The 144,179-nt window shown below is 46.5% G+C and overlaps 1 protein-coding gene across 2 annotated transcripts; it reads right to left on the bottom strand.

Annotated features, from left to right (window-relative positions):
* Positions 1 to 30,437: 30,437 nt before the first annotated feature.
* On the bottom strand, positions 30,438 to 140,739 carry LOC141158951 (macrophage scavenger receptor types I and II-like). 2 transcript variants are annotated; one of them, XM_073645419.1, is made up of 10 exons: positions 140,588 to 140,739; positions 140,358 to 140,472; positions 125,368 to 125,475; positions 118,419 to 118,768; positions 99,915 to 100,101; positions 93,915 to 93,986; positions 62,162 to 62,197; positions 60,740 to 60,859; positions 33,994 to 34,170; positions 30,438 to 31,220 (listed from the first exon to the last, which is right to left on the bottom strand). In XM_073645419.1, the coding sequence occupies exons 1-10, from the start codon at positions 140,651 to 140,653 to the stop codon at positions 31,087 to 31,089; spliced, it is 1,365 nt and encodes a 454-aa protein (XP_073501520.1). In that variant the 5' UTR covers positions 140,654 to 140,739; the 3' UTR covers positions 30,438 to 31,086. The 2 variants fall into 2 exon arrangements, with proteins under 2 accessions (XP_073501520.1, XP_073501521.1); XM_073645420.1 differs by having other exon boundaries at positions 140,568 to 140,699.
* Between the last annotated feature and the right edge of the window lie 3,440 nt (positions 140,740 to 144,179).

The following is a 144,179-nucleotide window of genomic DNA, read 5'->3' as shown; positions in this document are numbered from 1 at the left end:
GCCATGCCTGCCACCTTGGCGCTGCCGACCGTCTGGACCTTGGAGATGTTATCCCTTCCGCATACGACTCCTCCTCTACTTCCTCCACCTCCTCTTGTGCCACCACCTGACTCCGAATTCTGTTTAACATGTGCTCCAGCATGTAAATCACTGGAATAGTCATGCTGATAATGACATCGTCGTCCGCACTAAACATCTTCGTCGCCATTTCAAAACTTTGCAGAAGGGTGCGTGGCGCCCCTGAGGGTTCAGTCGCCACAGAGGTACTGCATCTCACCCAGAGGTGTGGTATCTCACCCTCAGGTAAGGAAGGAGTATGGCTCGGGACCCTAACACCTGCATCCAACACATATCTGCAGTGGGGGTAGGGCGAGATTGCTCCTAAGGGAGAGCACAGTCCCAGGTCCCCAGCTGGCGGGAGGGTCCTATGTAGTGGGTGTGGGTGGAGAAAGCAGCTTAGGGGAGCACATGACAGGGAGAGTATAAATAGGAAGCCATCTTAGAAAGAGCAAGCAAGTCAGAGGAGGAGAAGTGACAGGAGCAGAGGCTCTGCATGAGCTCTGCTCCGGATGCGGGACTAGCCTGGGAGGCCCAGGACTGAAGGAGAGAAGAGAGGAGTGGGAGCAGGAAGGCTCCCAGAACCCAAGGGACCCTAGGGGTACGGGCCGTGCAGAAGGCCACCCGTACGCCCGCTGCTACCAGGAGGTAGAGGGGTCAGGCCAGATAAGGGGAACCGGTCCCTCAACTAGCGGAGAAACAGCAAGGCTCAACTAGAAATCGGAGGCTGCAGCATTTAATGTACTGCAGGCCAAAGTCCACACCAGTCTCACTAAGAAGGTAGCCACATAGGACCCAGGGGACAGAACACACGTCGCCCGCCAAGGCCCGCGGATACCAGATAGAAGTGTCACTGGGTGTGAGATGTAGGGAGAAGGCCAGAGAAAGGACACACAGAATGGGGTCCTGCTAAGCACTCCTGAGCTATCTGGGGGTGGACTGAGCCCCTCACTTAGTACGCACAGCACCACGGGGGAGATTGCTCTGGTACCTGTAATCTGGACTGCAACAACTGTGAGTAAAGATCTTGGGACTGCATCACACGGACTCTGTGTTCATTACTGACTCCCTGCACTACAACCACCATCATCCACCCACACTGCCCTGAAGCTACACTCTTCCTGTGGGGAGTAATAATACCATTGCTGCAAAACCACCAGCTTCAGAGGACTGTTCCACAGCGGCAGCCCCTTTGGCCGCACTCCACAGGTGGCGTAGTCGGACATTATAAAACCCATATATACAAATTACCCTTGGATTGACCGCCCTGGGTCACGGACCGGGTCACCGCCACAGTGACTACAACCCCCAGCGTCTGATGGCCCAGCTCTGGGTACCCCACGGCCCAGGGGGCGCGTCGACTTCATAGGTCCTTGATCTGAGACCACTCCTGCAGCGTGATTTGCCCCACCTCTAGATCTCGTTGGCCCAGGCTATACGTCAGAACGTATTGCACCAGGGCTTGTCGGTGCTGCCACAGTCGCTGCATCATGTGCAGAGTTAAATTCCACCGTGTCGGCACATCGCATTTCAGCCGGTGAACTGGCAGGCCCAATGACTTCTGTAGAGATGTAAGTCGTTGAGCTGTGGGATGCGAATGGCGGAAGTGAGCACACAGCGACCATGCCCTCTGCAGAAGGCCATCTAGTCCGGGATAGTGGGCTAAAAATTGCTGGACAACCAGGTTCAACACGTGAGCAATACAAGTCACATGTATGACATTGCCCCGGCGAAGGGCCGCACCCAGGTTTGCAGCATTGTCGCACACGTCCTTCCCTGGTTGCAGGTCCAGTGGAGACAACCATTCATGAAACTGGGTCTCCAGAGCTGACCACAACTCCTCAGCTGTGTGACTCACATTTCCCAGACATTTCAAAGTAAACACCGCCTGATGCTGTTGAGCTCTGCTGACAGCATAGTAAGGAGGTGTGCAGGATTCCTTCTGCACAGTTAGAAAGCAGGTGGCATTACCAGACAGGCTTTGGGTGCAGGTGGAGGACCGAGAGGAGGTTGAGGAGGCAGAAGCAGTGGAGGAACTTCTAGATAAAGAGGATTGACGCTCAACTCGTGAGGACGGCAAGACTTGGACAGCAGCCCCTTGTCCTGCTGTCACCATAGTTACCCAGTGCCCAGTCAGCAACATGTAACGCCCCTGTCCGTGCCTACTCGTCCAAGTGTCTGTGGTGAAATGCACCCTGTCACACACAGAGTTTCTCAAAGAAGCAGTGATGTTGTGTGCGACATGCTGGTGGAGTGCAGGCACACCTTTCTTTGAGAAGTAGTGCTGACTGGGCATCTGGTACTGGGGCACTGCGACGGACATAAGGTCTCGAAAATCCTCTGTGTCCACCAGGCAGAACGGCAGCATTTCTGTAGCCAACAGCTTGCAGATGGTGAAAATCAACCTCTTAGCTTTGTCATGGCTAGGAGGAAATGATCTTTTACTTGTCCACATCTGAGGGACTGAGGGCTGGCTGTTGTGCTTAGACGGGGTTGAGTAGGGTGTCCCCGGCAAACTGCCGGTCTGTGAGGAAGATGCAGGTGGAAAAGTTAGGTTGCCTTGATCCAAAGGTGGTGCTCTCGATGTCGGACAGCGCTCAACACCTGCTGGTGTTTCCACTTCCAAATGAAATGATGACCTGCCAATCACACTGGCTGTTGCGGGTAAAGAGGTGGCAGGTCTGTGTCCAAAAACATGTTTGACTGCTGTCCCCCCAGTCACAGAGGATGAAGAGGCCACGGATGCACAAGATGGGGCAAACAGTGGTTGGCCCGGCCCGCTAGGCCACATTGTAGCACAGTGAGCTTCGCACTGCAACTTATGCTTCATATCCATGTGACGGTTCATGCATGAAGTACTCAAACTTTGGATTTTTTGGCCTCTACTTAGCTTTTGGTGACAAATATTACAGATAACACGAGTTGGGTCATCCTTATCGATCTGAAAAAATGTCCAGGCTATGCAAGGCTTAGAGACCATGCGACCTGAAGAGCCACCACGACTTGTGGTCAGAGGCAGAGTTGTGGTTGAGGATGCAGTTGTTGACATGCTTCCAGTACTCCGTCTCTGTCCAGGAAGGCGCAACCTAACCTCGTCGTCAATAGCATCTGTGACGCCCAGCCGCGCTTGGTATCACAGATCCTAGAAGAGTGCATTAATGGAATCCTCCACAAGAGACCCCCATAAACATTCGCACTTCTCCACCTTCCACCTCAGATCAGCAGAGTGAGCCCGTTAGGGATAAAAATAGGGAAGGTGGAGCTAGGCAGTTCAGTTCCTCTGAAGAGTTCCTGCAGTAGAGAAGCCTAAGAGAGGTCAGTCTGCAGTGGAGCTCAGTCTAGTCTAGAGAACTCAGTTAATATTTCAGCAGTGGAGCACGAGGCTCCTGCTAGCTAGATTCAGGGAGCCCAGTTAGAGCTTAAGGTGCGCCATAAGATCGGTGAAGCGCGGCAAGCTGCCGTTAGTGTGTATAGCCTAGTGAGGGCCCGAGTAGGCCGAAGGCGAGTGGAGAGTTAGTACATAGGGGGCAGAGGAGCTTAACCAGCTCGCCCCGAAGCATTTACCGGACACCGGATCCGAGCTTGCCGGGATCTCTTTGACCCAGTAAGGCATAACTGGAATCCCTGGAGAACTACAAGTCCCCGGATCGCTAAGGTGCTGATACTTAACAGAGCCAGGAGATGCTTAGGCCCCACATACTGGGAGCGTGAACTCCAAGACAAGGCCCTACCACAAGGTCAGCCAGCGCAGGACAGAGACAAAGTTAGGCCTAGCTCCAGGCAGGTCAGAAACTTACTACGCAGAGGCAAGAAACAGGAGGCCCGACACCCGCTCATTGGGGAGGATCCTGATATGCACCCTTCACCCTACAGTGCTCCGGGATGTGCCTGAATTTCCACCAGTAAAAGGTACTGAAGTGACTACCGTGTCCGTTCCCGTTCTTGCTCTGGCCCAGCTGGGTCTCGCCTGTCCTGCATTCCCCCTGCACTCGCTTTTCTGAGGCCTAGCTCCACCTGTGGGGAGCTATACCATCGAGCTGCCTTATCACCGGCCTCAGTGGACTGCTGCAGCGCTGGTGCTTCTCACCAGATACCACAGGTGGTGTCACAAACTCTTCTAAAATGAACAATTATCCACCCTTTTAAAGAGTGACCCCAGGGTACGGGCCCGGGAGCCGACCACCGCAACATCCCAAAGGCCAGGCAAAGGCCCGGGTACCGAGTCATCCCCATCCCCTGGGCTAGTCACATCCTCCTCCACCTCCTCTGCTGACCTCATCGACTGGCTGACTGTGGGTTGACAGTAAGTGGGATCTGCAACCTCGTCATCATCACCCTGTGTGTTCTCACACCCGTCGTCCTCAGAGCCAACCTCTTCCTGCCCTGACCGAAAAGTCAAGTTGTCGCTCCAATCAGGTATTTGCGTCTCATCATCGTCTTCATCATAGTCTCCACCAACAGGAGTTACAGTTTGGGAACGAGGGTCTACATTACGCTCAGAACCTTCTTCATCTGGTCCTGGATCCGAGTCATAAAGATTCTGGGCATCAGTGCAGATCATTTCCTCGTCTGGATTAACAGAAGTTCTGGAGCAGACCTCCGTTTCCCAGGCTATAGTATGAGTAAACAGCTGTGCAGACTCAACCATCTGTGTTACTCCATACTCAGACGGGCAGCTGGAGACTTGGGAGCTGTGAGGAAGCAAGTGTGATTTGGGTGACACCTCTGAGGACTGGAGTATTTGTGATGTTTAATTTGAGGTGGAGGAGAGGCCAGTTGAAGGAGCACTTGATATCCGTTGAAGCACCTGCTGTTTTTGTGCCTCATCTGGAATTTGTAGCGATGGGCATGTCCGTAAGAAAGGGATCATATCACATTGTCCACGAAAAGAAGTAGACATCTTAGTTTGACTGGAAAATGGTCTTTCTTCTGCAGATGTTACCCCCCCCCCACCGCGGGGGGGCTTGACCCACCAGCGGACAGGCACCAGTATTGGGAGAGGGGGGCTGGCCGTCAGGGTCCACCGTGGCTCTGGCACAAACCCGGCGACACGGAGGTCGCTAGTCCCTCTGCCCGCTCGCGCCCGTAACCTCAAAGGGATGCGCAAGCGGCTTTTCTTCCCAGGGCTGTTCCCCGCCCAGCAGGAACATGGGGGAGCTCAGGTCGGCCTTCCACTGTACTCCCTTACCTCCCTCGCCCTCTTTCCTTCTTCCGTTCTCCATCTAACCCCTCGGCTCTGTGGTGTCCGCTCTCCCTCCAGCTCTCTCCTTCTCACAGATGGACTACCGTGTGTATTCACACTGTGGCGAATCTTTTGGGCCCAGGCATAAGAAGTTGTCGAGGTAATGGATAATATGTGCCCCCTTAGAAACGTCCATTACAACCCATTCGAGGAAGCAACTAAATGCCTCAAATAGTGAGCAGGATCTGGAGCAATCCAGCCCTTGTTCATGTTTATAAGACTCAGTCTGTCAGCATTTTCAGTTGACAGGTGGATGCGCCTATCGGTTATAATTCCACCAGCAGCACTAAAAACCCGCTCTGACAAAACGCTAGTAGCAGGGCAGGCCAGGCCAGGAGCTCCAAGGCGTAGAGAGCCAGTTCATGCCACGTGTTCAGCTTGGATACCTAATAAATATAAGGCACAGAGGAATCACGGATGACGTTGGTACGGTCGGCAAGGTACTCCCTCACCATCTTCCAAAACTTTGCACTCTTTGGGAGAGTACCCCGCGCCTTAGGGCCTGTGCCATGGGAGAGTTTGAGAAAACTGACCCAGAACTTTGACAGTGTACCCCTGACTCTGCTGGATTGCATTTGTGGATCTCTTGCCTGTACTGCTTGGTTGTCCAATGAACTCTGACCTCTGCCGCGAGGGCCTTCTCGTACTGCACTATTTTATTAGGTCTGTCCTGCAAGGGAATAAGGGACAGAAAGTTCTCACTGTAGCGTGGGTCTAGAAGCATCACCAACCAGTAATGACTGTCACGCAAAATTTGAACAACGCGAGGGTCACAGGAAAGGCAGCTTAACATAAACTCAGCCATGTGTGCCAGACTGCAAAGAGGCAAGACTTCAAGTGTCCTCACCAAGAGGACGAATGACCGTGCTCTTCTCATCTTCCTCCTCCTCCCTGTCCTCAGACCATCCACGCTGAACAAACGGTATGGCAGTTTTGCAGGTAGTACCATCTGTAGAGCAGGAAACTAGCTCCTGTTCTTCCTCCTCCTCTTCCTCATTGTCACCCAATCCACGTTGGGATGAGTGGAGGCTGGGCTGTGTGTAATCACCTTGTATGGTTCCCTGCTCCATCTCATCGTGCTCCGCCTGCAATGCATCCTATTTAATTGTGAGCTGAGAGCATTTCAGAAGACAGAAAAGCGTGATGGCGATGCTAATTATGGCATCATCGCCACTCACCATCTTAGTGGAGTTCTCAAAGTTTTGGAGGATGGTACAAATGTCTGACATCCATGTCCACTCCTGAAGTTTTATGTCTGGAGTCTGACCTGAATACCGACAGCCTTGGTGATGCTGGTAGTCAACAACTGCCCTCTTCTGCTCACAAATCCTTCCCAACATCTGCAATGTAGAGTTCCAAAGCGTGGGGACATTACAGATCAGTCGGTGAGCTGGAAGTTTCAAACGCTGCTGAAGCACGGAAAGAGCGGCGGAAGCTGCAGCTGACTTTCTAAAATGGGCACACAGGTGGCGTACTTTGACAAGCAGATCCGGGTAGGTTTTGAGAAATCGCTGAACCACGAGTTTAAGCACATGGGCCAGGTATGGTACGTGTGTGAGCTCACCTCGCCTCAGTGCCTCCACCAGATTCAGGCCATTGTCACACATGACCATGCCTGGCTGGTCAGCAGTGTCAGCAACAGATCTGCCTGCTCTTTCGGAGCTGTCTACAACTCTTCAGCGTTGTGTGGTTTGTCACCTAAGCATAATAGCTTCAGCACAGCCTGTTGCCGGTTGGCTGAGGCAGTGCTGCAGTGCTTCCAGCTTGCGACTGATGTGGTCATTTCGGAGATGGATGCTGAAGAGGAGGAGGAGGTGCAGGAGGTGTAGAATGTGGGGGCAACCCTGATTGACCCAGGGCCTGCAATCCTCGGACGTGTACCGTCCCAAGGTCCGTCTGGGTCCCAGCTTCCACTATATTAACCCAGGGTGCCGTCAGTGAGATGTACCATCCCTGCCCACAAGCACTTGTCCACGTGTCCGTGGTTAGATGGACTTTCCCAATAACTGCGTTGCTGAGGACACGTCTAATATTGTGGGACACGTGCTCGTGTAATGCGGGGACGGCACACCGAGAGAAATAGTGGCGGCTGGGGACCTAGTACCGAGGGATGGCTGTCGCCATCAGGTTGCGGAAAGCTTCCGCCTCCACAAGCCTAAAAGGCAACATTTCGAGCGCAAGCATTCGCGAAATGAATTTAGGACTGAGGTAGGGACAAGGACATAGACGTGCTTGCTGATGGTGCTACATGAGAGTGTGCAACGACAGGTGCAGGGCGGGAGGCATCTTGGCATGCACCATGGACAGGGGATTGGCGTGCACGCACAACAGCGGAAGAAGCAAAGGTGTCACCCGCAGACACTGTTGCTGGACCCTGGGGTTCAGCCCACTTAGTCGGGTGCTTTGCTGCCATGTGCCTGATCATGCTATGGTGGTCAGGCTGCTAGGTTTGCTACCCCTGCTGATGCTGGCCTGGCAGGTGGTACAAATGGCCTTTTTGCAGTTCTCTGCAGAGTCTTTAAAAAATAACCAGACTCGGGAAGACCTAACAGATGTACTGGCAACTTCCGTCATGTTGGCGTTACGAGGAACGCTTTCCCACCTTGTGTCTGCGGTCACCACGCTACTTCTTCCTGCCTTTTGTGGTGCTACGCCTCCCTTCACCTGTGTTCCGCTGTCCTCGCTCTGTGTGTCCCCCTGCCATGTTGGATCAGTTACTATATCATCCACCACCTCGTTTTCCACTTCCGCACCCTGGTCCTTCTCCTGACTTTCTATCAATTGTGTCTCATCATCATCATCCACCTCTTGCGACAGTAATTGCACTTTACCACTGTCTCCAATATTTGGGCATCGCTACATGTGTTCTCATCTTGATTCGCTTGAAGCTGGCCGGGCGAGGGGCCCGAATCTAGAAAATGGAAAAGTGAACAGCTCTTTTGAGTGTCCAAGTGTGGGATCAGTTGTCTCCGGGCACTCGGCATGGTGGGAGGAAGGAGGATCAGGGTGAGAAATATGCGGTCCAGACTCATGGCTACTGAGACTTGACCGTGTAGAAGACAGGGTTGAGGTGGTGGGGGCCAAGTGACTGGAAGCATTATCTGCTATCCAACCAATAACCTTTTCACACTGCTCTTTGTTCAATAGTGGTGCTCTGCATTCCCCTAGTAATTGGGACAGGAAGGTCGAGCGACAAGATGTGGGTGTTTGTTGTGGCACAATTTCACCTTGCCCACGGCCACGTCCTCGGCCTCTGCATGCACCATCATCTCCACTTCCTTATGCCTTGCCACACACCTTGCCCATTTTAAATGGAGGACAATATTTTCCACGTGCACAAGAAATGGCTGATTTTGGAACACAGTTCTATGTGATACATCTGACAACGAACCACAATTTTAAATAGCAGGCCTGTAATTTACTAATATTATTCTACACGGAGAAGTAGTGTGAATAGCTTTTAACAACACACTGCAACAGAATGAAAATGGAAGAAATGTATGATTTTTGAACAGGTCTTTTAGGTGATATGTCTGACAGAGAACCACGGCTTTAAATTGTAGGCCTGTAATTTACTAATATTTTTCTACACGGAGAAGTAGTGTGAATAGCTTCACAGACACACTGCAATGGAATGAAAATGGAAGAAATATATGATTTTTGAACAGTGTTTTTGGTGATATGTCTGACATAGAACCACGGCTTTAAATTGTAGGCCTGTAATTTACTAATATTTTTCTACACGGAGAAGTAGTGTGAATAGCTTCACCGACACGCTGCAACGGAATGAAAATGGCAGAAATGGATGATTTTTGAAGTCTTTTCGGTGATATGTCTGACAGAGACCACGGCTTTAAATTGTAGGCCTACAATTTATTATATGTTCATTGGCTCTCTAAAGAGCGTCAAACATGCAGGGAGGGGACCCGAGTTCCCGCCCGAGCAACCCGGAAATACTCGCTGAGCACCGAGCTCGTCGCGCACAGTGATGCAAGCTTGTTTGCTCATCACTATTTATAACCCTATGGCCACACTATCAGGCAACTTGGCCGAGTGCTATGCAATAAAACATCGAATAGCACTCGTCCCAGTGTTATTCTATGGGTGAGCTCAGATCAGCGATTATTTTCTCATGCCGATTTGGCATGAGAGAACAATGGCAGCATGCTGCGATTTGCAGCGAGACTTGATTCACTCACAAGTGTATGGGTGTGATTGAATCATCGGACTGCACACGGATGTCATCCCAGTGCAGTCTGATATACTCCAAGTCGTGCCATGGAGGAGATGGATAAATTACTTCCTCAGTCTCCTCATGCAAGAGGATCGAAGCCCAGTAGCATGATACTCGGCTCCTGCTCGCAGCAGAGCAGGACCCTAGGGTCATTGGCATGTCACATCCAATGCTCTTGCATCGGATGGCATACACTGGTCTCCTATTAATTTTCATTGATTCATTTTTATATGACATGTAAGCTCACCTATTGGAATTGATTTAATAATATTCACGGGGTGGTGACTGCTAGCATGCAGGATTTTGTTTCTCGCTGTCTCTTTCCTTAAGTTTCATAATGATTGTTTGACCTGTTAGCTTTAAATTCAAAAATTCAATGTTGATTATGACAAGAAGTCAGGGCTGAGGCTGCTCTCTCACTTCCTTCTCATGTTCAATTCGTACGAAGGTGCAGACAGTGATGCCAGCACTGATTGGGTGCCGGGCACTATGTGTCATAACAACTGCATGACAGCACCAGGAACAATAGTGCCGACATAGCTGGAACGGCACTGGCACAAGAGGTGAGTATAAGCTTTTTAATTTTATTGGGACCAACTGTTATGCACACGCCCGGACTGACTGGCGTGTGCTTGTTTAGTGATCCCACTGGATCATGAACCGGAGATGCGGTGGACAAGGCAGAGCAGAGCGAAACCGCAGATGCGAAACCGCAGATGCGGTGGACAAGGCAGAGCAGAGCGAAACTGCAGATGCGGTGGACAAGGCAGAGCAAAGCGAAACCACAGATGCGGTGGACAAGGCTGAGCAGAGTGAAACCGCAGATGCGGTGTACAAGGCTGAGCAGAGCGAAACTGCAGATGCGGTGGACAAGACTGAGCAGAGCTCAGAAAAAGAGAGGAAACGGACAAAGAGACAAAACAGATAACAGGTTAGGAGGCAGTTCAGACAGGAACTGTACTGCAACAAAATACAGGAACGAGCCTAAGAATAACCAAGTGCTGGTTCAGACACTACAGCAAAAGGGAGAAAACGGACATAAGGACAAAACAGGTAACAGGTTAGGAGACAGTTCAGACAGGAACTGTACTGCAATGAAATACAGGAACGAGCCTAGGTATAGCCAAGAGCTGGTTCAGACACTGCAGCAAAAGGGAGGAAATGGACATAGAAACAAAACAAGTAACAGGTTAGGAGACAGTTTAGACAGGAACTGTTACTGCAGCGAAAAACAGGAACGAGCCTGGGTATACGGCCCCCAGAGGCAGAAACGAACAGGCTAGGAGCGTGTTCAGACAGGCCTGGGAATACAGCCTCCAGGAAGGCGGACAGACAGGGAAAAACAGAACAGGACCTGGCACATTCAGAGTCAAGAAGCACACTGAATGTTAAAATTGCTCAGGCCTCAGCTTCCAGGTGAGGCTGGTTTAAATATCCAGTGACTGACAGCAATAGGCTGAGGACACATTAGGGGTGTGCACACAGCAACTACAAGAAACAGGAAGTGACCGGGCCGCCGCCCTAAGCAGCCAGAACAGAGGCAAGCAGACAGCATGGAAAGAAGCCAGGCTAGCAGACTGGACTGATGATCAAGTTTGCGATCTTGCATAGTGGGACATCGTGCCCTATGCAAGAACGCCGCCAGGTATGTTACAGTACGCCCCCCTTTACGCCCCCTCTTCTTCAAGCCTGCAAGAGTGTTCCGCAGAGAATTTGGAGGCCAATCCTTCTCTTCAAAAGGACTACCTCTTCTGTCCACTAGAGGAAACGAAACTGATCTCATCATCTTGGTAACTACGATGCTTCCTCCCATCAAGTCATCCTCAGCAACAGAAGAAGTGGGTGAAGTACCAGGAACAGCACACAGGAAAGTCTCTGTCCATTTATTATCAGATAACACCCTGGTGGATTCTGGAGACAACTGGAGGTCCTCCGCCTGGTTAGAGGGGTGCGGAGACTCGGGGGTCATTACTGCTTCGAAGTACATTTTGCCAAGCTTACTAGATGAAGTAGGCGCAGTACCAGGTACAGGGTGTAAGAAAGTCTCACTGCAAATGTTACCAGGTAGCACCCCGGGGAATACAGGAGACAACTGGAGGTCCTCCGCCTGGCCAAAGGGGTCAGGGACTCGGGGGTAACCACTGCTTCAGAGTACACTTGGTCAAGCTCACTGGAAGAAGTGGGCGAGGTATCCGATACAGGGTGTAGGAAAGTCTCTCTCCATTTGTTAACAGGGAGCACCCTGGAGGATTCAGGAGGCAACTGGAGGACCTCCGCCTGGTTGGAGGGGTGCAGAGACTCGGGGGTAACCACTGTTTCGGAGTACACTTAGTCAAGCTCACTAGATGAAGTGGGCGAGGTATCCGGTACAGGGTGTAGGAAAGTCTCTCTCCATTCGTTTACAGGTAGCACCCCGGAGGATTCAGGAGGCAACTGGAGGTCCTCCGCCAGGTTAGGGGGGTGCAGAGACTTGGGAGTATCCTCCGCCTCGATGGACGTATCGCCAGATTCATTAAAGATGGAGAGTCCCTGCTTAGGGACCATCTTCAGTCTGGCTTCTGGGTGGACAGTAGTCTCTTCAGGCAGGAGAACTGGTGCTCTACCCACACACATCATCCATCGGGGCTGCTCCGGGACACTGAGAAGGGCAGCTTCAGCAGAGTCCCCAGGATTAGGGTCGTCGAAGACTATTAGAAAGGCCACCAGGAAGGCCTGCAGGTCAAGGACGATAGGATCCCATGCTTCCCATAGGGGGGTGACCCATTTCAAGGCATCACCCACTAGGTAGGATAACATAAATGCCACTTTAGACCAATCGGTAGGAAAATAGAGAGGGTAGAACTGGAAATGCAGCATGCATTGCTCCACAAACGCACGGCTTTGTTTAGGATCCCCACAGTATCGTGGCGGATCCCCAGGAATGGGTGCAGAAAGCTCCATTTGAACTGGTGCGTACATCGCCTGGGCCATAGCTAGAGAAAAAAATATATATTTTTTTAATTTATTTTTTATTTTTATTTTTTTGCACGTATTCGCTGGACACGGATTCAAAATGTCTCTGAGAGCGAAGGGCCGTGGGGCTCAACGGGAACAATGGACTGAGCAAACTGTTATGCACACGCCCGGACTGACCGGCGTGTGCGTGTTTAGTGATCCCACTGGACCATGAACTGGAGAGTGCCTGGAGGGGCGTAACTTAGTATCTACCTGATCCGACCAAGGTCGCACGATGGCTAACGACGCCTGTGCACCAGGGAGGAACCGAGCAGAGGGACCAGGTACGACTCCAGGTCAGACCCCGGACACGGCTGTTGACCCACACCGGGGAATACGGGAAAGGCAGGTAAGAGCACAGGCTGGGTAGGGTCCAGTACAGACTAGGAGACTGTTTCAGAGCCGCAGATGCGGTAATCAAGCAGAGTAAAGCGAAACCGCAGGTGCGGTGGACAAGGCTGAGCAGAGCGAAGCCACAGGTGCGGTGGACAGGGCTGAGCAGAGCGAAACCACAGGTGCGGTGGACAGGGTTGAGCAGAGTGAAACCGCAGGTGCGGTGGACAGGGCTGAGCAGAGCGAAACCTCAGGTGCGGTGGACAGGGCTGAGCAGAGTAAAGCCGCAGGTGCGGTGGACAGGGCTGAGCAGAGCGAAACCGCAGATGCGGTGGACAAGGCTGAGCAGAGCGAAACCGCAGATGCAGTGGACAAGGCTGAGCAGAGCGAAACCGCAGATGCGGTGGACAAGGCAGAGCAGAGCGAAACCGCAGATGCAGTGGACAAGGCAGAGCAGAGCGAAACCGTAGATGCGGTGGACAAGGCAGAGCAGAGCGAAACCGCAGATGCGGTGGACAAGGCAGAGCAGAGCGAAACCGCAGATGCGGTGGACAAGGCTGAGCAGAGCGAAACCGCTGATGCGGTGGACAAGGCCGAGCAGAGCGAAACCGCAGGTGTGGTGGACAGGGCTGAGCAGAGCGAAACTGCAGGTGCGATGGACAGGGCTGAGCAGAGCAAAACCGCAGATGCGGTGGACAAGGCTGAGCACAGCGAAACCGCAGATGCGGTTGGCAAGGCAGAGCAGAGCGAAACCGCAGATGCCGTGGACAAGGCAGAGCAGAGCGATACCGCAGATGTGGTGGACAGGGCAGAGCAGAGCGAAACCGCAGGTGCGGTGGACAAGGCTGAGCAGAGCGAATTCAAAAGTGCGGTAGACAAAGCAGAGCAGAGCGGCCAGAAACCTCAAGAGCAGTAAGTAAGGCAGGGCAGAGATAAACCGCCCAAGCGGTGAGCAAAGACAGAGCAGAGGGGACAGAGCTCTGTTCACACGGAACAGACTGTAAGGGAAAGGCAGAACAAGATACACATAAGGTACTTGCAAAGAAGTAGCGAGTGGACTCTAAACTCACAAACAGAAGTACAGCGACAATGAGTAGGAGTTAGGTGCACGTTCAGACTCTGCAGAAAAAGAGAGGAAACGGACAAAGAGACAAAACAGATATCAGGTTAGGAGACAGTTCAGACAGGAACTGTACTGCAACGAAATACAGGAACGAGCCTAAGAATAACCAAGTGCTGGTTCAGACACTACAGCAAAAGGGAGAAAACGGACATAAGGACAAAACAGGTAACAGGTTAGGAGACAGTTCAGACAGGAACTGTACTGCAATGAAATACAGGAACGAGCCTAGGTATAGCCAAGAGCTGGTTCAGACACTGCAGCAAAAGGGAGGAAATGGACATAGAAACAAAACAAGTAACAGGTTAGGAGACAGTTTAGACAGGAACTGTTACTGCAGCGAAAAACAGGAACGAGCCTGGGTATACGGCCCCCAGAGGCAGAAACGAACAGGCTAGGAGCGTGTTCAGACAGGCCTGGGAATACAGCCTCCAGGAAGGCGGACAGACAGGGAAAAACAGAACAGGACCTGGCACATTCAGAGTCAAGAAGCACACTGAATGTTAAAATTGCTCAGGCCTCAGCTTCCAGGTGAGGCTGGTTTAAATATCCAGTGACTGACAGCAATAGGCTGAGGACACATTAGGGGTGTGCACACAGCAACTACAAGAAACAGGAAGTGACCGGGCCGCCGCCCTAAGCAGCCAGAACAGAGGCAAGCAGACAGCATGGAAAGAAGCCAGGCTAGCAGACTGGACTGATGATCAAGTTTGCGATCTTGCATAGTGGGACATCGTGCCCTATGCAAGAACGCCGCCAGGTATGTTACAGTACGCCCCCCTTTACGCCCCCTCTTCTTCAAGCCTGCAAGAGTGTTCCGCAGAGAATTTGGAGGCCAATCCTTCTCTTCAAAAGGACTACCTCTTCTGTCCACTAGAGGAAACGAAACTGATCTCATCATCTTGGTAACTACGATGCTTCCTCCCATCAAGTCATCCTCAGCAACAGAAGAAGTGGGTGAAGTACCAGGAACAGCACACAGGAAAGTCTCTGTCCATTTATTATCAGATAACACCCTGGTGGATTCTGGAGACAACTGGAGGTCCTCCGCCTGGTTAGAGGGGTGCGGAGACTCGGGGGTCATTACTGCTTCGAAGTACATTTTGCCAAGCTTACTAGATGAAGTAGGCGCAGTACCAGGTACAGGGTGTAAGAAAGTCTCACTGCAAATGTTACCAGGTAGCACCCCGGGGAATACAGGAGACAACTGGAGGTCCTCCGCCTGGCCAAAGGGTCAGGGACTCGGGGGTAACCACTGCTTCGGAGTACACTTGGTCAAGCTCACTGGAAGAAGTGGGCGAGGTATCCGATACAGGGTGTAGGAAAGTCTCTCTCCATTTGTTAACAGGGAGCACCCTGGAGGATTCAGGAGGCAACTGGAGGACCTCCGCCTGGTTGGAGGGGTGCAGAGACTCGGGGGTAACCACTGTTTCGGAGTACACTTAGTCAAGCTCACTAGATGAAGTGGGCGAGGTATTCGGTACAGGGTGTAGGAAAGTCTCTCTCCATTCGTTTACAGGTAGCACCCCGGAGGATTCAGGAGGCAACTGGAGGTCCTCCGCCAGGTTAGGGGGGTGCAGAGACTTGGGAGTATCCTCCGCCTCGATGGACGTATCGCCAGATTCATTAAAGATGGAGAGTCCCTGCTTAGGGACCATCTTCAGTCTGGCTTCTGGGTGGACAGTAGTCTCTTCAGGCAGGAGAACTGGTGCTCTACCCACACACATCATCCATCGGGGCTGCTCCGGGACACTGAGAAGGGCAGCTTCAGCAGAGTCCCCAGGATTAGGGTCGTCGAAGACTATTAGAAAGGCCACCAGGAAGGCCTGCAGGTCAAGGACGATAGGATCCCATGCTTCCCATAGGGGGGTGACCCATTTCAAGGCATCACCCACTAGGTAGGATAACATAAATGCCACTTTAGACCAATCGGTAGGAAAATAGAGAGGGTAGAACTGGAAATGCAGCATGCATTGCTCCACAAACGCACGGCTTTGTTTAGGATCCCCACAGTATCGTGGCGGATCCCCAGGAATGGGTGCAGAAAGCTCCATTTGAACTGGTGCGTACATCGCCTGGGCCATAGCTAGAGAAAAAAATATATATTTTTTTAATTTATTTTTTATTTTTATTTTTTTGCACGTATTCGCTGGACACGGATTCAAAATGTCTCTGAGAGCGAAGGGCCGTGGGGCTCAACGGGAACAATGGACTGAGCAAACTGTTATGCACACGCCCGGACTGACCGGCGTGTGCGTGTTTAGTGATCCCACTGGACCATGAACTGGAGAGTGCCTGGAGGGGCGTAACTTAGTATCTACCTGATCCGACCAAGGTCGCACGATGGCTAACGACGCCTGTGCACCAGGGAGGAACCGAGCAGAGGGACCAGGTACGACTCCAGGTCAGACCCCGGACACGGCTGTTGACCCACACCGGGGAATACGGGAAAGGCAGGTAAGAGCACAGGCTGGGTAGGGTCCAGTACAGACTAGGAGACTGTTTCAGAGCCGCAGATGCGGTAATCAAGCAGAGTAAAGCGAAACCGCAGGTGCGGTGGACAAGGCTGAGCAGAGCGAAGCCACAGGTGCGGTGGACAGGGCTGAGCAGAGCGAAACCACAGGTGCGGTGGACAGGGTTGAGCAGAGTGAAACCGCAGGTGCGGTGGACAGGGCTGAGCAGAGCGAAACCTCAGGTGCGGTGGACAGGGCTGAGCAGAGTAAAGCCGCAGGTGCGGTGGACAGGGCTGAGCAGAGCGAAACCGCAGATGCGGTGGACAAGGCTGAGCAGAGCGAAACCGCAGATGCAGTGGACAAGGCTGAGCAGAGCGAAACCGCAGATGCGGTGGACAAGGCAGAGCAGAGCGAAACCGCAGATGCAGTGGACAAGGCAGAGCAGAGCGAAACCGTAGATGCGGTGGACAAGGCAGAGCAGAGCGAAACCGCAGATGCGGTGGACAAGGCAGAGCAGAGCGAAACCGCAGATGCGGTGGACAAGGCTGAGCAGAGCGAAACCGCTGATGCGGTGGACAAGGCCGAGCAGAGCGAAACCGCAGGTGCGGTGGACAGGGCTGAGCAGAGCGAAACTGCAGGTGCGATGGACAGGGCTGAGCAGAGCAAAACCGCAGATGCGGTGGACAAGGCTGAGCACAGCGAAACCGCAGATGCGGTTGGCAAGGCAGAGCAGAGCGAAACCGCAGATGCCGTGGACAAGGCAGAGCAGAGCGATACCGCAGATGTGGTGGACAGGGCAGAGCAGAGCGAAACCGCAGGTGCGGTGGACAAGGCTGAGCAGAGCGAATTCAAAAGTGCGGTAGACAAAGCAGAGCAGAGCGGCCAGAAACCTCCAGAGCAGTAAGTAAGGCAGGGCAGAGATAAACCGCCCAAGCGGTGAGCAAAGACAGAGCAGAGGGGACAGAGCTCTGTTCACACGGAACAGACTGTAAGGGAAAGGCAGAACAAGATACACATAAGGTACTTGCAAAGAAGTAGCGAGTGGACTCTAAACTCACAAACAGAAGTACAGCGACAATGAGTAGGAGTTAGGTGCACGTTCAGACTCTGCAGAAAAAGAGAGGAAACGGACAAAGAGACAAAACAGATATCAGGTTAGGAGACAGTTCAGACAGGAACTGTACTGCAACGAAATACAGGAAAAAGAGAGGAATAACCAAGTGCTGGTTCAGACACTACAGCAAAAGGGAGAAAACGGACATAAGGACAAAACAGGTAACAGGTTAGGAGACAGTTCAGACAGGAACTGTACTGCAACGAAATACAGGAACGAGCCTAGGTATAGCCAAGAGCTGGTTCAGACACTGCAGCAAAAGGGAGGAAACGGACATAGAAACAAAACAAGTAACAGGTTAGGAGACAGTTTAGACAGGAACTGTTACTGCAGCGAAATACAGGAACGAGCCTGGGTATACGGCCCCCAGAGGCAGAAACGAACAGGCTAGGAGCGTGTTCAGACAGGCCTGGGAATTCAGCCTCCAGGAAGGCGGACAGGCAGGGAAAAACAGAACAGGACCTGGCACATTCAGAGTCAAGGAGCACACTGAATGTTAAAATTGCTCAGGCCCCAGCTTCCAGGTGAAGCTGGTTTAAATATCCAGTGACTGACAGCAATAGGCTGAGGACACATTAGGGGTGTGCCCACAGCAACTACAAGAAGCAGGAAGTGACCGGGCCGCCGCCCTAAGCAGCCAGAACAGAGGCAAGCAGACAGCATGGAAAGAAGCCAGGCTAGCAGACTGGACTGATGATCAAGTTTGCGATCTTGCATAGTGGGAGATGGTGCCCTATGCAAGAACGCCACCAGGTATGTTACAATACCCCCCCTTTACGCCCCCTCTTCTTCAAGCCTGTAAGAGTTTTCTGCAGAGAATTTGGAGGCCAATCCTTCTCTTCAAAAGGACTACCTCTTCTGGCCACTAGAGGAAACGAAACTGATCTCATCATCTTGGTAACTACGATGCTTCCTCCCATCAAGCCATCCTCAGCAACAGAAGAAGTGGGTGAAGTACCAGGAACAGCACACAGGAAAGTCTGTCCATTTATTATCAGTTAACACCCCGGTGGATTCTGGAGACAACTGGAGGTCCTCCGCCTGGTTAGAGGGGTGCGGAGACTCGGGGGTCATTACTGCTTCGAAGTACATTTTGCCAAGCTTACTAGATGAAGTAGGCGCAGTACCTGGTACAGGGTGTAAGAAAGTCTCACTGCAAATGTTACCAGGTAGCACCCCGAGGAATACAGGAGACAACTGGAGGTCCTCCGCCTGGCGGTCAGGGACTCTGGGGTAAACACTGCTTTGGAGTACACTTGGTCAAGCTCACTGGAAGAAGTGGGCGAGGTATCCGATACAGGGTGTAGGAAAGTCTCTCTCCATTCATTAACAGGTAGCACCCCGGAGAATTCAGGAGGCAACTGGAGGACCTCCGCCTGGTTGGTGGGGTGCAGAGACTCGGGGGTAACCACTGTTTCTGAGTACACTTGGTCAAGCTCACTGGATGTAGTGGGCGAGGTATCCGGTACAGGGTGTAGGAAAGTCTCTCTCCATTCGTTAACAGGTAGCACCCCGGAGGATTCAGGAGGCAACTGGAGGACCTCCGCCTGGTTGGAGGGGTGCAGAGACTCAGAGGTAACCACTGTTTCGGAGTACACTTGGTCAAGCTCACTGGATGAAGTGGGCGAGGTATCCGGTACAGGGTGTAGGAAAGTCTCTCTCCATTCGTTAACAGGTAGCACCCCGGAGGATGCAGGAGGCAACTGGAGGACCTCCGCCTGGTTGGAGGGGTGCAGAGACTCAGGGGTAACCACTGTTTCGGAGTACACTTGGTCAAGCTCACTGGATGAAGTGGGCGAGGTATCCGGTACAGAGGGTAGGAAATTCTCTCTCCATTCGTTAACAGGTAGCACCCCGGAGGATTCAGGAGGCAACTGGAGGTCCTCCGCCAGGTTAGAGGGGTGCAGAGACTTGGGAGTATCCTCCGCCTCGATGGACGTATCGCCAGATTCATTAAAGATGGAGAGTCCCTGCTTAGGGACCATCTTCAGTCTGGTTTCTGGGTGGGCAGCAGTCTCTTCAGGCAGGAGAACTGGTGCGCTACCCACACACATCACCCATCGTGGCTGCTCCGGGACACTGGGAAGGGCAGCTTCAGCAGAATCCCCAGGATTAGGGTAGTCGAAGACCATTAGAAAGGCCACCAGGAAGGCCTGCAGGTCAAGGACGATAGGATCCCATGCTTCCCATAGGGGGGTGACCCATTTCAAGGCATCACCCGCTAGGTAGGATAGCATAAATGCCACTTTAGACCAATCGGTAGGAAAATAGAGAGGGTAGATCTTGGAATGCAGCATGCATTGCTCCACAAATGCACGGCTTTGTTTAGGATCCCCATAGTACGGTGGCGGATCCCCAGGAATGGGTGCAGAAAGCTCCATTTGAACTGGTGCGTACATCGCCTGGGCCATAGCTAGAGAAAAAAAAATTATTATTTTTTTATTTATCTTTTATTTTTATTTTTTTGCACATATTTGCTGGACACGGATTCAAAATGTCTCTGAGAGCGAGGGGCAGTAGGGCTCACGGGAACCGTGGCCTGAGCAAACTGTTATGGACACGCCCGGACTGACTGGCGTTTGCGTGTTTAGTGATCCCACTGGACCATGAACCGGAGAGTGCCTGGAGGGGCGTAACTAAGTATCTACCCGATCCGACCAACGTCGCACGACGGCTAACGATGCCTGTGCACAAGGGAGGAACCGAGCAGAGGGACCAGGTGCGACTCCAGGTCAGACCCCAGACACGGCTGTTGACCCACACCGGGGAATACAGGAACAAGCAGGTTGGAGCACAGGCTGGGTAGGGTCCAGTACAGACTAGGAGACGGGTTCAGAGCCGCAAATGCGGTAATCAAGCAGAGTAAAGCGAAACCGCAGGTGTGGTGGACAAGGCTGAGCAGAGCGAAACCGCAGGTGCGGTGGACAGAGCTGAGCAGAGGGAAACCGCAAGTGCGGTGGACAGGGCTGAGCAGAGCGAAACCGCAGGTGTGGTGGACAGGGCTGAGCAGAGTGAAACCGCTGGTGCGGTGGACAGGGCTGAGCAGAGCGAAACCGCAGATGCGGTGGACAAGGCAGAGCAGAGCGAAACCGCAGGTGCGGTGGACAAGGCTGAGCAGAGCGAAACCGCAGATCGGTGGACAAGGCAGAGTAGAGCGAAACCGCAGATGCGGTGGACAAGGCTGAGCAGAGCGAAACCGCAGGTGCGGTGGACAAGGCTGAGCAGAGCGAAACCGCAGGTGCGGTGGACATGGCTGAGCAGAGTGAAACTGCAGGTGCGGTGGACAGGGCTGAGCAGAGTGAAACCGCAGGTGCGGTGGACGGGGCTGAGCAGAGCGAAACCGCAGATGCGGTGGACAGGGCTGAGCATAGCGAAACCGCAGATGCGGTGGACAAGGCAGAGCAGAGCGAAACCGCAGATGCGGTGGGCAAGGCAGAGCAGAGCAAAACCGCAGATGCGGTGGACAAGGCTGAGCAGAGCGAAACCGCAGACGCGGTGGACAAGGCTGAACAGAGCGAAACCGCAAGTGCGGAAGACAAAGCAGAGCAGAGCGGGCAGAAACCGCCAGAGCGGTAAGTAAGGCAGAGCAGAGATAAACCGCCCAAGCGGTGAGCAAAGACAGAGCAGAGGGGACAGAGCTCTGTTCACACGGAACAGACTGTAAGGGAAGGGCAGAACCAGATACACACAAGGTACTTGCAAAGAAGTAGCGAGTGGACTCCAAACTCACAAACAGAAGTACAGCGACAATGAGTAGGAGTTATGTGCAGGTTCAGACTCTGCAGAAAAAGAGAAGAAACGGACAAAGAGATAAAACAGATAACAGATTAGGAGACAGTTCAGACAGGAACTGTACTGCAATGAAATACAGGAACGAGCCTAGGAATAACCAAGTGCTGGTTCAGACACTACAGCAAAAGGGAGAAAATGGACATGAGGACAAAACAGGTAACAGGTTAGGAGACAGTTCAGACAGGAACTGTACTGCAACTAAATACAGGAACGAGCCTAGGTATAGCCAAGAGCTGGTTCAGACACTGCAGCAAAAGGGTGGAAACGGACATAGAAACAAAACAAGTAACAGATTAGGAGACAGTTCAGACAGGAACTGTTACTGCAGCGAAATACAGGAACGTGCCCGGGTATACGGCCCCCAGAGGCAGAAACGAACAGGCTAGGAGCGTGTTCAGACAGGCCTGGGAATACAGCCTCCAGGAAGGCGGACAGGCAGGGAAAAACAGAACAGGACCTGGCACATTCAGAGTCAAGGAGCACACTGAATGTTAAAGTTGCTCAGGCCCCTGCTTCCAGGTGAAGCTGGTTTAAATATCCAGTGACTGACAGCAATAGGCTGAGGACGCATTAGGGGTGTGCCCACAGCAGCTCTAAGAAATAGGAAGTGACCGGGCCGCCGCCCTAAGCAGCCAGAACAGAGGCAAGCAGACAGCATGGAAAGAAGCCAGGCTAGCAGACTGGACTGATGATCAAGTTTGCGATATTGCATAGTGGGAGATGGTGCCCTATTCAAGAACGCCGCCAGGTATGTTACACCAACAATGGGGTATGAGAAGGGTTTGTCCAAGTAGTGGAAAAAAAAAGTAACTGGCTCACCTTCCTGTGGCTTCAATCAGACTGTGATCAGCACTACTGCAGGTGCTTCAGCATAGACTGGAGGAAGAAGAAATGATCCAACTCCTGGGACACGTAATGATAAAACGATTTTTTTCTTTATTCTGAATCCATAATTCTAAGCCAGAAACGTCTGGACATGATTTACAAAAGCAAAGGACTATAGTCCATATTGGAAAAAAAAGCGGTAAGAGCACGGGGATATGGATCATAACCAGATGCGTTTCGAACGTCAGACACGTTCTTAGACTTGGTAAGTAGTGGACAACTTCTTTAAATTTTTACCACTAAAATGTTGTTTAACCTCAAGTTTTTAATTTTTATAAGAGCTAATTGGAAAAAATAGACCTCACAGTTTATTGTAATCGGGAACTACTTTTCAGACACAATGTTAAGCTCAGAAGGGAAGGAACGCCATATAGTAGTCCAGCTTTTGCTGTTATGGTTTGTGAGTGTCATGACCCACTGGAAGAGCCCCCGAGGTGCCTGAACAGTAAAACCCCCATAAGTGATCTCATTTTACAAACTATGCCTCTCAATGAATTCATCTAATGTCTGCAGTGCCCATACATTGTAGTGCCCATACATTGTAGTGACTTGTGTGCCCACCTGGACCTTAGGCTTATAGGATCCAACTCACTGTGTGGCACGCTGCACGTAACAGAATTGTTTTTTAATTGCTGCATTCTGAAATCTATACCTTTATTCCTTCTCCGTTGACAGAGGTGTATGGTGGCTTGTTTTCTGTGGGACAAGATGACAATTTCAGCACTACCATTTTCTTTTACATTAGACTTTTTGATAGTGTTTTATTCCAATTATTTTGATGGTATAATGAAAACCCATAGTTTTTTGCCACATTGTATTATTTATTTTCTTTACAGTGTTCAGTGTTCACTGTGATTCTGGATGTTTATTTTTGTTTTTCAAAAATGTATGTATTTATTGATATATTATTTTTTTCACTTTGATTTTTTTTTTATATTTTTAGAATTTTTTAAACTTTTTTAAATGCTTTTTTTCCTCTATGGGACTTTAACTTTTATTACTCTGATCACTGGTATAACGCATTGCAATACAGATGCATTACATCTGTCAGTGTTATACTGACAGAACATCTTTTAGACTATGCTGATGGCATAGCCTAACAAGCAATTGTAGAAGGCAAATCCAGAGGTTATCATGTGATATTTGGTTGCCATGACTACCATGGGCAGCCTGCAATAACTTTGCGGGGGGTGCCAATCACAAGTAAGAGTGAGCCCCCTACCTCTCATAGCCTTCTAAATACCTCAATCGTTATTGATCATGGCATTTAAGAGGTTAAACAGCAGTGAGTGGTGTGGGTATCCCCCTGGTTGTGACAGCTGGAGCTTGGCTTTCACTCAAGCCAAGCTCTCAGCGGTGATCGTGCAGGCACAGCTCCTGTGCCCAGCACGATTGCCATGATGTAACTGTATGTCATTACATACCGCTTCCCGAACATGAGGTATAGGTACTAGTTATGGGCGAGTGTGAGTGGCATAGCTCGGTACTCAATCATGCATCCTGGTGCTCAAGACAATCGGTACTTGATCGAGTACCCGTGTACTTGGGAGCCATGCTCGGTTCCCCGCCCCTCATGTTTTGCGGCTTACTTTCAGCCACTAAGTATGCAAGGATTGCCTGCCAATCATGGTAATTCTGTAGCCATGTTGGCTACTGGAATTACTGTGATTAGCTGGCCGCATAGCATCATTGGGTCTATATAAGATCCAGTGATGCCACGCTCGGAAAATTGTACTCGGAAAAAGTGTAAGGAGAGTTTCTACTGGAGAAGGAACAGTGTGTTATAGCGTTAGAATACCTGCTGGCGCAAGATTAAACCAACAATCCTTTTCAGGGCTAATTCATATAAAGTGTATTCTATAATTTAACCGCTAGTGTATTAGAGTCATCTAGTTAAGGATTATTGCCTTACTGTCCTTGGTGCTGCCACGTATAACAAAAAGTCCTTTCAGGGCCAATTTAAACAGATTCTATTCTATAGTAATACCACTATTAGCTGCAAATAGTGTAAGGTTAACTGATGGTGTACGGATAGCGTATAGAGGCATTTAGTCAGGGATTATTGCCTTACAGTCCTTGGTGGTGTTATGTGAAAATTAATTTTCAAAGCTAATTACAATATATTCTTTTCTATAATAATGCTGCTCTTAGCTGCAATTAGTGTAGGGCCCGCTGCTGGAGTAGGGATAGTGTATAAGAAGCATTTAGGCAGTGATTATTGCGTTACAGTCCTTGCTGCAGAAACAAAAAAAGAAAATTCCTTTAGAGAGCTACATTTATTCTATTCTATTCTCAATTAATGCTACTGTTAGCTGAATTTAGCGTTGGGAATAGGTGCTGGAGGAGGGACCGTTTTGAATTAGAGGAGGAGGACAAGAAAAATAGGAAACCATGAACCATGTACTCTTTTTTGGGTGGGAAGGGGTGCATGGTAATATACTAAAGAAAAAAAGAACATTTGAATTGACTTTATGTTCTGATGCTGTCATCTTTTGGGTTTGAGAAGTCTAGGCCAATCCAGACCTTGTTCATTTTGATAAGAGTCAGCCTGTCAGCATTATCAGTTGACAGGCAGATATGCCTATCAGTTATTATGCCCCAGGTGGCACTAAAAACCTGTTCTGACAAAACATTAGTGGCAGGGCAGGCCAGCACCTAGCAGCAGGGCAGGCCAGAAATCACAGAGGATGCTGGTACAATCAGGGAGGTACTGTACTCCTTCATCATCTTCGAAAACGTTTCCCTCCTTGTCAGACTACCCCACGGGCCTGGGCGCTGAGAGGGTCTAATGAAACTATCCCAGAACTTTGATAGTATTCCCCTGCCTCTGTTGGATCTGGTGTGTGTCTCCCTCATCTAACCTCCTTGGTTGCCCAAGGATCTATGATCATTGCTGCCAGCGTTGTCAGATGGGAAATTTTCTACTAATTATTCAACTAGTGTCTTCTGGTATTGCACCATTTTACTAGCCCTCTCCGCCGCATGAAGGAGAGATGTAAAGTTCTCTTTGTAGTATGGATCGAGAAGGGTGAACAACCAGTAATCGTTATTTGCCAACAGGGGTGGATTAAGGGTACCAGTGCCCCGGGCAGTGTAGGGTGCATGGGCCCCCAGCAACCGATGTATCACGTGACATGCCACATGATATTTTTGGGAGGTCATGTGACATGTCACTTGATGAACGCACAGGTGTTCTGGTGTACATCTGTAGAAGCCAATTTTCTTCCCTCATGTACAGTGCTAAAGATAACAATAGAGGATACCATGTAATAAGGGACGGGGCTATACATAACAAGAGGGGATGCTATGTAATAAGGGACCGGGCTATACATAACAAGAGGGGATGCTATGGAAGAAGGGAAATTTATTTCCCTTACATACAGCTCTGAACAAAACAAGGGAAAACCCTATATACTAAGTGATGGTGCTTTACATAATAAGGGAGTTTCTTTTGCAGATAGAAGAATTACTCCAAGAAGGAGCATGTCAATTCTTTCTGTGTTTTTGCAGCGTTTTTTCACAATTGAGAAAGTGCAAAAATGCTGTGTGTGAACATAGCCTAAGGGGTGGAGGAGGCTGTTTCTTCTCTTTTTAATTTTGCCATATATACAAGTCATTATATAGGAAAGAATGTTTCCTAACATTTTTTTCCTGTAAAATCTCTTTTATCTTTAGTTTGGTATGTTTTATTGTCAGTCTGTAAAAGTGGCGTACTCTCACAACATTGTTCCCAGCAGCGACCTGAGAGTCAGAGAGTCATCAGAGAGTCATCCAGGTATATTACCCATGCTGTTCCCATTCCAGTTGAGCACTTTTTCCATCTATTTCAGCAATTTTAATTTCCTCCAGACCTCCTGGGAGGGTCTGCCAGAAAAATGCTTGAGTTTCCCATTGACTTCCATTATATTTGTTACTCGAGTCGAGCACCTGAGCGGTCCGATGTTTTTGATTCGAGTAACGAGCACCCAAGCATTTTAGAGCTCACTCATCACTAATAGGTACGTAAACGTTCGTTAAGGGTGTTAAACCTTTTTTTTTTACTTATTCCCTCTATAGGACTTTAACTTTTATTTGTCGGGTCTCTAGTTCTGCACCCTGCCCTCCCTCTACAATCCATACATTATCCTCCCTTCTATGGGCAGAGTATTTAGGGATCATCTGCGCAGGCGCAGGCAAGTCACCGCAATTTTTCCTCCAGTGGCCTCCAGTGTGTGCGACTTTAAGGTGCTCTGCACATACACCCTGAAACAGTGGAAGAAGGTTTGCTCCTCTAATAAAGCCATTCTTCAGAAGTTCTTAAAAATAAAAAAGAAATAGCTACAACATTTAACAAAATAACAAATAGAATATTTCTATTCCAGAGAGTTACATCCAATTAGTAAACTTAAAATTACATTTTTGATTGATTCAATGATGGAAAATGCAGTAGGATTGTCTGAATTCTTATAAGAATGCAGTTGTATTAGATGCAAAGTTACATTTGCTAAATAGAAAAACTTGTCCTGGATAAATTTTTTTTCTTTTTTTACTAATCCTACATGTCTTACTATTAATCGTAGCGCAGTCTAACATTGATTGATTAAATTTACCCAGAGACAGCAACATCAGTTTCTAATTGTTCATCGAACACCACATTTCAAGTAGGGTTAAAAGAATGACATTAATTGCCACATTATACATATACCATATCTATATTACATACTACATATACATACTATAGCTTTGTTTACTTCTTAAATCAAAAGAAAAAGATACATAAAGTCTTTCCATAATAACAAAACATCCTCCTGACTTCCACATGTGTAAAGCAATTAAACTCTGGAACACCGTCTTTTTAAGGATTCATTGCTTTGCCTGCTGCCCCGCTGTGTCGGATTGCACATCTCAGGTAACAAGTTTTGCCAAATCACTGCTTTCAAATTATTTCACTCTAATCTAACTGCTGTGTTTTATAATCCTGGGTAATTTTGAAAGGCATTTTACTTTACTAATGATTTTAAATAGCTTAATGATTTCAAATTGTTATTAAACTATTAGTCCAGTACAATCACTAAGTAGTTGGCAATGCCTGTTAAAATGAAATCTTAATGTTAAGTTATTGCCTCTGCATTTTCCTCTTTCTTTGGAATTGTACTGTATAAGTAGAGGTCAAACAAAATGGTTGAGATTGGAAGGTAAATATTAATTTTATTTTTAAATGATGCTATCTTTTTCTTCTAAAATATATTTATTAAGCTTCCTTCTGTATTTAATCCTTTTGTTTGCAGTTTGAAATATAGTGCAGAATCTAAACTAACAAAGCCAGATTTTTTTCATCCATTTTTGAAAATCACAGCCAATGCTACTTTCATCCATTTTACGGATAGAATATGCCCATTGAAGTTTAGGGAGATGGCTTAAAATACAGATGAATCAGGACTTCATTGGGATCTAACAGATCTGTTTTTGCCCAATAGGAAATGATAGCAGTGAATGCAAATATGGGTGCAAAAACTGATCAAACACTGATGGAATACTGAAGAATCCCGTTTCATTATATATCTGTTATGTGGATTCACATTTTGGCATAAAATTATATGTTCACCTTAGAGAGGCTTTAGCACTTTCACCCCCGAGCCTGTCTTCACCAACTTAACCTGGGCAATTTTTTCAATTCTGACCAGTGTCGCTTCATGAGTTAATAACTCTGGAACGCATCAGCATATCCCAGTGATTCTGATAATGTTTTTTCGTGACACATTCTACTTCATGATAGTGGTAACGTTAGATCAATATGATTTGCATTTATTTATGTAAATATCAAAAGTTTGACAAAAAAATAGAACATTTAGCAATTTTCAAACTCTGAATTTTTATTCCCTTAAGCCAGATAGTTATATCACACAAAATAGTTAATAAATAATATTTACCACATGTCTACTTTTTTCATCATTTGTGAAACATATTTTTTTTGTTAGGAAGTTAGAAGGGTTGTAAGTTTATCAGCAATTATTCAATTTTCCAACAAAATTTAAAAAAACTATTTTTTAGGGACCACATCACGCTTGAAGTGACTTTGTGACAGAAAATGCCCCAAAAGTGACACCAATTTTAAAACGGCACCCCTCAAAGTGCTCAAAATTACAATAAAGAAGTTTATTAATCTTTTAGGTGCTTCACAGGAATTAAAGCAGTGTGCAAGGACAAAATGAAAATTATAATTTTTCCCACAAAAATATTCCTTTAGCCCTAAATGTTCCATTTTTAAAATAATAACAGGAGAAAATGGACTATACAATTTGTTGTGCAATTCCTCCTAAGTACGCTGATACCCCATATATGGTGGAACATTACTGTTTCGGGCAGGGCACGGAAGGAAAGGAGCACCATATGACTTTTGGAATAGATAGCAGATGCTACGTCGCATTTGTTGAGCCTCATATGTGCCTAAACAGTGGAAACCCACCACAACTGACCCCTTTTTTTAAACTACACCCCTCAAGAAATTTATCTGGAAGTATAGTGAACATTTTAACCCTTAGGTGATTCACAGAATTTGTTTAATATTGGGTTGAATAAATTAAAAATTTAATTTTTTTCAACTAAAATGTAGCTTTAGCACCAAGTTTTTTGAAAGGGCTAATAGGATAAAATGAGAAGTACAATTTGTTACTCAAATTCTCCTGTGTACATCTATATGCCATAAGTAATCTAAAACTACTATTGAAGCACAGTACAAAGCTCAGAATGGAGGGAGTGCCATATTATAGTAGAGATTTTGCTGTTATGGTTTGAGTGCTCCATGTCACATTGGCAGAGTCCCAGAGCAGCAGAACCCTTGCATAAATGACCAATTTTACAAACTACACCCCTGAATGAATTCATCTAAGGGTGCAGTGATAATATTGACACCACAGGTTTGTCACAGAACTTTATGCAATTGACGGTGAAGTAAAAATAATTACATTTTTACCACAAAAATTTAGTTTCAGCCCCAGGTTTTTCATTTTCACATAAGAAAATGGGTAAAAATGGCACCAAAATTTGTCTCACCATTTCTGCTGAATGCGGCAATACACCATATATGGATGTACAGTACTGTTTTGTCACACGGCGAGACTCAGAACGGAAGGAGCGCTATTTAACTCTTAGAGCACAGATTTTCCTTGTAAAGTTTGCGGACTCCATATACAGAACCCCTGAGTGTTAGAACAGTAGTATTCCCCCTCAAGTGACCCCCATTTTGGATATTACACCTCTGGGAATTTAGCTACAGGTGTAGTGACAATTTTGACCCCCTTGGTGTTTTCCAGAAACAAGCAGCAAAGGAGTTTGCTGAGTGAAAATTACAAATCTACAGTTAGGTCCATATATATTTGGACAGAGACAACATTTTTCTAATTTTGGTTCTAGACATTACCACAATGAATTTTAAACAAAACAATTCAGATGCAGTTGAAGTTCAGACTTTCAGCTTTCTTTTGAGGGTATCCACATTAAAATTGGATGAAGGGTTTAGGAGTTTCAACTCCTTAACATGTGCCTCAATCAAAATATAAATTAATCCGATCGGTAAACAGCGTACCGAAAAAAAAAAATCAATACGCCAGAATTACGCTTTTTCGAACATAGCAACAACACAAAAAAATGTAATACAAGGCTATCAAAACATCATATCTACCTCAAAGTGATATCAATAAAAGCATTGGCTTAGGGAGCTTAAAAAAGAAGCCCTCACAGTTCTATATCCCGAAAATCATAAGCAAATTTTTTTTACAATTTTTTTTTTCCAGCACTTAAATAAAACTAAAATTTTGAATGTTTGTTATCTCTGTAATCATACTGACATGGAGAATTATATTGGCAGGTCTCTGCCTTAGGGTCAATTTACATGGTTCAACTGGTGGCACAATGAGACTGCCAATTAGTGAAGGTTTAAATGTCTGTTTAACCTCTTAAGGGTGTGGTGATTTTTATTTTTTGCGCTTTCGTTTTTTCCTCCCTTTATTTCAAGAGCCATATAGAGCCTTTTCTATTTTTCCATTGACATAGCCATGTGACGGCTTGTTTTTTGCAGGACGCGTTGTACTTTTGTATGACACTATCCATTTCATCAAGTGATGTACTCTAAAGCAGGAAAAAAAATTAAAGTGTGGCAAAAGAACAAAGAACAAAATAAAGTGCACTTTCGCAATAGTTTTTTCCTTTTTTATTATGTACAGTGTTCATTTTATTGTTAAAATGACTTTACATAATGATTACTGTACCATTCCCCATGTAGCTATTTAAAAGCATATTGATAGAGCAAATTGTACAGCATTGAATTGTAATGCGGCAGCCTGAGCTAAAGCTTAGCAGCAGTCTCTGTCTCTCTCTCTGTTACCTCTCTCTCCTTTTTTTTATCTCTCTCACTCTCTGTCTCTCTCTATAAATACAGGTGCTTCTCACTAAATTAGAATATCATCAAAAATGTAGTTTATTTCAGTTCTTCAATACAAAAAGTGAAACTCATACATTATATAGTGTGATTACAAACAGAGTGATCTATTTCAAGTGTTTATTTCTGTTAATGTTGAGGATTATGGCTTACAGCCAATGAAAACACAAAAGTCATTATCTCGGTAAATTAGAATACTTTATAACACCAGCTTGAAAAATGATTTTAAAATCCGAAATATTGGCCTACTGAAATGTATGTTCAGTAAATGCACTCAATACTTGACTCTATATAATATATGAGTTTCACTTTTTGTATTGAAAAACTAAAATAAATTAACTTTTTGATGATATTCTAATTTTGTGAGAAGCACTTATATTATTGACTGGAAATTATATCAGAGGCTAAAATAGAAAATAAATGTAAATTAAAAGAGAAGACATATGTTATGCAGTGCATGTGACTCCAACATCTTCTCGATGATTGCAGTTTGTTCTCCCCCAGCCTTTGAATTTACAGTCTTTGATAGACTTTTCAGTTCCAATACAGCCAACATCATCCATCCATATTTTGTCAGTTCCTAAAAGCAGAAACATTTATTCAGTTACTCAGGCAAGGAAATTACAACACGACATTCATATCTGCTAGTGGAAATCAAAAAAGTTATCAAAAACAATCATATGGTACGTATACTATGGGGGCTGGCTTTGTGACAATTTTGGGGTCCCTGGAGAAGGGAAATGGGATCTTTTATTAGTCTTGCGCCATTTGCTATTGAGGGCAAGAACCTTTGCTGGGCTCTTGACTACAATAGGACTTCCTAGTTAGCTTACACAGGAGGTGGCAAATTGGCTGAAGATAAACAAACACCATGGCCCAGTTAATCAAAGCGATTATGCCAGAATTCTGGAGTAAATCGCTTCGGAAAGTTCTTGCACAGCTCGCAGTTGTGCAATAATTTTTGCGACTTTTGGCATTTTCACATCAATTTCACCCAGCTACACCAAAATGGGTGGTTCTGGCGCAAGATGGGATGGAACGGGAGCATGAAGCCACAGCACATCTTAGTCATGATGAACTGTGGTGTACCTTATGCCAGTAAGATTCATGGCAAGGCGTATGGGGACGCATGTGCTCCTCTTAAAGAATCATGCACCTCTGACTACAGCACACCCCCTCATCCAGACAAGCATGAAAAAAAGCCAGTCTTGGTGCTTTTTTTCGCTACCAAGACATGGAAACATAATTAGTTTCCATTTTAATAAGATTCGTGCTTCTTTTCAGTTACTTTGCACTATTATTTTTTACCATTATATAACATCCATAATCAAAGCTTCTGATCAATTAGCGCGGATGTTCCATTATAGTACATAGCACACCCCCTTGTAATCATATATCAATTTGAATTGCCCAAAAAATTTGCATTTGTCAATCAAATGATGTCACATCCTGTCTCTTTGACCACAAAGTCTTTTCAAACCCACATGTCTTTGTCATAGACAATAATTGAAATAAAGGCCTGGAAGAGAACAAGGCAGGATGAAGCCAGACGTAGTTATTGAAGATGACTCACAGATAGTAATGTGCATTTAGATAAAAGTTATGTTCCACGGTTAAAGGGTGTATTTTATTTTCTATTTTAAAAATCATCTACTCTAAGTATGTAAAGCATGATTATCTTCAACATCTAGCTACAAGCTGAAATCATTGTAATGAACTATAGTTTTAAATAATGATTTTTATAGATATACATTTATTCTACATATACAGCTATAGTTAACTCCTGTTGTCCCTTTTCAGAAAATGCTGGTCCTGAAGCGCATTTTGATCTCAGTGTACGGTATTGGTTGAGGTGCTGCAGTCGTGTCAACAGCGTGGCAGCCAATCGGTTAAGTTAGCAGCTCTGCCCATGTAGACAGTACGCCCCCTGCTGAGCTCACTGATTAACTGTTGACCTGACATCAGCACCGAAGGCAATACCAGACACTGGAGCAGTGACAGAGACTCAGCCATAGAACCATGAAGGTTGATTACAGCAGATTATTTTTTTCTAACAAACCAAGATTTTCTGAAAGGGGAAACATTTTTAAGTCATTTCAGCTTTGCTAAATTAAATTGTATAATGAGATTGTTACTAAACCTGACCAATCGGTAAAACTTACACTGAGAATGCTACATAAGGAAGTATAATAATCACTTGTAGCTTCCCACAGATGACTTTACCATAGCATTTTTTTTTGTGAATTAACCACTGGTTTGGTTTTTCACATCAACACTTTGCATCGACTTGTATGTAATCCATTCACAAATCACAAGCACTTGTAAATGGACGAGCCTACCCTCCTCCTGAAATCTCTGCTGCTGATTAATCATTCTGGTTTCCTTTTTCATTTTTACATAATGGATTCCAGAATATGTAGTGAGTTTTTACAAGTCGCATTCATTGCCCCATTTCCGCAAGTGAAGATAAATACTAGATGGACACGATATCAATGTCATCAGCTTTGATTCATCAGGAGACAATGGTCGGGAGAGTTTGACTTCAAAGAACTGCCCTGGCCATTTTGTCAAGATAAAAATGGGGGACCAGAAAAAACAAACTTTAGGAGGGCAACAGGTATTTTAACTATACATTTGCCGTGAGTAGTAAAATTGTGAATTTGGGCTGGACGGTAACTTTAAAAGCTGTTTGCAGAGCAACAGATGCTTACAACATGAAAGATTTATTATCCAAAAGGCTTTTGCATTAAACAGATTACATTTTTAGGATAACAACATTATATTATAGAGTTGCTAGTGATCTTTTTACTCGATTTAAAGGGTTAGTTCCATCTTCACAACTTCCTCTTCCTTCAGGCTTACTGGTTACTGGCACTCCTGTTTAGGTGACAGTTCACACCAGTAGCATCATCACGCCTCTGGCCTAAACTGTGTGCATTCACAATGCTGCTATATAAGGCAGCTCTACCTCCACAGCATACAAAGTACTGTGGGACTGGAGTGAAGTGGTTGGAATTATGAGCAAACCACATTCTCCAGTGTCACCGGCTGGCCTCAGAGCAGTGCTTACAAGCTTACCAGCTTGTAAGCACTGTGTATGTCCAATGAGCACTGGCATGTCCCATTTGCAAGGAGCAGTAAAAAACAAAGATTTTACAAGCACTAGCCAAACACACACATATAAGAACATTTAAAAGTAGAAGAATCCGTCCATCTTCCGTTTGCTTATTCTATTGGCTGACTTAGAAAAAGCACAGATCATACATTTAAAAAAAAAACACTCTGTCGTATGATCTGAGAATATTATTAAAAGAGCAATAAATGAACAATAATTCTTAATATAAAATAATTACCTGGACCAAACATAATGCCAGTGGAATTAGCGCGTTCATATCCCAGCATCCTGCACACCACATTACCATCCTTAATGTCAAAATGATCATCACATATTGTACCCCACAGTCCACGGTGATAAACTTCAATTCTTCCTTCACTAATCTTTGTCCCACCGACAAGTCGTACAACTGAATCTGTGCACCAGATAATACATTTTATTAGATGTTGATGCAAATACACCTACATTTCTAGCATATAAGCATATATAGTCACATAAAAATTACAAAATTGAAAGTGCCTAAATCCCCGTCCCAAACTATTCTAAAGAATTCTTTTAGGATGTAGTCACACCAAATGTATCCAAAAGCTCATAGTCAACTGGCAGAGGTCACAGGCCTCATAGTTTCATCGTTTTTAAGGTTGAAGGTAGACTCATAAATCCATTGAGTTCAACCTACAGCCTAACACGTTGATCCAGAGGAAGGCAAAAACCCCATGGGGCAGATATTTATATCTCCATTTTAGGGAAAAAAGAAAAGCATCCAGACTCTTCTTGAATTTTAATAATGATTCAACCATTACAGCATCATGTGACAGAGAATTCCATAGTCTCAATGCTCTTAAAGTAAAGAATCTGCATCTGTGATTTTGATTAAACCTTCTTTCCTCTAAATGTAGAGGCTGCCCCCTTTTCCTTGTCACAGGCCTAAGTGTAAAAAGATCATTAGAAAGTTATCTGTACTGTTCCCTCATTTATTTGTACATTGTAATAAGATCACCCTTGAGCCTTCATTTTTCCAAACTGAATAACCTCAAGTTTAATAACTGTCTTGTAATTGCAGCTCACCCATTACCTTAATATCCTTGGCTTCTCTTCTCTGCATCCACTCTAGTTCAGCTATGTCCTTCTTATACACTGCAGCCCAAAATTGTACACCGTATTATAAGTGTGGCCACACTAGTGACTTGTATAGAGACTAAACTATGTTCTCAGCATGCGCATCGAGGCCTCTTTTAATGCACCTCATTATATTTTTTGCCTTGGCAGGAGCTGCCTGACACTAAAATTGAGTATAACCTATGTTTTACAATTTAGTAAATAAATATGCATTTTTATTTCCTTTCACCAAGTGCATAAGCTTACATTTATTTACATTAAACTTCAATTGCCATTTCCCAGCCCAAGCCTCAAGCTTACTTAAATCCTTCTGTAATATTAAATTATCCTCATCTGTGTTGATTACCCTGCAGTTTAGTATCATATACAAATATTTAAATTCTACTCTCTGTGCCCCCTACAAATCATTAATAAATATGTTAAAAAGAAGAGGGCCCAATAAAGACCCATGTGGTACCCCACTGTTAAAAGTGACCCAATCCAAGTGTGTTCCATTAATAACCACCCTTTGTTTCCTATCACTGAGCCAGTTGTTATTCCAGTTGCACATACTGTATTTTCCCCTAGTCCCACTTTTCTCAAATGTACAACTTTTTATTTTAAAGCCACAATATTTTTTTCTATAATTATTTAATGCCTCATCATCACCCTATTATTTTATTATTTTATTTCTCTAAATGCTATACATCTTAATAAAGGATACATAAAAAAATATTATTTTATGATCATCATTACTCAAGTGACCCCCCAACCCGTATATTTGATATGCAGCCTATTGATCAATATTTGGTCTAGAATTGTCCCTCTTCTTTTTGGGTCCTGAACCAGTTGTGGAAAGTAATTGTCTTTCATTTTTGCCAAAAACTTGTTTCATTTATTGGACCTGCAGGTTTATACGCCCCAATTTATATCAGGGTAGTTGAAGTCCCCCAAAATAATGACTTCTCCATTATTCGCTGCCTCATCTATTTGCTTTATAAGAATATTTTATGCCACTTCCATCATATTTGGAGACTAGTGAAGATCAAGCACTAAAATGCTCTAGTGCTCAATACTAAAATCAAGAAGGTCGGGTGCTTGGACGGGCTCAACTCGAGTAACGAGTATAATGGAAGTCAATAGGAGACTCTATCAGGAGGTCTGGGGGGGCATGAGAATCACTGAAATGGATGGAAACAGCACTCAAATGGAATGGGGTCAGCATGGGGAAGATTCCTGGATGCATCTCTGACTCCCAGGTCGCTGCTAGGAACAATGTTGTCAGAGTATGACTCCACTTTTATGGGCTGACAATAAACTATACAAAACCCGAATATAAAATGGATTTTACATGAAAAACATTTTAGGAAACGTTCTTTCTTGTATAATGACTTGTCTATAAGGCAAAATTAAAAAGAAAAAAATGCCTCCTTTACCCCTTAATAGCCGGGTCAACTGTATTTTGCCGTCTCCTATGACTACAGTAGATGACATAGTAGAGGGGGAAATAAACTACACCCACTGGTAGTCACCGGTAAAATAAATTTTAACATTTTACTACCTTATCTGGGCATGTGGTGTGTGTGACATGGTGAGACACATCATGTTTGATTTATGAAGACGGAATTCTGAAACTCACAAAGCCTATATGGAAATTTGGAGAAAGTGCCGTATAATGACAGTCTAAAAATTTGGAGAGAGTGCTGCATGATGACCCTGTTGATATGGTGGAGGAGAATATTTACAAAATGGGGAAACCCCATAAAACACCCCTCACTAAAGACTATAAAATTTAACTTATTTATTATTAAATATACAATTAAAATTCACACTGGGTATTAAAAAACATCAGGGGATGGGACATTGGCTTCCCCTGATGACGACGCTGAAGCGGTGAAACATGTTGGGGGGACATGTGCTAGTATAAACAACTTTCCTATTTTGCCATGAACGGTGGTTTCCTATGAGGCCATCGGAACAAACATATGAGTAATTATATTAGAAAGTTTAGGTAGATCAGGGATGTTTTTTAATACCCAGTGTGCATTTCAATTGTATATTTAATAAAAGTTAAATTTTATAGTCTTTAGTGAGGGGTATTATATGGGGTTTCCCCATTTGGTAAATATTGCATAAGCATCCCTCCTGACTATTTATATTCCTCTTGTTGGTATTTGGTGGAGGAGACGGAAGAGAAGAAAAAGAAGAAACCATGAACTTGTATACACCTCCAAGGGGTAGAGGGATATGCCACACGTCCCACTTGGATATCCAATAGTTGTAAGGCACAGAGGAATTACAGAGGATGGTCAGCTTGGTACACCTTCACCATCTTCAAAAACTTTTCCTTCCTTATCAGACTACCCAATGCATTAAGACCTGGGCGCTGAGAGGGTGCAATAAAACTGTCCCAGATCTTTGATACTGTTCCCCTGCCTCTGTTGGACCTTGTGTTTTTCTCCCTTATCTCTCCACCTTGGTTGCACAAGGAACTATGACCTCTGCCGCCAGTGTTGTCAGATGGGAATTTTTTTACTAGTTGTTTAACTAGGGCCTTCTGGTATTGCACTGACGCGCCCCCGGGGCAATGGGGTACTCGGCAGCTTGGCCTATGGATGCTGGTGGGGGATATTAAGGTGTCCGGCCAGGTCCGTGGCCCAGGGCAATCAACCAAAAAGGGGGGTTGGAACTTGGGTAGAGAATAAAAATAAAATAAATAGTTTGTGATGCCACCTGTGGTACCTGGTAAGGTTTACCAGCGCTGCTGCAGACCTCCGGGGGGTGATGGGATGGCAGCTAAGGTGTTTCTGCTCCCCACAGGCGGAGCGGGCCCCCGGGGCAGTGTGGAGTTTAGTGGTGTTTGGTGATGCTGGGACTTGTAGTGCAGGCGGATGGCGCAGCAGGAGTAACTGACAGAGACAGGGGATTTGCTTCAATACCTTTACTGGTGCGGATGTCAGGTACGGTCCAGGGTACTCAGTAGGATGGGTGCACTTCAGGACTTCTCCCCAGTGAGCGGGTATAAGGCCTCCTAGTCTGTGTCTGCCTCTCTGTATGCTCCTGGCCAGCCTGCAACTGGGCCTAGCTTATGTGTCGTGCTGTTCCTTCACCTGTTGCTCAGTAGTAGGACCTTCTGCTGGCAACCACTATCCCTGGTAACGCTGGGGCCTTCGTGGTTCCTGGTCCTGTGTGGGTCTAGCTTCAGGTCTGCCAGGGACTTGTAGTTCTCCTGGGATGCCGGTTATCCCTACTGGGTATAAAGGGACCCTGTAGGAGTGGACCCGGTGTCCGGTTTGTATATCGGGGTGAGCCTATGATGCTCCTCTGCCCCCTCAACTCCTCTCTCCTTTCTCCTCTTGCCGTCGGCCACACTCGGGGCCCTCAGAACTCAACTCGTGCTGTAGGCCTTGGCTCGCCTAAGCACAGCAGCCAGCGTGCTGCGTCTTCGCTGCTCTCAGCGGCAGCACGCTCTCAGACTCTCTCTCAGTCTGACTACTAACAACTAACTGAACTGCCTGGCTCCACCCTCCATATATATATCCCTAACGGGCTCCCTCTGGTGGTATGAGGTGGAAGGGTGGAGGTGTTTGTATGTAATGAGGGCCTCTTGTGGAGAAGTCCGTCCATGCACCCTGGGTCCTGTGGTACCTGTGCACAGCAGGGTGCCACAGCACCAGTTTACTAGCCCTCTCCACCACAGAAAAGAGAGATGGAAAGTTCTCCCTATAGCATGGATTGAGAAGGGTGAACAACTAGTTATCAGTGATGGCCAAAATGCGTATAACGCAAGGGTCATGGGAAAGGCAGCGGGACATAAAGTCAGCCATGCGTGCCAGACTCCCAACAGGCAAAATTTCCATCCCCACCAAGAAGATGACTTTCCATCTCATCCTCCTCCCTTTCCTCCTCTAACTCCTCTTCAGCCCATCCCCACTGAACAGACAGGATGAAGCTGGTGTGGGTAGTACCTTCTATAACGCAGGCAACCATTAACTGTTCCTCATACTCCTCCTCAGCCTCCTCCCCCACATTATCACCCAATTCACGCTGAAAAGATGAGATGAGGATGGTTTGGGTAATGTCACCCTGTGTACTTTCTTCCGCCATCTCCACCTGGTCCACATGCAAAGCTTCCTCTTTAATTGTGAGCAGCGAGCGTTTGCGTAAACACAGAAGCGGGACGGTTACGCTAATTATGGCGTCATCATCGGTCACCATCTTGGTTGATTCCTCAAAGTTTTGTGGAACCTCACAGATGTCAGACGTCCATGCCCACTCATAGGTTGTTATATGTGGAGGCTGACCGGAATACCGATGGGTAAGTTGAAGCTGATTTTCAACTACTGTCCTCTGCTGCTCACAGATCCTTGCCAACATATGCAATGTGGAGTTCCAGCACGTGGCCACGTTGCACACCAGTCGGTGAGCTGGCACTTGGAAGCGCTGCTGCAGCACTGTCAGATCGGTGGCAGTTGTAGCTAACTTGCAGAAATGGGAGCACATGTGGCATACTGTCACAAGTAGCTCAGGAAAATCTGGGTAGGTTTTCAGAAATCACTGAATCACTAAGTTGAGCACAAGTGCCAGGCTTAGTACGTATGAGAGGTTGCCCAGCTTCAGAACCACCACCAGGTTATGGCCATTATCAAACATGACCATGCCTAGTTGTAGGCACTGATTTGGCTGATGTACTCACAGATGACAATTTGGAGAAGGAGGAGGAGTAGGAGGAGGGGGTGCAGGAACTCATCTAGTAGGTGGAGCAAACCCTGATGGAACTAGGGCCTCGGTGTCGGTAGCACATTTGCTGTCCGGGGGTGCGACTCGGTCCCGGCCTCCACAAGGTTTATCCAGTGTGGCATCAGGGAAATGTAGCATCCCTGGCCACAAGAACTTGTCCACATGTTGGTCGGTAAGTCGACATTCCCAGTAACTGCATTGTTCTGGGCACAGGTGATGTTATGGGAACGTGCCGGTGTAAGGCGGGGATGTCAAACCAGGAAAAAAAAGTGGTGGCTGGGGACTGAGTACCAAGGGACGGACGCAGTCATAAGGTTGCAGAAATACTCAGTGTCCATAAACTTAAACAGCAACATTTCCAGGACAAGCAGTCTTGCAATGTGCCTGTTTAGTGTTTGGGTATTTTCTTTTCTGTTCCAAGGCCTGGGGTAGGGACAGCTGTGCTGGGATAAGGAATTGGGCATGGTTGCTGATGGTGCTTGTGAATGTGCAACGACAGGTGCAAGGTGGGAGGCATCCATGCCAGCATCCTGGACAGGGGGATCGACAAGCATGTAGCACAAGGGAAGAAGCAGTGAAGTCACCTGCAGACATTGGTTGTGGACCCATGCGTTCGGCCCACCTAGTCAGGTGCTTTGATGACTTGTGCCTGAGCATGCTGGTGGTGGTCAGGCTGGTAGTGGTCTGGTCCCTGCTGATCTTGGTATGGCATAGGTTGCAAATGACTGTTCTTTTATTGTGTGCACTTTCTTTAAAAAAAGCACCAGACTGAGGAACACCTAACCATTGACTTGGGAGCTTGTCACTTGTGGGTGCTCTGAGGAATAGTTGTTCGCCTTCTCCCTCTGACCACTCCACAGTCTCTTCCTGCCTGTTGCATATTCCTGCTCCTCTGTGCTGCTGTCCTCACTCAGCATGGCACCTTTCCAGGTTGGGTCAGTGACTTCATCAACCACCATCTCGTCTTCCACTTCCACACTCTGGTCCTCCAGACTTGTTGACTTAATTTCATCACTTGTTTGCAACTGTCCCATCATCATCTACCTCTTGAGACACTAATTGCTGTTCCCTACCATCATGTTCTTCTGACCATGGCTGCTCTAATATTTGGGCATCACTACACATGATCTCTTTATGTCTCTCTTGAAATGTGCAGGGTGAGAGGCCAGAATCAATACATGAAAATGTAAACAGCTCCTCAGAGTGTCCAAGTGTTGGATCACTTGTCTCCTACGACTCGGAAGGAAGATCAGGGTGAGAATTATGTGGTCCAAACTCTTAGCTAGTGAGACTGGACCATGTGGAAGACAGGGTGGTGCTTGGAAACAGACTGGAAGTATTATCTGCCTCCAACCGACCACCTGTTTGCACTGTTCTGACTTCAAGAATGGTGTCCCGCATCCCCATGCAAAGTGGGAAAGGAAGCTCAGTATCGTGGATGGGCATGTTTGTTGTGCTCCCACAGCAGGCACAGCATCACCTGTGCCACAGCTCAACTTCTGCATGCACCATCAGCAGCAGGTCCACTTCCCCGTCCCTTACCGCACGCCTTGCGCATTATAAATTATGTATTTATTTATATGCCTGCAAACTCTCCAGTATTAATAGGAAGAGAAAATATTTAGCCCTGAAAAGGAATACTGTTTTATCCTTCCACTCAATGCAAGAGCGATTTTACTAACGAAAGGAAAATATTTAGCCCTGAAAAGGACTATTGCTTTAATGCTGCAGCAGCAGCTTACAAGTACTGCAATAAAAATATTAAGCCCTTCCTAGATGCCTGCTCTAACCTACGTTCTCCCTCCTATAAAAACTCTCCCTGAACTGCATCCTGAAGATAGTGTGACGAGGATCACGTCACCGGGTATTATATAAGATCCAATGATGCAATGCAGCTGACCAATCACAGTAATGCAAGTATTCAACATGGCTACAGCATTACTGTGTATGGTGGGCAATCCCTGCATGTTCATTGGCTGTCTAACAGGCGGCAAACATGCGAGGTGGGGACTCGAGCATGGTGCTCGCGCATCCGGGATACTCGATCGAGTACCGAGCGTGCAAGATCACTATTGGAGACATATAACAAACCATTATCAATATATTTATTATTCTTTCTCCCTCCCCTTATGACTATCTCCATCCTCAGGGATTCTATATTTTCATTAACCGCACATTTATTATCACGTAGGATGAGCTTTATGGACGAGTTTACATATAAACACCTTCTGCTTGCTTCTTTGTACGGTCATTCCTGAACAGACCATAGCCCTGTAAATTAACAACCCAGTCGTAGCTCTCATCCAGCTATGTCTCCCTTATCCCCACCATATCATAATTTCCTTTCTAAAATATTAATTCTAATTACTACATATTCTTTATGAGGCTTCTGACATTGGTGTATATGCACTTTATGTATTTCTCTATTCCTGCTTAGTGTATTGACGGTCCTAATCCCTCCCCCATGCCACCACCAATTTCATTATTTATGTTCAGGTCACTATATACACTATCTTCCCCAGCTGTACAATAATTGCTCACCCCACAGTCCCTAGTTTAAACAGTCTTCAAAACTTCTAGCCATTTTTCACCCAGCTCAGCTGCAGTCTCCCCATTCAGGTGCAGCCTATCCCTAGCGTTTAGCCCTTAGCCAACAGAAAAGTCGGCCGTGTTCTACAGAAACCCCAAACCCTCCTTCCTACACCAATTCCTGAGCCACTTATTCACTTCCTTAATCTCCTGCTGCCTTTCTGAAGTGGTACGTGGCACAGGCAGTATTTTAAAAAAAAATACTACCTTTGAGGTCCTTGCTTTAAACTTACATCCTAATTCCATGAAATCATCTTTAAGGACCTTCCACTGACCTCTAACTTTGTCATTGGTGCTGATATGAATCATAACCGCTGGGTCCTCACCAGCCCCTATCAGTAATCTGTCAACCCGATCAGGGGTGCCGAATTCGAGTGCCGAGAAGATAACACACCATTCCACGAACCCAGTCTTTGTGACAGGTTGCCCTATCTGTTTCCCTAATAATGTAGTCCATCTCTACCAGCCCCTGTCTGGCCTGTCCTGCACTCATATTCCCCTCCTTACTGGAGTAGACACACCCCCGCTTACAGAGGATGTGCTTGCTGCAGCAGTGCTACTTTTGTACTGACACCACGCTCCTCTGCCAATTTAGCAAACTTGCTGGGGTGTGCCAGATCAGGACTAGCCTCTCTGGTACTCTTCCCTCTGCCCTGCCTTCTAACTGTCATCCAGCTAGCTGCCCCACTGTACTGAAGCTCCATACTACGATCTTCCCCCACATCTACCCCAGTGAGCACTTGCTCAATGAGCAGCAAATTCCTTTCTATATTGCCAATGGATCTCAGTGTTGCCAGCTTTTTATTTAGATCCAGTACCTGGGCTTTCAACTGTGCAACATGCACACATCTCACACAGCAGCATGCACCCTCAAATGGCTGAACTAGGATTGCATACAGTGGCATGTAAAAGTTTGCTCACCCACGGTCAAAATTACTGTTATTGTTAACAGTTAAGCAAGTTGAAGATGAAATGATCTCTAAAAGGCCTGAAGTTAAAGATAACACATTTCCTTTGTATTTTAGGCAAAAAAAAAAATTGGCATTTTTTACATTTTGAATATTACAAAAAGGAAAATGGGCCGATGCAAAAGTTTGGGCACCGTTAGAGATTTGTGTGCTCAGACAACTTTGATCAAGTTTTCAGACCTTAATTAGCCTGTTAAGGATATGGCTTGTTCTCCATCATCGTTTTGAAAGGCCAGATGATGCAAAAATTCCCAACTTTATAAAAACCCAGCCTTCTCTAGCCGTGTGCCAACAAACAGCAGCCATGGGTTCCTCTAAGCAGCGGCCTCACATTCGAAAAATGAAAATGGTGGAGGCCCACAAAGCAGGAGAAGGCTATAAAAATATAGCAATGCGTTTTCAAGTTCGAAATGTAGTTAAAGGGAACCTGTCAGGTCCTCCGTGCCCTCTAAACCAACAATATTCAGCCAAGTGTGCTAAAATTCCTCCCTAACCAGTCCTGTGTAGCATAATTTAGTTAAATAAATGCTATAAAAAAGCATTTATAACCTCCACGTTCCCTATGCTAATGAGGTCTTTGACTAATCGTGGGAGCGTTAGTGTCCCCAGACTAGTCGGCCCACTTAGCATGTTATCACGCCCCTCTCGTCGTGAAAACATAACTTGCAAGTGTGGCGCCATGGCAAGCGCTATATTTACCTCACGCATGTGCGCGGCTTCTTCCCCTCTCGTCATTGATCATAGTTACATAGTTACATAGTTTATAAGGCCGAAAAAAGACAAGCGTCCATCCAGTTCAGCCTATTTCTTGTGCACTGCAGCTATTCCGCAGCGTTGATCCAGGGGAAGGCAACAAAAAACCATGCGGTATAGGCCAATTTACATCATTGAGGAAAAATTCACTTCCCGACACCAATCTGGCAGTTAGATTAAATCCCTGGATTAATTAGCTATCACTAAGCATAAGATGTAATTTTATTGTTCTCAAGAAAGGCGTCCAGGCCTCTCTTGAACTCTTTAAGTGAGTTGGACATCAGCACTTCCTCTCCCAGAGAGTTCCAGAGTTTCACGGCACTGACCGTAAAGAATCCCCTTCTATGCTGGTGCAGGAACCTCCTTTCCTCCAGACGCATAGTGTGCCCCCTCGTCTTTGTCACCATCCTTGGTATAAACAGGTCATGGGAGAGATCTCTGTACTGCCCCCTGATGTATTTATACATGTTTATGAGGTCTTCCCTAAGCCTTCTCTTTTCCAACGTAAATAGGCCTAATTTTGACAACCTCTCTGGGTATTCTAGTCCCTCCATTCCCTTTATTACCTTAGTCGCCCTCCTTTGTACCCTCTCTAGCTCCAATATGTCTTTCCTGAGCACCGGAGCCCAGAGCTGTGCACAATATTCTAAGTGTGGCCTTACCAGCGCTTTATACAGAGGAAGAACAATGTTCTCATCATATGCCCCTATTCCTCTTCTGATGCATGCCATGACTCTATTTGCCTTCGCAGCTGCTGCCTGACACTGGGCACTCCAATTTAATTTGCTATTAACCAAGACGCCCAGGTCCTTCTCCATGTCAGATTTCCCCAACGGTTTCCCATTTAATATGTATGGGTGACTGCTGTTTTTCTTTCCCATGTGCATGACCTTACATTTATCGGCATTGAACCCCATTTGCCATTTTTTGGCCCAACTCCCCTATTTATCTAAATGCTCCTGTAGCTGTGCCCTATCCTCATCTGTATTAACTACTTTACAAAGTTTAGTATCATCTGCAAATATTGCTATTTTACTATGCAACCCTTCCACTAGATCATTAATAAATATATTAAATAATATAGGGCCCAAGACAGACCCTTGAGGCACCCCGCTAGTAACCCTGACACACCCTGAGCTTACTCCATTGATAACCACCCTCTGCTTTCTATCACTCAGCCAGCTATTTACCCACTTGCACACATTATCCCCCAGACCAAGCATTCTCATTTTATATACCAACCTTTTGTGTGGCACGGTATCAAACGCTTTGGAGAAGTCAAGGTATACAACATCCACTGACTCTCCCTGGTCCAGCTGTGAGCTCACCTCCTCGTAGAAGGCGATCAGGTTTGTTTGGCAGGAGCGATCCCTCATGAATCCATGTTGATATGGAGTTAGACAGTTATTATCATTAAGATATTCTACAATAGCATCTCTAAGAAATCCTTCAAACAATTTACCCACAACAGACGTTAAGCTGACTGGTCTATAGTTCCCAGGGTCACTTTTAGACCCCTTTTTGAATATTGGTACCACATTTGCTTGGCGCCAGTCTAGTGGGACAGTCCCTGTCCATAAAGAGTGCTTGAATATAAGATACAGCGGCCTGTCTATCACATTACTTAATTCTTTTAGTACCCGGGGGTGTATGTCATCTGGGCCTGGTGATTTGTCTATTTTGATATTATTTAGGCGTTTCTGAACTTCCTCCTGGGTTAGGTGGGTGATATTTAGCGGAGGGTTTAATTTATCACTCCGCATTTCCTCCGATAAATTGTTTTCTTTTGTGAAAACAGTGGAGAAGAAGCTATTGAGTAGGTTTGCTTTACCCTCATTGCCCTCTATGATTTTACCCAGGTTATTTTTCAATGGGCGAACTCCATCAGTTTTAATCCTTTTACTGTTTATATAGTTAAAGAACAGTTTGGGATTTGTTTTACTTTCCTTGGCAATTAGTCTCTCTGTCTCCTCTTTTGCTATTCTTATTTGTTTCTTACAGATTTTGTTTTTTTCCCTATAAGATATTAGCGCTTCCTCACTGCCTTCTTGTTTAAGTTTACCGAAAGCCCTTTTTTTGTTTTTCATTGCCCTCTTGACTTCCTTATTTAGCCACATTGGCTTCCTCCTATTCCTAGCCCTTTTATTCCCATAAGGTATGTACCTTCTACAGTGACTATGTAGGACTGTTTTGAAAATTTCCCATTTTCTATCCGTGCTCCTATTACTAAAGATACTATCCCAGTCTATAAGGTGAAGGGCATCTCTTAGCTGATCAAACTTTGCCCTCCTGAAGTTCAGTGTTTTTGTGACTCCCTTGCTGGGCACCCTACTGAAGCACATGTGAAATTGTATAATGTTGTGGTCACTATTTCCCAGGTGCCCCCCGACCTGCACCTCAGTTATTCTGTCTGGCCTGTTAGTTAATATTAAGTCTAAAAGGGCCGTCCCTCTAGTTGGTTCCTGCACAAGTTGTGACAAATAATTGTCTTTGATAATTGACAGAAACCTGTTTCCTTTCTGAGATCTACAGCTTTCAGTTTCCCAGTCTATATCGGGGTAGTTGAAGTCCCCCATAATAATCACCTCTTTATTTTTTGCTACTGCGTCTATTTGTCTCATTAATAGACTTTCCGTGGCTTCTGCTATATTTGGTGGTTTATAACAGACTCCTATGATAATTTTATTATTGTTTTTTGCCCCATGTATCTCCACCCATAAGGAATCGACCTCCTCATTTCCCTCCCATACATCCTCCCGTATTGTAGGCTTTAGACACGTCTTTACATATAGACAGACTCCACCCCCTTTCCGACTTCTTCGATCCCTTCTAAACAGACTGTAACCCTGTAAGTTAACTGCCCAGTCATAGCTTTCATCTAACCATGTCTCTGTTATTCCCACTATGTCATAGTTACCTGTAGATATTTCTGCTTCCAGTTCATCCATCTTGTTTGTCAGGCTCCTGGCATTTGCTAGCACGCAGTTTACACGATTTTGTTTTGTTCCAATCTTCTCCCTGTGGATTGTATTAGAAATTTTCTTACCTACCTTACAAGTATCTTGTCTTGTACCTTCTTTGTCGCACTTCATATCTTTCATTAGTATGTTCTCTGGTTGCATGTTCGTGTCCGGCGTTTTTCTTCCCATCCCCTCTTCTTCTAGTTTAACGCCCTCCTGATGAGTGTTGCGAGTCTCCTGGCGAATGTGTGTTTCCCGGGTTTGTTGAGGTGTAGTCCGTCTCTGGCAAGGAGTCCGTCATAGAGGTAATTCACACCGTGGTCCAGGAATCCAAATCCTTGTTGTCTGCACCATCGTCTCAGCCAGTTGTTCACATCAAGGATCCTGTTCCATCTCCTGACGCCATGCCCGTCTACTGGAAGGATAGAAGAAAAAACTACCTGCGCATCCAGTTCCTTTACTTTCTTCCCCAATGCTTCAAAGTCCTTGCAGATTGTCGGTCGGTCCTTCTTTGCCGTGTCATTGGTGCCAACATGTATCAGAAGAAATGGGTGGACATCCTTGGAACTGATGAGCTTCGGTATCCTATCGGTAACATCCTTGATCTTCGCCCCTGGGAGGCAGCATACTTCTCTTGCTGGTAGTTCCTCATCCTTAGGTGTGCCATCTTCGTCCTCCACAAGTCCTTGGAACCTGTTTCTCAGTTGTGTGGTTGGTGGTGTCTCCATGGTCTTCTTGCTTCTTTTGGTCACTTGCCTCCACTTGTCTGCCTCTGGAGGTTCCCTGACGCTTCCTTCACTTTCCGTGACCAGTAGTGACGCTTCTGTTCTGTCCAGGAAGTCTTCATTTTCCTTGATGAGTTTTAATGTCGCAATTCTTTCTTCCAGTCCCCGCACCTTTTCTTCTAAAAGAGCCAGTAGTCTACACTTCTGGCAGGTGAAGTTGGTTTCAGCTTCTGGTCGATCTGTGAACATGTAGCACATGTTGCAGCTCACCATGTAGGTTGTCACATCTGCCATGCTGCTCCTTGTCCCTGCTGACTTGATGTCTGTCTTCTTTCTTGTGATACCCTAGGATAAACAAATCAAACGGCGCGCGGTTTGGCGATGCTTTCCAAGCAGCTGGTCCCGGCTGTACCCAACGATCTTCTAGCTGAAGGAGACTCTTCGCTTTTCCCAGAATGCACCTGGAATATGCAAATTGTCCTCTTCAAGCTTCAATCCCTGGTTTGGCGATGCTTTCCAAGCAGCTGGTCCCAGCTGTACCCAACGATCTTCTAGCTGAAGGAGACTCTTCGCTTTTCCCAGAAGGCACCTGGAATATGCAAATTGTCCTCTTCAAGCTTCAATCCCTGGTTTGGCGATGCTTTCCAAGCAGCTGGTCCCGGCTGTACCCAACGATCTTCTAGCTGAAGGAGACTCTTTGCTTTTCCCAGAAGGCATCTGGAATATGCAAATTGTCCTCTTCAAGCTTCAATCCCTGGTTTGGCGATGCTTTCCAAGCAGCTGGTCCCGGCTGTACCCAACGATCTTCTAGCTGAAGGAGAGTCTTCGCTTTTCCCAGAAGGCATCTGGAATATGCAAATTGTCCTCTTCAAGCTTCAATCCCTGGTTTGGCGATGCTTTCCAAGCAGCTGGTCCCGGCTGTACCCAACGATCTTCTAGCTGAAGGAGACTCTTCGCTTTTCCCAGAAGGCACCTGGAATATGCAAATAGTCCTCTTCAAGCTTCAATCCTCTGAAGGTAGATACATGCTTCCTGGCTTGACCTTCAGAAAGATTTAGCAGACTCTGGAGTTGTGGTACATTGTTCTACTGTTCAGAAACACCTGCACAAATATGGCCTTCATGGGCGAGTCATTAGAAGAAAACATCTCCTGTGTCCTCACCATAAAATTCAGCATCAGAAGTATGAAAAAGAACATGTAAACAAGCCTGCAGCATTTTGGAAACAAGTCCTGTGGACCAATGAGGTTAAAATAAAACTCTTTGGCCACAATGATCTAAGTATGTGTGGAGAAATAAAGGGCACAGAATTTCAGGAAAAGAACATCTCGCCAACCATTAAGCATGGGGGGTGGATCAATCATGCTTCGGAGTTGTGTTGCAGCCAATGGCACGGGGAACATTTCACAGATAGAGGGACGAATGGATTCAATGAAATTTCAACAAATTCTTGATGCAAATATAACACCATCTGTAAAAAAGCTGAAGTTGAAAAAAGGTTGGCTTCTACAAATGGATAATGATCATAACAAAATCACACACAACAAAATCTACAATAGACTACCTCAAAATGCAAGCTGAATATTTACAATGGCCCTCACAGTCCCTTGATCTGAACATCATTGAAAGTCTGTAGCTAGACCTCAAAGTAGCAGTGCAGGTAAGATGACCCAGGAATCTCACAGAACTGGTTGAATTTTCCAAGGAAGAATGGATGGAAATCCCTCAAAGAATTGAAAGACTCTTGACTGGCTACAAAATGCATTTACAAGCTGTGATACTTGCAAAAGGGGGTTCTATTAGACACTAACCATGCAGGGTGCCAAAACTTTTGCATAGGCCCATTTTCCTTTTTAAAATGTAAAAGATGAAAAAATATTCTTTTTTGCCTAAATTATAAAGGAAATGTGTCATCTTCAAGTTTAGGTCTTTTAGAGATCATTTTTTCATCTTCAACATGCTTAGCTATTCACAATAACATTAATTTTAACCAGGGGTGCCCAAACTTTTACATGCCATTGTACATGCTACAAGATATACACTGGATGGCATTATCAAGCATGGAGCACAAATTACTAATGGGGATTTCACAAGACAGATATAAATAAGCAAGTATAATACAAAAAGTTTATTAATACAAGTTACCCCCCCACCTTCTAAACTTTCCGAATCCAAAGTTACTGAATCACAAGTCACACACTTAAAGGGGATTTCCAGGACTTTATAAAAATGTGCATATGCACTAACTAACAACTAACTGTTGTACTTGGTGTCGTTCTTTGCCGTCACAGAGCGGTCACAGACCACTCCTGCTGGCAATTCAGCTGCTTCTGCTGATGTCATGTCAACAAATCAGCGGCTTCTTTTCCGCTCTGCTCTGTTAGCAGGGTGAGACTGTCATCATGCTGATTGACTGCCAGCTCACTGCTGCCCCGCTTGGCGGAGCCAGTTGCCAATCAACATGAAGTTGGCAGTCATGCCCAGTTGACAGAACAGCTCGAAGAAAAACTACTGTGTTGACAGGGAGTAGATGGATCACCGGCAGGTGGCCTCTCCGTGCTGGCAGCTAGTTGCCTTTGTTAGTTTTTTCATAGAAAGCCAGAGTAAGTGAACTTCAAGTGCGCTGCTGATTCAGGAACGAATCATAGAACAAATTAATTAAATGCCACCGCGGAGAGCGCTGAAGTCCTGGGTGAGGGCCTGGACGGAGCCGCTGTGGGTCAAATCTTGGTGGTAGTAGCAAATATTCAAATGAGAACTTTGAAGTCCGAAGACAAATAAACAACTTTTAATTAATTTGTTCTGATTTGTTCCTGAATCAGCAGCGCACTTGAAGTTCACTTACTATGGCTTTCTATTACATACAAATATGTGGACGTTGCAGCAGCTGACAACTAGCCTATGATAGTGGTTGTGTCACACACAACCCCTACAGGTGGGCGGCTTTCAACTAAATCTCCAACCTTAAGACCCAGAAGAGACCCTATTGCCCTTTTTATCTTTTTACACTTTGATAGTTTTTTAACACATAGTAAAAAAACAAAAAAAAGTCCAGTTGACCCATTGAAGCCAGATCACATTTAAAAATAAATCACACTCGTAAGCTCTTTCGCACTTGCTATATAACAGATGATTTAAATACAGTTACCTTTTAGATTATCTACAATACAACCTGCAACTCACTGCAATGTCTGCAAAGGATATGTGACCAAAGATATAGACATGAGATGTCATGGCCCTGACCCCTGTACAATCTACGGCAGTTATCTCCTTGGTGAATGCACTCTTCATACACAATAGCAACTCTAAAAGTTAAGAAAAAAATTAAAGTAAGATTGTGACGCGCCCCTGGGCCTGTGCCGCGCAGCGTTGCGCACGCGGGAGCTTACCCGGAGCCGGATCTGTTGAGGGTTGTAGTCTCGTGGCGGTGATCTGGTCCGTGCCCAGGGAGTCAGACTAAGTGGCGCTGTATCAGCGGTAGATGTTGGACGACTACGCCACCCGTTGAGTACAGCTAAGGAGCTGCTGCTGCAGGGCAGACCGCTGAGGCCGGTGGTAGGATTGTGCAGCGTGATAGTATAACCCCCAACGGGAGGGGTATGGCCTCAGGGCAGCCGACGTGGATGATGGAGGTAGCAGGAACCACTCGGAGACGGTACGGTGTAGTTCAGGGTCTTTACTGGTGACAAAGATAGACCCTCCCGGAGTACTGGCTAGCTATTGGGGCCTGGTCAGTCCTTGAGCAGATGGGATCTCCCCTGGCCAGGCGGAGTTGTAGGCCTCCCAAACTAACGATACTCTTCTGGCTACCTTGCTAGAGGCGGGTATAAGTAGCCCACGTCCCTGAGTGTACCGTGTGGTGCTCACCCGTATGGCCGGTGACTCGGGGCCTTCTTGTAGCGTTCGCTCCACGACGGCGGTGCTGGTCCCACGCGTGTGACCGTGCCTTCGGGTTTCTGGGCCAGAGGACCTGCAATCCCCTGCCGGTCGGTTTCTGCTGCTGGATAGGAGTTAGTCCCCACAGCCTCGGACTCCGGGTCCGGTGATAACTTCTCAGTCAGGGCGAGCTCTGCAGCTGCCAGCCCCTGACTCCTTGTAGCACTGCTCCCACAGAGCTCCTGTTGTTTCTTCCTATGCTGCTTCTCTTCTCTACTTCTTCTCTACTCACTAACCCTGCCTCAGCCCTAGGTTTATATAGGGGAAGTTCTTCCCCTCCCAGGACTGGGCAGGAGGTGTGGCATGCATAGGATCCCTGACCAAGAGACCTCCCACCTGCTCTCAGACGTAATATCTCTATCACTGTGGCAACCAGACCCCTGGGGTGTCACATTCCCCCCTAGTGAAATTTAGTACTCCGGGACTAAACATATTTTTAGAAAAACATAACAAGGTATAAACAATAATAATACAATAAGAAAAACACATAAAGATGGTTACAGCATGTCCGCAACCGGGTGCAGTTTTGAAGAAAACAAAGGTTTCCATTTCACCAAAACAGGTGGACGTAACCAGGTAGGGGTCTGTCCTGCCCCGAGTCCTTATCAGTCTTTTAGTCCATCCTGGGTTACGCTCCAACTAATTGTACAAGGATTCCCGGTAAATCCACCAGGGACTCCTAAAAATAACTAAAAACACATAATTATTTACAAGCAACAAGAAAAACAGGTAACCACAAATAAAACAATTTATACATTTCAAATCCTCCAACGTGCGGGTAACTGGCCTCTAGTGGCCCTAGTGGACCTACGGAGCTGACTGTCTAGCCCTGAACTACAGGGTGTAGGAGCTGTCAAGGGTAAACTGGGCAGCTGTCTACCGGCTCTTTGGCTCACTAGGGGTACGGCAGGCTCACTATAAGCAGAGGGTTGATCCTCCTGTTCTGCTTGTGTGGAGTCTTCTGCCTCCTGGACCGGCTGTTCTTCCAGCTCTACCTGTTGCTCCGTAGGTGCTTGGGATGCTGGTTGGAGGAAGGTGAGTACGGGTACCACAACTGCGCCATTGACTTGAGTCCAAGACCGAGGGAAGTCTCCGAGCACAGTACTAACCATGTCTTCCCTTTCCTCTACGGGTCGAGGGTCTTCTTGTTCCTCTTCAGGGTTCCGTAGCTGTTCGGGACACTTCTTCAGGTGATCCCGGGATACAATGGTTGTGGTTTCCCCTCCGTCTTTACTGATGGTACAGACCTTTGGGTTGTCGTGGCTTGAGGGCAGTACGATGTACGGGTCCTTCTCCCACTGGTCGTCCAACTTGTGGAGCCGCCTTTTCCTCTTCAAGACCTGCTCTCCGGGTACCAGGGGAACAGCGGGAGCATACTGGTTGTAAGTTTTCTCTTGTCTTTCCCTAGCTTGACAGAGACTTCGCTCCACGCTCTCCTGTACTTTCCGGTACTGCTGCTACCTCTCTGTGTCCCAGTCTGCTTCTGGTGAAGTGTCCTCGGGTGTCAGGACTCCCATCTCCAGGTCAACAGGTAGCTTACCAGGCCTTGCCCTCATCAGGTAAGCCGGGGTACAGTTGGTGGAACCTACCGGGATGTGGTTGTATAGGTCCACCAGATCGGGCAGCTTCTCAGGCCACAGACTGCGTTCTTCCAGGGGCAACGTTTTCAGAAGATCCATTACCACCTGGTTCATTTTCTCACAAAGTCCATTAGTTTGCGGATGATAGGGTGTCATCCTTATCTTCCGGCAGCCATACAGATTGCAGAATTCCCGGAAGACCTCCGCTTCAAAGGCAGGTCCCTGGTCCGTCAGCACTTGGTCCGGGTACCCGTGTGGACGGCAGAAGTGCTGCTGGAAGGCTCTAGCTGCTGTCCGAGCTGTTAAGTCCTTGACGGGGACGACAACCAAGAACCGGGAGTAGTGATCCACGATGGTTAGTGCGTAAACGTAGCCACTTCTGCTTGGGGTCAGTTTTACATGATCCAAGGCTACCAGTTCCAACGGCTGCCGGGTGACGATGGACTGCAGGGGAGTCTTCTGGCTGGCACGGTCCTTCCTTCTTAGGTTGCACGGGCCACAGTCTCTGCACCACCTCTCGATGGTTCCCCTCATGCCTACCCAGTGGAACCGCCCGCGCAGCAGGAACTCCAGCTTCTTCCATCCGAAGTGTCCAGCCCCGTCGTGGTATGCCTCCATCACCATGGCTGCGTCTCTCCGTGGCACCACTACTTGCCAGATTAGTTCATGCGTCCGGGAGTTAACCATTCTGCGGCACAACTTCCCCTTGTAAAGGAACAGTCGACTCTTCTCAGCCCACAGTTGCTTGGCTTCCTCCGGAGCATCTGGGTCAAGGCGAGCCTCTGGCCGAGTCAGCATCTCCTTCACCAGTCGGACGGCAGGGTCACTGTCTTGCGTTTCCTCCCAGTTGTAGTGAGGCAAGGGGTTAAACGTAGCGGCTTGCTTACTCCTTACCCGATGGGAATACTGGATAGTCCCATGACGGTGGAACGCGGGGAGTTCAGCTTCTTCCAGTCCCTCTGGATCTTCTCCTACGTCCGGTAGGTTTGGCATCCTGGACAGGGCGTCCGCGTTGGTATTGGAGCGTCCTGCCCGGTATTTGATTGTGAACTCGTAGTTGGACAGACGGGCCATCCATCTCTGCTCTAGGGCACCGAGTCTTGCCGTGTTCAGGTGTGTCAACGGGTTGTTATCCGTGTACACGGTGAACCGGGAAGAAGCGAGGTAGTGCTTAAAGCGTTCGGTGACTGCCCACACCACTGCCAGGAACTCTAGCTTAAATGAGCTGTAATTCTCAGGGTTTCTCTCGGTGGGTCGCAGTTTTCGGCTGGCGTAAGCGATTACTCGTTCTTTCCCCTGCTGGATCTGGGACAGCACGGCTCCTAGCCCGATGTTACTTGCGTCGGTGTAGAGGATAAAGGGCTGGCTGTAATCAGGGTACGCCAGGATTTCATCCCCCGTGAGGGCCATCTTCAGCTGGCGGAAGGACTCTTCTTCTAACTTCTCCCATCTGAAGGGTGGCTTCTGGTTCTTGGCCTTCCGGGACTGGCCTATCAGGAGGTCCTGCATAGGAGCTGCCTTTTTGGTGAAACCGGGGATGAATCTGCGGTAATAGCCTACCAACCCGAGGAACTGCCGCACTTCCTTTACACTGGAGGGACTTGGCCATTCCTTAATTGCGGTGATCTTATCAGGGTCGGGAGCCACTCCATCAGCGCTCACCACGTGTCCCAGGTACTGCACCTTTGGTTTCAGGAGGTGACACTTGGAGGGTTTCACCTTTAGGCCATAGCTTGCCAGAGCTTCGAACACTTCCGCCAGGTGTTTCAGGTGGTCCTCATACGTCTTGGAATATACGATGACATCGTCCAGGTACAACAAGACCGTCTCGAAGTTTCTGTGGCCCAGACAGCACTCCATTAATCATTGGAAGGTTCCTGGTGCGTTGCAGAGTCCGAACGGCATGCAGGTAAACTCGCTAAGTCCCATCGGGGTGGTGAATGCGGTCTTCTCCCGGTCCGCCTCTGCTACAGGAACCTGCCAGTACCCACTAGTGAGATCCAAGGTAGAGAAGAAGTTAGCAGATCTTAAAGCAGCCAAAGACTCCTCTATCCTTGGTAAGGGGTACGCATCCTTGTGTGTGATACGGTTGATTTTCCGGTAATCTACACACATCCTCATGGTGTTGTCTTTCTTTTTGACTAAGACTAGTGGAGCTGCCCAGGGGCTACAGCTATCCCTGATCACCCCAGCCTCCTTCATGTCTCTAAGCATCCCCTTGGCGTGTTGGTAGTGTGCAGGGGGTACGGGTCGATACCTCTCTTTTATGGGAGGATGGTCTCCCGTGGGGATGTGGTGTTCTACCCCCTTGACTCGCCCGAAGTCTAACGGGTGTTTACTAAACACTCTCTCGTACTCTTGAACCACCCGATAGACTCCCTGTTTCTGGTGTGAGGGAGTGGAGTCAGTACCCAAATGTAGTTGCTGACACCAGTCCTCCATTGTTTTCTTAGAGCCGTTACCTTCCTCCGGGGAAGATGGAGGCAAGGGTTCTACGGACTGTATGGAATCTTGATTGATGGTATACAATTTGGCTAGCGTGGCATACCGGGGCAGGTACACTTCCCTCTTCCCGATATTTATTATGCGAACGGGCACCCTCCCATGGCGTACATTGACCACCCCCCGTGCTGTCAAAATGGTGGGCCTACTGTCTGAGTAAACTGGTTCTACCATTGCCTGGTAATCTCTACCTCTCAGACCAATAGCTGCCCAGCACCAAATCATCATTTCACTTTTCGGGGGCATGGCAATAGGGAAAGGGTCACACATTCGCACGCTACCAATCTCAGCACCGGAGAGTTCTAGCTGTTGCCGTCGCATCAGTGCCCGGATCTCTTTCTGGAGCACTCGCTGCTGGAAAGAGCTGGCGTTCTTGGCAACCTGCTGTAAAAGGAAAATCACCTCTGCAAGACAATTTTCAATTACATCAGTTCCTAGAGTTATCTTTGGGTGACTCTCGTGTTTGTCAATGTCTACAATGATCAGTCCCTGTGCTGCCAATTCGACTCTACCGATTTTAATGGTCACCTCTTTAAATCCAATCTGTGGCACGGGCTGACCATTGCTGGCGATGATACTCAAGTCGTCGTCAGGGTAGCGGGTGATATCCGAGTCATTCCAGTACTGCTTGAAGAGCACGTACGGGATGGTGGTGACCTGTGACCCGGTGTCCAGTAGGGCACTCATAGGAATGCCATCCAGTACCACGGGTAAGACTGGACATCCTCCCACATATTTGTCGCACCAGTTCGATGGGCCTGGTGATCTTTTTCCTGGGGGTTGGCCCTCTACCCCAGGTTGTGCCAGTTTAAAGGACAGTACCTTGCCATATGTCCGGGTTGATTGCAGCGGCGGCAGATGGGTCGTCCGTCCTCGTTGTATCGGTCGCTGGGTCTTCCTCTGGCCGGTGGGGTCCTCCTTGGTCGATGCCACGGGATGTCCTCCGGTCCGGATGCCAGCTGGATCTTCCCTGGAGTGGAAACCTGTAAAGACTGCACAGTTCGGGTTAGCGCAGCAACGCTTTTAGCTAGCTCTTGGACCTGATGGTGCAGGTCTGGAGCCGGGTCATTGTTCAAAGCCTGCGCATCAGCTCCCACAGGCCCTGCCGACAAGGGCGCCGCCTCCTGGTGGTAAGTGGTAGTGGGGCGTCTGTGGGTCACAACGCCACCTGGTGCCGGTTCTCGAAGCACCCGGATGGCTCTGTCCTTGAACTGTGCAAATCCCAGATGAGGGTCCTGTAAGGCCATTGCCCGCAACTGGGTTCGGTGGGCATTGCAATATAAACCCTCTATAAATTGTTCAGTCAACAGCCTGTCCTCGTCTCCTACGCCGTCAGGGTCGGTCTGCTTAATGGCACTCAGGGCCTCTTGTAGGTTCAGGGCATAGTCCCTTATACTCTCATGTGCCCGCTGTTTGCACCCGTAGAATCTAAGCTTGATCTCGGCTGAGGTGCGGGTATCAAAGGTGTCCCTCAGCCGGGTTAGTATCCCTGCGACAGTCCTCCCCCCAGGTGGCCAGGACTTTACCTCCCTTTGGGCTGCCCCGGTTAATTGGGCCACCAGGATGCTCACTTTTTGCTCCTCTGTGAGGGGGTACACCTGGAAGAGGCTATCCAGCTTTTCTCTAAAGTCATGCAGGGTATGTGACTCCCCTGAGTACTGGGGTAGCCAGGCTGCCCCCGGGATATAGGGCATGGTGAAAGGCATGACCGCAACAGCGGTGGCGCTGGCGGGGGTTAAAGCGGTGAAGCTCTCCTCCGTATCCGACATCCTTCTCCCCCCTAGTGGACCGTGGCCTACCTTGCGATGATCCTCTTCCGTAGGCCGTGGCTCCGCAGTGGATCGTCAGGGTTGAGGACCTTCCGTCGCGCTCCTGTGACGTCGGCGTCTGCTGGGCTCCTTCCAGGACCTTACGCAACGTCCGGACGTGAGGCGGGGCTTCAGTTCTCGCGCGCTTTCGGAGTCCACGCCCCTCTTCTTCCCGCGCGGCGTCCTCAAGATGGCGTCCAATGGCGGGAAAACTCCACGTGTGGCGGGAAGAAGGCTGAAGATGGCGCCGGATGGCGGGAAAACTCCACCGATGGCGGGAAGGAAGCGGAAGATGGCGCCGGATGGCGGGAATCTTCACCACAGGTAAGTTTGAACAGTCTTTTTCAGGCACGCAGTACCCGGTGGTTGCGGGCACGAGATCCTGCCGACTACGCCAAAAGTTGACGCGCCCCTGGGCCTGTGTCGCGCAGCGTTGCGCACGCGGGAGCTTACCCAGAGCCGGATCTGTTGAGGGTTGTAGTCTCGTGGCGGTGATCTGGTCCGTGCCCAGGGAGTCAGACTAAGTGGCGCTGTATCAGCGGTAGATGTTGGACGACTACGCCACCCGTTGAGTACAGCTAAGGAGCTGCTGCTGCAGGGCAGACCGCTGAGGCCGGTGGTAGGATTGTGCAGCGTGATAGTATAACCCCCAACGGGAGGGGTATGGCCTCAGGGCAGCCGACGTGGATGATGGAGGTAGCAGGAACCACTCGGAGACGGTACGGTGTAGTTCAGGGTCTTTACTGGTGACAAAGATAGACCCTCCCGGAGTACTGGCTAGCGATTGGGGCCTGGTCAGTCCTTGAGCAGATGGGATCTCCCCTGGCCAGGCGGAGTTGTAGGCCTCCCAAACTAACGATACTCTTCTGGCTACCTTGCTAGAGGCGGGTATAAGTAACCCACGTCCCTGAGTGTACCGTGTGGTGCTCACCCGTATGGCCGGTGACTCGGGGCCTTCTTGTAGCTTTCGCTCCACAACGGCGGTGCTGGTCCCACGTGTGTGACCGTGCCTTCGGGTTTCTGGGCCAGAGGACCTGCAATCCCCTGCCGGTCGGTTTCTGCTGCTGGATAGGAGTTAGTCCCCACAGCCTCGGACTCCGGGTCCGGTGATAACTTCTCAGTCAGGGTGAGCTCTGCAGCTGCCAGCCCCTGACTCCTTGTAGCACTGCTCCCACAGAGCTCCTGTTGTTTCTTCCTATGCTGCTTCTCTTCTCTACTTCTTCTCTACTCACTAACCCTGCCTCAGCCCTAGGTTTATATAGGGGAAGTTCTTCCCCTCCCAGGACTGGGCAGGAGGTGTGGCATGCATAGGATCCCTGACCAAGAGACCTCCCACCTGCTCTCAGACGTAATATCTCTATCACTGTGGCAACCAGACCCCTGGGGTGTCACAATTGCATATCCACAAAATCATGTAAATGCTGTTTTTTTTGTCATTTTTTTTTCATGATATACTGCATGTTGGTGGTCTACAACAGAACACCCATAGATGTCTTATTGGAGCTAGTGGATTTTGATGCTGATGTTGTAAGAACAGCTAGATTGTGAAACTTTAACAAACAATCCGCAGTCTCTCATGCACATGGGCAGGTCTCCGCCTAGGATAACCGCCATCAATTAAGACTGCAGCTTCTCACTGAAATCCATTGCAATCCTCCACCCCAACTTGTTAGCTAACTATGGCCCAGGTCCTTCTTTAAGCAGCACAGCTTTCTTCCTTCATTGCCAGTCTGCACTGCCTGTGTGCATCTGACTTCTGTTTGAAAGAAAACACATCCTTTTGTGCTCTCTGGAACGCTACTGGGGGGTGTAAGTACAATTGCTGCTCTGACCCCATATTTACCCATGACTCAGACCCTCAACTGCTGGTCAGCAAAAGACTGCAATTAACAATAATTGACTAAGGGAATATACAGTATCCCATAGCTATGATGTCACTAATCTCTTTCATCTCTCATGCGGATTTTTTTGCTGAATTTTATGATAATCATGGCAAAAAATATAAAAAAAAGTCCCAGGTGTTGGGGCTCTTTAATTTACTGCACACAATTAGTTTATCGGTATTTTTTAAACAATTTGCTAATTTCATGGTGCCATTATCCCCCACAACAAATTAACACTGTTTTTGATGTGCATAGCAGTATAATATGTGGAGGAACTATCCTTATTCTTATACTTGCCACCAACTCTTTTTCAATGGGTGGTTCCTCTTTATAATCATTCTACCAGCACTATAGGTGTAAAGACTTACTTTTCTCCCACTTTCTAACTTGTCCAATGACTTGCCTGCCATGAACTTAATGACAACCTCTTTTATGATACCTGGGTGCAGTTTGACAGATAGGTGAACAGGTTTGGAGACATAAAGATGACCTACATCTACTTATGTGTCTCGGTGCCTCTGCTGTTAGAGATTAACAGGCAATGGACAGTAAGTTAGGGAAAAGGAAGACACCTAGTGGTTGCCCATTGGCACAATTTTTTCAGAACTAAGACAACATAATGATTAATATACAACATAATTATAAATGAACTTTTGTCTGCCCAAAAAAATAAAGGAGATATATCCATTTTTTATTGGCATTTCTGATCCTAATTATCCATACATGCCTATGGGTCGTGAACATCAGGGCCCGCACACGAATGACCCCAGTGTACAATCCTTGTTCTGTCTATATTTAATATAGCGATATATAGGAGAAGCTTTGTAGTTTATGTTTTCATAGTTGAAAATCATTGACGAAATACGTACGGTAAAGACCGACTCACGGACCCAAAAACATTGATGACACTAGTAATGTTTTTTTACATTTGTGAAAACCCACTAACATCTGAATGAGGCCTAATTGTGCTACCATTGCCTGAAGCGTTACCAGTTTTGTCTCCTATCGAGCACATTTTGATGTCATTGACCAGCAATGGAAAAAGGAGCTGCCAGCAGATCTTGCATGGCCTAGTACATTCAGCTTGGCAGAATATTCCTCAGACAACCATTAATTACCTCATTGATAGTATTGAAGGTGTGCAAGAGCGTGTATTTCAGCACATGGCATTCAAACTTGTACACTTCTCATACAATAAATCAAGATGTTTCAAAAATGTTGTTTCCAATTTTTTATCATTTGCATATAAATAACATATCAGTCCTGTAAATCACATAATTCCATTACTTTTCTTTCCTGGTGTTGCAATTTCAATGTGGAGGAACATAGACGATAGTACAGTATTTATCCTATCAGAGATGGATCTTGTAGAAAAGGAAACCATAACACCAGTGTAAAAAAAGTCTTAAAAATTTTTTTTTTAGGAAAAAATATATTACTTACCCATTGGTGTAGAAGCAATTGGGATTCTAGTAGGAACTCCTTGTTTTACAGTTTCATCTCTTTCCCCTCTATCACCCTTTTCACCTTTTTCCCCTTTATGACCATTTTCACCTTTAGAACCTGTCAGAGTGACAATAATACAATGTTCACAGAATTTGAGAAAAGTGTCAGGAATTTACTTACAGTAGGTACAGTAAGTGTAACATGGCCTCAACTGTGAGTGTCTGAATTAGGAAAATGCTAAGTGATCTCCCTTGGGTAGTGAACACTTGTGTCTATAGCCCCCATGATATAGTAAATGTGTCTATTTCGCTCTTCGGGTTGGTCTATATATCGTGGCTTGGGGCAATTTTGTGGTGCATATTCCCCTCCATAAATCTGAAACAATTTACAGTACAATACAATGTGCAGAGTTTTTCAAAACCCCATCCTCATGTAGTGGAAAATAATCTTCATGAAACTCTTAGTGCATTATTTTCACTAAGGATAGAAATGCTTCTAATGCAAAGGATGAAATCTGCAATAAAAATCTGCTAGTAATTCCTCATTTGGAGGTTGTCCACTACACATGGATTAAGTGTTACAATATTTTCACTTGCTCCAGATTTGACAGAAAATCTCTTTGGCAGTTCTCCTTCATTTGAAACGAGTCTTTTAGAAAAATGTGCTACACCATTCATATGGCAGAGAGGAGCATGGAATCCCCCAAATCATGTTATACCTTTTAAGTACCTGCCCCAGATCTGGACTTTGCTCCTCACTCCCCTGTCCGCTGATCTTTTATGTGCTCCATGTCGGGCTTTGTAGATGGCCCGGCGTGATCCCATGTGATCATCTACCTGCGCCTATATAAGGCCTAGCAAAACACACACCTGTGTCTTGGTATTAAGATTTTCTATCTGCTCCGGAGGTCTGTCTGCCTGCAGCCTCCAGGACCTCTGCTACCTGTTCCCAGTCTCCTATCCGCCCGCGGTCTCCAGGACCTCTGCTACCTGTTTAACGCGTACCTCACCTACCTACTGGACCAACGTCTGTGTGCCCACCCCGACCTTGGGCTTGGAGGATCCACCTCACCAGGTGAGCCTATTGATACCTGAGAAATGACATCACTAAAGTCACCACTAAACTGTTTACCAGGAACGGCACCCATCTTCCCCATGAGCTGTGACCGGTGTTGCAACTCAGTACCATTTAATTATCAATACCTGCCACAATGCATGGACAAGAGAGCCATTCATGGGCAATACCAGCGAAAGGTTATGGGCCAGAGTGGCAAAATTTCTGGGAAAAAAAATATTTTTTGTAATCTTGCACAACCTTAAAATTTTGTTTTCGTTTTTTTCAACCGCAAATCTGTGTGATATTATTTTAGTATATATAGTACCATTATGGCATTGCTGTTTATAACTGCAACATGCTTACCTGATAATCCTGGCTCTCCCTTTAACCCAGGAAGACCTGTAAATCATAATATACATTTACAATATTGCCTTTAATTGAACCCAGACTTCTTATTAGCTGTACAGATTCAAATATTTCCTTTCACAATTTGGTTCCTTGTTTCGCATTTATAAACAGGAATGCGCTCCCTCTGGTTTCATAATTCAGATTCTGATGTATGATGCCACATAAGAAATTGGAGCCATATAGAGGCACTGGAAGGAATCAGAAATATTTATGGTGCCTTATTGGTCTGTGCAACTTGGAGGGGTACATAGAGGCTGTTCAGCAGCACACAGAGTCCCCGAGGCTCCATAATTAAGCATTTAATGAAGAATGGCAACTGGAGACATTCAGAGGTACAGTAGTAACCCCAAAAATGTCTTTAGTGCCTTATTATAACTCTCTACAACTCAGATGAAGTATAACGCCATTATAGAGTATGTTTGTGTTCAAGAGTCCTAAAAAACATGTGATTATTATTACCTCTGTTAAATAAAACCAGGAGCTGACCTTTATATTCTGTGTTTTAAGTAGTTAAAAATAATAAGTTATTTTATATTTCAGCATTCATATGACTCAGTAGCCACCATCACATAAACAATTTATTATGTGTGAACAGAGGGCAAGCCTGTTGAGTGCTAATGTCATTTATCTACCAGGAAAATATCATAATCCAGACCTGAGATGAGAATGATGGAATAGCCTATGGCTAGAGACAGAGATAAGTTCACTAAGTGTTTTTGCCAATATGAGGTGAAAATGTAATGCTATCGCTTAGAAACACAATAAAATCCATGTTGAAGGCTGATAACATGGCTTGATCCATACAGCCAACTTTCTTTCTTTCTAAAGGCTGTTACAAATACTTTAAGCTCACATTTCAAAAATATTGCAAAAATCACTTCTTTGTAATTTTAGCGCTCTGCATTGATTAAAATTTGCTTAGTTGAATTTACTTTTTTCTCTTTGTAAAATACAATGGTCAAGTAAAAAACAGACAATCTTGATAATACTAGATGTTGAAATTGTCAGCTCGGTGTATGAAACTTCCCAAGACAAGAGGCACCAGAAAATCAGCTTTAAGTAAAAAAATCTAATTTTTTTATTTTTTTATCTGACGATGTTTATGCTTCATTTGTCTGTATATATAGATATACACAGACACATGAAGTATAAACATAGCCAGACAAAGTATGTATATTGTAGGGTTTCACTCTCTGCAGAAAGCAGCGTTCACATAATTTCTTTGTCTAAGCAGGCAGATTTATTAAAGTTCATAAATCTTGCACAGTAAACAATTAAACAGCCTTTCAGTATAAGGCAAAAAATAATAGTCCATACAGTTGTATAGGACTCACCCCTTCACAATATTGTCCAGATTGTCACCGCACAGTCTGATCAGAAGTAAGAGGTATGTCCAGCTTCCAAAGACCAGGTCTGACATTTTTCCACCTCTACACAGAGACCATTATGAGCAGCTCATCTGCCTTTTTACCTAGCTGCATGTCCTGGATTGGAGGCTGAAAATGACTGGTCCCGCCCATCACTTACCATTTATTCCTGACATCTGAACCAGTACTGCTCCACTTAATCAATACTTCTGAGCACTACTTGAGCAGGAGCCTGCTTTTTTGGTCTTTATATCACAGAAGTGAGCTACCTCTGTTGGGTACCTTCTGTCATCATACAGTGGACCCTCCCATGTTGTTTCCCGGGTCTATGCTCCACAAGGAAGCTAAAGCCCTGAAGGGCTAGGAACCACCTAGTTACCCAGGCATTATTCCCCTTCTTCTCCTGCATCCACCTAAGTGGGGCATGGTCCAACACCAACCTGAACTTCCTGCCTAACAAGTAGTACCTCAGAGTGTCCAATGCCCACTTAATGGCCAAACATTCTTTCTCCACTATGAAGCAGTTCTTATTACAGGTACACCTCTTCCAAATTATGTCACAGGGTGCTCTTCTCCATTAATCTCCTGGGACAAGACAGTGCCCAACCCGACATCTGATTCATCCGTCTGGACCAGAAACTCCTTGGAGATATCTGGTGCCATCAACACTGGCTGTCTACATAAAGCCAGCTCCAGTTCTTGAATGGCCGCCTTAGCTTCCAGGGACCACTTGGTTATAACTAGTGTTGAGCCACCCCCGTAGTGTTCGAGTTCGGTTCGGTTCGTCGAACACCCGTGTGTTCGCCGAACTGTTCGTCGAACTGTTCGTCGAACACCTTCGAACACCGTTAAAACCAATGGCAGGCAAACAAAAACACATAGAAACACATAGAAAACACCTTCAAAGGTGTCCAAAAGCTGACAAACTGCTCAGAAGACATAACTAACACATGGAAAAGTGACAAGTACATATAGTCATGCGAAAATAAAAGAGGTGGAGGAGTAAAAGGAGGGGGAGACACAGATATAGGCATGTCATGCCCTTCTAAAATCCAAAAAGTGAGAAGCCGACACAGCCAGTCCGCTCCTGCCCGTGCCACCTCCGTGTCGCCGGGTTTGTGCCAGAGCCGCGGTGAACCCTGACGGCCAGCCCCCCTCTCCCAATACTGGTGCCTGTCCGCTGGTGGGTCGAGCGAGCCCCCCTGTGGTGGAGGCAGCTCTAAGCTTTTTAATTTAAATTGTCTCTCTAATTTGAATGAATACACTTTAAATCCATTTACAAGGATCTATTGGAGGGCAAGTCTCATGCCAGCAGCCGCGGTAATTCCAGCTCCAGTAGCGTCCACTAAAGCTGCTGCAGTTAAAAAGCTTTTATAAGGATCGAGCTCGGCTGTCCACCGCAAGGCATCCTACTGCCAGTCCCAGCCCCTATGCCTTGGGGTGCCTCCTGATGCTCTTCACTAAGTATCCCATGGTCCCGAAGCATTTCCTTTGAAAAAATTAAGTGTCTAAACTACAGGTGGTGCAGCTTGCTTAACAGCCGGGATAATCCGCTCACTAGCAGACACTGCTACTAGGCACAAAGTATTTCCTGGGCTAGATGCAGTTAAAAATTTGTAATTAGATAATCTCGTTGGATGCTGAGAAAGCATTCCATAGAGTCTCCTGGCACGCCATATATGATTCTCTTAAAAAGCTTGGGGTAGGGGTCTAGGGGACCCTTTTATAGCCAAAATCACGGCCCTGTATCGCAATACATCACCTAGGCTGAAGATAAATGGAACTGTAGCACCCTGAGGGCTCGGTTGCTACAGACGTATTGCACCTCACCCAGAGGTGTGATATCTCACTCTCAGGTAAGGATGGAGTGTGGATCAGGACCCGACACCTGCATGCATTACACCACATTGCCGTGGGGCAGGGCGACCAATATGCCCCTGAGATGGGCACGACAGTCCCTGTCCCTGGCTGGAGTGGGGGGAGGGAACACTGAGGAAGGGGAACCCTGTAGTGCAGGAGCAGGGAGGAAGCAGTTCCTGGGTGCATTGAGAAGGGAGTATAAAAGGTGGGCACCATCTTAGTTCAGTGCAGAGAAGTCTGAGCAGAAGTGGCAGGGAGCAGGGGCTCTGCATGAGCTCTGCTCCGGAGGCGGGCCTAGTAACAGAGGCCCAGGCCTGGAAGAGGGAGAAGGAAGGAAGAGGAGCGGAGAAGGCTCCAGGAACGAGGAATGAAGGGATCCCAGGGGTGCGGACGGGCGAGTCGCCACCGCACGCCCGAATCCACCTGCGTGGAGGGGTCAGGCCAAAGGGGGAGACCGGTCCCCGAACTAGTGGAGGCAGGAAACGACCCTCAGCTAGAAACCGGAGGCTCTGACATTTTATGTGGCGCAGCCCCTCGCTACACCCGCTAGGAAGGCACCACATAGGGTCAGGGAAACTGGCGCCAAGTTTACCAAGAGGAGGCCCGAGGCAGCCGGACAGAAGTGTTGGTAAGAAAGGCCAGACAAAGGACACACAAAGGGGGTCCTATGAAGTGCTCCAAAGTTATCTGGGAGTTGTCTGAGCCCCTCACCTGGTGAGCACAGTACGACGTGGGCAGCCGTTACCTGCAGACGTGGTCTGGATAATAAGAACTGTGAGTAAAGGCCCTGAACTGCATCACTGACTCCGTGTCGTTACTGCTGCTGCCCGGCACCATCACCCCCATCCTCCGCATACACTGCCCTGAGGCTATACTCCTCCCGTGGGGAGTTATGCTACGCTCTGCTGCACCCACAACACCAGCCTCAGTGGTCTGCCCTGTAGCGGCGGTTCACTCTGACCGCAATCCACGGGTGGCGTAGTCGGACATTTAAACATGAAAACCACATAAATAGTTCCGCCACTGGTTTGACCGCCCTGAGCCACGGAACTGGGTCGCCGCCACGAAGACTACAACCACCAGCATCCACCAAAAAGGGTCCGGCTCCGGGTGTCCCAAGGCCCAGGGGGTGCGTCAGAACATTTTCATCACCTTTCACAATCACCAATGGGACAAGGCAGTGATGTCCTCTGTCCCCTCTCTTATACATCCTAGTGACGGAGCACCTGCTCTCATCAATTCGCCATAACCCCAATATTAGGTGGATTGAGGTGGGAGGCACCGAGTACAAGTGCTCTCTATTTGCTGATGATGTCCTAGTATATATCACTCAATCACATATATCCATCCATGCTGTTATGGCTGAAATAGATCACTTTGTTACATGGTCAAATTTTAAAATCAATGCAGCGAAGTCTGAGGCCCTCGATGTCTCCCTCCCCAAATCCATATAGGATTCCATCCAGTCCAATTTTCCCTTTGCCTGGCCCTCACAGGGTATCAAATACTTAGGAATTCCTATTCATAGAGACCTCTCCCATCTATGTTATCTTAATTTTGGGCCCTTTATTGAACAACTCCATACAGACCACGGTTGGCAAGTTAGAACTGTAAGATTCACTACGTGAACCACTGGTGTTTTGTGGAAAAGCACATGTACACTGCGTTCCAAATTATTATACAAAAAGTGTTTAGGAGTGATAAGGGAAGAATTTGTTTGTTTGTCAGTTAAACTCATTGATGGTGATGTGTGTCAGGGCTCTTTATATCACTGTAAGCAATTGCAGACACCTGTGCTAATTAGTTTGGCAGGTGTGTCCAATGAAAGGCAAGACTACTTAAGAAGGCTCTCTCACATTATTAAGCAGCCTACATTTTCTGCCAAAATGGGAAAGAAAAAGGATGTGTCGGCTGCTGAGAAGCAACAAATTGTGGAGTGTTTAGGTCAAGGCATGACTACAATCAACATTGTGCGATGATCAGGATGAAGTGTCTTGGCAATCAAGAAGTATGTAGCTGATTCACAGTACACACGTGTGCGTGCTGATAAGGGCAAATTGAGGACTCTTTCCTACAGGCAATTACGTCAGGTTGAAAGAGCAGCGGCAAAAAAGCCTTGTCATAGCAGCAGACAAGTTTTTGAAGCTGCTTGTGCCTCCAACGTCCCCCGAACAACAAGATGCAGGGTCCTTCAGAGGTTTGCAGCTGTGCATGCGCCATCCTGTCGACCTCCTCTATCCACTTCACACAAGCAGAAACGGCTCCAGTGGGCCAAACATTACATGAAGACTGATTTCAAAACTGTTTTGTTCACGGATGAGTGCCGTGCAGCGCTCGATGGTCCAGATGGATGGAGTGGAGGATGGCTGGTTGATGGACACCCCACACAAACACGGCTACAGCGCCAACAAGGAGGAGGTGGAGTAATGTTTTGGGCTGGAATCATGGGGAGAGAGATTGTCGGCCCCTTTAGGATCCCTGAAGGCGCTAAAGATGAACTCCATAATGTATGTGGATTTTCTCAAACAGCACTTCCTGCCATGGTTCAAGAAGAAGAACCGTGTATTTCACAGCAAGATCATTTTTCTGCATGATAATGCACCATCTCATGCTGCACATAAAACATCTGCATCTCTGGCTGATATGGGCATAAAAGGGGACAAACTTATGGTGTGACCCCCATGCTCCCCTGACCTCTACCCCATTCAGAACCTTTGGAGCATCATTAAAAGGAGTGTCTATGATGGCGGGAGGCAGTTCACATCTAAGCAACAGCTCTGGGAGGGTATTCTGTCCTCATGCAAAACAATTGAAGCAGAAACCATCCAAAACCTGACAAATTCAATGGACGAGAGAGTTCAGAAGCTCCTTTCGAACAAGGGGTCCTATGTGAAAATGTAACATCACCTAGAATAAAGTTTTGAGTTGAAAACTGTTTGATTTCAGTTTCTAACAACCTGCTAATGCTTATAATTTCAAAAATGACCATTTTTTTGGTCTTTATTAAAATGAAAAGGTTGATCGAAAAGTTTGGGGGATCTAAGAGTGTGGCAACCCAGTAGTCATGATTACTTCGAATTCTGACAATATGAGGGTCATGCTGCAGGTAGTGCAGCAAGAAGGCACTTATGTGCCTTGCGCATCTCGGAGCCCCAAAATTATTTTCCGGGCTAGATGCAGCTAAAAATTATTTTTAATTTTAAATCTGGTGAAGCTTTAGTATAGATGGCCTAATAGGATCAGTGCTGCACACTGCTACAAAGCCCAAATTATTTTCCAGTCAAGATACAGATAAACATGATTAGTAATTTGAAAGCTTAAAACGGTTGGTAGGGTGATTTTAACCAATCATCAAGCTTTTACTCTCCCCAGGATGACACAGGGGTAGAAAAGTCATTTCGGATCCATGATTTGTTCATCTTTATGAACGTGAGTCTGTCTACATTATCAGTGGAGAGCCGCGTGCGCTTATCTGTCAGCACACCACCAGCAGCGCTGAACACACGTTCAGACAGAACGCTGGCTGCGGGGCATGACAAGATCTCCAAGGCGTAAGTGGCTAGCTCCGGCCATTTATCCAGATTGGAAGCAAAAAAAGAGCAAGGGTCCAGTGACACAGTCGTGGCTTCAATGTTTACTTGGAGATACTCCTGTACCATCGTCTCTAGGCGTTGACTATGTGTCAGACTTCTTGTCTCCTGTGGCCTTGCAAAGGATGGGCTAAAAAAGTGGTGAAATGATTCCGCAAAATTGATGTTACCAGCAGATACTGTGGTTCTGTTACGGTTTGAGTGCTGAACACTTGACGGTCTCACGGTTGGCAAGTTGGAACTGTGAGATTCACTACGTGCACCACTGGTATTTTGTGGAAAAGCACATGTAAGATTCTGCAACAGTCTCTGCTGATACTCCTGCATGCGTGCATCCCTTTCTATGGCAGGAATAATTTCTGCAAATTTACTTTTGTACCGGGGATCTAACAGTGTGGCAACCCAGTAGTCAGGATTATTTCTAATTCTCACAATTCGAGGGTCATGTTGCAGGTAGTGCAGCAAGAAGGCACTCATGTGTGTTGCGCATCCAGGAGCACCAAGTCCCTGTTGTGTTGGTGGCGAGGTAACAATCATGCTTCCTTCCTCTGTCCTCTCCCCCCAACCTCGCACAACAGAAATGTGATCAAGGTCTCCCTCATCTGATGAGTCTTCCATCAGTTCGTCCTCCACTTCTTCCTGGGCTCCTGCACCTTCCTCACTAGTTTGGCTGCTACCATGCGCCCTGGTAAAACCATCTCCCCCACCCTCACATGCCTGCCGCCTTGGTGCTGCCGACCGTCTGGACCTTGCAGATGTTAGCCCTTCCGCATACAACTCCTCCTCCTCTACTTCCTCCACCTCCTCTTGTGCCACCACCTGACTCCGAATTCTGTTTAACATGTGCTCCAGCATGTAAATCACCGGAATAGTCATGCTGATAATGGCATCGTCAGCACTAAACATCTTCGTCGCCATTTCAAAACTGTGCAGAAGGGTGCATAGGTCCCTGATCTGAGACCACTCCTCCAGCGTGATTTGCCCCACCTCTGAATCTCGTTGGCCCAGGCTATACGTCAGAACGTATTGCACCAGGGCTTGTCGGTGCTGCCACAGTCGCTGCAACATGTGCAGAGTTGAATTCCACCGGGTAGGCACATCGCATTTTAGCCGGTGAAGTGGCAGGCCCAACGACTTCTGTAGAGATGTAAGTCGCTGAGCTGCGGGATGCGAACGGCGGAAGTGAGCACACAGCGACCGTGCCCTCTGCAGAAGGCCATCTAGTCTGGGATAGTGGGCTAAAAATTGCTGGACAACCAGGTTCAACACGTGAGCCATACAAGGCACGTGTGTGACATTGCCCCGGCGAAGGGCCGCACCCAGGTTTGCAGCATTGTCGCACACGGCCTTCCCTGGTTTCAGGTCCAGTGGAGACAACCATTCATGAAATTGGTTCTCCAGAGCTGACCACAACTCCTCAGCTGTGTGACTCACATTTCCCAGACATTTCAATGTAAAAACCGCCTGATGACGTTGAGCCCTACTGCCAGCATAGTAAGGAGGTGTGCAGGATCCTTTCTGCGCAGTTAGAAAGCTTGTGGCATGACCAGACAGGTTTTGGGTGCAGGTGGAATACCGAGAGGAGGTTGAGGAGGCAGAAGCAGTGGAGGAACTTTGACATAAAGAGGAGTGACGCACAACTCGTGGGGACGGCAAGACTTGGACAGCAGCCCCTTGTCCTGCTGTCACCATAGTTACCCAGTGCCCAGTCAGCGACATGTAACGCCCCTGTCCATGCCTACTCGTCCAAGTGTCTGTGGTGAAATGCACCCTGTCACACACAGAGTTTCTCAAAGAAGCAGTGATGTTGTGTGCGACATGCTGGTGGAGCGCAGGCACACCTTTCTTTGAGAAGTAGTGCCGACTGGGCATCTGGTACTGGGGCACTGCGACGGACATAAGGTCTCGAAAATCCTCTGTGTCCACCAGGCGCAAAGGCAGCATTTCTGTAGCCAAGAGCTTGCAGATGGTGAAATTCAACCTCTTAGCTTTCTCATGGCTAGGAGGAAATGGTCTTTTACTTGTCCACATCTGAGGGACCGAGGGCTGGCTATTGTGCTTAGACGGGGTTGATAAGGGTGTCCCCGGCAAACTGCCGGTCTGTGAGGAAGATGCAGGCGGACATGTAAGGTTGCCTTGATCCAAAGGTGGTGCTATCGATGTCGGACAGCGCTCAACACCAGCTGGTGTTACCACCTCCAAAGAAAATGATGACCTGCCAATCACGCTGGCTGTTGCGGGTAAAGAGGTGGCAGGTCTGCGCCCCAAAACAGGTGTGACTGCTGTCCCCCCAGTCACAGAGGATGAAGAGGCCGCGGATGCACAAGATATGGCAGACGGTGATTGGCCCGGCCGGCTAGGCCGCATTGTAGCACACTGAGCTTCCCACTGCAACTTATGCTTCATGTCCATGTGCCGGTTCATGCATGAAGTACTCAAACTATGTATTTTTTGGCCTCTACTTAGCTTTTGCTGACAAATGTTACAGATAACACAAGTTGGGTCATCTTTATCGATCTGAAAAAATGCCCAGGCTATGCAAGGCTTAGCACCCATGCGACCTGAAGAGCCACCACGACTTGTGGTGAGAGGCAGAGTTGTGTTTGAGGATGCAGTTGTTGACGTGCTTCCAGTACTACGTCTCTGTCCAGGAAGGCGCAACCTGACCTCGTCGTCACTAGCATCTTCCTCCACCTCCTCTGCTGACCTCATCTCTTGGCTGACTGTGGGTTGACAGTAAGTGGGATCTCCGACCTCATCATCATCACCCTGTGCGTTATCACACCCGTCGTCCTCAGAGCCAACCTGTTCCTGCCCTGACAAAAAACTAAAGTTGTCGCTCCAATCAGGTATTTGAGTCTTATCATCGTCTTCCTCATTGTCTCCACCAACAGGAGTTACAGTTTGGGAATGAGGGTCTACATTATGGTCAGAACCTTCTGCGTCTGGTCCTGGATCCGACTCATAAAGATTCTGGGCATCAGTGCAGATCATTTCCTCGTCTGGATTCACAGAAGCGCTGGAGTCGACCTCTGATTCCCAGGCTATAGTATGAGTAAACAGCTCTGCAGACTCAACCATCTGTTCTACCTCATACTCAGACGGGCAGCTGGAGATTTGGGAGCTGTGAGGAAGCAAGTGCGATTGGGGTGACACCTTTGAGGACTGGAGTATTTGTGATGTTGAAGTTGATGTGGAGGAGAGCCCACTTAAAGGAGCACTTGATATCCGTTGAAGCACCTGCTGTTTTTGTGCCTCATCTGGAATTTGTAGCGATTGGCGTGGCCGTAAGAAAGGGATCTTATCACATTGTCCGCTAAAAGAAGTAGACATTTTAGTTTGGCTGGAAGATGGTCTTTCTTCTGCAGATGTTACTGTTGCTTTAACACCTACCCCACGGACACAACCTTTTTTCCCCTTCCCAACACGCCTATTCCCCTTTCCACCAGCAGCAGGCCTTTTTCCACTCATTTTGGTGGTTAACTAATTCACAACTCTGGAGTTGTTTGCACAAAAAAACAATGGATGGTAACCGAGCAGAGCTGAGTGGCCAAACTGTGGTATTAGGCCAAAACTATTGGCTGGGTTAGATGCAGAAAAAAATTATTTTGAATTTGCAACCTGATGGAGGTCAGTATAGATGGACTAATACAAATAGTCCCACACACTGCTAGAAGCCCAAATATTTTTTCAGAGGTACTGTAGATGCAGATAAAAATTATTTTTAATTTGCAACCTGATGGAGGTCAGTATAGATGGACTAATAGACCAAGTCCCACACACTGCTAGAAGCCCAAATATTTTTTCAGAGCTAGATGCAGAAAAAAATTATTTTTAATTTGCAACCTGATGGAGGTCAGTATAGATGGACTAATAGACCAAGTCCCACACACCGCTAGAAGCCCAACTATTTTTTCAGAGCTAGATGCAGAAAAAAATTATATTCAATTTGCAACCTGATGGAGGTCAGTATAGATGGATTAATAGAACAAGTCCCACACACTGCTAGAAGCCCAAATATTTTTTCAGAGCTAAATGAAGAAAAAAATTATTTTTAATTTGCAACCTGCTGGAGGTCAGTATAGAAGGACTAATAGAACAAGTCCCACACACTGCTAGAAGCCCAAATATTTTTTCAGAGCTAAATGAAGAAAAAAATTATTTTTAATTTGCAACCTGATGGAGGTCAGTATAGATGGACTAATAGACCAAGTCCCACACACCGCTAGAAGCCCAAATATTTTTTCAGAGCTAGATGCAGAAAAAAATTATTTTTAATTTGCAACCTGATGGAGGTCAGTATAGATGGACTAATAGACCAAGTCCCACACACTGCTAGAAGCCCAAATATTTTTTCAGAGCTAGATGCAGAAAAAAATTATTTTTAATTTGCAACCTGATGGAGGTCAGTATAGATGGACTAATAGACCAAGTCCCACACACCGCTAGAAGCCCAAATATTTTTTCAGAGCTAGATGCAGAAAAAAATTATTTTTAATTTGCAACCTGATGGAGGTCAGTATAGATGGACTAATAGACCAAGTCCCACACACTGCTAGAAGCCCAAATATTTTTTCAGAGCTAGATGCAGAAAAAAATTATTTTTAATTTGCAACCTGATGGAGGTCAGTATAGATGGACTAATAGACCAAGTCCCACACACCGCTAGAAGCCCAACTATTTTTTCAGAGCTAGATGCAGAAAAAAATTATATTCAATTTGCAACCTGCTGGAGGTCAGTATAGAAGGACTAATAGAACAAGTCCCACACACTGCTAGAAGCCCAAATATTTTTTCAGAGCTAAATGAAGAAAAAAATTATTTTTAATTTGCAACCTGATGGAGGTCAGTATAGATGGACTAATAGACCAAGTCCCACACACTGCTAGAAGCCCAAATATTTTTTCAGAGCTAGATGCAGAAAAAAATTATTTTTAATTTGCAACCTGATGGAGGTCAGTATAGATGGACTAATAGACCAAGTCCAACACACTGCTAGAAGCCCAAATATTTTTTCAGAGCTAGATGCAGAAAAAAATTATTTTTAATTTGCAACCTGATGGAGGTCAGTATAGATGGACTAATAGACCAAGTCCCACACACTGCTAGAAGCCCAAATATTTTTTCAGAGCTAGATGCAGAAAAAAATTATTTTTAATTTGCAACCTGATGGAGGTCAGTATAGATGGACTAATAGACCAAGTCCCACACACCGTTAGAAGCCCAACTATTTTTTCAGAGCTAGATGCAGAAAAAAATTATATTCAATTTGCAACCTGCTGGAGGTCAGTATAGAAGGACTAATAGAACAAGTCCCACACACTGCTAGAAGCTCAAATATTTTTTCAGAGCTAAATGAAGAAAAAAATTATTTTTAATTTGCAACCTGATGGAGGTCAGTATAGATGGACTAATAGACCAAGTCCCACACACTGCTAGAAGCCCAAATATTTTTTCAGAGCTAGATGCAGAAAAAAATTATATTCAGTTTGCAACCTGATGGAGGTCAGTATAGATGGACTAATAGAATGATGCTATGCCCAAAAGATTTTACTTCACTAGGTGCAGTAAAAAAATTGGTATTCTATACACAGGTGTTATATCTTGCAACACAGATAGGCTACTCCACTGACTAACACACTCTGCAATAGGCCAAAAAGGATTAGCTTTGCTAGATTCAGCCAAATGCTGTGAAAAAAACTTGCACAGCACTGGCACAGACCTGCCTGGCAAAAACTGATAGGAACTCATGTAACCTAGTCCTGAAAAGGACTCCAATTACAATTAGTCTTTACTCCCACAACCTATCTATTTAAGAGCACAGACCTCCCTGATAAAAGTCGTAGGAAATGCTGTAGCCTAGTCCTTAAAAGGACTGCAATCACAACTATTCCCTACTCCCAAGCTATCTGTATATTTGTGCGAAAATTGGCTTGAAATTAACAAGGTATAGCGCACACAGCAACAGCGGTGCCGTCTAACACGCAGCTGCAGCAGTGAGAAAATGGTGGCGACGGGGAAAATGGCTTGGTCTTATAGGGCAAGGACATGTGACATACACTGCCAATGACACATGCCCTTGCTTGTGTGAAAAAAAGCACTTCGCTCCGTGTGTGCGCTGCTGATAGGCTGACAGATTGCACCTCCCCACTGCAAATGCGGGAAAGAGAAAAAAAAATGGAGATCTTCATTGTTCCTGCAGAGATCCATCCCCTGCCCCTCCCCCCACCCCGCTGTACACTCAAACTGCGTATTAACATTAATTTTCATCATTACTGAGAAAAAATCCAGTTATGATTTTGGTGCACGAACAGTTATCGAACATAACCTCGAACAGCCGAATTTTTCTCAAATTGTTCGTGTTCGCCGAACGGCTCGAACACCGCCCAAAACAGCTCGAATTTGAGATTGGCGAACAGTTCGAGTAGAACAACGCTCATCTCTAGTTATAACTGACTTCATCCCTTTTTGGAGTTCCACCAGAAGGGCTGCTATCATGGTGAAATTAGGGATAAATCATCAGTAATAACCCACAATATCTAGGAACGCTCTGACCTGGTTATTTGAGAGAAGTTATGGCCAACTTTGGAATGCATCTACCTTATTTATTTGGGAGTTTAATCTCACCCCTATCTACGACATAGCCCAAGTACTTGGCTTCCTTCATCCCCATGGCACATTTCTTTGGATTGATGTTAAATCCTGCCTTCCTTAGAGCATCAAATATCACCTGGACTTTGCTCAGATGACTTCCCTAATCCTGGCTGAATATCATAATGTCATCCAGGAAGTCAAATGCGTACTTCTTTTATGATGCTAGGATCCGAAGGAAGGAGGCTAGAGAATTTGCCAATACCTGAGGTCAAGGACGGTAATGTACCAGGCTGCTCAAGCCTTTTAATAAGTTTATCCATCTGGGAATTAGATACATGTCAAATTTAGAGACATCACTCAGCATCCGGTAGTCATTGCAAAACTGCCATTCCCCATTTGGCTTTGGCACTAACACTATAGGACTGGACCAGCTACTCTTGAATAGTGTTGAGCCACCCCCGTAGTGTTCGAGTTCGGTTCGGTTCGTCGAACACCCGTGTGTTCGCCGAACTGTTCGTCGAACTGTTCGTCGAACACCTTTGAACACCGTTAAAACCAATGGCAGGCAAACAAAAACACATAGAAACACATAGAAAACACCTTCAAAGGTGTCCAAAAGCTGACAAACTGCTCAGAAGACACAACTAACACATGGAAAAGTGACAAGTACATATAGTCATGCGAAAAGAAAAGAGGTGGAGGAGTAAAAGGAGGGGGAGACACAGATATAGGCATGTCATGCCCTTCTAAAATCCAAAAACTGAGAAGCCGACACGTTCAGTCCGCTCCTGCCCGTGCCACCTCCGCGTCGCCGGGTTTGTGCCAGAGCCGCGGTGAACCCTGACGGCCAGCCCCCCTCTCCCAATACTGGTGCCTGTCCGCTGGTGGGTCGAGCGAGCCCCCCTGTGGTGGAGGCAGCTCTAAGCTTTTTAATTTAAATTGTCTCTCTAATTTGAATGAATACACTTTAAATCCATTTACAAGGATCTATTGGAGGGCGTCTCATGCCAGCAGCCGCGTAATTCCAGCTCCAGTAGCGTCCACTAAAGCTGCTGCAGTTAAAAAGCTTTTATAAGGATCGAGCTCGGCTGTCCACCGCAAGGCATCCTACTGCCAGTCCCAGCCCCTATGCCTTGGGGTGCCTCCTGATGCTCTTCACTGAGTATCCCGTGGTCCCGAAGCATTTCCTTTGAAAAAATTAAGTGTCCAAACTACAGGTGGTGTAGCTTGCTTAACAGCCGGGATAATCCGCTGACTAGCAGACACTGCTACTAGGCACAAAGTATTTCCTGGGCTAGATGCAGTTAAAAATTTGTAATTAGATACTCTCGTTGGATGCTGAGAAAGCATTCCATAGAGTCTCCTGGCACGCCATATATGATTCTCTTAAAAAGCTTGGGGTAGGGGTCTAGGGGACCCTTTTATAGCCAAAATCACGGCCCTGTATCGCAATACGTCACCTAGGCTGAAGATAAATGGAACTGTAGCACCCTGAGGGCTCGGTTGCTACAGACGTATTGCACCTCACCCAGAGGTGTGATATCTCACTCTCAGGTAAGGATGGAGTGTGGATCAGGACCCGACACCTGCATGCATTACACCACATTGCCGTGGGGCAGGGCGACCAATATGCCCCTGAGATGGGCACGACAGTCCCTGTCCCTGGCTGGAGTGGGGGGAGGGAACACTGAGGAAGGGGAACCCTGTAGTGCAGGAGCAGGGAGGAAGCAGTTCCTGGGTGCATTGAGAAGGGAGTATAAAAGGTGGGCACCATCTTAGTTCAGTGCAGAGAAGTCTGAGCAGAAGTGGCAGGGAGCAGGGGCTCTGCATGAGCTCTGCTCCGGAGGCGGGCCTAGTAACAGAGGCCCAGGCCTGGAAGAGGGAGAAGGAAGGAAGAGGAGCGGAGAAGGCTCCAGGAACGAGGAATGAAGGGATCCCAGGGGTGCGGATGGGCGAGTCGCCACCGCACGCCCGAATCCACCTGCGTGGAGGGGTCAGGCCAAAGGGGGAGACCGGTCCCCGAACTAGTGGAGGCAGGAAACGACCCTCAGCTAGAAACCGGAGGCTCTGACATTTTATGTGGCGCAGCCCCTCGCTACACCCGCTAGGAAGGCACCACATAGGGTCAGGGAAACTGGCGCCAAGTTTACCAAGAGGAGGCCCGAGGCAGCCGGACAGAAGTGTTGGTAAGAAAGGCCAGACAAAGGACACACAAAGGGGGTCCTGTGAAGTGCTCCAAAGTTATCTGGGAGTTGTCTGAGCCCCTCACCTGGTGAGCACAGTACGACGTGGGCAGCCGTTACCTGCAGACGTGGTCTGGATAATAAGAACTGTGAGTAAAGGCCCTGGACTGCATCACTGTCTCCGTGTCGTTACTGCTGCTGCCCTGCACCATCACCCCCATCCTCCGCATACACTGCCCTGAGGCTATACTCCTCCCGTGGGGAGTTATGCTACGCTCTGCTGCACCCACAACACCAGCCTCAGCGGTCTGCCCTGTAGCGGCGGTTCACTCTGACCGCAATCCACGGGTGGCGTAGTCGGACATTTAAACATCAAAACCACATAAATAGTTCCGCCACTGGTTTGACCGCCCTGAGCCACGGAACCGGGTCGCTGCCACGAAGACTACAACCACCAGCATCCACCAAAAAGGGTCCGGCTCCGGGTGTCCCAAGGCCCAGGGGGTGCGTCAGAACATTTTCATCACCTTTCACAATCACCAATGGGACAAGGCAGGGATGTCCTCTGTCCCCTCTCTTATACATCCTAGTGACGGAGCACCTGCTCTCATCAATTCGCCATAACCCCAATATTAGGTGGATTGAGGTGGGAGGCACCGAGTACAAGTGCTCTCTATTTGCTGATGATGTCCTAGTATATATCACTCAATCACATATATCCATCCCTGCTGTTATGGCTGAAATAGATCACTTTGTTACATGGTAAAATTTTAAAATCAATGCAGCGAAGTCTGAGGCCCTCGATGTCTCCCTCCCCAAATCCATATAGGATTCCATCCAGTCCAACTTTCCCTTTGCCTGGCCCTCACAGGGTATCAAATACTTAGGAATTCCTATTCATAGAGACCTCTCCCATCTATGTTATCTTAATTTTGGGCCCTTTATTGAACAATTCCATACAGACCACGGTTGGCAAGTTAGAACTGTAAGATTCACTACATGAACCACTGGTGTTTTGTGGAAAAGCCCATGTACACTGCGTTCTAAATTATTATGCAAAAAGTGTTTAGGAGTGATAAGGGAAGAATTTGTTTGTTTGTCAGTTAAACTCATTGATGGTGATGTGTGTCAGGGCTCTTTATATCACTGTAAGCAATTGCAGACACCTGTGCTAATTAGTTTGGCAGGTGTGTCCAATGAAAGGCAAGACTACTTAAGAAGGCTCTCTCACATTATTAAGCAGCCTACATTTTCTGCCAAAATGGGAAAGAAAAAGGATGTGTCGGCTGCTGAGAAGCAGCAAATTGTGGAGTGTTTAGGTCAAGGCATGACTACAATCAACATTGTGCGATGATCAGGATGAAGTGTCTTGGCAATCAAGAAGTATGTAGCTGATTCACAGTACACACGTGTGCGTGCTGATAAGGGCAAATTGAGGACTCTTTCCTACAGGCAATTACGTCAGGTTGAAAGAGCAGCGGCAAAAAAGCCTTGTCATAGCAGCAGACAAGTTTTTGAAGCTGCTTGTGCCTCCAACGTCCCCCGAACAACAAGATGCAGGGTCCTTCAGAGGTTTGCAGCTGTGCATGCGCCATCCTGTCGACCTCCTCTATCCACTTCACACAAGCAGAAACGGCTCCAGTGGGCCAAACATTACATGAAGACTGATTTCAAAACTGTTTTGTTCACGGATGAGTGCCGTGCAGCGCTCGATGGTCCAGATGGATGGAGTGGAGGATGGCTGGTTGATGGACACCCCACGCAAACACGGCTACAGCGCCAACAAGGAGGAGGTGGAGTAATGTTTTGGGCTGGAATCATGGGGAGAGAGATTGTCGGCCCCTTTAGGATCCCTGAAGGCGCTAAAGATGAACTCCATAATGTATGTGGATTTTCTCAAACAGCACTTCCTGCCATGGTTCAAGAAGAAGAACCGTGTATTTCACAGCAAGATCATTTTTTTGCATGATAATGCACCATCTCATGCTGCACATAAAGCATCTGCATCTCTGGCTGATATGGGCATAAAAGGGGAGAAATTTATGGTGTGACCCCCATGCTCCCCTGACCTCTACCCCATTCAGAACCTCTGGAGCATCATCCAAAGGAGTGTCTATGATGGCGGGAGGCAGTTCACATCTAAGCAACACCTCTGGGAGGGTATTCTGTCCTCATGCAAAACAATTGAAGCAGAAACCATCCAAAACCTGACAAATTCAATGGACGAGAGAGTTCAGAAGCTCCTTTCGAGCAAGGGGTCCTATGTGAAAATGTAACATCACCTAGAATAAAGTTTTGAGTTGAAAACTGTTTGATTTCAGTTTCTAATAACCTGCTAATGCTTATAATTTCAAAAATGACCATTTTTTTGGTCTTTATTAAAATGAAAAGGTTGATCGAAAAGTTTGGGGGATCTAAGAGTGTGGCAACCTAGTAGTCATGATTACTTCGAATTCTGACAATATGAGGGTCATGTTGCAGGTAGTGCAGCAAGAAGGCACTTATGTGTCTTGCGCATCTCGGAGCCCCAAAATTATTTTCCGGGCTAGATGCAGCTAAAAATTATTATTAATTTTAAATCTGGTGGAGCTTAGTATAGATGGCCTAATAGGATCAGTGCTGCACACTGCTACAAAGCCCAAATTATTTTCCAGCCAAGATACAGATAAACATGATTAGTAATTTTAAATCTGGTGGAGCTTATTATAGATGGCCTAATAGAATCAGTGCTGCACACTGCTACAAAGCCCAAATTATTTTCCAGCCAAGATACAGATAAACATGATTAGTAATTTGAATGCTTAAAACGGTTGGTAGGGTGATTTTAACCAATCATCAAGCTTTTACTCTCCCCAGGATGACACAGGGGTAGAAAAGTCGTTTCGGATCCATGATTTGTTCATCTTTATGAACGTGAGTCTGTCTACATTATCAGTGGAGAGCCGCGTGCGCTTATCTGTCAGCACACCACCAGCAGCGCTGAACACACGTTCAGACAGAACGCTGGCTGCGGGGCATGACAAGATCTCCAAGGCGTAAGTGGCTAGCTCCGGCCATTTATCCAGATTGGAAGCCCAAAAAGAGCAAGGGTCCAGTGACCCAGTCATGGCTTCAATGTTTACTCGGAGATACTCCTGTACCATCGTCTCTAGGCGTTGACTATGTGTCAGACTTCTTGTCTCCTGTGGCCTTGCAAAGCATGGGCTAAAAAAGTGGTGAAATGATTCCGCAAAATTGATGTTACCAGCAGATACTGTGGTTCTGTTACGGTTTGAGTGCTGAACACTTGACGGTCCCACGGTTGGCAAGTTGGAACTGTGAGATTCACTACGTGCACCACTGGTGTTTTGTGGAAAAGCACATGTAAGATTCTGCAACAGTCTCTGCTGATACTCCTGCATGCGTGCATCCCTTTCTATGGCAGGAATAATTTTGGCAAATTTACTTTTGTACCGGGGATCTAACAGTGTGGCAACCCAGTAGTCAGGATTATTTCTAATTCTCACAATTCGAGGGTCATGTTGCAGGTAGTGCAGCAAGAAGGCACTCATGTGTGTTGCGCATCCAGGAGCACCAAGTCCCTGTTGTGTTGGTGGCGAGGTAACAATCATGCTTCCTTCCTCTGTCCTCTCCCCCCAACCTCGCACAACAGAAATGTGATCAAGGTCTCCCTCATCTGATGAGTCTTCCATCAGTTCGTCCTCCACTTCTTCCTGGGCTCCTGCACCTTCCTCACTAGTTTGGCTGCTACCATGCGCCCTGGTAAAACCATCTCCCCCACCCTCACATGCCTGCCGCCTTGGTGCTGCCGACCGTCTGGACCTTGCAGATGTTAGCCCTTCCGCATACAACTCCTCCTCCTCTACTTCCTCCACCTCCTCTTGTGCCACCACCTGACTCTGAATTCTGTTTAACATGTGCTCCAGCATGTAAATCACCGGAATAGTCATGCTGATAATGGCATCGTCAGCACTAAACATCTTCGTCGCCATTTCAAAACTGTGCAGAAGGGTGCATAGGTCCCTGATCTGAGACCACTCCTCCAGGTGATTTGCCCCACCTCTGGATCTCATTTGCCCAGGCTATACGTCAGAACGTATTGCACCAGGGCTTGTCGGTGCTGCCACAGTCGCTGCAACATGTGCAGAGTTGAATTCCACCGGGTAGGCACATCGCATTTTAGCCGGTGAAGTGGCAGGCCCAACGACTTCTGTAGAGATGTAAGTCGCTGAGCTGCGGGATGCGAACGGCGGAAGTGAGCACACAGCGACCGTGCCCTCTGCAGAAGGCCATCTAGTCTGGGATAGTGGGCTAAAAATTGCTGGACAACCAGGTTCAACACGTGAGCCATACAAGGCACGTGTGTGACATTGCCCCGGCGAAGGGCCGCACCCAGGTTTGCAGCATTGTCGCACACGGCCTTCCCTGGTTTCAGGTCCAGTGGAGACAACCATTCATGAAATAGGTTCTCCAGAGCTGACCACAACTCCTCAGCTGTGTGACTCACATTTCCCAGACATTTCAAAGTAAAAACCGCCTGATGACGTTGAGCCCTACTGCCAGCATAGTAAGGAGGTGTGCAGGATCCCTTCTGCGCAGTTAGAAAGCTTGTGGCATGAGCAGACAGGCTTTGGGTGCAAGTGGAAGACCGAGAGGAGGTTGAGGAGGCAGAAGCAGTGGAGGAACTTTGACATAAAGAGGATTGACGCACAACTCGTGGGGACGGCAAGACTTGGACAGCAGCCCCTTGTCCTGCTGTCACCATAGTTACCCAGTGCCCAGTCAGCGACATGTAACGCCCCTGTCCATGCCTACTCGTCCAAGTGTCTGTGGTGAAATGCACCCTGTCACACACAGAGTTTCTCAAAGAAGCGGTGATGTTGTGTGCGACATGCTGGTGGAGCGCAGGCACACCTTTCTTTGAGAAGTAGTGCCGACTGGGCATCTGGTACTGGGGCACTGCGACGGACATAAGGTCTCGAAAATTCTCTGTGTCCACCAGGCGGAAAGGCAGCATTTCTGTAGCCAAGAGCTTGCAGATGGTGAAATTCAACCTCTTAGCTTTCTCATGGCTAGGAGGAAATGGTCTTTTACTTGTCCACATCTGAGGGACCGAGGGCTGGCTATTGTGCTTAGACGGGGTTGATAAGGTTGTCCCCGGCAAACTGCCGGTCTGTGAGGAAGATGCAGGCGGACATGTTAGGTTGCCTTGATCCAAAGGTGGTGCTATCGATGTCGGACAGCGCTCAACACCAGCTGGTGTTACCACCTCCAAAGAAAATGATGACCTGCCAATCACGCTGGCTGTTGCGGGTAAAGAGGTGGCAGGTCTGCGCCCCAAAACAGGTGTGACTGCTGTCCCCCCAGTCACAGAGGATGAAGAGGCCGCGGATGCACAAGATATGGCAGACGGTGGTTGGCCCGGCCGGCTAGGCCGCATTGTAGCACACTGAGCTTCCCACTGCAACTTATGCTTCATGTCCATGTGCCGGTTCATGCATGAAGTACTCAAACTATGTATTTTTTGGCCTCTACTTAGCTTTTGCTGACAAATGTTACAGATAACACGAGTTGGGTCATCTTTATCGATCTGAAAAAATGCCCAGGCTATGCAAGGCTTAGCACCCATGCGACCTGAAGAGCCACCACGACTTGTGGTGAGAGGCAGAGTTGTGTTTGAGGATGCAGTTGTTGACGTACTTCCAGTACTACGTCTCTGTCCAGGAAGGCGCAACCTGACCTCGTCGTCACTAGCATCTTCCTCCACCTCCTCTGCTGACCTCATCTCTTGGCTGACTGTGGGTTGACAGTAAGTGGGATCTCCGACCTCATCATCATCACCCTGTGCGTTATCACACCCGTCGTCCTCAGAGCCAACCTGTTCCTGCCCTGACAAAAAACTAAAGTTGTCGCTCCAATCAGGTATTTGAGTCTCATCATCGTCTTCCTCATTGTCTCCACCAACAGGAGTTACAGTTTGGGAATGAGGGTCTACATTATGGTCAGAACCTTCTGCGTCTGGTTCTGGATCCGACTCATAAAGATTCTGGGCATCAGTGCAGATCATTTCCTCGTCTGGATTCACAGAAGCGCTGGAGTCGACCTCTGATTCCCAGGCTATAGTATGAGTAAACAGCTCTGCAGACTCAACCATCTGTTCTACCTCAACCTCAGACGGGCAGCTGGAGATTTGGGAGCTGTGAGGAAGCAAGTGCGATTGGGGTGACACCTTTGAGGACTGGAGTATTTGTGATGTTGAAGTTGATGTGGAGGAGAGCCCACTTAAAGGAGCACTTGATATCCGTTGAAGCACCTGCTGTTTTTGTGCCTCATCTGGAATTTGTAGCGACTGGCGTGGCCGTAAGAAAGGGATCTTATCACATTGTCCGCTAAAAGAAGTAGACATTTTAGTTTGGCTGGAAGATGGTCTTTCTTCTGCAGATGTTACTGTTGCTTTAACACCTACCCCACGGACACAACCTTTTTTCCCCTTCCCAACACGCCTATTCCCCTTTCCACCAGCAGCAGGCCTTTTTCCACTCATTTTGGTGGTTAACTAATTCACAACTCTGGAGTTGTTTGCACAAAAAAACAATGGATGGGAACCGAGCAGAGCTGAGTGGCCAAACTGTGGTATTAGGCCAAAACTATTGGCTGGGTTAGATGGAGAAAAAAATTCTATTCGATTTGCAACCTGATGGAGGTCAGTATAGATGGACTAATAGAACAAGTCCCACACACAGCTAGAAGCCCAAATATTTTTTCAGAGGTAGATGCAGAAAAAAAATATATTCAGTTTGCAACCTGATGGAGGTCAGTATAGATGGACTAATAGAGAAAGTCCCACACACTGCTAGAAGGCCAAATATTTTTTCAGAGCTAGATGCAGACAAAAAATTATTTTGAATTTGCAACCTGATGGAGGTCAGTATAGGTGGACTAATAGAACAAGTCCCACACACTGCTAGAAGGCCAAATATTTTTTCAGAGGTAGATGCAGCAAAAAATTATATTCAGTTTGCAACCTGATGGAGGTCTGTATAGATGGATTAATAGAACAAGTCCCACACACAGCTAGAAGCCCAATATTTTTTCAGAGGTAGATGCAGAAAAAAAATTATTTTTAATTTGCAACCTGATGGAGGTCAGTATAGATGGACTAATAGAGAAAGTCCCACACACTGCTAGAAGGCCAAATATTTTTTCAGAGCTAGATGCAGAAAAAAATTATATTCAGTTTGCAACCTGATGGAGGTAAGTATAGATGGACTAATAGATCAAGTCCCACACACAGCTAGAAGCCCAAATATTTTTTCAGAGGTAGATGCAGATAAAAATTATTTTTAATTTGCAACCTGATGGAGGTCAGTATAGATGGACTAATAGAGAAAGTCCCACACACTGCTAGAAGGCCAAATATTTTTTCAGAGTTAGATGCAGATAAAAATTATTTTTAATTTGCAACCTGATGGAGGTCAGTATAGATGGACTAATAGAGAAAGTCCCACACACTGCTAGAAGGCCAAATATTTTTTCAGAGCTAGATGCAGATAAAAATTATTTTTAATTTGCAACCTGATGGAGGTCAGTATAGATGGACTAATAGAGAAAGTCCCACACACTGCTAGAAGGCCAAATATTTTTTCAGAGCTAGATGCAGAAAAAAATTATATTCAGTTTGCAACCTGATGGAGGTCAGTATAGATGGACTAATAGAACAAGTCCCACACACAGTTAGAAGCCCAAATATTTTTTCAGAGGTAGATGCAGATAAAAATTATTTTTAATTTGCAACCTGATGGAGGTCAGTATAGATGGACTAATAGAGAAAGTCCCACACACTGCTAGAAAGCCAAATATTTTTTCAGAGCTAGATGCAGATAAAAATTATTTTTAATTTGCAACCTGATGGAGGTCAGTATAGATGGACTAATAGAGAAAGTCCCACACACTGCTAGAAGGCCAAATATTTTTTCAGAGCTAGATGCAGACAAAAAATTATTTTGAATTTGCAACCTGATGGAGGTCAGTATAGGTGGACTAATAGAACAAGTCCCACACACAGTTAGAAGCCCAAATATTTTTTCAGAGGTAGATGCAGATAAAAATTATTTTTAATTTGCAACCTGATGGAGGTCAGTATAGATGGACTAATAGAGAAAGTCACACACACTGCTAGAAGGCCAAATACTTTTTCAGATCTAGATGCAGATAAAAATTATTTTTAATTTGCAACCTGATGGAGGTCAGTATAGATGGACTAATAGAGAAAGTCCCACACACTGCTAGAAGGCCAAATATTTTTTCAGAGCTAGATGCAGAAAAAAATTATATTCAGTTTGCAACCTGATGGAAGTCAGTATAGATGGACTAATAGAACAAGTCCCACACACTGCTAGAAGCCCAAATATTTTTTCAGAGCTAGATGCAGAAAAAAATTATATTCAATTTGCAACCTGATGGAGGTCAGTATAGATGGACTAATAGAATGATGCTATGCCCAAAAGATTTTACTTCACTAGGTGCAGTAAAAAAATTGGTATTCTATACACAGGTGGTATATCTTGCAACACAGATAGGCTACTCCACTGACTAACACACTCTGCAATAGGCCAAAAAGGATTTGCTTTGCTAGATTCAGCCAAATGCTGTGAAAAAAATTTGCACAGCACTGGCACAGACCTGCCTGGCAAAAACTGATAGGAACTGATGTAACCTAGTCCTGAAAAGGACTGCAATTACAATTAGTCTTTACTCCCACAATCTATCTATTTAAGAGCACAGACCTGCCTGATAAAACTCGTAGGAAATGCTGTAACCTAGTCCTTAAAAGGACTGCAATCACAACTATTCCCTACTCCCAAGCTATCTGTAGATTTGTGCGAAAATTGGCTTGAAATTAACAAGGTATAGCGCACACAGCAACAGCGGTGCCGTCTAACACGCAGCTGCAGCAATGAGAAAATGGTGGCGACGGGGAAAATGGCTTGGTCTTATAGGGCAAGGACATGTGACATACACTGCCAATGACACATGCCCTTGCTTGTGTGAAAAACAGCAGTTCGCTCCGTGTGTGCGCTGCTGATAGGCTGACAGACTGCACCTCCCCACTGCAAATGCGGGAAAGAGAAAAAAAAATGGAGATCTTCATTATTCCTGCAGAGATCCATCCCCTGCCCCTCCCCCCACCCCGCTGTACACTCAAACTGCGTATTAACATTAATTTTCATCATTACTGAGAAAAAATCCAGTTATGATTTTGGTGCACGAACAGTTATCGAACATAACCTCGAACAGCCGAATTTTTCTCAAATCGTTCGTGTTCGCCGAACGGCTCGAACACCGCCCAAAACAGCTCGAATTTGAGATTTGGCGAACAGTTCAAGTAGAACAACGCTCAGCAGCTCAGATTAGAGACCAGGTCAATGCCACACAGAGTTCTAGCAGCAGACACATCTCTTCAACAACTGTTAAGAGGAGACTTTGTGCAGCAGGCCTTCATGGTAAAATAGCTGCTAGGAAACCACTGCTAAGGACAGGCAACAAGCAGAAGAGGCAAGTTTGGGCTAAAGAACACAAGGAATGGACATTAGACCAGTGGAAATCTGTGCTTTGGTCTGATGAGTCCAAATTTGAGATCTTTGGTTACAACCACCGTGTCTTTGGGCGACGCAGAAAAGGTGAACCGATGGACTCTACATGCCTGGTTCCCACCGTGAAGCATGGAGGAGGAGGTGTGATGGTGTGGGGGTGCTTTGCTGGTGACGCTGTTGGGGATTTATTCAAAACTGAAGGCATACTGAACCAGCATGGCTACCACAGCATCTTGCAGCGGCATGCTATTCCATCTGGTTTGCATTTAGTTGGACCATCATTTATTTTTCAACAGGACAATGACCCCAAACACACCTCCAGGCTGTGTAAGGGCTATTTGACCAAGAAGGAGAGTGATGGGGTGCTACGCCAGATGACCTGGGCTCCACAGTCACCAGACCTGAACCCAATCGAGATGGTTTGGGGTGAGCTGGACCCCAGAGTGAAGGCAAAAGGGCCAACAAGTCCTAAGCATCTCTGGGAACTCCTTCAAGATTGTTGGAAGACCATTTCCAGTGACTACCTCTTGAAGCTCATCAAGAGAATGCCAAGAGTGTGCAATGCAGTCAGCAAAGCAAAAGGTGGCTACTTTGAAGAACCTAGAATATAAGACATATTTTTAGTTGTTTCACACTTTTTTGTTAACTATATAATTCCACATGTGTTAATTCATAGTTTTGATGCCTTCAGTGTGAATGTACAATTGTCGTAGTCATGAAAATACAGAACAATCTTTAAATGAGAAGGTGTGTCCAAACTTTTGGTCTGTACTCTATGTACTAAAAAAACTGACCAGCACGTCCTTAGTGTAAACAGGTGCTAGCTGCAGAAACTGCACAATATATGTAAAAAGAAAGCGCAGCAGCACTCCATTATGGCCAAGATACATAAAGACAATAAAAACATTTAATCTAAACTGCGTTACTCAGTAAGCTTTACTTACAAAAAAAATGGAGGTTCTTAGCGCATAAATTGGCCAATTCATGTGTGCCCATCAACCGCTGCAAGGTGACCTCCCGTCTGATGGGTACTACTCTGCCTACATAAGGAGGTTATAGGAGGTTGTAACTGCCTCCTGTCTGACCTTGCACTCCTCCCATTTAACCAGCAGGTGATGTATATTCTATTCTACCATCCCATTTAAATTTTAAGTGTTTTAGCCCAGAAGTGACATGTTTTGTCCAAAGTTGTAGGCTTGTAGCCCAAGAGAGGCATGTAGGCAGAGTAGTACCCATCAGACGGGAGGTCACCTTGCAACAGTTGATGGGCACACATGAATTGACCAATTTATGGGCTAAGAACCTCCATTTTTTTGTGAGTAAAGCTTACTGAGTAACACAGTTTAGATTAAATGTTTTTATTGTCTTTATGTATCTTGGCCATAATGGAGTGCTACTGCACTTTCTTTTTACATATATATATATATATAATTTTAAGGGTAGGTTAATTTTAACATTGAGAGATAGAATATCCCCCCCAAAAAAATCAAGAAAATCACATTGTATAAATTAGATAAATTTATTTGCATTTTGCAGTGAGAAATAAGTATTTGATCCCCTACAAACCATTATGAGTTCTGGCCTCTACAAACCAGTTAGATGCTCCTAATCAACTCGTTACCTGCATTAAAGACAGCTGTCTTACATAGTCACCTATATAAAAGACTCCTGTCCACAGACTCAATTAATCAGTCAGACTCTAACCTCTACAACATGGGCAAGACCAAAGAGCTTTCCAAGGATGCCAGAGACAAGATCAGAGACCTGCACAAAGCTGGAATGAGCTTAAAAACCATAAGTAAGACGCTGGGTGAGAAGGAGACAACTGTTGTTGCAATAGTAAGAAAATGGAAGAAATACAAAATGACTGTCAATCGACATCGATCTGGGACACCATGCAAAATCTCACCTCGTGGGGTATCCTTGATCATGAGGAAGGTGAGAGATCAGCCTAAAACTACACGGGAGAAACTTGTCAATGATCTCAAGACAGCTGGGACCACAGTCACAAAGAAGACCATTGGTAGCACATTATGCCTTAAAGGTTTAAAATCCTACAGTGCCCGCAAGATCCCCCTGCTCAGGAAGGCACATGTGCAGGCCTGTCTGAAGTTTGACAATGAACACCTGGATGAATCTGTGAGTTATTGGGATAAGGTGCTGTGGTCAGATGAGACAAAAATTGAGCTCTTTGGCATTAACTCAATTCACCGTGTTTGGAGGAAGAGAAATGCTGCCTATGACCCAAAGAACACCATCTCCACTGTCAAGCATGGAGATGGAAACATTATGTTTTGGGGGTGTTTCTCTGCTAAGGGCACAGGACTACTTCACCACATCAATGGGAGAATGGATGGAGCCATGTACCGTAAAATCCTGAGTGACAACCTCCTTCCCTCAGCCAGGACATTAAAAATGGGTCGTGGCTGAGTCTTCCAGCAAGACAATGACCCAAAACATACAGCCAAGGCAACAAAGGAGTGGCTCAAAAAGAAGCACATTAAGGTCATGGAGTGGCCTAGCCAGTCTCCAGACCTTAATCCTATAGAAAACTTATGGAGGGAGTTGAAGCTCTGAGTTGCCAAGCGACAGCCTCAAAATCTGAATGATTTAGAGATGATCTACAAAGAGGAGTGGACCAAAACTCCTCCTGACATGTGCGCAAATCTCATCATCAACTACAAAAAACGTCTGACTGCTGTGCTTGCCAACAAGGGTTTTGCCACCAAGTATTAAGTGTTGTTTGCCAGAGGGATCAAATACTTATTTCACACTGCAAAATGCAAATAAATTTATCTAATTTATACAATGTGCCTTATAAATAGGGTTGGGACCATCAGTTGTGTTGTGCAGAAGTCTGGTGGAAACACAGCTGATAGTCCTACTGAATAGACTGTTAGCTGCTTTTTTCTTGCCATAATACAAATTCTAAGCAAAGAAAAAAGAGTGGTCATCATTACTTTAAGAAACGAAGGTCAGCCAGTGCGAAAAATTGGGAAAACTTTGAAAGTGTCCCCAAGTGAAGTTGCAAAAACCATCAAGCGCTACAAAGAAACTGGCTCACATGAGGACCGCCCCAGGAAAGGAAGACCAAGAGTCACCTCTGCTTCTGAGGCTAAGTTTATCCGAGTCACCAGCCTCAGAAATCGCAGGTTAACAGCAGCTCAGATTAGAGACCAGGTCAATGCCACACAGAGTTCTAGCAGCAGATACATCTCTTCAACAACTGTTAAGAGGAGACTTTGTGCAGCAGGCCTTCATGGTAAAATAGCTGCTAGGAAACCACTGCTAAGGACAGGCAACAAGCAGAAGAGACTTGTTTGGGCTAAAGAGCACAAGGAATGGACATCAGACCAGTGGAAATCTGCTTTGGTCTGATGAGTCCAAATTTGAGATCTTTGGTTCCAACCACAGTGTCTTTGGGCGGCGCAGAAAAAGTGAACGGATGGACTCTACATGCCTGGTTCCCACCGTGAAGCATGGAAGAGAAAGTGTGATGGTGCTTTACTGGTGACACTGTTGGGGATTTATTCAAAATTGAAGGCATACTGAACCAGCATGGCTACCACAGCATCTTGCAGCGGCATGCTATTCCATCCGGTTTGCGTTTAGTTGGACCATCATTTATTTTTAAACAGGCAATGACCCCAAACACACCTCCAGGCTGTGTAAGGGCTATTTGACCAAGAAGGAGAGTGATGGGATGCTACACCAGATGACCTGGCCTCCACAGTCACCAGACCTGAACCCAATCGAGATGGTTTGGGGTGAGCTGGACCGCAGAGTGAAGGCAAAAGGGCCAACAAGTCCTAAGCATCTCTGGGAACTCCTTCAAGATTGTTGGAAGACCATTTCCGGTGACTATCTCTTGAAGCTCATCAAGAGAATGCCAAGTGTGCGCAAAGCAGTCATCAAAGCAAAAGGTGGCTACCTTGAAGAACCTAGAATATAAGACATATTTTCAGTTGTTTCACACTTTTTTGTTAACTATATAATTGCACATGTGTTAATTCATAGTTTTGATGCCTTCAGTGTGAATGTACAATTCTCATAATCATGAAAATACAGAAAAATCTTTAAATGAGAAGGTGTGTCCAAACTTTTGGTCTGTACACTATATATATATATATATATATATATATATATATATACATATATATATGTATGTATGTGTGTGTATATATCTATACCGACACAAGATGCATACACATTGCTAAAGTATATATTTGTACCTAATGATTATGATATGAGTTGCATTCTTTCAAAAGTTTTGCTCATATGTCATAGTAATGTATTGAATTTATATAGTAAAAAACTGGAGTCCTAATTGAAATATGCAGAAAGTTAAGGGTGGACAAATCTGTAACCAGGACCGATATTAAATTAATTGTTGCCCTATCGTGTATATTCTTTTGATGTCCACACTTATGGCAAAACAATTTTTGTTCAAAGATTGCAATCTTACCGTGCCCAAATTACACTCCCAGTTAGCTGTCTATATAACACTGTCCTGGCAATGAATTGGGAAAAGTAGCTGCATGAGAACATTGGTGTACTCAGGTCATCATGGCTTCTTCAGTGGTCATAAGCGAAGCTCTCTGTGCTACTGCACAGGTCACAAACCTTAGGTTGTACCTGGAACTATTAGGTGTGAGAAATATAATGCAAATAGAAAATTTGGAAACAGGTATTCCATTGCTTACTTTATGCTGCGTTATTTCTGTTTTACAGGCGAGAAGTGACGCGCCCCCTGGGCTGTGGGGATGCCTGGAGTCGGGCCTGTAGATGCTGGGGGTCGTAGTCACCGTGGCGGCGACCCGGTCCGTGACCCAGGGCGGTCAAACCAGGGTAGTTTATGTGTATAGGTTATGTATAGTCCGACTACGCCACCTGTGGGATGCGGTTACTGGGAACCGCCGCTGCGGAGCAGTCCACTGAAGTTGATGGTGTGTGCAGCAAGGTGATGTGACTCCCCACTGGAAGAGTGGAGCTTCAGGGCAGCGTGATGGATGATGGTGGTTATTGTGCAGGGCGTTCTAGTGCTGTGAGTGCTGGCGCCGCAAGGAACACAGAGACAAGATGGTGCAGTCCCAGGGTCTTTACTCACGATTAAAGCAGTTCCAGTTACAGGCGCCAGTGCAAGGCCCACGGCGTCCTGTGTTCATGCAGTGAGGGGCTTGGACGACCCTCAGATATCCCCAGAGTATTTATCAGGACCCCCTTCTGTGTGTCCTCTCTGGCCTCTTTCCTTGAACCTCACACCTGGCGGCACCTCTGTCCAGTGTCCTCGGGCCTTCGTGGGAGACGTATGTTCCGTCCCCTGGGTCCTATGTGGCTACTTTCCTAGTGGCTGGTGTGGACGGCCTGCTGTACTTAAAGTCCTGCAGCCTCCGGTTCCCAGTTGAGCCCTGTAGTCTCTGCTGGTTGGGGGTCCTGGTTCCCTTTCTCTGGCCTGACCCCTCTACCTCCCGGTAGCGGCGGGCGTACGGGTGGCTTGCTGCACGGCCCGTACCCCTAGGGTCCCTTCTCCTCTCATTCTGGAGCCTTCCTGCTCCCTCTTTCCTCTCTTCCCTCCTTTCAGGCTCAGGCCTCCTAACTAGGCCTGCCTGTGGAGCAGAGCTCGTGCGAAGCCTCTGTCCCCAGTCTCCTCCTCACTACTCCTCCGACTGAACTCCCCCTTAAACTAAGATGGAGCACTGTTTTATACTCCTACTCCAGTGCTCCCAGGATCTACGTCCTCCACCCATCCACTACTCAGTTCCCCCTCTCTAAGTGGTTCCTCCCCACTCCAGCCAGGGATCAGGGACTGTGCTCTCCCGTAGGAGCAATCTCGCCATGACCCCCGGAAATGTGGTGTAGTGGATGTAGTGTTAGGGTCCTGAGCCATACTCCTTCCTTACCTGAGAGTGAGATACCACACCCCTGGATGAGATGCAATACCTCTGTAGCGACTGAATCCTCAGGGGCGCCACAGAAGCCTAAGGCTGCACTACTACTTATTTCTCAGATTTCTGTGCACTGTTTTGCCCGTGTATTTACTGTACTTATAGAAGATGTTGTGAATCCAGACATGGAAGAAATCAGAACAGGAAGTGTTGTCATATGATCGCTATGTCAGAGCAGCCTATATATTCAAGCTCTTCTGCGCCCCCCCCACCTCCTTCTGCCCCTGACTTATGATAAGTTTTCTTTAATTCACTATACTTATTACATCTAATGTGTAGCAAGTTCTTCATATGATACAGAGATCCTGGGGGAGAATTGCTAAGACCCGTACATTTTCTTAGAAGTGTCCTCCACTGCTTTCCTCGGAGTGCACACTGTTCTGACAAATTCATAGGTGTAGATCCGTGTAGATCCAACTTACCATTCACAATGTCCATACCTACTGTATACTATACATCCATGACTGATTAGCTCCTTTCGTATCTTTCTCAAGTTCTGACTTACTGACACAAAAATTATTCTTTATACAGTATGTCAGCATTAAGTTTGGTAAGAAAAAGTGATTACTAATGTACCTCTGCCTCCAGGCATTCCTGGGAGTCCTAATGTGCCTCGGTCACCCTTGTCTCCTTTTGGTCCTGGAGGACCTATAATACAAAACACGGAAATCACATTGCAGGAGTATAAAAACTACATCAAATGATAAGTGAGCAGGTTCCTCAATCAAATCACCTCTCTGCTACACATAATATCACTATTTGTGTTTGTTTGCCCCAAATATTATGATGTTAATCACATATGAATTAAAATTAAGTAATGTCTGTAGCAAGACAGAGCGGACCCACACGAGGCTCTCTTTTATGTACATATTCATGCTTAGCCTTGAGTTGCTAGTTCTAGTCCTATGAGCTACTCAAGAGTTGATATCTATGAATATGAACTTTCATTTATATAAAGACTCTGTCTTTGTCTCATTGTCTTTTTTGACATCTCTTTTTTATCTCTGTTTGGATTGTTCCTTGGTTCCTTGGCTTATTTGTAAACCTATTCTCTGAATCTCTGGACACATGACTGCACTGAAAGAGCTTCTCTCTGATTCATGCTGCCTAAGTTTCAGGTATCATTTATCATCTGATACGTTGCCTGTAAACAATCACTAATTATTTATCTTTCCTGAATCCAATATCAGACATCTAAAAGCTGAAGAACAATGAGACCTTTCCAGATTAGTCTCAAATAATCTTCAAGTGTATATTTCCTTTGCAGCAGTCAGTTTGCATGATCCAGTTAAGTACGATATGTAAGGATCACAATCAATGTTATCAGATGCGAATCTACTGCTGAAATTAAAGATGTATCCAATAGGGATGAGAAAACATGCTCGGGGATACTCTGATATCACTCGGGTATCTGGGTGCTATGTGCTTGACACTCGACAAGCATTAGCTGGTGCTTAGATTTGAAGCACAAATCCCTGCCCCGCATGTTTGGCACTTGTTACACAGCCAATAAACATGCGGGGATTGCCTGCCAGTCACAGTAATACCGTAGCCATCGTAGCATGTCATCTGCCGATGTAGGTCCACTGTGTTTTATCAAGACCAAAGTCAGCGCAGCCGTCTACCAGGAAATTTTAGAGCACTTCATGCTTCCCTGTGCCGACAAGCTTTTTGGAGATGGAAATTTCATTCTCCAGCAGGACTTGGCACCTGTCCACACTGCCAAAAGTACCAATACCTGGTTTAAAAACAACAGTATCACTGTGCTTGATTGGCCAGCAAACTCGCCTGACCTTAACCCCATAGAGAATCTATGGAGTATTGTCAAGAGGAAGATGAGAGACACCAGACCCAACAATGCAGATGAGCTGAAGGCTGCTATCAAAGCCACCTGGGCTTCCATAACACCTCAGCAGTGCCACAGGCTCATCGCCTCCATGCCACGCCGCATTGATGCAGTAATTGATGCAAAAGGAGCCCAAGCAAGTATTGAGTGCATTTAAAGAACATACATTTCAGTAGCCCAACATTTCGGATTTTAAAAACATTTTTCAAGCTGTTGTTAAAAGTATTCTAATTTACTGAGATAACGACTTTTGTGCTTTCATTGGCTGTAATCCACAATCATCAACATGAACAGAAATAAACACTTGAAATAGATCACTGTGCTTGTAATGACTTAATATAATATATGAGTTTCACTTTTTGTATTGAAGAACTGAAATAAATTAACTTTTTGATGATATTCTAATTTAGTGAGATGCACCTGTATCTGTTCCGAGATTTTACATTGCACACCTCATACATTACTAAATAGATCTCTTAGACATGAGGAGCCTTGTGTATTTACCCATAATGTAATAGAAACATGACATGCCTCTTATTAGTTGGTGCTCAAGTAGCATCCCATCCCATATGATAACAATATAGAAGAACTTGCCACTCATAAGAAGTTGCAAATTAATGTGTTTTAATTACAGGTGCAATCCATAGTTCAATGTATAACATGTCGGTCAGATTTCTGTCCTTTATCATATGCACTGTTTATGTGGATCTGACCGAAATGTTATGCATTGAACTGTGGATTGCACCTGTAATTAAAACACATTAAAGTAAAGGTGTCGCAATTTCTACTTTTGTAGTAATAATATTGATTATGTAATCAATTATTTTTAATAGAAAATTGAATTCACTGTTTTAAAAGTTTTTTTTTTATTATTTTTGTCTGCATTGGGGGCTGCCATTTTCATTTGCTGGTTTGTAACGACACTTTAATATGTATACTTAGGAGTCTGTGGTTGGTATTTGATTGCATCTCCTGCATTGTGGCTGCCTCCTGCTGTGATTTGAGCCCACCCTCTAGGCTGTTCAGGTCACAGCTGTGGGAGGAGATCAGCATCATTTTTGTGAAGCCCGCAGGGTATGCTATGGGCTGCACTTTCACCCTTTTATCGCTCAGTGATCAGAGCAAGCCAAACGGTGACAGGAGCTGCTGGGCTGCTGGGAGTGGTAGCAGGAGATGTGAGGAAAGGAGATCCTGGATGAGGTGAGTATAGGTGGCAGGGAGTGGTGATCGCAGCCTGACATCAGTAGTACAACACAGGCTGCTGATTACTGCTCCTCGCAGCCGTGTTCAGAGCACAGCAGTGTAATCAAGCTGCTGTGCTCTGAACACACGGACTCAGCTCTGCTATGTCACTTTAAATTGATATAGGAGAGCTGTGTATGTAATGCCCATCATGGTGCACTATGTGGGACCATTGTATTGCATGGTGGACTATGTGGGGCACATCATATTACATGATTGTCCATGTGGGGCACATTTTATTGCATGGAATGCAATTAAAATGTTTGGAGGGTTGTGTTGGGGCTATTATACTGTATGAAAGGCTGTCTGGAGATCACTGTTGGGTCATCATGCTGTGTTGGGGGTCACCATATTTTGCCAGGGGTGCTAATAGGGGTACAGTAGGGTCATCATATTGTGCATATGGAGTGTACTATGGAGGAATTCACTGTGGTGATATCATAGTGTGTTTGGGGGTCACTTTTGTTGGCATCATACTTTAAGGTGACAATGAAAAATTACTCAATTAGAACTCCCTTGTCCTTTGCCAAACACCCAGAATGGGTGGGGAGGAGTGACATCACACAAATGTGAGCAGATGTCACTCACTTTTACTGCAGTCATAATGTGAGCTAGCAGTACACTAAATTTTCATGGCAAATTCTGGCAGCTGCTCCCCTAATTTTTAAAAGTGGAAAATATCAAACCTTTTAAAGTATTTTTCATATTTTACTCCATTAAATACAAATGATAACATTTTCTTTTATTAAAACATTAATACTTTATGCTTTTTTCAATTGTTAAAAAAAAACATTTTTGTTTATGGTGTCTTCCCTTTAACTTGCAATTTTCTACCAGCGCCCAGTTCTTCTATATTGTGTTTTTACTCATGTCAAAAATGCTGTAGATTACTTAACTTACAGGAAAATATATTTTAATACTGAGTTAGTCATTAATAGAAAAATATAAAAAATTGAAAATCCTCAATAGTTGATACTTTTTAATGGCCAACTGAAAAGATAGTAATAAATAACAAGGATTTTGAGACTACTAGAGTCTCTTCATCAGGCTCAGTATAACACAAAATCTGAAGAGTCACATATTTATACACAACAGGACATAGGAATAATGCAGTAATAAGACAAGAAGCAGACTTATCAATATGGGAAGGGGAGAAACAATTGTGGCAGTAAATATTAAAACAGCTCATAGATAAGGCGTGTGAAAGTTTTATTGTCCACTGATTGGTGTCCACATTCCTTAATTGATTTAGAAAGACATAAATACATGCCAGACATTCATTCCTGCTCTTAATGTGTCAAAGGACATAAGTTTGTACTCCCAGACTCTTCTGTTTCTCTTGGATTTGAAGTTACCATTTAATACTGAGAATGCTGGGGGGCTGGCATTCTCAGATTGGGAAGGGACCATGGATATTGGCCCACCCCAGACTAAAAATAGCCACCTGCAGCCACCACAGAAAAGGTGCGCCAAGCTGGCACTTTGCCCGGCTCTTCCCTCTTGCCCTGGTGCGGTGGCAAGTGGGGTACTAGTTGTGGGGTTTATGTCAGTTTTGTAATGGCAGCTGACATCAAGCCCACAGGTTAGTAATGGCGAGGTGTCTGTAAGATGCTCCCATTACTAACCCCAAAGTCATATTGTAGAAAATACACAGCCAGAATCAATTCCTTTTAATTGAAAGATAGACAGACTCCTTAATTTTAAATAAAAACTCCCTGCCCTCTTTTACCCATTTATTCACAAGATATAAAAATAAAAAGTAGTTATACGCACCTTTCTGCCTATAATCCATTGATGCCCATGTCCCACTGTAAAACACAAAAAATAATAAAATACCATATTCCTCACCTATCCGATGATAATCCATTAATGGCAAAGTCCTGCGACGATCAGGATGATTTGGAGAGAGGTCACATCAGTGATGCGACCTCTCTCCACTCTAGCCGGAACACACTGAGACAGAAGCGTGATTACGCTCCCGCAGTGTGTATTGCAGACGTGAGAAAGGTCACCCGATTTCATAGCTGATGAATCCTGGTCACCTCACTTACGGCACCACTCGCATCATGGAAAAATTCTCACGCAGCGAACGGTGACGTCTTATAGACGCCTCTCCATTACTAACCTGTGGGCTTCATGTCAGTTGACATTACAAAACTAACATCAAACCCACAACTATTACCTCACTTACCACCGCACCAGGGCAAGTGGGAAGAGCTGGGCAAAGCACTAGAATTGGCACATTTTCTGGGACAACTGCGGGCTGCAATTTTTAGGCTGGTGAGAGCCAATATCCATGGCCCCTTCCCAGCCTGAGAATACAGCCCCCAGCTGTCTGCTTTAGCTTGGCTGGTTGTCAAAAATGGGGGTGACGCCACAACGTTTTTTAAATTATTTATTTAAATGAATAAAAAATACGGCGTGGGGACCCCTCTAGTTTTGATAACCAGCCAATGTAAAGCTGACAGCTGGGGGCTGCAGCCCGCAGGTGTTAGTGTTGCATGTGCTGGTTATCAAGAATAGAAGACACCCCATGTCATTTTATTTATTTATTGCACAAGCGCTGGCTGATGAATATTATCATCAGCCTCGCCTGCCCTTGCTGCTATCAGCGAGAGCAGGTATAGGATGATGAGAGTAGTACTCTCATCAGCCGACGCCTGTGACCGGTGGTAACCTTTTTACCTCCAGTCAGAGCTGCTTGCTTACATGCTGTCATCTGCCTGCGTGGGAACTGCAGCGTTCTGACTGGCGGTAACGAACTTACCGCCGATCAGAGCCGCCGGTGTTTCTCGCACTGTCACACAGATGACAGCGTGGGAAACATCCGATGTTCGGGCTGCCGAACCCGAACAGTAACACTGACTTCCTGGAGAAGTCTGTGTTTGGGGTCCGTGCACAGACACTAGGTGTTCGGTACGGACCCCGAACTGTACTGTTCCGGTTCGCTTATCACTACTGTGTGGCGATAAGAATTTATCCTTGTTCTAAGCTTTTGTCCTGTTTCCACTACATTCAATTAAATACATTACATTAGATGTGGTGCCGCTAGAAGTAGCAGAAATCTCGTAATCCTGATGTGAATTGGGAATCTTTACCCTCTTTTCAGTTTTAGTGCCTAATATTGAAATTAGCTTTAGCTGGGCTCATAAAATGCATATTTTAATTTCACGAGTATTTAACCTGGATGTTAAAGGTAAGTACACCAGCCTCATCAGATCTAATAGATCTAAGTAGTAATATATGCAGTTTGTTTTGTGAAATCTGGTGACAGATCTGATGTAAATCTATGGATCTATTGATAGGTTATTTTACCCATACAGTGTATTAATAATGGAGGCTGCTCTGTGGGACTCTTTCTGTGACTAATGAGTCTTCTTATGTGCAAGACAGTATTTCATTATTGCTAAAAACAATATTGTATAATAAGCAGTAAAAAAAGCTTTTATCATTATTATTGCTCACCTTTTGCATGTTAAGAATCTTACCTTGAATTAATGTTAAGTTTTTTAATGTAATTGAATGTTCCCAGTCTTTTAATTTGAGATCATTTGTGACTTGATTCAGTATTTTCACTTCCTCTTTCATTTCTTGTTCCAGGATGATATATTTCTCGTTTACATTAGTAAAATTTATGGAAGCATTCTGAAAATATGTGTACTGTTGCCTAATTTCCTTTAAATAAAAGATAAACAGTTGAACATTTTCAAAAAAGTAAGATATATTTTTAGACGTTGGAATAACACATGATTTTTTTTTTTTACTTTTTTGATGCATTTGTTAATGATTTTTTTTGCACAAAAATGGCATAACCTTAAAGGGATTTTCTGCTTTTTAGTAAACCCTTGTTTTCCAGCTGCAGTTTTTTAAAAAATAAAATACAAACTAACTGTGCTTTAATCACCCTCCCAAGTTTAGCTCTGGCTCGCGACTCCAATGTGCCTGGGGCCTGTAAAAATCAGCCCTTAAAGATACATAAGTAATATTCAGGACAGTTACAGTGTTGGTTACTGGAACAAAAATCTAATGCAAGGATAGAAGTACCGTAAATTAATCTTATGATTTTATAATACTTGCCGATATCTGCAGTTGATTTAAAAAAAAAAATGGAACTTTACTCACCCTTCACGAGTCCAGCACTGAGTCTCCTCTGATGTTCCTGGTGCCTTTTATTGTTTGCAGCGCTGATTTTATATTGACAACCAATGACTGAGCCCAGCGGCTGTGCCTGAGTTGACGGCACGAGTCGCTCATAGCCGCTGAGCTCAGATATTGGATACAACACTGTTGTCCCCCTCTATGATATCCATATGCCTTAAGGCTGGATCTGTATTGATGGGAAACCTGCTTTAGGAAAATTGTTGCTGGTGCATATTCATAATTACATTACATGTAGAATAGTAATAAATGAATATTAGCCTTCCTTGCATGCCATCCAAGGGCATATATTTTTTTGTGCTTGATAAAAATGTTGCATTACTTGGTGGCTATTCCTTCAATACAAGGACAGGACAGCTCTTCTAAAGCATCTTTCCACTCTTGCTCACAAAGGGTGTCCTGCTCTTTTTTATGATCAGAGAATTGAGTGAAATGGGCTAAATCTGCGCAGCCATTAAATGAAGATGGAAAAGTAGTTAGAAATCCAGGAGTACGATTTAATAGTCAATGAGTTTTGAAAAGCCATATGTCTTCATCAGGACAAACAGTGTACAGTACACGCTATGGTTTGTCCTGATGAAGAAGTGTGGCACTTTGAAATGCATTGACTATTAGGTTAAGTTCCCACGTAGAGTTTTTGAAGCGTTTTTGCTGCGTTTTTCCGGCCGCAAAAAAACGCTTATTAATCGGTCTGCCATGCATAGTAATGTGGATTCTGTTGTGCTATGCACATGATGCATTAAATAACGCGCCAAATTCGCATTGCATTGCAAAACACAGCATGACCATTTCTAGCCCGATCACTCCGCAAATTCGTAGACATTGAGTTACATTGAAATGCAGCAAACCCGCAGGTAAATGTGGATTTGCTGCGTTTCAATTAAATTCAATGGCTGCAAATTTGCGGGTTGATCGCGGTGCGTGTGGTACCCGGGATGAAGAGGAGACTACAACTCCCCTCCTCCCGACCACCGCTCCTGCTGATAACAGCGGGCGCTGCGTGGATGGTAGGAGAAGTAGTCTCCCATTCATCCCGGCTACCACGCGCGGTAAAAAAAAAAAAAAGCTAAAAATAAAAAATAAACTTCTATACTCACCTGTCCGGTGGCCCCTGGAAGCGATCTTCTCCTCCCGGTGGCCGGAGGTACTTACAGGACCTGCGCTGACGTCACAGCTCAGCTGATGGTCATGTGACCATCAGCTGAGTGATGACGACAGCGCAGGTCCTGATGGTCACGTGACCATCAGCTGAGCCTTGACATTAGCGCAGATCCTGATGGTCACGTGACCATCAGCTGAGTGGTGATGTCAGCACAGGTCCTGATGGTCACGTGACCATCACCTGAGCCTTGACATCTGCGCAGATCCTGATGCTCACGTGACCATCAGGACCTGCACTGCTGTCACAGATCAATTGATGGTCACGTGACCGCTCAACTGATGGTCACGTGACCGCTCAGCTGATCGTAAGCCCACCGGGGCTGATCAACCCCAGTGACCTCCTGCAGCATGTATACTGACAGGGGGTGATTTTACACCCCTGTCAGTATACATTGCTGTATTCTACAGCAGTGACGGCTGATGTCACTACTGTAGAAGTTACACAAATCATCGTGGGGCACTCGGTGGTATATGGACTGCGTCATTGACGGTGGACAGGTGTGGAATATGGTTGTTTTTTATTTTACGCTTTTTTCAGGAGATTGAGGGCTTCGCGGAGAAGTGTAATAAAAAAAATTGTAGAACCGTGTGTTTTTTATTTCATTAAAATACTTTATTCTGCCCGTGTCTTTTATTGAATAACGGTCGACCATTTTACTATGCGGTTAGTAATGGAGGCGTCTTATAGACGCTCTCTATTACTAACCTGGGCTTCATGTCAGCTGCCAATACCAGGCTGACGTGAACTCCAACCCCATTGCCCCACTCGCCACTGCTACAGGGCAGTGGGAAGAGCGAGGCTAAGAGCCAGATTTGGCGCATCTTATGGATGCGCCATTTCTGGGACTGTTGAGGGGTGATATTAATAGCCTCGCAGGGGGCTAGTATCCATGGCACCTTCCCTGGCTATTAATATCAGCCCGCAGCTGTCTAGTTTAGCCTTTGCTGGTTAGATTTTGTAGGGGGACTCTACTTCAATTTTTTTGGGGGGTCCCTGTGTAATCTAGCCAGGAAAGGCTAAACAAACAGCTGTGCACTGATATTAATAGCCAGGGAACATTGTTGGCTAATGGCCCCATCCCCAGCTACTAATATCAGCCCCCAGCGGTTGGCTTTCCCTCTGCTGGTTATAAAAATGATGCAGGAGCCCACGCCATTTTTTTTTGCAATTTTCAGCTCTGTGACCACGATCTGGATGTAGCAGCGCTTTGGACACATAATTTTTGCTGCATCCAAAACGTTGCATTCTATTGAACGCAGGTAAATCCACATTTGTTCACTGAACCATGCGGATTTACCACATTCAATACTTTCTAGTGGTCAAATTTGTGTTGTGTAGACTAGTGACTCCTCACGAGAATTTGACATGCTGCAGTCCTGAAAGACACGCCGCATGTTATTGTCCATGGGTGATTCGCAGCCTCTGATGCACGCATAGTGGACATGGGATTTCTAGAGAGCCCATCCACTATGCGGTAACATCTGGATGCTGTGGGTTTGACTCTGTATAAACACGCAGTGTCAGACCTGCAGCGGCTCCTGATCGTGGCCAAGTACCCAAACTCACCCGCAGCATGTCAATTTCAAAATTATGTTAACTAAATACCCTTTATTATTTATTATTATTTTTGCACTGTGCGATTTATACATTTACTTTTAATCATTTGGGTATTTTTCTTGTCTTTGGTTTCTCTTTGTCTAATGGCCTTGTGTGAACATGCATTTACATTTTGCATGCACATCAATTTATGTTCCAGTTCACACCTTCAGGTTTTTTCTTTGCAGTTAGTATGCTTGAGTGCATATAAAAGGGTGTGGCCGCCCTTTGTCTGTGCTGGGACGCTGATCCTGCCTCGGTTTTATGCTTGCACCAGGGATCCAGTCTCTCTGTCCTTGTCCATATGTATGTCACTTGACAAATGGTAAGGTTTTTAATATTAGAGTTAGGACTGTCCCACAAGGGATGCCGTGACGTGGCGGGACAGCTTTTACATTATTTTGATCAAAATTATGTTAACTAAATACCCTTTATTATTTATTATTATTTTTGCACTGTGCGATTTATGCATTTACTGTTAATCATTTGGGTATTTTTCTTGTCTTTGGTTTCTCTTTGTCTAATGGCCTTGTGTGAACATGCATTTACATTTTGCATGCACATCAATTTATGTTCCAGTTCACACCTTCAGGTTTTTTCTTTGCAGTTAGTATGCTTGAGTGCATATAAAAGGGTGTGGCCGCCCTTTGTCTGTGCTGGGATGCTGATCCTGCCTCGGTTTTATGCTTGCACCAGGGATCCAGTCTCTCTGTCCTTGTCCATATGTATGTCACTTGACAAATGGTAAGGTTTTTAATATTAGAGTTAGGACTGTCCCACAAGGGATGCCGTGACGTGGCGGGACAGCTTTTACATTATTAGTCTCCGCTGCAGATTTTGACCGATTGAAGTGTCATTATATGCGATGGATTCACATGTACCGACAACAAAAGTGCGGCATTAGAACACCGTGTTTTGGAAGCAGCAAAAATAAGCTGTGTCCAAAGCGCTGCTGAGTGCTGATCTGGGGGACATAGTGGCTAAGGAACCATCTGTGAGATGTTCTTAATGGTCAAGGACCATGTTTGCCTAACCTCACCTTCTCAGGCTAAAGATAGCAGCTCACAGCAGTCGCATAAATTATGTGAATAGAAATGCTAATGAAGTTTGGGTGAATGGGACTAGCTGACACCAAGCTCTTTTGTTGGTTATGACAAGGTGTCAATGAGACCTTTTCATGACCAAACTTAATTAAAGTAAAGTAAGCAGTTAAGTGTGTAAATACTTTATTTGAATTACAACAGACACATTCTTTAATCATTCAAATTAATCAATATACTCACCCCAGTTCTGATGGTAATCCAAGGTTTAAGCAATGTCCCACCAAATAACTTTATTTAGCTTCAAAAATCATTAATTGATGTACAAAAACGCTTAAAAAAGACATAAAAAAATGCAAAAACGTGTCAAAAACACATGCGTTCTCCTTGCCAAGGAGAAGCTGAAACGCACAGAAAATTTCTGCTTCAAATACGCATCGTGCGCACATAGCCTTAAACCGCATTCCTGGATTTCTGACTCTTTTTAAATAATCATTCACCGGCACAGATTTAACCCATTTCACTCCATTCTCAGATCTACAAACTGTGAGTCTGCAGGATCCTTGAGCCTTTTTAGTGGTTGTGATCACACAACCCTACCAGGTGAGCACCATTGCCCATAATCTCCCCATTTTACCCGGATAAGACCATATTGCGTTTATTGTCCTTCCTGCTTTCTACCCTGCTTTTTGTTAAGTATCTTATAAAGTATCTTATAAAAAACTTTTGTATCCTTCTGGACTTATCATTCATTCTCAAAAATTCTCAATTCACAGGTAAAATTTGTCTTCAGTGAACACAGACTTTCCTATTACTAAGAGGGGAGATGGCAGTTGGTGCTCATTGTTCAAAGTTCTATGGACTGGACTATGGAGAATTGTAACTGTCGTTTTAGGAGAACTTGCATCAGAATATCTGTCTGTCTCTAGCTCTTCCCTCTATAGAATTTTAAAAGTACCAAATGTCATCTTCTATCTCAGTATTGGGAAAGTTTGTCTTCACTGAATACAGATTTTATCCATGAATTGATAGTGACAGATCAGTCCAGGAGGAGAAAGAAGCAGATTCATCTGACAAGTTGCTTAGCTTCCTGTGTATTATTTATTTATGAAATCAAAAATTAAGCTTAAAGAATAACCCTTCTTTTATTATGAAGCATGTGCATTTGATGAATATTCTCCTACATGGAAGCATTAATAGAAAACCAACAGCTTTGCACTTTTATTTTGTTGCAATCTGATTAATTCCACCTTTGCATAAGATTAAGCATTATATCATTAAATGTCCAATGTTTTATATTGTATTCCTTTAGTTCATCTAAAATAAGAAATAAAGTAACTTTAGAAAAGTGAAGGAAATTGGGCTAGGGGCGCTGATAGTGCACACAGTGTGCCTGCAGCGAGTGGTATGGGGCACCATATACCCCTACTGGAGATAAAACATGGTAAGATTCCTGGTGGGGGCACCCACTGGTAGGAGTCAGTGGGTGCCGGAGTCCCGGCCGGAGACTCCGACACAGCGGTGCAGCGTCCGGAAGCGCACTTGGCGGGAACAGGACCTGCGTGTAGGACCTGCATGACGTCAGGTCCTGTGTGGTCACATGACTAGGATCTTGGACGGATAGTGAGGCGGACCAATAGATTTCTATCCCGCCAAGTTCACATCCAGATGCTGCACTGAAAAATAGCCTCTCAAAACAACTTTACCTCAGGTACAGACGGTTCACCTCTAAATATATATATATTCTGCATGGTTGTATATAAATATATACTAAAAAAATAAATTATTAACAGGCTCTACACAAAGATATCCATTGGCTCTGGATCCCCTAGAATCTCGAAATCTCTACCACTATGACCATCTGTGAAATAAGGACATGAACTCACCACTATGTATACCTTTTACATATATCTTTTAAATAATCTTATATCTGTGATTTTAATTTTAAATTTAATTTTACGTAATAAAATCTTCCACTACACTTCCATTCCTCTGTTTATTCCTGGCCTCAGTGGACCAGCGCAGTGGTTACCTATTACTTCAATAACTTTAGAAAAGGTCTTTATAATATCCCACCATGTTTTATCTTTCATCTGTAAGAAGATGGAAGTATTGCCCATGTTCCTCCTTGAAGTTTTGTGTATGGTTATAATTAGTGTTGAGCGAGCACTAAAATGCTCGGGTGCTCGAAGCTCAGGCCGAGCTCACCGTGATACTCGGGTGCTCGACCCGAGCAACGAGCCCAATGTTAGTCTATGGGAGACTCGAGCATTTTTGCGGTGGCACCCCCGGCAGTCTTTTAAAAGCCTAACAAGTGCCCAAAACGATAGTGACAGTGCTCAAATGACATGGGGACAGCATGGGGATCGCCCCAGGAAGCATTTCTGACCCCCAGGTCACTGCTGTCAACAACGTGGTCAGAGGTATTAAGCCACTTTTACGGGCTCACAATAAAACGTTCAAAAACGAAAGTGAAACTTTTTTCCTGTGAAATATGTTAAGGAACATCCTTTCCAGGGAAAAGACTTGAGTATAAGTTAAAATAAATGACCAAAAACAAAAATACTCCTCCACACCTTGGGCTATGTTCACAAGTAGCATTTTTTATGCGTTTTTGCATTTTTGTATTGCTTTCAACTATGACAAATGCATACACCGGGAAATGTCATTTTAACATTTTACAACCTTATCTGGCCATGTGCTGTGTGACACATGCATAAAGTGCTGAAAAGACATGGGAACAGCATGGGGAAGACCCCTGGAAGCATCTGACTCCCAGGTCACTGTCTAAAAGTGTGCCCATCATAAGTGATCCTTGCCGCATCAGAAGATGCAGACTTGCAACTATCCCCATGCAAGTTCTAGCCCCAGGGCAGTGTTCAATTGTACCTCCCCCATTCCTTGCAATAAAAGCGCAAGTATGCAGCCTGCCACCCACCCACCCGCAGGCTGCAATACCATACTGCTTGCTTGCTTGAACTTGAAATTGGGCCTTTTAGGCATGTGGAGGCGGAATCTGGCCACCACGTCATGGCTGTGTTGGCAGCCTGGAATCCATACTCAGTCCCCAGCCACCCGGCGGCCGGGTGTACATTCTCGGTCCCCAGCTGCCCCATGGCCGGGTGTCCACACACGGTCCCCAGCCGCCTGGGGGCAGCTGGGTGTCCATAAACGGTCCCCAGCCGTCCCTATTTCTCCTTGGAACATCCCCCCACACACTTTTCTTAGCCCGGCCTGCTTTAGGCAGCATTGGACGAACCCACCAGAGAACCAGACTCCTCCGGTGGGTCCTGACTTCTCCATCGGTGGAGTTGAGAGTGCCAAGGTGAGGAGCATGATGATGATGACAGAAGTTAGCATCTGCTATGTTTTCTTTTAATGCAAGTGTAAGTGTGCAGCCTGCCACCCACCCACCCCCAGACTGCAATTCCATACTGCTAGCTTACACTTGAAATGGGGCCTTTTAGTTTGGAGGAGGCCGAAGCGGGCCACTACCTCATGGCTGCTTCGGCAGCGAGGTATCCATACTCAGTCCCCAGCCGCCCCTATTTGTCCTGGTGTGCCTTATACATAAGATTAAGCGTGTATACCAAAACATTACCTGTGCCCTCCCCAGTGCATTTAGTGGGAAGGAGAGCCTATTCCGCTGTAGTGTGTGCATGTCAAACCCCTGTTCATGGTACATGCGAAGATGCCTCCCACCTTGCACCTGTCGTTGCAGACTTACCACTATCCCCATTCAAGTCCTTGTCCCAGGGCAGTGTTCAATTGTACCTCTCCCATTCCTTGCAATGCAAGCGCAAGTATGCAGCCTGCCACCCACCCACCCCCAGGCTGCAATACCATACTGCTTGCTTGCACTTTAAATTGGGCCTTTTTGGCATGTGGAGGCGGAATCTGGCCACCGCGCCATGGCTGTGTTGGCGGCCTGGTATCCATACTCAGTCCCCAGCCGCCTGGTGGCCGGGTGTCCCCGCTTGCTCCCCAGCCTCCAGGGGGTGGCCGGGTGTCCATACTCGGTCCCAAGCCACCCCTATTTGTCCCGGTAACCTTTCCCACACTTTTCTTAACCTGGCCTGCTTTAGGGCAGCATTGGCCGAGCCCACCGGACTATCAGACTCCTCCGGTGGGCCCTGGCTTCTCCATCAGGGGAGTTGAGAGTACCAAGGTGAGGAGCATGATGAGGATGATAGAAGTTAGCATCTGCTTTGTTTTGTTGTAATGCAAGCGCATGTATGTAGTAGCAGCTAGGCCTGAGGTGGTCAGCGTTTTGGCGCATATCCTACCTCCTCCGAGGATTGCTGGATTTTTCTTGCTACTATCCAAGTTCTATGACTGCCGTTAAAACAAAGCTTCAGGTGATAAATGATGGATGAGGTAGTGGCAAAGGAGAAAGAGCAGGAGGAACAGGGACCATTCACATCAGTATCAGGCCAGTCAACCAGATATGTCTTGTAGGATATGGTTCTGTAACAAAAGGAGCGGTTCGGCTACACAGTTATAGGGCATACAGTGAGTGCAATGCCTACCAAAAATTTCGAGGCACTCCAATGCCCCTTGGAATTGACATGGAGGTCAGAGGGCGTTAACTAAACCTTTTTTTCCATTTATAGCAACTGGGTCTCCTGTGCACTGTTGGCCTAAGCAGTGAAGGCTTTCCAAAAATTATGAGGAACTGCAATGCCCCTTACAAGAGCCATGTGTGGCACCCCAGGGGTCTGGTCACCACAGTAATAGAGATATTACGTCGGAGAGCAAGTGGGAGGTTTCCTGGTCAGGATCGCTTAATCATGCAACATCCTCCTGCCCCAGTCCTGGGAGGGGAGAATTCTGCCCTTATAAACTGGATCTGGGGCGGGGTTGAGTGAGTCAGAGAACAGAGAACAGTCAGAGTCAGAGTGAGAGCAAGGGAAAGTAACAGCAAGGAGCTCTGTAGGAGCTAGGAGCTAAAGACCAGGGGCTGGAAGCTGAGCAGAGCTCGCCCTGGCTGAAGACAATAGGAACCGGACACAGGAGTCCGAGGCTGTGAGGACTTACATATCCAGCAGCAGAAACCAGCCGGCAGGGGATTTCAGGTCCTCTGGCCATAGAAGCCCGGAGGCTCAGTCACAACCAAGGGACCAGCACCGCCGTCGTGGAGCGGAGGCTAACAGAAGGGCCCAAGTCACCAGCCATACGGGTGAGCACTACACGGTACACTCAGGGACGTGGACTACTTCTACCCGCTTACAGCAAGGTAGCCAGGAAGAGTGCAGACAGACGGGGAGGCCTACAACTCCACCTGGCCAGGGGAACTCCTGCTTGCTCACAGACTGACCAGGCCTCTTATGCTAGCCAGTACTCCCGGGAGGGTCTACCTTATAATCATCAGTAAAGACCCTGAACTGCACTGCAAAGACTCTGAGTCGTTCCTGCTGCGCTCGTGCACCATCACCCCCATCATCCACACTCACTGCCCTGAGGCTATAATCCTCCCGTGGGGAGTTATCCCATTCTCTGCTGCGCACACAACACCAGCCTCAGCGGTCTGCCTCGCAGCGGTGGTACTCCCTGACCGCAATCCACGGGTGGCGCAGTCAGACAATTAACCTCAAAACCTAAGAAAGACTGCTACTGGTTTGACCAGCCTGAGCCACGGGACCGGGACACCGTCACGGAGACTACAGACCCCAGAGACCCGGCACCGGGTATCCCACACACGTGTACACACGGCCCAGGGGGCGCGTTACATGCAGTACAGCATATTACAAACATAAGTCCCATTATTGGGGAGTGGGTGTCCCATAGTATTTGCTTATGCCTTGCAAGCAAAAGCTGCCAAAAATTAGGACGGAGCAACTTGCAATGCCCCTTACAAGAGCCATGCAGTACAGCATATTACAAACATAAGTCCCATTATTGGGGAGTGGGTGTCCCATAGTATTTGCTTATGCCTTGCAAGCAAAAGCTGCCAAAAATTAGGACGGAGCAACTTGCAATGCCCCTTACAAGAGCCATGCAGTACAGCATATTACAAACATAAGTCCCATTATTGGGGAGTGGGTCTCCCATAGTATTTGCTTATGCTTTCCAAGCAAAAGCTGCCAAAAATTAGGACGGAGCAACTTGCAATGCCCCTTACAAGAGCCATGCAGTACAGCATATTACAAACATAAGTCCCATTATTGGGGAGTGGGTGTCCCATAGTATTTGCTTATGCCTTGCAAGCAAAAGCTGCCAAAAATAAGGACGGAGGAACTTGCAATGCTGGCACCCTGGTGGTATAGTGGTGGTGAAGGCTGAGGATAAGGAGAAGAAGATAAAACAGCCGAAACGAGGAAGTGTATACCCATGTGTGGGTGTGAAGCGGTGCATGTGAATACACCTCCTGAAATAACACAGTGGATTTGACTTTGTTACTCTGCTGTCATTTGGTGGTGATGAGAAGTCTGGCCCAATCAAGCGCTTGTTCATTTTGATAAGGGTCAGCTTGTCAGCATTGTCAGTTGACAGGCGAGTGCGTTTATCAGTTATAATTCCCCCAGCGGCACTAAAAACACGCTCCGATAACGCGCTAGCGGCAGGGCAGGCCAGGACCTCCAAGGCGTACAGAGCGAGTTCATTCCAAGTGTCCAGCTTGGATACCCAATAATTAAAAGGCAGAGAGGAATCACGGAGGACGCTGGTATGGTCGGCAAAGTACTCCCTCACCATCTTTTGAAACTTTCCACTCCTTGTGAGAGTATCCCCCCCCTCGCCTCAGGGCCTGTAAGCTGGGCGGGTGTCAGAAAACTGTCCCAGAACGTTGACAGTGTTCCCCTGCCTCTGCTGGATTGGAGTTGCATCTCTCTCGCCTGTACGCCTTGGTTGGGCAACGAACTGTGACCTCTGCCGCTAGCGTGTTCAGATGGGAATTTTTTTAAGAGTTCTGCAGCAAGGGCCTTCTGGTACTGCCCCATTTTTGTAGACCTCTCCACCTCAGGAATAAGTGAGTGAAAGTTCTCCTTGTAGTGGGGGTCTACAAGTGCCACCAACCAGTAATGACTGTCACCCAACATTTTGACAATGCGAGGGTCACGGTTAAGGCAGCGTAACATAAAGTCAGCCATGCGTGCCAGACTGGTAACGGGCAATATTTCCGTGTCCTCACCAAGATGACGACTGACCATGCTCTCCTCCTCCTCCTCCTCCTCTTCCTCCTCCCCCCTGTCCTCAGGCCACCCACGCTGAACCGACGGTATGACACTTGTACAGGTACTACCATCTACAACGCATGATAGCAGCTCCTGTTCTTCCTCCTCCTCCTCCTCCTCCTCTCCCTCATTGTCCCCCAATGCACATTGGGATGAGATGAGGCTGGGCTGTGTGCAATCGCCCGCTACGGCTTCTTGATCCATCTCATCATACTCTGGCTGCAATGCCTCCTCCTTAATTCTCTGCAGAGAGCGTTGCAAAAGACAGACAAGTGGGATGCTGACACTAATGATGGCGTCATCGCCACTCACCATCTTGGTGGCCTCCTCAAAGTTTGTCAGAATGGTACATATGTCAGACATCCAGGTCCACTCCTGAGGTCTTATGTGTGGAGTCTGACCTGAATATTGACGGCCTTGTTGCAGCTGGTACTCCACAACTGCTCTGTTCTGCTCACAAATCCTTTGCAACAATGTGGAGGGTAGAGTTCCAACGTGTGGGGACATCACACACCAGTCGGTGTGCCAGAAGCTGCAAACGCTGCTGCAACACAGCAAGGGCGGCGGAAGCTGTAGCCGACTTGCGAAAATGAGCTGACAGGCGGCGTACTTTCACGAGCAGATCTGGCAACTCGGGGTACGATTTAAGAAACCGCTGAACCACGAGGTTAAGCACATGAGCCAGGCATGGTACGTGTGTGATCTCACCTCACCTCAGAGCCGCCACCAGGTTACGGCCATTGTCCCACACGACCATGCCGGGATGTAGGCTCAGCGGTCTCAGCCACAGATCTGCCTGCTCTTTCACAGCTGTCCACAACTCACAAGCAGTGTGAGGTTTATCACCTAAGCTTATGAGTTTCAGCACAGCCTGTTGCCGCTTGGCGGAGGCAGTACTGCAATGCTTCCAGCTTGTAACTGATGTGGTGATATCTGACATGGAGGCTGAACATGAGGAGGAGGAGGAGGATGCGCAGGAAATGTACACTGTGGGGGCAACTCTGACTGACATAGGGCCCGCAATCCTCGGTGTGGGGAGGATGTGTTCCGTCCCAAGGTCCGACTGGGTCCCGGCTACCACTATGTTTACCCAGTGTGCCGTCAGAGAGATGTACCGTCCCTGGCCACAAGCACTTGTCCACGTGTCCGTTGTCAGGTGGACTCTCCCAGTAACTGCGTTGTTGAGGGCACGGCAGATGCTTTGGGACACGTGCTTGTGTAGTGCGGGGATGGCACACCGGGCAAACTAGTGTCGGCTGGGGACCGAGTACCGAGGGACGGCCACCGCCATAAGATTGCGAATGGATTCTGTCTCCACCAGCCTAAAAGGCAGCATTTCCAATGCAAGCAGTCGTGAAATGTGCGAATTTAGGACTGTGGCCTGTGGGGCGTTAGCTGCGAATTTCCGCTTTCGTTCAAAGGTCTGGGAAATGGACAATTGAACGCTGCGGTGGGACGTGGACGTGGACGTTGATGCTGTTTCTTGAGAAACTGCCATAACAAGTGAAGACTGAGAGGAGGGGGCATCTTTATATGCAGTATGGACAGGGGATTGCCTTGCACACACAACAGGGGGTTCTATTGCACGCACAACAGTGGAAGAAGCAGTGGTGACACCCGCTGACACTGGTCGTGGACCCTGGGTTTCGCCCCACAAAGTCGGGTGCTTTGCTGCCATGTGCCTGATCATGCTGGTGGTGGTCAGGCTGGTAGTTTTGTCACCCCTGCTGATGCTGGCATGGCAGGTGTAACATATGGCCTTTTTGGGGTTATCAGCACAGTCTTTAAAAAAATTTCAGACTCTGGAAGACCTACCGCTTGTACTGGCAACGTCCCTCGTGTTGTTTTTACGGGGAACGGTTGCCTGCCTTCTGTCTGAGGCCACCACACTGCTTCTTCCTGCCTGTTGGGGTACTCTGCCTCCCTCCCCCTGTGTGCTGCTGGCCTCACTCTGCATGTCCTCCTTCCACGTTGGGTCAGTTACTAGATCATCCACCACCTCCTCCTCTTCCACTTGCGCACCACGATCCTCCTCCTCACTTCCTGGCAATTGTGTCTCGCCATTGTCCACCTCTTGTGACAGATTGCCAACGTCGACTTCCTGTGGCAGTGGCTGTTCAAATATTTGGGCATCGCAACATGGGATCTCCTCTTCCACCACTTCAAGCGTATCAGACGAGGGGCCCAAATATGGAAATGGACCAGTGAACAGCTCTTCAGAGTGTCCAAGTGTGGGATCACTTGCTGTCTGACGACTCTCGGCATGGTGGGAGGAAGGAGCATCAGGGTGAGAAGGAGTATTCGGTCGAGACTCACGGCTACTAAGGGTTGACAGTGTGGAAGATAGACCGGAGGTGGTGGTGCCCAGGTAACGAAGTATTATCTGCTATCCAATTAATAACCTGTTCACACTGATCAGTTCTCAATACTGGTGTTGTTCTGTGCTTCCCTAGTAATTCAGTCAAGAAGTGGGAGCGAGAAGATGTGGCTGTTGGTTGTGGCACATTTTCACCTTGGCCACGGCCCCGTCCTCTGCACGAACAATCACCAGAACGTCCACTTCCACGTCCCTTGCCACGCGCCTTGCCCATTGTAAATGAAGTAAAATAGCTTACACTTGCACTATCAATGGAAAAAGGGTAATAAAGAGTAGATTAGAACCGTGGAAGAGGAAAACCACAGTTATTGTTTACTGGGGTATACCACACTTTTTTAAATAGAGATATTTGCGGCTGAACAGTGAGCGACACACTCAAACTGCTTTTTTTTTAGATACCAAAGGCCCAAAACTGGATAGTACAGCGATTTGACCCGTGGAACTGCAAAACCACACTGGGATGTCGGGCCTACACAAGACTATTTTCAACAGATATATTTTTGTGTCACAACAGTCAGGAGACACTACTGTTTTTCTTTACGGAAAAAAACTACCAAAAGCTGAATAATAGAGAATTTTTACCGTGGGATGGCAAAACCACAGTTATTGTTTACTGGGGTATACCACACTTTTTTAAATAGATATATTTGCGGCTGAACAGTGAGCGACACACTCAAACTGCTTTTTTTTAGATACCAAAGGCGCAAAACTGGATAGTACAGCGATTTGACCCGTGGAACTGCGAAACCACACTGGGATGTCGGGCCTACACAAGACTATTTTCAACAGATATATTTTTGTGTCACAACAGTCAGGAGACACTATTGTTTTTCTTTACGGAAAATATACCAAAAGCTGAATAATAGAGATTTTTTACCGTGGGATGGCAAAACCACAGTTATTGTTTACTGGGGTATACCACACTTTTTTAAATAGAGATATTTGCGGCTGAACAGTGAGCGACACACTCAAACTGCTTTTTTTTTAGATACCAAAGGCCCAAAACTGGATAGTACAGCGATTTGACCCGTGGAACTGCGAAACCACACTGGGATGTCGGGCCTACACAAGACTATTTTCAACAGATATATTTTTGTGTCACAACAGTCAGGAGACACTACTGTTTTTCTTTACGGAAAATATACCAAAACCTGAATAATAGAGATTTTTTACCGTGGGATGGCAAAACCACAGTTATTGTTTACTGGGGTATACCAGACTTTTTTAAATAAATAGATTTGCGGCTGAACAGTGAGCGACACACTCAAACTGTTTTTTTTTTTAGATACAAATGGCCCAAAATGGATAATACAGAGGTTTGAACCGTGGAAGTGCAAAACAACACTTCTGTTTCTCTAGCCTACACCAGACTATTTTCAACAGTTATATTAGTGTCTGAAAAATCAGAGACACGCTTTTTTTTGGGGGGGTGGGGGGACACACCAAAAGGTTAATAAGATGGGTATTTGTACAGTTTGAAGGAGAAAAAAAAAAGGAGGATTTGGATGAAAAAAAAAAGGATTTTTACTGGCCTCCGACACCTGGTCCAGCAATTTCAGCAACAGGAGCACACAGGACTGTAATGCAGCGTTTGCTGGTATAACCACTGTGTCTCCTATACAGCCTGCCTGGTATCTGGGATGGATATTAGTCCTGAAAAGGACTGTTTGTTTGTTCTGGCAGCCTTTACAGACCCTACACTAACTATTTCGCAGTTTATATCTCTCCCTAAATCAGCAGCGCTGTCCCTACACTGTCTAATCCGGAGCGACTGTGTCCAAGATGGCGGCGCCCGGTTTTAAATACTCGAGGTGACGCTGTGCGGCCAGCCAATCACTGTAATGCCCACAACCAACATGGCTGCAGCATTACAGTGACTGGCTGGCAATCCCTGCATGTTCATTGGCTCTGTAAAGAGCGCCAAACATGCAGGGCGGAGACCCGAGCTCCCGCCCGAGTAACCCGGAAATGCTCGGTGCTCGCCGAACATCCCGAGTAGCGTGATGCTCGGGCGAGTACCGAGCAATGTCGAGCATGTTCGCTCAACACTAGTTATAATGCATTTGAATGTGTAATGTGTTTAGTGACATATGTTATTAGTGATAGATTGTATTCTGCCCAGCAGTAGGGTGTTAGGGTTAATAGTTAAGACTAGCGCAGAGTGGAAGTGACTAAAGTCATGAGACAGAAATAGTTTCCTCTCAGGAGGTTAGATATGATCCAGTATGCAGTAGAGTTGGACCTATGGTCTGACCAACGAGCAGAGCTGCATGAAGTGAATATCCCTGAAGTGAGAGGAGACTGAGGCAACGGATCGCAAGATTCAGAGTAGAGACAAGGAAAAGCGATAGATGAAGTGAGTGATTTACTGGACACTGCATCGGAAGCAGGAGGTCTAGTGGGATGGTCTCGAGTTCAAAAGCTAAAGAGGTAACAGGACACATCAGAGCAGGGAATGCAAGATTAAGAGAGTGTCCCGGGTGGTAGTTGCAAGGCATCAGGAAGCAGAGAAGCTAAGTAAACGCTATAGTGGAAAAGCAGCTCCCCTAAGGAGAAAGCTTACACGAAACCATGGGTTGAAGTACAGGACTCTCGCTTACTGAACTGTAGTGCCTTTGTTGGGGACAAGCTCCCAAAGCAATGTGCTGGGTTGTGGTGAAGGTAGAGGAACTGAGCTGGAAAGAGTGAGTTTTGAAAGGAAAGAACAAATGTGTTTAAAGATGATCCATGTGTTAAGAGAAAGGTCCATGAAGATTTGTACCCTCTATCCACTGTACATACTCTTATCTACATTATGGTCCAGTAAAAGACAGTTTATCTTTAAGTGGTAGTCTCCCTCATTGAACTCTGTAAAATCCGGTCCTGGCCATGCAAAATCGCCAGCATCAAGCAGCCTGCAAGGGCATAGCGCCCCCATAGACAAAGTCCACACACCCAGCCAGGACCCCCATTTTCATGTAGCATTCTGGGGCAAGAAAGACAATTACCTCACCCATGAATACCGCCCTGTACCACATTAAACTTGGCATAGTCAGCAGGATCAAGTTTCGCAGTTAGAAAAATGAAGTAATGCGGGGAGATTCGAGCTACGTGTAAGTTGGCAACCTTTGCGTGGTCTGCCATACCCGGCAGGTGACAGCTGTGTATTATAACCAGGAACTGCTGCTAACAATCTAGGGTGGACAGCTGCATTTAACATGGACTGGCATGTGTGCGCTTCATTCTCTCCGCACATCGGCGCGCCCATGACGTTATCGCGGGTCGCGAAGGGGTTGTTATGACAGCCTGGAGTCAGCGGAGGAACTCTCCCCATGCTTGTCACTATGGAGCTCCTTTGTCACTATGGAGCTCCTTTGAAACCATGCCTGAGGCCGAGCTTCAAAGAATACCATGACTACTACTATATGCAGAACGGATGATCGCAGCTTCTAGTACCCTAAGGGGGCTAACAATAACAGTGAAAAGTAAAAAAGTTTAAAAAAATATGAAAAACATAAAAAAAAACCTAAAAGTTCAAATAACCTCCCTTTTCCTTCAATAAAGATATTAAAAAAAATAAAATATACCCATATGTGGTTTCATTGCATTCAGAAAAGTCCGATATATCAAAATATGAAAACAATTACCCTGATTGGTAAACACCGTAAACAAAAATATTTAACAACTCCAAAATTAAGTTTTTTTTGGTCTCCGCAATTCCCCAATTCTCCACGCAAAATTAAAAGCCGTCACTCAACTCCGTGGACAAAAAATGAGATACTACAGGTCTCGGGAAAAAAAACACGAACCCTCAAATTTTTTTTTGCAAGTTCTGATTTTTTTTTCACCATAATTGTACTGATGAGGAGAATCATATTGCAAGATCATTTTTACCACAAAATGTACACTGTAAAAACAATTCCCAAAAAACAATGTCACAATTGCATTTTTTCATATTTTCACAGCACTTGAATTTTTTTTTCCAATTTTCAGTACACTATGTGATAAAACGAATGGTGTGTTTCAAAAGTACAGCTCGCCCCATAAAAAAACAAGCCCTCATATGTCTATGTGGACACAAAAATAAAAGAGTTATGACTCTGAGAAGAAGGAGATTACAAAATGGAAACACAAAACTGGAAATTGGCGGAAGTGTAAAGGGGTTAAAATATTTAGAACACCACGTATCATTTACTTTACACTTCATAAATACTTGCTACTTTGTGTTGGTACATCATATAAAATCTCGATAAAATACATTTAAGTTTGTGGGTGTAATATAAACAAATGCGATAAAGTTCACGGGGTATGAATACTTTTTCAAGACACTGTATTTTTTCTATTAAATACTTTGATGCAATCATCATTGGACAAACTCTTGAAATATGACATATCTACATCAAATTTGTTAGCCAATTTGCCGTTTCTGATGTGAGTATTACCATGAGAAAGACATACGACTGCTATATTTTATGGTACTTGTAGTGCTTTGTGTGTAATTAACATACCTCTTCAATTGAATAGAACTTTTCAGAAATGGTTATATTTATATCATGCATTATTACTTTGCTGTCATCCAATGATGCTGTTAGGAAATTCACCGTATTTTGGACAATTTGGACTTGATCTTTGTTTTTCTTAGACTGCAGAGTGGCATTATTCATCATTTCATTGAGGGTTTTCAGTTCTTCTGAGTTTAGTGATATTTGTGCTTTGCAATTTGAGATATTTTGTTGTAACTCATGTATGATCGGAGTGTAATCATGTTTGTTGTCTGTCTCCAGTTCGGTCTTATTTTTTTCACCGTGAAATTTTTCTTGTACACTTTGTTTACTTTGTTCAAAAACAGCAGAATGGCCTACAAAGCAGGAGACAAAACAATCACATAAAGTACACATTATACTTTACATTGCACAGTGGTGGACAAAAGTTTTGAGACTGACACAATTATGGAAAGACTCAATATTTAGAGTGTTGACAATTATTTTTTAATACTGCACTTCGCCCTGGCAGCTGGATAACAGCTTCTGGTCCAAATCCTGACTGATGGCAACCCCTTCTTACCTAATCAGTGCAATTTCTGTGTTTTTGTTTGTCCCTCTCCTTTTTGAGTATTGACTACAGGTTCTCAATGGGATTGAGATCCGGGGAGATTCCTGACCATGGACTCAAAATTAGATAATTTCTTCACCAAGCCGTTTAGTTATCACTTCTTCATCACTGAAAATACCTTTACCCCAATCCTCTACAGCCCAATCCTTTGACCTTCTAGAATTTAATATTTTCTGATGAATCCTCTTTTTGGGACATCTAGAAGTATAATAGTCAGTTGAAGAAAAGGTGAGTGCTACCATCTGTCTGTGCCAGCAGTAAAACATCCTGAAACCATTCATGTGTGGGGTTGCTTTTCATCCAAGGGAGTGGGCTCACTCACAAATTTGTCTAAAACCACTGCCATGAATAAAAAATGGTGTCTAAACGTCCTCAAAAAGAATATTCTGCCAACCAACCAGGAGCAATTTGGTGATTATCAAATAGAGCACCATGTTACAACACAAAAGTGATAACTAAGTGGTTCAAAGAAAATTTCTTTGAAGTTTTGGGTCTATGGTCAGGAAACTCCCCAGATCCCAATCCCTTGTGGTCAATCCTCAGGAAGTGGGTGGACAAACAAAAACACAGCTATTGTAATAAACTTCAAAAACTGATTAGGCAAGAATGCTTTGTCATCAGTCAGGATTTCGCCCAAAAGCTGATATCAGCATGATATTCAGCTGATATTCAGCTAATCCTCAACAGAGTCGCCGGATCTCACAGAGGTCAGCGTGACTTGATGACACTGATGAGCAGTATAGTTATTGATGTCACTGCTCATCACAGCCACCATGTCTCGTGGAGTGCAAAAGGACCCGACGTGGCTGCTGCTACAGCCTATGGAGCTTCGTTCTCTGTACGAGGCTCCATAGCTTTTGGACATCTGATTCAGAGAATGTTGTGGGAACGCCAAGGACTGCGTTGGAGCTGCATGGGAACTTTTGTTTAAAATAAATTGATGAATGAGGGACAGTGTCTTATCTTTATTTCTCTCTTTTTCTGTTTCTCAGGTATCCATTTGTGGACAATGCGGATTTAGTGGACTACATCGGATTCCCTGGACTACGGCGGACCTGCATGGCTTTTTTTTTTTAATAAATTGGTGAACCAGGGAAAGTGTTTTTTCAAATAAAGTATTTTTTTTTGTGTGTTTTTATTTTTTTGATTACTGGGTTATTAATGGGAGTTTCTGATAGACACCTTTCCACTGCTAATACCAGGGCTTTTGACAAATCACAGCTGACATCAACTCCAACTACCATTACCCCGATTGCCACAGCACCAGGGCAATCGGAAAGAACCGGACAAAGCCACATCTAATGTGATGTGCCACTTCTGGGGCAGCTGTGGGCTGTTATTTTTAGCTGGGAAGGGCTTAATAACAAGGGACCTTCCCAGCCTGATAACTTCAGCTAACAGTTGTCTGCCTCACCTTTGCTGGTTATCAAAAATAGGGGAAACGTCACATTCAGGGGTGGATTAAGAGTAGCCAGGGCCCCGGGCAGTTTAGAAGGTGTGGGCCCCCCCACAGGTACCCGATGTATCACGTGACATGTCACATGATCCCCTTTTGATAGATCATGTGATAGGTCATGTGACTAACACAGATGCTTTGGTGACATCTGTAGACGGAAAATTATGGAATTTTTTTTCCATTATGTACACAGCCCTATACATAACATAGCGCTATATATAGTAGAGCAGCGGTGGAAGATTAATTTCCTTGAGGGGCCACATGAGAGACCATGACTGTTGTGGAAGGTGAATCAATAGACTGAAATTAATTCTACTCAATATTAATAATATTAACAAAATAATAAAAAAATATATTAATTGTATGACTCAGGCTATGTGCCCACGATGCAGAAATGCTCCGGATATTTCCTGAGCGTTTCTGCATGTCCCTGGCAGAAAAAACGCATGCGGATTGTACATGCGGATTGTACATGCGTTTTTCCTGCCAGGGACATGCGGATGTGAAACGTTCTTCACATGCATTTCCGCATGCGGGTTGACAAGCGCTTTCCAAGCGATTTTAGCATCACTTGGAAAGTGCTTGACAACTTGGTCACACTATATAAATCCATGCAAACAGCATGGATTTATATACTTTGACCAAAAGAATGTTTAAAAATAAAATATAAATCTATACTTACCTTCTGATGGCCCCTGGAGTCTTTCTTCTCTCCATTCTCCCATGTCGTGAGATCGCGGTAAACTGAAGGACCTGCCAACGTCAGCGTTGCGTGACCCGTCACATGACTATGACATCAGCGCAGGTCCTTCAGTCCATCGAGATCTGCCGGCATGAGAGGAAGAGCGCACCGTCGGCCGCCAGAAGGTAAATATAACATTTATATTTTATTTTATTCTTTTTTTCACAGTTTCTATGGTACCTGGGTCCGGAGGAGAGTCTCCTCTCCTCCACACCCGGGTTCCATCCGCACATTGAAACGCGTGGATTCCGCATCTACATATACAGTGATGCGTAATCCATGCGTTCCAATGCAAGTCAATGGCGGCGAAAACGCAGCACTTCTGAAAAATAAGTGCTGCGTTTTTTTCCGCAATGATAATCCGCAGCGGAAATTTCCACAGCATGTGCACAGCACATGCGGATTATCATTGGGGAACATGGCAGACCTTCTACCAAGCGTTTTTTAAGCATTTCTCCACGTTTTTGCCGCTGCGGAAACGCTTAAAAAACGCATTGTGGACACACAACCTTAATATTGAGCAGAATTAAGTATGCTGACATCCCCCTATATACAGTTTGAGCCCGCACATAGCTCTCTAGATACAGTATGAGCCCTCACATAGATCCCTAGATACAGTATGAGCCCGTACATAGCTCCTTAGATACAGTATGAGCCCGTACATAGCTCCCTTGATACAGTATGAGCCCCCACATAGCTCCCTAGATACAGTATGAGATCCCGCATAGCCCCTATATACAGTATGAGCCCGCACATAGCCTCCTATATAAAGTATGAGCCCCCACATATTTCCCTATATACAGTATGAGCCCATACATAGCTCCCTAGATACAGTATGAGCCCGCACATAGCTCCCTAGATACAGTATGAGCCCGTACATAGCTCCCTAGATACAGTATGAGCCCGTACATAGCTCCCTAGATACAGTATGAGATCCCGCATAGCCCCTATATACAATATGAGCCCGAACATAGCCTCCTATATATAGTATGAGCCCCCACATAGCTCCCTATATACAGTATGAGCCCGTACATAGCTCCCTATATACAGTATGAGCCCCACGTAGCTCCCTATATACAATATGAGCACCCACATAGCTCCCTACATACAATATGAGCCCGTACATAGCTCCCTTCTCTGATCGATTGTCGGTTCCACAGCCAGATCAGAGAATGGTTGAATGCAAAATGCAGCTGCCTGGGAGACACCTCTGACCACCGCATGAGGTGGCCCGGAGGCACCCCCCTGACGGCTGTACCCAGGTCACATGCCCCCCCTGATTCCCCTAGGTATGGCCCTGTATAGTTTATATGACAATACATGACTGGTATCTATACTATAATCAGGGATGTGTCCTTCTGCTAGAAGCCTCTATAGATTGTGCAAGCGCAGTCTGGCCACAGACAGAAAGACACATCCACATCCCAGACAGGGATGAGGAGTGTGGCGCCAGAGATCGCGGTATGCATAAGCACTGAGTGCATACCGCGATCTCCGGCACCATAAACACATACGTGTTCGGTCCTGTCATCTCGGGAGAGGAGTGTGGCGCAGGCGCCAATTTCCGGCACAATTTTAGTGAAGACAAATATGAACAGTGTCTTCGACAAAATGGACAGCGTGGTATGCACATGCGCGTACTTTGTTGAATACACTCTGCACATTTGTATTCATTCAAATGAAACCGGATATCGCGCTATGCGGACTTGTGGAGCATGGACCAGAGTGAGGGGGGAGCATATACCAGGATGGGGGAGCATATACCAAGATGGGGAGAATCATGGACCAGTATGGGGGAGCATATACCAGGATGGGGGAGCATATACCAAGATGGGGAGAAGCATGGACCAGGATGGGGGAGTATATACCATAATGGGGGGGGAGCATGGACCAGGATGAAGGAGCATACACCAGGATGGGGGAGCATACACCAGGATGGGGGAGCATATATCAGGATGGGGGACCAGGATGGGGAAGCATACACCAGGATGGGGGACCAGGATGGGGGATCATATACCAGGATGGGGAAGCATACACCAGGATTGGGGAGCATATACCAGGATGGGGGACCAGGATGGGGGAGCATATACCAGGATGGAGGAGCATATACCAGGATGGGGGAGCATATACCAGGATTGGGGAGCATATACCAGGATACGGGGCCAGGATGGGAGAGCATATACCAATAAAAAAGCTCGCTACACAGGCATAGAACAGGTTCAATAGCTAGTATGATATACTGTGATACGGACATTAGATGTTATATGCTATACACATTGTTATATTCCATCTGATGTCTGTACCACAGTATACCATACAGTAATCGATATACTGGATGACATTTTTGTACATGGATATACACTGTACTGTTCACACCTGGACCTGCCTAAAGGACCTCGCATATTATATATGGAGCAGTATAGTATGTGACGTCCTGTAGGTTCAGGGTTGATCAGTCAGTGCAGGATCCTGTCTGCTGATGTCTGTGGTCGCTCTGCAGGGGCTCAGTGTGATTTATTGCAGGACTCTGAATTTTCCTGACAATCTGGTGATGATGGAGCCGATGACCCAGAGTGACCTGATCTGCAGCAAAGGTCAGACTCCAGACCTAAGTCATACAGAGCCGCCGACCTGACACTAAGGGATCCGTGTGAACCCATCAGGAGGGGAGCAGCGTCCTGCAACCCCCTCCTCACTCCAGACATCCTGCCCAGGGCCCGACCTCGACCTCGTATTTACCGCCATCCACTGATGCACGAGCTCCTCTCCGGCAGGATGAAGTGAAGCAGCTCCAGGCGCTGCTGTGTGACGTCAGTCCTGGAGACGCAGCACACAGCGTGCAGGGGGCGTGTCTGTCTCCCTGATGCGACCGGCCGGTGTCTAATGGTAAAGTGCGGTCCCCCTGCCCCTGCCTCTCCAGAAAACATTATAATGAGGGCGATCTGGCCGTGGGCCCTGCCGGAGCCTCCGGCCCCGAGCGGTAGCCCAGATCATCCTCATTATAATTCGCCTATGGTCACATTATTTTTATTTATTTATTAAGTTAAAGCAGGCTAAACACCATTTAGTGCCACATGAAAGGCACTAAAGGGTGCAAGTTTATTATATGCAGGGGGCTTGTGAAATTATATACTGTATCTACAGGATATCTATCTATTCTGTCTATTATATCTATTCTGTCTATCTACCTAGTATCTATTTATTATATTTCTATTATATATGGTAGCTAATATCTATCTGTTGATTATATATCTAATATCTTTCCATCATCCATCTATCTCTTTATATAAGATTGCTTTATTACTTTTGTAAACTAGCTTTAAGTTACATAGAGCATTACAGTATGTAAAATATGTTAAAAACGCATTGCATATAGATTGCATATAGATTTCATATGCTAGACGAGAAAAAATCACAACCTCGCATTGCACTTGCATGATATACGGAGTGACACTCGCATGACACTAGTCTTACATCCATGCTCACACCTTCAGTAGTTGGTCAGTATTTTACATCATTATTTGAAAGCCAAAATCAGGAGTGGAAAAATTAGAGGAAAAGTATAATAGAAATGCATGCAACACTTCTGCATTTTTCACCCACTAGTGGTTTTAGTTTACAAATACTGAAGTAAAATACTGACCAAATACTGAACGTGTCAACATGACCTACTTATCTGGATCAACATTAGAGCGATTTTTTTTTTTTTTTACGCAAATTTGAGCAAGCTCTAAGTGACCATACCTTTAGATACAGTCACGACCTGTTACTTGCCACAGGTGAGTCTGAACGAGCATCACATGTTTGAAGCAAATTTGTTTATCAACAATTTTGGAAAGATGCCAACGATTTTGTGTGTTTTGTGTTTTTTGGTGTTTTGTGTGAAATTACAGTATATCCATTTTCCCTTTCTTTCCTCAGTTTTTTGTGTTGTACACACATTGGAAATAAACATGTGTTTAACAAAACATGTGTAATTGCAATAATTTTCTGGGAAAAATACTTCATTTTCTGGAACAATTTAAAGAGTGCCAACACTTTTGGCCTTGACTGTATAAATAATTTTCAAATAAACTAAGTGGCTTTTATAACATCTACTGGTAGATCTTCTTAAGCAATGCTTCAATTACATGACTCTTTACTGTACCTTGTAGTTTAATAGTGAAGACAAGGAGGCCTAGGACAATAATAAACAGTATTACATTGCCCACAATGGCAATCTTCAGTTTCTTTTCAACACTTTTCATTTTGTTACCTAAAAAATAAATATGGCATTTCATTTTCTATGCGTTAATATAAAACATTGCAAAACAAATCTACATATTAATTCCTTCACAACCTTTGACGTTCCTATACGTCATGGCCAGATAGGGGTTCCCAACCTTTGACGTATGGGTACGTCATGGCGATCGTGTGGGGCACACTAGCTGTGCCATCGCTATCATCACCGAGAGCTCGGTTTAAGTCAAAGCTGAGACCCGTCTGTAACTGCCAGGGGTGGTACCTGGACCACCCCTGGATTTTTAACCTCCTAAATGCCACGATCCATATCATCATACCATCCATATCATACCATTTAGAAGGCTGGGAGAGGGAAATGGCTCACTCTCCCTCCTGATCAGCGCTTCCATGACATCATCGTGAGGACCCGATTGTTGCCATCGCAACCTAAGGTAGTTATGATGACAGCTAAGGCAAGTCTGTTAAACCATGCCAGGAGCATGGTCTAAGAGTCTTTTGTCAGTGCAGCACTGACAGGAAAAAAATGCATTGCAGTGCTGGTGCATTGCAATGCATTATACCAGCGATCAGAGTAAAAAAAAAGTTAAAGTGAACCTGTCAGCAGGATTTTGCTAAGTAAACTACAGGCAGTGTCATGTTGGGGTTGTGGCACTGATTAATATGATACCTGAGGTGAAGAAATCAGTCTTGTGGTTCTTGTATAATCAGTGTTTGCAGTTTTGAGTTAATGATATGCCAGTGCTTTGGGGCGGGACTGTACACAGGGTCTTTCCTTGGTGCTCTAGGCCAGATCAGTAAGAAAAGACCTGCCCCTGTTTCTCTGTCTGGCTGTCTCTATGATTTGGACCATACTTGTGCTTCGGGGCGGGCCTGTGGGCAGGTCTTTTCTTGCTGATCTGGCCTGCCTAGAGCACCAAGGAAAGTACTACTGTTTCCTCATTGTCTGCACTGTTGCATCCATACAACCTGCTTACACTTTGTAGCGCCGGCGTCCCTGCCCTCTGCTAGGCAGGGACGCTGTTCCCCTCACCTCTCTGCTCCGTGCCCGGCGTCCTCCTCCCGCTCTGCTGGCAGCGCGCGCTCCTTCCCGGCCACTGTGCTTAGGGCGCGCGCGCTCTCCCTCCCTCTTAAAGGGGCCGCGTGCGCCGTCCTAAGGAGTCCCCGGCCAATGGCCGGAGGACTTCACCATATATAAGGCACCTCCTCCAAAATGGAGGTGCCCGAGCAATGTTGTTGCACTGTTCACTACTCTGCTTCAGCCCTCAGGTCCCGTTGCCAGTTACCTGCCAGATACCTGCCAGATTCCTGCCAGCTTGCTGTCTTATTCCTGCCTGATATTCTGCTACCTGCCTGCTAGCCTGATGTCCGACGGTCTGCCTTACAACTCCTGTCAGTCTGTCTAAGGACCAGCTTGCCTGCTCACCTGGGAGCGCACATCAGCTACCTGCCTGCTTGCCTGAGGTCCGACGGTCTGCCTTCCAACTCCTGTCAGTCTGTCTATGGACCAGCTTGCCCGCTCACCTGGGAGCGCACATCTGCTACCTGTCTGCTTGCCTACCTGGAGGCTCCGCCGTCACGTGCTGTGACCACCTGCCTGTCCAGTGACTCCTGCCCGCTCACCTGGGAGCGCTCATCTGCTGCCTGTCTGCTAGCCTACCTGGAGGCTCTACCGTCACGTGCTGTGACCACCCGCCTGTCCAGAGACTTCTGCCCGCTCACCTGGGAGCGCTCATCTGCCGCCTGTCTGTTGGTCTTCCTGGAGGCTCCGCCGTCACATGCTGTGACCACCCGTTTATCCAGAGACTCTCGCCTGCTCACCTGGGAGCTCACGTCTACCATCAGCCGCCACAGGTCGTACCAACCCTTTACCCAGAGACTGCCCCGGACACTTGCCGTGACCATCTGCCCGTTCATCCAGAGACTGCCCCAGTCACTTGCCATGACCTCCTGCCCGTTCATCCAGAGACTGCCCCGGTCACTTGCCGTGACCTCCTGCCCGTTCATCCAGAGACTGCCCCGGTCACTTGCCGTGACCTCCTGCCCGTTCTTCCAGAGACTGTCCCGGTCACCTGCTGTGACTGCCTGCCTGGTCGCCACCCGCTCCCTTACAAGGACCGCCCCCTTGTATAGTAGCTCAGAGGTTCCGCCTCCCAGACCCGTTACAGTTTGCTCGGGCCATGGAACCCGGTGGCACCCAAGCTCCCTCGCTCTCGGACCTGTGTCATGAACTGTCCCATCAGAGGTCCCAACAGGAGTCCATCCTGGGTCACCTGCGGAATGTCAATTCTCGCCTGGACACTCTGACTGCTCCGCCAGCAACCTCCGCCAGTGCCATGACTCGCAATCCGGCAGCTCCCCTGCCCACTAATACCATGGTATCCTACCCCGGACCCCGGCTTTCTGCACCTCCTCGCTTCGGAGGCGACTCCGCCCAGGCTCGGGGCTTCATAAATCAGTGCACCCTGCACTTTGAACTATTGTCCCACCAGTTTAATTCCGACCGGGCCAAAATTGCCTTCATCATGTCCCATCTCACCGGGGAGGCCCTGGCCTGGCTAAATCCTCTATGGGAGAGAGGAGACCCCCTGGTGTCCGACTTGCCTGCCTTCCTAACGGCTTTCCGGAAAGTCTTCGACGAACCCGGACGGAAGACCTCATCCGCATCTTCACTGCTACGCCTCCGTCAGGGAAGTCTCACCGTGGGCCAATATGCCATACAGTTCCGTACCCTTGCCTCGGAGCTGGCCTGGGATAACGACGCTCTGGTATCCGTCTTCTTGGAGGGTCTGTCCGGCCGTATTAAAGATGAACTCGCCGGTCGGGACATTCCTACCACTCTCGATGACCTAATAACTCTTGCCACCCGGATTGACCTACGGTTCCAGGAGCGTGCCAAAGAGGTCACCCATGAGAGGAGGTTTCCACGTCTAGCTCCTACTTTTCAGAAACCCGTCACTCCATCCGTCTCTCCCCAGGTACACTCTCCTGAGCCTATGCAGGTCGACCAGACCAAGATGGTCAAAACCCGTCAGGACTTACGCCGTGCCGAGGGGAGCTGCTTCTACTGTGGCAGTAAGGAGCACCGGATCCGTGCCTGCCCAGAGAGGTCGGGAAACGCCTGTGTCTAGGTTCGCTCAGAGAGGTCGACCTAGACAAGAATAAATCCTCTCCATCTCTGCTGCTGTCAGTCTCAATCGTCTGCGGGGAGAACCGTTATTTCGAACTAGCCCAACTGGACTCTGGAGCAGCCGGGAATCTTATTTCACAGTCCCTGGTAGAGAAATACCGCATCCCCACCAAACCTCTGGCTGTACCCTTGTCTGTTGCTGCCGTGGATGGGGGTCTCTTACCACGCCCCATCCAACTCATCACCGAATCCATTACTCTGCAGGTGGGAATGCTGCATTCTGAGAGTATCTCCTTTCATGTTCTGCCTGGACTCTCTCACGCCCTCTTGCTAGGTCTACCTTGGCTCCAGAGACATGCACCCGTGCTTGACTGGCAGACCGGAGAAGTCCTTCGCTGGGGACAGGACTGCCATAAGACCTGTCTGGTTCCCGTCCATCCCGTCCGTCCTTCTCCTACCCCAGCTAATCTACCTGGACTTCCGATTCCTTATTGGTCTTATGCTGATGTCTTTAATAAAAAGGAGGCAGAGACACTACCCCCTCATAGACCATACGACTGCCCTATCGACCTGTTACCCGGTACTACTCCTCCCCGTGGGCGTATTTATCCATTATCCGCTGCTGAGACCCGGTCGATGTCCGAATATATTGAGGAGAATCTGGCCAGGGGATTCATCCGGAAATCTACCTCCCCGGCGGGAGCAGGCTTCTTTTTCGTCAAAAAGAAGGACGGCTCTCTCCGTCCCTGTATAGACTATAGAGGCCTTAACCAGATCACGGTGAAGAATAAGTACCCCCTTCCGCTCATTCCGGAGTTATTTGATCGTCTGAGAGGGGCTAGAATCTTCACCAAACTGGACCTCCGTGGGGCGTACAACCTGGTTCGTATCCGTCAGGGGGATGAATGGACGACGGCATTCAACACCCGGGACGGCCACTATGAATATCTGGTAATGCCCTTTGGTCTCTGTAACGCTCCTGCCGTCTTTCAAGAGTTGGTCAATGACATCTTCCGGGACCTTCTCTACTCCTGCGTAGTGGTGTACCTGAACGACATCTTGGTCTTCTCTCCGGATCTCCAGACTCACCGGAGGGACGTTCGTCAGGTCCTGCTCAGGCTCAGGCAGAATCACCTCTTCGCTAAATACGAGAAGTGCCTCTTTGAGCAGACCTCGCTTCCGTTTTTGGGCTACATTATTTCTCAGACCGGCCTACGAATGGATCCAGAGAAACTGTCTGCCATCGAGAAATGGCCTCGACTGGAGGGGTTGAAGGCCATTCAGTGGTTCCTGGGCTTCGCCAACTACTACCGCCTCTTCATACCACACTTCTCTTCCCGGACTGCCCCAATTTCCGCGCTCACCCGTAAGGGTACTAATCCCAAAGAGTGGCCGCCCGAAGCAGAGGAGGCCTTTCTTTCCTTAAAACAGGCCTCCTCTTCCGCCCCGGTGCTGCATCGCCCGGACGGCAACAAGCAGTTCTTCCTGGAAGTTGACGCCTCCTCCTCTGGAGCCGGAGCGGTACTTACTCAAAAATCATCTTCCGGGAGGATGGTAACTTGCGGCTTCTTCTCTAAACTCTTCTCCTCCTCAGAGCGCAATTATTCCATAGGAGACCGAGAGTTATTGGCCATCAAACTGGCATTGGAGGAGTGGCGTTACCTGCTCGAGGGGGCTCTTCACCCGGTAATAATTTACACTGACCACAAGAACTTGGCTTACCTCCAGCATGCCCAGAGACTTAACCCGCGCCAAGCCCGGTGGTCCTTGTTTTTTGCTCGCTTTGATTTTGTTCTTCATTTTCGCCCGGCTGACAAAAACGTCAAGGCGGACGCCTTGTCTCGATCCTTTCTGGTGTCTGATCTCGAGGAAGATCCGAAACACATCATCGATCCCGCCAGAGTAATGCAGGTGGCTCCCGTGAGTCTAAATCGTCTCCCTCCCGGAAAGACGTTCGTATCAGTACCTGATCGGGAGAAGATCCTTCACTGGGGTCACTCGTCTAAACTGGCTGGCCATGCCGGTCAGAAAAAGACCCTCCAGCTTATTACCCGGCACTACTGGTGGTCTACCCTGCACAAGGACGTAATAGACTTTGTTTCTGCCTGTGTGTCCTGCGCCCGCAACAAGGTTCCGAGACATCTGCCAGCCTCCTTCCGCTCCCAGTACCTGCTGCCCCCTGGCAGCATATAGCAATGGACTTTATAACAGACCTCCCAGTCTCTGCCGGTTGTACGGTCATTTGGGTGGTCGCTGACCGCTTCTCCAAGATGGCTCATTTCGTTCCCCTGCCAGGTCTACCGTCTGCACCCGAGCTAGCTAAAGACTTTATTCGTCACATCTTTCGTCTTCATGGCCTGCCCCTCCACATCGTGTCGGATCGTGGGGTACAGTTCACCTCACGCTTCTGGAGAGCCACTTGTAAACTGCTAGACGTCACCCTGGACTTCTCTTCCGCTTACCACCCACAGTCCAATGGTCAAGTGGAGCGGATCAATCAGAACCTGACCAGTTACCTCCGGCACTTCGTTAATGCCCATCATTCAGACTGGGTGGATCTCCTACCATGGGCCGAGTTCTCTTATAACAATCACGAGAGCGAATCCTCCTCCAAATCCCCGTTTTTTGTAGTCTTCAGTCAGCATCCTCGGATTCCTTTTCCTGTCTCCACCTCTGTGGACAACCCGGCTGCGGAATCTCTCGTTAACAAATTTTCCTCCATTTGGGAGAGTACCCGATCCGCACTCCTTCAGTCGTCCGAACGGATGAAAAGACACGCTGACAAAAAATGCCTGGATCCTCCACAATTTCATCCTGGAGATAAAGTCTGGCTCTCATCTAAATATGTCCGACTCAAGATACCTTCTTACAAGTTAGGGCCTCGGTTCATCGGTCCTCTGGAGGTCATCAGTCAGATCAACCCGGTGGCCTATAAATTGAAACTCCCGGCCAACTTACGGATCCCTAACTCCTTCCATGTATCTCTCCTCAAACCTGTGGTACTTAACTCTTTTTCCAAGTCTACAGGTACGCCTCCTGCTCCGGTTTCTGCTGAGGACGAGTTTGAGGTAGAGAACATTCTTGCCACCAAAAGGGTAAGAGGAAAGACCTTTTTTCTTGTAGATTGGAAGGGGTTTGGTCCTGAGGAGAGAACGTGGGAGCCCCAGGAGAACATCCATGCCCCTCTTATCCTTGCTAAATTTCTGTCTGGCCTAAAAAAGGGGGGGCCTAAAGGGGGGGGTACTGTAGCGCCGGCGTCCCTGCCCTCTGCTAGGCAGGGACGCTGTTCCCCTCACCTCTCTGCTCCGTGCCCGGCGTCCTCCTCCCGCTCTGCTGGCAGCGCGCGCTCCTTCCCGGCCACTGTGCTTAGGGCGCGCGCGCTCTCCCTCCCTCTTAAAGGGGCCGCGCGCGCCGTCCTAAGGAGTCCCCGGCCAATGGCCGGAGGACTTCACCATATATAAGGCACCTCCTCCAAAATGGAGGTGCCCGAGCAATGTTGTTGCACTGTTCACTACTCTGCTTCAGCCCTCAGGTCCCGTTGCCAGTTACCTGCCAGATACCTGCCAGATTCCTGCCAGCTTGCTGTCTTATTCCTGCCTGATATTCTGCTACCTGCCTGCTAGCCTGAGGTCCGACGGTCTGCCTTACAACTCCTGTCAGTCTGTCTAAGGACCAGCTTGCCCGCTCACCTGGGAGCGCACATCAGCTACCTGCCTGCTTGCCTGAGGTCCGACGGTCTGCCTTCCAACTCCTGTCAGTCTGTCTATGGACCAGCTTGCCCGCTCACCTGGGAGCGCACATCTGCTACCTGCCTGCTTGCCTACCTGGAGGCTCCGCCGTCACGTGCTGTGACCACCTGCCTGTCCAGTGACTCCTGCCCGCTCACCTGGGAGCGCTCATCTGCTGCCTGTCTGCTAGCCTACCTGGAGGCTCTGCCGTCACGTGCTGTGACCACCCGCCTGTCCAGAGACTTCTGCCCGCTCACCTGGGAGCGCTCATCTGCCGCCTGTCTGTTGGTCTTCCTGGAGGCTCCGCCGTCACATGCTGTGACCACCCGTTTATCCAGAGACTCTCGCCTGCTCACCTGGGAGCTCACGTCTACCATCAGCCGCCACAGGTCGTACCATCCCTTTACCCAGAGACTGCCCCGGTCACTTGCCGTGACCATCTGCCCGTTCATCCAGAGACTGCCCCAGTCACTTGCCGTGACCTCCTGCCCGTTCATCCAGAGACTGCCCCGGTCACTTGCCGTGACCTCCTGCCCGTTCATCCAGAGACTGCCCCGGTCACTTGCCGTGACCTCCTGCCCGTTCTTCCAGAGACTGTCCCGGTCACCTGCTGTGACTGCCTGCCTGGTCGCCACCCGCTCCCTTACAAGGACCGCCCCCTTGTATAGTAGCTCAGAGGTTCCGCCTCCCAGACCCGTTACACACTTCAAATATGAGACACCTGAAGCCGTTTGCAAAAGAAGAGTGGTCCAAAATTACAGTTGAGAAGTGCAAGAAGCTTGTTGATGGTTATACGAAGTGATTAATTGAAGTTATTTTTTCCAAAGGGTGGGCAACCAAATATTAACTTGAGGGTGCCAACAATTTTGTCAGACCCATTCTTGGGGCTTTGTGTGAAATTATGTAAAATGTGCCGTTTTTTCTCAGTTTTTTGTGTTGCTCCAATACACACAAACTAAATAAACATGTGTATAGCAAAACATGTGTTATAGCAATCATTTTCTGGGAGAAATACTTCGTTTTCTGGAACAATTTCAAAGGTGACAACACTTGTAGCCATGACTAGAGATGAGCGGTGTTCGACTAGAACTGTTCGCCAATCTCAAATTCGAGCTGTTTTGGGCGGTGTTCGAGTTGTTCGACGAACCCGAACGATTTGCAAAAAATTCGGCTGTTCGAGGTTATGTTCGATAACTGTTCGTGCACCAAAAGCGTGTCCTGCATGTCTGGCGCTATTTAGAGCACCAATCATGCAGGGATTGTCTGCCACTCACTGTAATGCCACAGCCATGGTGGTTGTGGCATTACAGTGATTGCCCAAATCGATGGGAACAGTGCCAACAGTGAAACATGAAAAGCCGGCAATTCAGCAGCGGCATACACCTGTACCCGACAATTTAGAACCGAAAGAATAGAGCTTCACACATAGATTAGATAGATATAAACATGTCAGCCACATATATACGAAGTACAGTGAAAGTGCTGCTTACTGTACTTGTCATTTAGCGTAAAGGATTTATCAAAAAAAATAATAGTGTTTTCATGCACCGTCTCTTTAAAAAAGCCGGCCGGCAATTCAGCAGCGGTACCCGACAATTTATAACAGACAGAATAGAGCTTCACACATAGATTAGATAGATAGAAACATGTCAGCCACATATATACGAAGTACAGTGACAGTGTTGCTTACTGTACTTGTCATTTAGCGTAAAGGATTTATCAAAAAAAATAATAGTGTTTTCATGCACCGTCTCTTTAAAAAAGCCGGCCGGCAATTCAGCAGCGGTACCCGACAATTTATAACAGACAGAATAGAGCTTCACACATAGATTAGATAGATAGAAACATGTCAGTCACATATATATGAAGTACAGTGATAGTGTTGGTTACTGTACTTGTCATTTAGTATTAAAATAAAGGATTTATTATTAAAAAAATTGGCGTGGGGTTCCCCTTAATTTTAGGCTCTAGCGGAGGTTAAGCAGACGGCTGGGGCAGATGTTTGAAGCCTGGGAAGGGGGTAATACCCACGGAGCTTCCCAGGCTACTAATATCAGCCCCCAGCTGAATACATAGCCTTTACTAGCAATTAAAATGGGGGACCCCCCAAAAAAAATGACGTGGGGTCCCCCCTAATTTAATAGCTAGCAAAGGCTAGGCAGACAGCTGGGGGCTGATATTAATAGCCCAGGAAGGGAGCCATGAATATTGGCCCCCTCCCAGGCTAGAAACACCAGCCGTCAGCCGCCCCAGAAATGGCGCATTCATAGGATGCGCCAATTCTGGCACTTAGCCTCGCTCTTCCACGCTGCCCTGGTGCGGTGGCAGGGGGTAATAGGGTTGGGGTTGATGTCAGCTTATAATGCCAGCTGACATCAAGCCCAGGTTAGTAATGGAGAGGCGTCTATAAGACACCCCCATTACTAACCCCATAGTCAAAGTTAAAAAAAACACAAACACCCAGAATAAAGTCCTTTAATTGAAATAAAGACACAATCCTTTATTGTTCTAAATTAAACCATACTTACCGTCACGCCCATTCCAGCTGAAGCCAACGATCTCCTGCAATAAAAGAAAAATAATAAAGCAACCTCATCCTTACCTTTCCATGGTTCCCACGACAGCTTCAGCTCTGCTACATCGAGATGACAGGCTGGACCGCAGCAGAACGCTGCCATCCAGCCTCTCATCCCGCAGACACTGAGAAGCGCAGGCTTGCTTGCGCTGCTCAGCGTCTCTCTGTGACGACATCCAGATGAGCCGAGTTCATGTCCAATGAACTCGGCTCACCTCAGGCACGTCACTGACAGCGTGGGAAAATTCTCACGCTGAAGCGGTGAGTGCAGGAGAATTCTCCAACGCTGTCAGTGACGTGCATAAGGTGAGCTCATGTCCAATGAACTCAGCTCACCTCCTGCACGTCACTGACAGCGTGGGAGAATTCTCCTGCACTCAGCGCTTCAGCGTGAGAATTCTCCCACGCTGAAGCGCTGAGTGCAGGAGAATTTTCCCACGCTGTCAGTGACGTGCATAAGGTGAGCTCATGTCCAATGAACTCAGCTCACCTCCTGCACGTCACTGACAGCGTGGGAGAATTCTCCTGCACTCAGCGCTTCAGTGTGAGAATTCTCCCACGCTGAAGCGCTGAGTGCAGGAGAATTTTCCCACGCTGTCAGTGACGTGCATGAGGTGAGCCGAGTTCATTGGACATAAACTCGGCTCATCTGGATGCCCTCACAGAGAGACACTGTGGAGCGCAAGCAAGCCTGCGCTTCTCAGTGTCTGCGGGATGACAGGCTGGATGGCAGCGTTCTGCTGCGGTCCAGCCTGTCATCTCGATGTAGCAGAGCTGAAGCTGTCATGGGAACCATGGAAAGGTAAGGATGAGGTTGCTTTATTATTTTTCTTTTATTTCAGGAGATCGTTGGCTTCAGCTGGAATGGGCGTGATGGTAAGTATGGTTTAATTTAGAACAATAAAGAATTGTGTGTTTATTTCAATTAAAAGACTTTTTTCTGGGTGTTGTGTTTTTTTTAAATACTTTACTAGAAATTCATGGTGGTCATGTCTAATATTGGCGTGACCCCATGAATTTCGGGCTTAGGGCCAGCTGATAATGTCAAGCTGGCCCTAACCCCTTTATTACCCAGTGAGCCACCGCATCAGGGCCCTGGATGAGTTGGGTACAGCGCCAGAAGATGGCGCTTCTATGAACGCGCCATTTTCCAGGGTGGCTGCGGACTGCAATTTGCAGCGGGTGTGGCCCAGAAAGCTTGGACCTCCCTGCGCTGCGGATTCCAGCCCCCAGCTGCCTAGTTGTACCTGGCTGGACACAAAAACAGGGCGAAGCCCCACGTCAATTTTCTTTAAATTATTTCATGAAATAATTAAGAAAAAAAGGGCTTCCCTATATTGTTGTGTCCGGCCAGGTACAAATAGGCAGCTGGTGGTTGGGGGCAGCCCGTTCCTGCCTGCTGTACCTGGCTGGACACAAATATAGTGCGAAGCCCCACGTCAATTTTTTTTAAATTATTTCATGAATTTCCTGAAATAATTTAAAAAAATTGAAGTGGGGCTTCGCACTATATTTGTGTCCAGCCAGGTACAGCAGGCAGGAACGGGCTGCCCCCATCCACCAGCTGCCTATTTGTACCTGGCCGGACACAACAATATAGGGAAGCCCTTTTTTTCTTAATTATTTCATGAATTTCATGAAATAATTAAAAAAAATTGAAGTGGGGCTTCGCACTATATTTGTGTCCAGCCAGGTACAGCAGGCAGGAACGGGCTGCCCCCAACCACCAGCTGCCTATTTGTACCTGGCCGGACACAACAATATAGGGAAGGCCTTTTTTTCTTAATTATTTCATGAATTTCATGAAATAATTAAAAAAAAAGTACGTGGGGCTTCGCCCTATTTTTGTGTCCAGCCAGGTACAACTAGGCAGCTGGGGGCTGGAATCTGCAGCGCAGGGAGGCCCAAGCTTTCTGGGCCCCCCCCCCCCGCTACAAATTGCAGTCCGCAGCCACCCCGGAAAATGGCGCGTTCATAGAAGCGCCATCTTCTGGCGCTGTACCCAACTCATCCAGGGCCCTGGTGCGGTGGCTCACTGGGTAATAAAGGGGTTAGGGCCAGCTTGGTATTATCAGCTGGCCCCAAGCCCAAAATTCATGGGGTCACGCCAGTATTAGACATGACCGCCATGAATTTCTAGTAAAGTATTTAAAAAAACACAACACCCAGAAAAAAGTCCTTTAATTGAAATAAAGACACAATTCTTTATTGTTCTAAATTAAACCATACTTACCATCACACCCATTCCAGCTGAAGCCAACGATCTCCTGCAATAAAAGAAAAATAATAAACCAACCTCATCCTTACCTTTCCATGGTTCCCACGACAGCTTCAGCTCTGCTACATCGAGATGACTGGCTGGACCGCAGCAGAACGCTGCCATCCAGTCTGTCATCCCGCAGACACTGAGAAGCGCAGGCATGCTTGCGCTCCTCACTGTCTCGCTGTGACGGCATCCAGATGAGCCGAGGTCATGTCCAATGAACTCGGCTCACCTCATGCACGTCACTGACAGCGTGGGAAAATTCTCACGCTGAAGTGCTGAGTGCAGGAGAATTCTCCCACGCTGTCAGTGATGTGCATGAGGTGAGCTCATGTCCAATGAACTCAGCTCACCTCCTGCACGTCACTGACAGCGTGGGAAAATTCTCCTGCAATCAGCGCTTCAGCGTGAGAATTTTCCCACGCTGTCAGTGACGTGCATGAGGTGAGCCGAGTTCATTGGACATGAACTCGGCTCATCTGGATGTCGTCACAGAGAGACGCTGAGCAGCGCAAGCAAGCCTGCGCTTCTCAGTGTCTGCGGGATGACAGGCTGGATGGCAGCGTTCTGCTGCAGTCCAGCCTGTCATCTCGATGTAGCAGAGCTGAAGCTGTCGTGGGAACCATGGAAAGGTAAGGATGAGGTTGCTTTATTATTTTTCTTTTATTGCAGGAGATCGTTGGCTTCAGCTGGAATGGGCGTGATGGTAAGTATGGTTTAATTTAGAACAATAAAGGATTGTGTCTTTATTTCAATTAAAGGACTTTATTCTGGGTGTTTGTGTTTTTTTTAACTTTGACTATGGGGTTAGTAATGGGGGTGTCTTATAGACGCCTCTCCATTACTAACCTGGGCTTGATGTCAGCTGGCATTATAAGCTGACATCAACCCCAACCCTATTACCCCCTGCCACCGCACCAGGGCAGCGTGGAAGAGCGAGGCTAAGTGCCAGAATTGGCGCATCCTATGAATGCGCCATTTCTGGGGCGGCTGACGGCTGGTGTTTCTAGCCTGGGAGGGGGCCAATATTCATGGCTCCCTTCCTGGGCTATTAATATCAGCCACCAGCTGTCTGCCTAGCCTTTGCTAGCTATTAAATTAGGGGGGACCCCACGTCATTTTTTTTGGGGGGTCCCCCATTTTAATAGCTAGTAAAGGCTATGTATTCAGCTGGGGGCTGATATTAGTAGCCTGGGAAGCTCCGTGGGTATTACCCCCTTCCCAGGCTTCAAACATCTGCCCCAGCCGTCTGCTTAACCTCCGCTAGAGCCTAAAATTAAGGGGAACCCCACGCCAATTTTTTTAATAATAAATCCTTTATTTTAATACTAAATGACAAGTACAGTAACCAACACTATCACTGTACTTCATATATATGTGACTGACATGTTTCTATCTATCTAATCTATGTGTGATGCTCTATCTTTCTGTTCTAAATTGTCGGGTACCGCTGCTGAATTGCCGGCCAGCTTTTTTAAGGAGACAGTGCATGAAAACACTATTATTTTTTTAAATAAATCCTTTACACTAAATGACAAGTACAGTAAGCAACACTATCACTGTACTTATTATATATGTGACTGACATGTTTCTATCTATCTAATCTATGTGTGAAGCTCTATTCTTTCTGTTCTAAATTGTCGGGTACAGATGCTGAATTGCCGGCCGGCTTTTTTAAAGAGACGGTGCATGAAAACACTAATATTTTTTTTAATAAATCCTTTACACTAAATGACAAGTGCAGTAACCAACATTGTCACTGTGCTTCTTATATGTGTGACTGACATGTTTCTATCTATCTAATCTATGTGTGATGCTCTATTCCTTCTTGTCTAAATTGTCGGGTACCGGTGTATGCCGCTGCTGAATTTGCCGGCCGGCTTTTTTAAAGAGAGTGTCTTCTGAGCAGTTTGTCAGCTTTTGGACACCTTTGCAGGTGTTTTCTATGTGTTTCTATGTGTTTTTGTTTGCCTGCCATTGGTTTTAACGGTGTTCGACGGTGTTCTAAGGTGTTCGACGAACAGTTCGACGAACAGTTCCTCGAACATCCCGGTGTTCGACGAACCGAACCGAACCCGAACACTACGGGGGTGGCTCAACACTAGCCATGACTGTATGTATATATGCACGAGTATTAAGCAATCCAAACAATGGTCAAAATTTCCAACATACTAATATGTGTGTGCATGTAGATAAATAGATAGATAGATAGATAGATAGATAGATAGATAGATAGATAGATAGATAGAGCTCTGTTTTTGAGGCTCATAGCAGCCAGTATAGGGCATTGTCTGACATTGTTTTGTAAGGTTTTACTAGTGAGGAAATATCTGCAAACCCACATTAGTGAGGAATTATAGCACTCAGTTATTTCCATGCTGAGGCTTTCTTTTCAAAGAGGATATCGTAATGAAGCAATAATGTGATTGGGCAACAATACAATCGTAATAGTACAATACTATAATACTGAATCTACCACAAAAAAAAAGATGAAACATTTATACTGTACATGTTCCTTCTCAGAGGAAGTTCTTAAACTTTAAATATGTTTTATTTAATTGAGTCTAGGTTAATTTTAAAGCATTGTGAAAAAGCCCCAAATAAAGAGGTTGTTTTATAAAAAGAGCCACTTTTCTATCACCCAGGCAATCAGTTGATATTGGTGGGAGAAGAAAACCAGGGCCATAGAGCTCAAAAGCACTGCAGGGTACTCGTAGCTTTATATGGCAACCATGGAAATAAAGATATGCATGGACAGATCAGGTCCACCAGTAGTTCTCTTTTGGCCCATAACTGAGTTTAAGGGAACAATATTCCTAGTAGGGCACATGTAGAGGGATTCTATTCATGGGACCACCCATTTAACAGTTGTCATTTTTAAAAAAATTGCCAACAATATATTTTATATGACTATTGTTCACTTTTAAGTAAAACAGTAAGAAGCGTAGAATCATCTAAGGAGAAAAATGATTTCCCCATTTTCCTATTAGTACAAGTTCTATTTCATACAAGTCCACCAGGGACACGTCTACCATACATATAGCCTAGACAAGATGACTAACACAGAGGGAACAAGTCCCATGGGTATTTACAATTATTTCCCTGGGAATAAAATATATAGAAGCCAAGAAGCTAATAATAATAATATTCTTATTATTATTAGCTATGGTTTAAAACAGCAATAAAACCAAGAAAAACTTACAAATTGGTATTAATGATTTGATAGACTGATCATCCAATTGACTGTATTCTAGCTGGTCAAGACATGTAGTATCCTCATCATTTGCAGATGATTTTGTCCACTTTGCCATTTGAATCTGTGAAATTAAAGAAAAATAAACATACAAAAAAACACAAATGAAAGCTTGACTTTTTCAAATCCTATAAAACATCTGATTGAATCAACACTAACTTAAGAAAGATAACCAATACCATGTAGATGATAGATAGGTAGATATGTGCTAGTGAGATAGACAGATTGATAACTCCTCTGACCATTACATGAAGTTACAAGAAATGTTGTGAAGAAACTGAAGTATGCTATGCAGCTGTTAGAATTTCCAAAGAAACTTAAATGTCACTGTTGTGATGCAATATCAGGAAATGAATCACATTTTCTAAATAAATGTTAATTTATTTTGTATGGAAACATCCTCTAGTATTGCAGTATTACCAACTTGTTTTCGGACATATTATGTATGTATTCTATATTCTATTTACTGTTTTGGGGCCTTTTTCCTGGGCTGTGTCTGATATAACATTACAGCTCAAAACTCTTAATTTGAATCAGAGTGAGCTGAGTTGTAAACAAGAGATAATTAGCAGGCAAGTCTGGCACTGGTGTCAGCTTTTGAAAACAAAAAAAAAAGAAAGAAAGCCTGATTGGGTTATTCCCACATTCAGTTTCAGGGGTGTTTATAACGTGGTCTGTCTGGGCTACTGGGGAAAACACAGCCATATTGCCTCTATTATAATCCACCTCAGTCTTAAATAAGGGAATTACCCAATTAGGCTTTTTAAAAAAGGCTTTGAAGCAAGGAGCCAGGTATGGCTTCCAGCAGTTCCTGAATTTGCCATACACAATTATATAAACACTAGCTATTGAGCCCGTTCTACGCTCGGGTGGCGAGCATTTTTATTGGTATATGGTCTCCCATCCTGGTATTTGTGCTCCCCAATCCTGTTCCCCCATCCTGTTATGTGCTGCCCTCGTCCCTATCCTGGTATGCATGGCACCCCTCACCTCCAATCCTGGTATGCATTGCACCCCTCACCCTCAATCCTGGTATGCATGGCACCCCTCACCCCCAATCCTGGTATGCCTGACACCCCTCACCCCCAATCCTGTATGCATGGCACCCCTCACCCCCAATCCTGGTATACATGGTACCCCTCATCCCTATCCTGGTATGCATGCCCCCCCAGATCCCTATCCTTGTATGCATGGTACCCCTCATCCCACACTCCTGGTATGCATGGTACCCCTTATCCCCCAATCCTGGTATGCATGGTACCTCTCACCCCTCAATCCTGGTATGCATGGCACCCCTCTTTCTCCAATCCTGTTATGCATGGCACCCCTCATCCCCAATCCTGGTATGCATGGCACTCCTCATCCCCCAATCCTGGTATGCATGGTACCCCTCATCCCCCAATCCTGGTATGCATGGTACCCCTCATCCCCCAATCCTGGTATGTATGGTACCCCTCATCCCTCAGTCCTGGTATGTATGGTACCCCTCTTCCCCCAATCCTGGTATTCGTGGCCCCCTCATCTCCCAATCCAGGTATGCATGATACCCCTCATCCCTCAATCCTGGTATGCATGGTCCCCTCATCCCCCATTACTGGTATGCATGGTCCCCTCATCCCTCAATCCTGGTATGCATGGTCCCCTCACCCTCCAATCCTGGTATGCATGGCACCCCTCATCCCCAATCCTGGTATGCATGGCACTCTTCATCCCCAATCCTGGTATGCATGGCACTCCTCATCCCCCAATCCTGGTATGCATGGTACCCCTCATCCTTATCCTGGTATGCATGGTCTCTCATCCGAATCCTGGTATGCATGGCCCCTCCAGATCCCTATCCTGTTATGCATGGTACCCCTCATCCCCCAATCCTGGTATGCATGGTACACCTCATCCCCCAATCCTGGTATGTATGGCACCCCTCATCCCCAATCCTGGTATACATGGTACCCCTCATCCCTATCCTGGTATGCATGCCCCCCCAGATCCCTATCCTGGTATGCATGGTACCCCTCATCCCACACTCCTGGTATGCATGGTACCCCTTATCCCCCAATCCTGGTATGCATGGTACCTCTCACCCCTCAATCCTGGTATGCATGGTACCCCTCATCCTTATCCTGGTACGCATGGTCTCTCATCCGAATCCTGGTATGCATGGCCCCTCCAGATCCCTATCCTGTTATGCATGGTACCCCTCATCCCCCAATCCTGGTATGCATGATACCCCTCATCCCTCAATCCTGGTATGCATGGTCCCCTCATCCCCCATTCCTGGTATGCATGGTCCCCTCATCCCTCAATCCTGGTATGCATGGTCCCCTCACCCTCCAATCCTGGTATGCATGGCACCCCTCATCCCCAATCCTGGTATGCATGGCACTCTTCATCCCCAATCCTGGTATGCATGGCACCCCTCATCCCCAATCCTGGTATGCATGGCACTCTTCATCCCCAATCCTGGTATGCATGGCACTCCTCATCCCCCAATCCTGGTATGCATGGTACCCCTCATCCTTATCCTGGTATGCATGGTCTCTCATCTGAATCCTGGTATGCATGGCCCCTCCAGATCCCTATCCTGTTATGCATGGTACCCCTCATCCCCCAATCCTGGTATGCATGGTACACCTCATCCCCCAATCCTGGTATGTATGGCCCCCTCATCCCCAATCCTGGTATACATGGTACCCCTCATCCCTATCCTGGTATGCATGCCCCCCCAGATCCCTCTCCTGGTATGCATGGTACCCCTCATCCCACACTCCTGGTATGCATGGTACCCCTTATCCCCCAATCCTGGTATGCATGGTACCTCTCACCCCTCAATCCTGGTATGCATGGTACCCCTCATCCTTATCCTGGTATGCATGGTCTCTCATCCGAATCCTGGTATGCATGGCCCCTCCAGATCCCTATCCTGTTATGCATGGTACCCCTCATCCCCCAATCCTGGTATGCATGATACCCCTCATCCCTCAATCCTGGTATGCATGGTCCCCTCATCCCCCATTCCTGGTATGCATGGTCCCCTCATCCCTCAATCCTGGTATGCATGGTCCCCTCACCCTCCAATCCTGGTATGCATGGCACCCCTCATCCCCAATCCTGGTATGCATGGCACTCTTCATCCCCAATCCTGGTATGCATGGCACTCCTCATCCCCCAATCCTGGTATGCATGGTACCCCTCATCCTTATCCTGGTATGCATGGTCTCTCATCCGAATCCTGGTATGCATGGCCCCTCCAGATCCCTATCTTGTTATGCATGGTACCCCTCATCCCCCAATCCTGGTATGCATGGTACACCTCATCCCCCAATCCTGGTATGTATGGCACCCCTCATCCCCAATCCTGGTATACATGGTACCCCTCATCCCTATCCTGGTATGCATGCCCCCCCAGATCCCTATCCTGGTATGCATGGTACCTCTCATCCCACACTCCAGGTATGCATGGTACCCCTTATCCCCCAATCCTGGTATGCATGGTACCTCTCACCCCTCAATCCTGGTATGCATGGCACCCCTCTTTCTCTAATCCTGGTATGCATGGCACCCCTCATCCCCAATCCTGGTATGCATGGCACTCCTCATCCCCCAATCCTGGTATGCATGGTACCCCTCATCCCCCAATCCTGGTATGCATGGTACCCCTCATCCCCCAATCCTGGTATGTATGGTACCCCTCATCCCTCAGTCCTGGTATGTATGGTACCCCTCTTCCCCCAATCCTGGTATTCGTGGCCCCCTCATCTCCCAATCCAGGTA

This window comes from Phyllobates terribilis, unplaced genomic scaffold (assembly GCF_046119375.1).
Source record: "Phyllobates terribilis strain yellow unplaced genomic scaffold, ASM4611937v1 Scaffold_1__5_contigs__length_1240528914, whole genome shotgun sequence".
Classification (NCBI taxonomy): domain Eukaryota; kingdom Metazoa; phylum Chordata; class Amphibia; order Anura; family Dendrobatidae; genus Phyllobates; species Phyllobates terribilis.
This window is presented reverse-complemented; position numbering and strand designations above follow the sequence as displayed.

Bases quoted from the DNA above. Each gene is read 5' to 3' on its own strand.
- LOC141158951 (XM_073645419.1), bottom strand. From the start codon at position 140,653: ATGGTCAGAGGAGTTATCAATCTGTCTATCTCACTAGCACATATCTAC. The intron at 118,769-125,367 runs GTACAGTAAAGA...CCTGCTTTGTAG, and splicing joins CTTCACTATTAAACTACAAG to GCCATTCTGCTGTTTTTGAA. The intron at 93,987-99,914 runs GTAAGATTCTTA...TTTGTATTATAG, and splicing joins AAACTTAACATTAATTCAAG to GTCCTCCAGGACCAAAAGGA.